Below are 144179 nucleotides of genomic sequence, written 5' to 3'. Positions count from 1 at the left end.
GTACACAACTCTCAGCCTTTATTGTCACAAACTCACTTCCTTCCTGTTTGATAACCGCAAACCCTGCATGGCTGCCAAGGTGATCTCTGTAACACGATCCATCCACAAAGTATGTCACTTCTGCATTTAACAAAGGCGTAGACTCCAAATCTGGTCTTAACTTTGTGTACTTCATTGCCTCTGGCACACACTCATGAGGCTCACCTTCAAAACTGAATGGCATTGTGTCTGCAGGATTTACCGTTGCACACCTGTTAATGGTGACATCTGGATACGTCAGCAGTGGCAAGTACTGCAAACATCGAGCCTGCGTTATCACAAACTTATTTTGGTGGATCAGCTCAGAGATTTTATGATGCGTGTATATTGTCACTGGATGTCCCATTGTGATTGTTGATGCCTTCTCATACGCATAATGAACGGCAGCCAACCCTTGACAACATGGTGGCCAACCCTGGACCACATTGTCCAGCTTCGTGCTGTAGTATGCAAGGGGTTGTTTCCTTCGACCACTACAGGTTTCTTGCATCAATACTGCAGATGCGTACATGTTATGTCTATTTGACACGTACAAAAAGAACGGTTTGCCATAGTCTGGTGTTGCCAACGCCGGAGCTGTTTGCATTTCCTGTTTGATTGTTTCAAACGCAATTCTGGACTCATTGGTCCATTTCAGCGGTGACCTCAATGTCTGAGTCTCACCCTCCTTCATTATTTCTCGCAATGGTACAGTTTTGACAGCATAGTCCACTATCCAGTTTGAGCTGAAACCAGTCATGCCTAGAAAAGTCATCATCTGTCCCACTGTAAGAGGGAGTGTCACTTTGCTCACTCCCTCCAGCTGAGAGGGTGCCACTGAGATTGTTCCGTGTGATATAACTCTTCCCAGATACTCGACCTGGGGCTGGCAATATTGTAACTTTGCCCGGGAGGTCTTATGCCCCCCCTCAGCCAACTTCTGAAGTAACTTAATTGAGTCTCTGTGGCAGTCCTCGAGTGTCGGTGCACATATTAACAGATCGTCAACGTACTGTAACAGGGTGCTATTGAGTTGCAACCCTTCAAGGTCCTCTCTTAACACCTGATTAAACACATGCGGACTATGTTTGAACCCCTGTGGCATTCGAGTATAGCAATATTGTTTTCCTCGATATGTGAACACAAACAAATGTTGAGAGTCTTCGTGTAACGGAACACTAAAATATGCTGAGCACAAGTCTATTACTGTGAAAAACTTAGCTTCAGGTGGAACATTTGTCAAGAGAGTATGCGGATTTGGTACTTCCACTGGACTATCCTGGACGATCTCATTCACTGCTCGCAAATCATGTACCAGCCGGTACTTGGATTTGTCTGCTTTCTTCACAGGTAGTATTGGCGTATTACAAAAACTGTGTGTCTCAATTAATACTCCCGCTTTCAGAAGCCCTTCAATAGTTTGGCTTATACCTTTCTCTGCCTCTAATTTCAGAGGGTACTGTGCGCGTCTTGGAAGTTTCATGTTTGGTTTAAGCTCCACTCTAACAGGGTTTGCTGACTTCACTAACCCTACATCTGTTTCATGTTTTGACCATAGATTTTCTGGGACGTGTTCGAGCATTTCTTGTTTTAAGTCATTCTCACCTTCACGGATTTGCGGCATCTGTGGTACGTCAAATGAAGCAATGATCACTTCTTTTGGTTTTGAAACCATATGGGTACCACACAAAATTTTTATCTTTGTCTCATCTGGCGACACAAAAATTAGTGGATTTTCAGTCGCTTTCCAAGTTATTTTGGACGCATTTTTCATCATTGGCCCCAAATCCTTTGACGCAAAATTTTCGTTAACCAACAAGGTTATGTGTGGTGCCGAATTGGGCACGTTCTACCATTGTGCAAGGAAAGGATTTGACTCAACGTTAAACGCTGCACCCTCTTGCCCAATTATGATATACTCTGTTGTCAATGACACCGTCAGGCCTTCAGTTTGTGTTTCCCACTTTTCTTCAAAGATTTTGCTACATGATGGATCAAAATAGACTGTGCAATGGTATTCAGACCGTGGTTTTGACGCTTTTGGAATTTGAGCACAGATGTACTTTTCCCACTTTTGGAAAGCCTGGAGCACTGGTTCTGATATATCTCCTAACCAGTATACTTTTGCACGTGCTGTCTGAACATTCATTTGGACTCTATCACTCTATCTATCTACACTCTATCTACTTTCACTCCCTCAGGCGTTGAGTAGGAAGGCGGGGACGTGATGTTTTCGCCTCAACAGATGTGTTGTAAAAGGTCAACTTGACATGCTGGGGTGAATTTGTCTGTGACACACGGGCGGATTTACTTGAGAGGGTGCAACACGATCTGGTTAATTGGAATAATTGGGAGGGGAACATGATGAATGATGCTATGTTATGGACGGTGGAAGATTTTATGAATTGAGGAAAATGATGTTCAGAACATCAGGAGTGGAATGTGAAAGGGTGATGGGTTTGTGTTGTTCTGAACATTCATTTCCCAGGATACAAATGTGAGAAAGGGTTTGTGTTGTTCTGAACATTCGTTTCCCAGGACACGAATGTGAGAAAGGGTGATGGGTTTGGGAAGTATCTTGTTATTGTTATCTGCTGACCTTGCCTACCAGGTGCTTGTTATGTACTGAGGAAGACAGGACACTCATATAACCAAACTAGGTTGCCTGGCGCCTGTTTTGTTAAAAACAGTAACTCTGTGTGCGAATGCCTGAGTTTCGGGGCCGGCCACCCCGTTCTCACGCTTGCAGGAACAGACTGGCATAAAGAGGGGAGAGCGAAAACACCTAGACGGAGTCTGCTGCGGGTTGTGATCGAACGCCCAGCCGATTGACGCAAACTCTTCCACGGGTGTTGGCTCTCCACTCTGTTGGCGTAGGTAAGAGGCTTTTTCGCTGCAATCATATATCTTGTGTGTTGATGCTTAAATAAATACGCCCTTTTTTAGGCTAAAATACCTTGATGTGTCTGTGTCATTCTGTGTGCCGACTGAACACGATCCTCTAAAAATATTCTAAAACAGGCGTACAAGAAATGTTTACATTCAGCTTGCATAGAGCATCTCTTCCTAGTAAATTTACTGGTGTCTGCTCAGATACCAGAACTGGCAATGTCGTTGTTTCGCCCTCCATTGTTAGCTGAACTGGAGCCGTCATAGGTATTGTTTGAAGCTTTCCCGAGAATCCTACTGTTTTGACAAATTTGTCAGACATGGGGAGGTGTGAGGCGTAACTTGGACCTACACAAGTGTAGGTTGCTCCAGTATCGACCAACATTGGTATTTGTTTTCCTTTGATTTGAACTTGAACTACTGGTTCTTTTTTAGTTATAGATGTTATTATTTGCAGCTGACCTTCCCCTGCAGAATTCTCTGGGCACCCCTAATAACCATAATTTGGACCTCCCCACGGGTTGACTGGACCCGAATATGGCTGTTCTGAATTTGGACCTTTGCTCAATGGTTGTTGAGGTTGTTGATCTCCATAGCCTCCTTTGACCCAATTAGGTGCCAGCCAGTTCTGTCGATTGTGTCCTTGCTGTCCACATCCCCAACAGACTTTGGGAAGTACTTGCGGAGGGGTAGCTTGTTGTTGCGACCTCCTTCTTCATCCATCTTTTCGGCCCATCTGATATTGCCTTCCCCTTTGCGACGCTTGATTTGTTCTTGGTTGAGCATATACATTGATGACAGGTGGCGCTTGAACTGGTAGTACTGTTGTTGGCACTGGAGCTGGAGGTGGAGCTGGAGATGGCATTACGGGTGCCTCCACACTTGGCTTTGCATCCCCGACTAAGGCTTGAGCTTTCTTTTTGTTCTTGCTTGACAGTTCCCCAAGTTGCAACTGGGCAACCTTTCTTTGAACTTCTTGGTCTTGCTCTTTCAGCCGTTGTTCATCTCGTCTGTATTTTTCAATAGCATGTATCACATGCTCAAAGAACTCCCTGTGTGACTCTGACGTCAGTCCCACAACATCCTCCAGTCTACTTTTTACTGGAGTTGGCATGGCTTCAACCACTGCTGTTCTGAATAGTGTGGTCATCAGTGGGCTATTTCCAACTTCTTCCTCAGTCTCTTGCTTCCACCGTTTGAGCTGACGGCTGATATACTCGGCAGGGTTCTCCGTTTCCGTAAGTGGCTGTCCCTTCAGGGCCTTGGGATCAATCTTGATCGGATACTCCCTTCGCAGTGTCCCCCACAAGTCTCTGCGATAAGGATTGAACTCAATAACATCCGCTTCAGGATTTTGCATCCATCGATGGCCACTTAGATATAGCACATTTTCCATTGTTGGTATCCCCAACACTCGTGCCCACACAGCCTTGATATCTCCAAGCGCCAGTATTTTACCCACTGTTTCTTCTTCAAACGCCCTTATCCATTTGCTGGCCCCCTCATGGATACCAGGCAGCCTGGCGATCAACCCCTCAAGATCAAGTGTTTGCCAAGGAATATACTGTCCCTGTGTTCCTTTTATTAATATTGGCAATTGATGAGCCGGATCGGTATACCTCCCTGGAGGGTGTATGCCAGGCCTGTATCTGAGATCATACTTTCTGTTTTCCTTGCCATTTGCAGCAAAGGTAAGACTTCCCCCTAAGACTTCTCTTTCTTCTGCCTCTTGGACTCCCTCTGGATAGCTTACTCTTCTTTTTACTGGTATAGCACTACTTACTCTTTCTACTGCTCCTTTTTTCCTCTCTTCCTGTTTTTCTTCTGTAGCCTTATTTTGTACATATTTTTCATTAACATCATCTATCTCATCAAGTTCTTGAATTATAGTCCTTTCCTTTTGTCTTTCTAAGTCCGAGTGCTCCAGGTTCAGCCAATATGAGTGTCCATCCTTTCTTGTCATCTCTTTAAGCGCTTGATCTTTTTCAGCATAACAATCCAGTACTTGTGACTTTTTTGGTTTTGCACCCTTCCTGCCTTTTTCAGCCTTCCAACTGGTGAAATAGGATCTTGTGTGTTGTCATCAAAATCAACATCTCCTGCAACTTCGACAGTTCCTGTAATAAAAGGATAAAGGCCAGACGGAGCCAATGCAGCGAACTGACTATTATCCTGCATGTTTTTGTCCATATTTCTGTTTTTTATTTTAAATCCATCGTTGCCTGTAGCTTTAAACAGTTCACGATTCTTTTTCATTGTTTTTCGGAACATTTCACCTTCCTTTCTGAACAACTGTATAATTTCCAATTCCTTTTCTCTTTTCTGTTGTCTTTTGTTACTTTTGTCTTTGGGTTTATAGTCCTTTATTCGGACTTCCATGTCATCACACAAACTCACATCAAATGTTCCACCTTCAGGCCAACTTGGATTTAAGCTTTTAGTGCGTTTTGTCCACTCTGCGTTGTATAGGGTACCTCGCTCTACCAATTGCAGTCGGCCTTATATTTAGCCCTTAATTTTTCCTCCATGAATGAACTCCCGGACTAAGAGTTGCTGCAGCATAAATTGTCGACCTCACACACACACACAAAGCCGGCACGAGCCTGTACTCTTTTCCTTTACTCAACACTTCTAAAGTACGCCAATCATGCCGTAACACAGCTGGACTCGAGTCATTTTAGTAAAACACACAAAATGTTTTTCCCACTCTAAAGTGAGGGCCACATTTTGTGTGAGTGTTCCCCACCCCCAATCTGCAGTTGTTATTAATGCACTAACAACAGGCTCTCTTATTTGGAGAAATTTTAACATTAATGCTCATTAGTTACCCCCATTACTGCACCACACTGTCAAACCAAATGGTAAGAAATCTTACCTGTTTTTACGGCCGTTGGTTTGCAATATGGTGCAGGTCAGAAGGCCACGAGCATCAACGTCTTTCCTTCCAATCCTGTTTGTGACGCCAAATGTTGTGGAATAATCAGAGGCACAACACAACTCGTATGCAGCTGAGGGAAAAGGGCTACCCCGTTTATTCCGTTCACCCTTAAATAGACCCAGTGAACAATAACAATGACGTGGATTACCAAACCTCATCCTTCCTTGGACCTGTTGGCAGGACATTTTGAAATCACATAACATCTGGAACACATCTTGTATAACTTCGGTCACGATGACCTCCCCCTCAGTCACGTAGGCCTGAGTTCAACTGACTTTCACAGAACAAAAGGTACTCTGGAGTTCACAGGACAAGAATCATTTTACAATATTTTTAAAGTCTGTCATTGGTCGGGACACACCTGCTCACAGACCTTCAGCATGCAATGCTTCAAAAAACGCTCCCTCTGAAAAACACTTGGAAGTGTGGGCAATTTCTTCAGCCACAATAAAGCTAGCTTCCACTGCTGCATTGTTTTTGGCTGTGATTTCGTGACCACACTCTGCTGCAACCGCAGTTTGCCTTTTAATTCTTGGGCAATTTGTTGCTTTTCTTGAAGGCTAGCTTTGGCGTACTTAGCTCCGTGTTTAGTGTCAAAATGCCGACACAGATTGTACTCTTTAACAACCGACACCGCTTTGTAACACAAAAGACATACCGGTCTTTCTCCTTGAAGCACAAACAAGTACCCGCATTACCATCTTTCTTGAAACGGTCTTCCATCCGCATCAACTTTTCTCTCCCTGGACATTTTGGGATCATTGCTCCTCATTCACGAACATCTTCTTAAAAGTCTTCTTAAGAAGTGTACTTAAGAAGGCGCGGGATGGAAACTGCGCCACATTCACGACACGTTCTTAAGTAGGGATAATCGTTCACACCGGTGTTCTTAGGTTGATGAATGCCAACTGCGATGCCCGTGCATGTGAGGCCTAATTTGCATAGGTCACCGCCTATTATTTCCTATACAAGGTCAAAAATGTGCCGTGCGCAACGGGCAGCTGGAGGCGGAGATGGCAACGCGCAAGGGCAAGACTGAGGAGCAGCTGGACAACAAACAGAAGAAAACGTTCAATTCTACTGAAATAGAGGTGCTTTTACAAGGAGTGAGCGAACACAAGACCACCTTATTTTCACGTGTATCCACCGGTCATCAGGCCATCCAAAAAGAGTCGGCATGGAGCACCATTGCAGGAAACATAAATGCCGTTTCCACGGAGAAACGCGCCACCGCAGAGGTTAAAAAGAAGTGTTTTGACTTAAAATAGACTAAAAAAAAAGATTGGACTGCACCGGAGGGATCTGGAGGAAACGGGAGGCGGGCCATCAATCAGAAACCAAACCATTTCAGAATCTCTAGAAAATATTTACACAATCATGATGGAAAAATAAAGTCAAAATACATAGTTTGTGTGTGACAATGTATTTTTTCTGTGGTTACATTTGATTAGACGCTGCCTAATTAATACAGCAGCCCCGTGCTCTGGCTCAAGACGTGGCTGGGGGCGCATGTCGTTATCTGGGGGTGCTACGTGCGCAATAGACACACCACGTTTCATTGCGATGTTATTCTGATGATCCTGCACACCTGCAAGAACAGAGAGGGAAGCCTGAAGCCTGAAGCAAATAAATCTAATGGTCCCTTTACATTCTCTCTCTGTGCAGCGCACGTCCAGCCAGCTACTTTTTTTTTGATGAATTGGGATTTGAATATATATTTATCCATGGAGTATATTTTACTTGTTTTGACGATAAATCATTGTTGGGATATTTTATTTGCACTACATTTTTTGGGATCAGGTTGCAAAATCCATCATGAGGGCGATTGCCATTGAAAGTGCAAGCTTTGCTTGTGCGTAAGAGTCCTCCTGAGCGTTCGTAGAATTTGTTCTTAGATCTAAGAACTGGGAGTTAAGAACATGTTTCGTGAATGCCAAAAATCTTCGTAAGAAGGCTTTAAGAACACATTTGTGCGTAAGAATGTTTCGTGAATGAGGCCCATTATTTGTCAATTCAACTCGTTGGCATTGATGTGGAGACACTGCCGTTTAGTGGCGGTGAGGAGTCTCAAGAGGAGTCTCTGCTCGGAGTCTCAAGTGAGGTTTTAAATTTACTATAAAAAGTAGATACAAACAATTGCAATGCCAGTCCTGGAGAGAACCATCAGCCCACCAGCCAAGGTCTAGCAAGGTGTGTGTGGGAGATGGATGAAAAAGAACAGGGTGCCTTTGTTTCAAGTGAGAGGTCTTGTGATTGTTATTTCTCTGTTGTCGGTCAGCATGTCACGAGGCGGCGTGTAGCCGTTTGGCAGAATCCCGAAATGCAGAGAGACGCAAGTTTCCGTGTTAACAAATTTATTAACAAAAAAGGTACAAAATAACAGAAAATGTCCACAGGGTAATCCTAACAAAAAACCTCCGGGCCTGGCCGCAGGAAAAAACAGAAATAGACAAAGTACAATGGAACGAAAAGCGCTGCACACACGGACGGCAGGAAAAATACAAAAACACAAACCAAAAATCACTGCAACAAAACTCGCAGGAGCAAAGTACAAACCAAGAGTCACTGCAAGGCAGGGTGGACCAGAGTGCAAGGGTACAAGGTAACATCAACAAACATGGAAAGACAAACTGGCATGAAACAGACGCTCAAACAGGCATTAAGTACTCATGGATAGATTGCATACAGGTGTGCATGAGCTCCTCCCGTAGGTCGGCAGTGTGCTGCAACAAGAAAACAGCAGAGGGCAGCAGAGCAGCACCAGACTCACGAGACAGCACATATGTATGTACTTTATTTAACTTGTTACAGCAGCAAGCAAGCAAGATACGCAAGTAAAGAGTACAGTGTAAAGAATGCATGTAAATACATGTAGCAGTGCCCATCCAGAACAGAGTGGAACATATTCCATTCCCAACACTGGTATTGAAACAGGAGTGACCTTGTCACCGTCAGTTCTACGTAACAGAGACATTTTGTTGGAGTGTCGTACACATAGCATTGTATCACAAAGGTGCACAGGGGATGCAAGTAAATATACCTTGGCTTAACGCTTTGTCTCAAATTGATTCGTCACAGGGTAGAACTTGCAACATATTTTCAATTTTCTTTTGAAAAAAGATGACACTTTCGTGTTATTGGCTGTCATGACACAGTGGCTAACTTCTCTTTACTCTTGCATGACAGTCCTAACGTGCAAACACTGCTTGCGTTTGTTGCCTGCACACACACAGGAGCTTCAGCTGTATTATCTGTGCTACTCCTTTGGATTGAGTTTAAACATTTCAGTCAGTTTGAAGACAAAAAAAGCTGTGAAATGACTTTTATCAAAGAAACCATTGCTGGGGTGGTGACATAATCAAAAGTAATTTTGGTAGACAACATAATTAGTTCACAATCATTATAATCAAGGCATCTTTCTGTAAATCCCTATTCAGCATTTTCCAGTACCTACATAAGCGACGACAGCCCCCAAGCTGAGACGACTTGGGTGAGTTCATGTTTGCAGACCCACAGCTATAATTTGCCACAGTTTGCGGTGATTCACAAACTTTGTCAAATGTTTGCATCGTTAAAGATGTGCAGCGCTGCAACATCTGTTCCTTACAGCTCAGCCGCTGTTAGACTTTTTCCTCGCCTGGGGGAACACACGGATATAAAATGTTAGCTATGGCCGTACGCTGAGTATTCCTTGTTGGTAATGCTGTAGTGGTGAGAGAATTTCCCTGCCAGCTCACAAAGAAGAAGTCATGTATGCTTATGATGTGCTTATCTTCTAGAATTCACCTCAGTGAGATAAACGAGCCATCTTTACCTCTCTGTTTCTTCACATGACTAAGTTTTTGATGTCCTCTGACAAACAATCGTTTCAATGAGTACAAAGCAAATGGTATGTATTTTTTGCCGAACTGAAGCATTTTCAAGCATAAAAATGGCTAAATGGAGTCAAATACAAACATGTCTAATGTAATAAACCAAACATAATCAACAGAAAACCCTGAAAGTCCTGCTTAATGTGAACAAAATATCTGGCAAAACCACTCGGCCAATTGCACCCCCGTCCCAGCAGCATTGGAGTCCCATCTGGTGAAGGTGCCACTCAAGGCTCCTGCTGTAAGACCGTTCCACGTCCACCGAGGCCCTGAAATGATACATCAGCAAGGCGGAGGCTGTTCCCGCCCAGAAAGCTTGAGGGAGCAGGAATGGAGACCAATTAACATGCCAGCCAGACGCTTTGGACTTTGCTGCCAATGAAGAGGGCACATCACTGAAGGGACTGAAGAGGGTCTGGATTTGGCTTGATGTTTGGCAAAGAGACCCTATTTGCTAATTGTAGTGATGCTTTAATGCCTTGACTTAGCAACCATAATAAGCTTGTAAACGCATTAGGAATACAAATGGCCCCAATCAGCATTACTAGTGGATTTGTTTCACGTTTGCTTTCCCCAAAGCTTCCAACTGCAGCAATAGATGCTAAACAGGACATTTTTAGCTTCAGGCAAAAGTCTGTGCGACCAACTTTCAAATTTCCCACACAGGTAAGGTATTTTTCACCTCCTCACATGTACGTCACTCATATCCTGTTCAAAAGACAAGCACGGCACACGTGGAACATCATTCATGCCATCGCTCCTCCTGCCTCCTGCTTTATTTATAGAATAATGTCGAAGTAAAGGAATGAAAATTGGTAGTTGGTGGTGCAAAACGCTGCTGCACATCTTTTAACTGGCGTCTGCAAATTCCAGCACATTGCCCCCATTTTGATGCCCATACATTTTAGGATTCATTTTCAAATTCTTTTGTTTTTAATTTCCTCAATGGCCAAAAGACCCGCTCTACCTCTCCTGCACACTAAAAATAAATAAATAATAATAAAAGTGTCCAATGTTAAAATAAGACATGGTTCAGTCGTTCAAATTTCCCACATGGGTAAGAAAGGGGCCGCACGGTGGTCTAGTGGTTAGCATGTTGGCCAACACAGTAACAGCCTGGAGATGGGAAGACCTGGGTTGGATTCTCCCTTGGGCATTTCTGTGTGGAGTTTGCATGTTCTCCCCGTGTGTGGGGGGGTTTTCTGGGTACTCCGGTTTCCTCCCACATTCCAAAAACATGCATGTTAGCTTCATTGGAGACTCTAAATGGTCCATAGGTATGAATGTGAGTGTTTTTCTATATGTGCCCTGCCATTGGCTGGACACCGGTCCAGGGTGCACCCCGCCTGCCCCCTGTCAGCTGGGATAGGCTCCAGCATGCCCCCGCGGCCCTAATGAGGGGAAGCGGTATAGAAAATGGATGGATGGATGGATGGATGGATGGGTAAGAAAGGTACTTCTCCTTACATGAACATCACTCATATTTGGTTCTGTTGTTCCTCCATGCTGGCAGAGCAGACACTCCAACTACTTCCTTCAAGTGGCTGAAGAGACAAAAAACAGACCTTTGAGGTCAAGAGAGCACAGTTGATATTTCTTTGCTGTCTAAGCTGTCTGTTGGGGGTGGGTGATGCAACATGGCCCGGTGCTTATCCTCACCATGCTGCCACCAGAGAGGAAGGAGGCTCGTGTCGTCTTTGTTATTCTCGGGGAGCAGCTGCTTTTGGTCACTGGCTTGAGTTTGATGTGCACGGGGGAGGCGCTGCATGGCGGGCTGTCACTCAACCCCCACCGGAACAAACCTCCCTTCCGCTGCCCAGAGTTCAGGTTTCAACAAAAGAGATGAAGCGTTGTTGTTTACTTTCGTTGTTGGGAACGTGCTCACGTGCTACAGCATAACCGGTTTTAAACACTGTCTCGGTTATTGTACCTCCCTCACGTTAAAAAGCCAAGCGTCTCGTCCGTAAACAAATACTGGAGCTAGTGGGGGTCATGACTAGCGATAGTGCTAAGGAGAAGCCAGAGCTTGAAAGGTCTTCTGTGGATAAAGTGTCCTGTTGGGAACACTTGGCCTTCCTGCTGAAGTACGTAAAAAGACGAGTGGACAAGATGACATCAATGTGCTGCCGTTGTTCAGCAGAGATGGTGGCGGGGTCTATACAAGCGAAATCCAGCCATGGCACATATTAAATAAGGAATCTTTAATGAAACCGGCGTAGGTATTCACAAAAAGACTGGAGCAAAACCAAGAGACAAAGGGGAAGACGCTCTGTTGACACATCAACAGGTAGGTAAATCTAGGTAACAGCTCCGCTGAGGAAACTAGTAATATCAATAACAAATGTACGGCGCTGGCGTTTAATCCGCCACAAATGTTAATTGACCGCAGCTGCGCGGCCACCAGGCGAGAAGCGGCTGCCTCTTCCTCCCCAGAGAAGGCACAGCCCGCCAAAATAAGAGCGCAGGACAGGGGACAGGGGACGCTCGCTCCTGTCCTGCAGAACGTCACACAAACAACCTTAAAAGGAAAAGTACACCTTTTGGGGAATTTTGCCCATCATCCACAATTCTTGTTAAGACATGAACATATAAAACCATAAAACCTTGTTGGAGGCAAAATGGGCGTGTCCCATTACACGCATTCATTAGCTGCCTCTTTTGGCCTGTTTTTATATCTTAAGAAGGCACACAAAAGAGAAAGACACGTGTGTTCATGTCTCACGTGAGGATTGTGGATGATGGGCAACATTCTAAAAATAGTGCATTTTTCCTTTAAAATTAGACCCCTAATAAACATGAATATTGTATGCAACCAGTTCTAGAGCAGTACGACTATATTTAGTTTATTAGTATGTTACTTTGTCTAGATCTTGTTTTGGACCTCATTAAATGGTACAGGTGTGCCGAATGAAGTGTCCCCTGTCTTGTCTCAGATGTTTAATATTCTCATTAAACTTGGCTTAGAAACCAGCTGTGCCTCTTAAATGTTTTATCATGAAAGCCCACAAAGCAAAAAGAGGGGCACATGAGACCTTCAAATCAGGCCTCACATAGAGAAGGTCTTATCTCCATTTGAACACCAACCCTAAATCCGATGGAGGTGGCCCTGGAACGATGCAGTTACCATGACAGCAGAGGCTTGGTGACTTAGCAGCAAGCCACCCAAGTCAATGTTGACTTGTTTTATTTGAAATAGATGGAGATCCAACGCCTCCATGCCGCTTTGGGATGGTTGATGTTGACACAATAGAACCAATGGCATCTGTCCTAAAGCGACATACAGCCACACCTTCAAACTGTAAAAGAGTTGTGTGGGGACATGACTTGCAAGTGAGGAACATCAGGACTTCATCAGCTACCCTACCCAAAGCTCATGACCATAGGTGAGGGTAGGAACGGTGGAGGGTAGAAGTGCAGACTAGTGGAGTAGAAATACTGCAGCATCCAGAACTAAGGCGGAGCAACAGGGTGAGCTCATGTTGCATGTGTGTTTGTAAGAGCAGGGGCATACAGAGAATGATGTAAGGCTAGGATTGCCTCGGCTAGGATAACCACCACACGAACCAACCAACCAACCAACGATACTGCAGGGCCTAATGGAAGATAGTCAGTTAGAAATCTTGTGAACGACAGCTCGGTCTGACCACAGAAGGATAAGATAAGATAAAGATAAGATCAGATAAGTGTGAAAAGCTGTGAAGCTTGCAATGAAACGGGGCCTATCTGATGATCCACTTTCACTCTTACTTTTCATGTCTACCAGTCCATAAAATGACTTCTTTCTGCAAACATCACATTGCCAACGTCACCATGAGATACTCCTGGGCAAATTTCCAAAGCTCCAAATAAAAATTCTGAATGGAAAGCTTCTGTCTGCCATGTATAGTCAAATGAGAGTTACCAAATGGAATCTAGTCCTTCTCTAATCTGGAGAAATAATCAAATACGGGGCCAGTGATATGTGTTGTGTGACCTATCTTGGTGTATAGCTTTCCAGTGCAGGTAACGCAGAGTTCAGGGATAATCTCAGGGATATCTGAGGTCTTATAAACTCTCAGCGTGCCATGCTTATGCTAACTTTCCCTAAAGCCTTGACAAAATATCATCCACGGCTCCAAAACCAGCTTAGAGCCATTGGAAGTCAATTGCTGTTTTTCTTTGGATGCTTCAAATGTTCTCAGGATACAAGACTCATCATGGAAACTAAAGATGGAAACTACCACGACCGGTAGCTGCTGTCGAGTGCGTGACCCCCAGTATGCAGAGATGAGGATATGGAGTGCCAAAATAAAGGTTCTTTAATGGTGCAGATATTCAAAAATACAGGAACAAAAGGCGACAGAGTGGTAGGCTCTGTGGGAATTAAACAAGTACGTCCAAGGCAGTGACACAGGTAAGGAGAAAGTCTAGGTGACAGCACCGGCAAGTACGGGGTATAGCAACGATGAACCAGCACTGCACATTCGACGGCCTCTTATCCGCCACTAATGTTAATTGACCGCAGCTGCACGGCCACCAGGCATGAAGCGGCTGCCTCTTCCTCCCCGGAGAAGGCACAGCCCGTCAAAATTAGAGCGCAGGACAGGAGATGCTCGCTCCTGTCCTGCAGAGTGTGACAGATGCGCCAAACTTGCCAGTTTCTTACTGAATGGAGACTCACGTGTGCTCACCCCTACTACGGCTAGTGAAATTGACTTGGTAACATTTTAAATGCTTTAAATGTGGGACAGGTCGAAGGAGGCAGTGGAACTAATCTCTAAAACTAAAATCCAATACAGTAGAACAGTGGTCACCAACCTTTTTGAGCCCAAGCTCTCCAGTCTCAGTTGTGAACATGCGCAAGATCTACACCCAAAATATATACTGTATATACGTACAATACAGTATGTTGAAATATATAGGTATATATTTACATTTATTTGATATACTTTGCATTTAAATACTAAGGTTTGTTTTTATTGGTTGTTGGCGTCAACATTTCATGTGTTTTTTAAAATTTATTTAATTTGTTTCAGCAGTGATGCAACAACAAATGATGCACACATGGTGTTGGAATGGCACTGCATCAGAGTAAAGGTATCAAAGAGAATCAGACTGTGTGTGACGGTGGGTAGATGCTCCACTGTGCCTCCGTCTGCCCTCATAACAGAAACACGTGGCTTGCCATGATGTTAGTTATGCAAAAAAATAGAATGTAAATAATGAAACAAATTAGTTAACACGCTATTTTTGACAGCCCGAGGTGTCACGCACCAGTCTAATGATCTGCTTGTGGGATGCCCTGGAAGCACATACAGTACATACAGTATATGCATATAGCAACGGCAGTACCCCGCCTTGACTGGGCTCTGTGTGAAAAGGGTTAAATGCTGAATCTTCTCTTGAATTTGGATTCATTTTTTCCTTAAAAGCCAGAGCGTTTCACTCACTCACACACAGCAAACAGTCCTTTTTCCATAAACACCACAATTACGGCCATTTGGCTTATGCTGTTGTGATTATTATAATGTGCAATTTCTGGCTTTGGTTTTCAACCATGTCAGTATTTGTGGCTGGTGTGTAAAATAAAAATAGCTTTTGTTTACATATTTTCTGCCTGTGGATGGACTTTTTATGGCGACTTAAGCCAAAATAGTTGTGACTCCGCTTGCAAAACAGGCAGTGATGATGCTCTGTGAGAGAAAGATGGACTCCAAAATGAGATATATTAATAGTAATGATAATAAACGTGCTGTTGTTGATGTTTCATGTTGGCATTTTATTAATGAGAGACAGCAGATTTAACACAAGAGGGCACTTTAACATCAGACCACTTTGCACCAGTTGAGGCTGACACTGAACACATGCAATCAGATAGCGTTTCTCCTCCTTTGACGACCCCGCTCCCCCCACCACCACCACCGCACAATCCCGACCGGTTGGAGACGGGCTAGAACTGTGGCCTGACCCTCACCGCTCTAGTAAAAGATAAATGTTATCAGCTGTCATCCTTTCCATGACCATGGCAGACTTGAGGGGTGAAAGGTCAGGCTGTTGATTTCATGCACCAATTTAGATTGTCACACGCAGATTGCGAGCGGAGGCGACCAAAGGGAGGAGTGAAAAAAAAAAAAGCTTAGACTATGTGTGACTTTTTGGCATGGGACGTCCTTCAGCCATCAAAGGCTGTCTTCATGACGTTATCACATCTATCTGTTCATCCGCGTGCGTACGTGTCGTACTCACATGCATGCTAGATGGTATCTTCATGCACTACACTCTCTCTGGAAATCCACGGATGTCTGGAAAAGCTCACAGGATTGCTGGTTCTGTGGTCATGTAAGTTAGTGTGGAGGTAGACCACACTCCTGACCCTGGGCTAATTGGTGTGCTCTCACAGCAGGGTGACCAAACACCCTGTTTTCCCAGGACGCGTCCTGTTTTCACCTCCTGTCTTGGCCGTCCTGGTTTATTCTTCACAGTGTGATCAAGTGTCCTGGTTTTCATTGGTTTCATCGCTGAGAGGCTTCCACGTGGGCCACTTTTTAAATAAGTGTTGCATGAGTGTGAAGACAAGGTGCAGCTGTGAAATAGTCTGTGGGCTTTTTTAGGGTGGAACAAGCTATTTTACCATGAGGTATGTTCTTGACGAGGCAAGTCAAGGGTGAGAAGTAAGCCAAGCACTTGGGATGCTCACTGTTTTGTTGGAGGATTTTCTCACAAATTCCCTCCCTGTAAACACACAATGTTCTCACTATGTCCTCCAAAGACGTTCTGATGTCATCCAAAGCATAAGAAGCAGATGATTTCCAGATGATTTAATCAATTTCATCGATAAGTGAAGGAAGTAAGACACTTCCTGTCACCACTATGTCACACTGTAACGACCCAAGCAAAATAACCAATCTCCAATATGTCCAAGGTGTGACCTTCACCTTACTCAAGCATTTTGGTCAAGATCTGACCTTGTGGTGCTAGAAAGAAAGCCAAGAAAGTGCACAAGTTAAGGAAGCAGAAGAAACTTCAAGGCACTTGGAGCACCAACATCAGGTTAAATGGAGGACCAGAAGGAGCCAAAGTGCTTTTGTTGTGAAAGACATGAAAGACGTCATGCCTTCCAACGTTACTGGCATGACAAGGAGGTCCCACCTGGGATGTTTTCCACCATCATGATCCTTAAATGGAACAATCGAGCTTCAGGTCTCACGGGGGTGTGAGTGTTATGTGGCGATGTGGCAGGGGGCATCCCTGGTCTGTGTGGTGATGACTGGCTTTTTCAACAACAACGCCGCAATAAGCTGCCTCTTTTGGACCATCCTCATCCAAACCCAATGGAGAACATTTGGGGATGGATTTACAAAAATAGACATGAGTTCCAGACGGTGAAGCCATCTTCAGCACCTGGAGCAACATCCCCACTAGCCTCCTGGAAACACTGGCATCAAGCGTGCCCAGAGCCACCTTTCAGCTCATCAACAAGAATGGCACAGCGACTCATGACTCACTCCTTTTTACACATTTGACTTGAGTGAAAATGTGTACAGTGCAAAATGTACATTCTTCACTTTTTTCAGTTTCTCTTAACATTTGGATCAGGAGTGTATGTCCCAACTGGGCAGGACGTTGGCAGGGATTAGCAGCAGCACCAACAAAGCAATTGAACATTTATATGCTCGCCCAGCAGGGGTAAAGGGTAGCAGTAGCGGCGTGAGCTGATGTGGTTTGTTATGGTTTGGTTCATTTGGGATAGAATGGTGGGCAAATACAAGAGCTTTGGAATGTGGTGGTCACCTGCCAAATGAAGCCAACTTGATGTTTGCAAACAGAGCAGAGCAGACAAGCCAAAGGTGTAAGTGTTAACGTCACCTGGCTAATCCGTATGCCTTCGACCAGGGAGCACCAACGTTTTTCCTTGTGAGAGCTACTTTTACAAAATGCAAATGGCCAAGAGCTACTCATTTTTGTAACATTTCTTTTCAGAGCTTATTTTAAACCCAAACAAAGCGAATATGCTTGTTTTACCAGAACATGAACAAAATGCTGGTGTCCACAACTCACATGTTGTATTTCAGAATGCATTTCTTTCTACTGTTCTTTCATTATTAACTGGAAACCTGAATGAAAAGCAGGCTTGCGGGCACCTCATGTGGTCGTGGGGCGCTACCTGGTGCCCACGGGCACCACGTTGGTGACCCCTGCCTTAGAGAATAGAGACGGATTAAGACTTTAACCACTTCAGATGGAAGTCCCATCTTTGGAGCAAAATGGGTCCTTGGAGCTGGACTGAAGGCCAGCTGTCAGCGTCCTTGGGATGGCCCGACGAATCATACCCTGTGAGGCATGGTCTGAGTCTTCTGTTTGCTGAGGTATCTACCCTGCTGTAAATTGATGCTCCACTTTGTTATCTGTGTCCTCTTCTTCTTCTTCTTTTCCTTTGGGCTTTTCCCTTCATGAGTCGCCACAGCGAATCATTTGCATCTAACCCTGTCTTCTGCATCCTCTTCTCTCACACCAACTACCTTCATGTCCTCTTTCACTACATCCATAAACCTCCTCTTTGGTCTTCCTCTAGGCCTCCTGGCATCCTTCTACCTATATATTCCCTATCTCTCCTCTGGACATGTCCAAACCATCTCAGTCTGGCCTCTCTGACTTTATCTCCAAAACCTCTAACATGTGCTGTCCCTCTGATGTACTCATTCCTGATCCTATCCTTCCTGGTCACTCCCAGAGAGAACCTCAGCATCTTCATCTCTGCTACCTCCAGCTCTGTCTCCTGTCTTTTCCTCATGGACACTGTCTCTAGACCAAACACCACCACAGTTTTGTACACCTTTCCTTTCTTTTTAGCTGAAACTCTTCTATCACACATCACACCTGACACTTTTCTCCACCCGTACACAAACAAACAAACATTTCATGGCTTTTATCTCTTTTTGGGAGCGATTTCCTGAGGAGACATAAATACAGACACAAATGAATCTTTCAAAATTAGCAGCAACTGCTTTTATGACACAATTTAAGGAATATGGGTAACAGGAGTGTAAAGGTGACTATAGGGGTGTTATTTCATGTCCAGGGAGCTCTAATAACGTTAAAAATCATATTTAGAAGGTGGTAAACAGGTTTTCTATGTCTTATATGTCCTATTTTCTCTTATTATGTGTAGTATACTGGGTGATAGGAGTGTAAAGGTGACTATAGGGGTGTTATTTCATGTCCAGGGAGCTCTAATAACGTTAAAAATCATATTTAGAAGGTGGTAAACAGGTTTTCTATGTTTTATATGTCCTATTTTCTCTTATTATGTCTAGTATACTGGGTGATAGGAGTGTAAAGGTGACTATAGGGGTGTTATTTCATGTCTAGAGGGCTCTAATCTTTTTAAAAATCATATTTAAAGGGTGGTAAACAGCTTTTCTGTGTTTTAAATGTCTTATTTTTTCTTATGATGTCTACTATATTGGGTGATAGGAGTGTAAAGGTGACTATAGGAGTGTTATTTCATGTTAGAGGGCTCTAATGATGTGAAAAACTTTATTTAGAAAGTCATAATCAGGTTTTGCATGTCTTATATTCTATTATGTGTACTATATTGTATAATAGGAGTGTATGTGTGACTATCGGGATGTTATTTCATGTCTTGAAGACTCTCATCATGTTAAAAACTGTATTTAGAAGGTCATAAACATGTTTTGCATGTCTTATATTGTATTATGTGTACTATATTGTGTAACAGGAGTGTATAAGTGACTATAGGGATGTTATTTCATGTCTTGAGGACTCTAATCATGTTAAAAACGTATTTAAAACTGTATTTAGAAGGTCCTAAACAGGTTTTGCATGTCTTATATGTCTTATTTTCTATTATGTCTTCTATATTGGGAGTGAAAGGTGACTATAGGGGTGTTATTTCATGTCTTTTTTTTTTTTTTATATCCCTGTGCTGTCCAGTCTTTAAAGCAGATAGAATTGTAGATCTAAATGCTGTCAAGTGCTCAACAGATTTACTCTGCCAGGGAGAAGTGTGATATACACTTCCCCTGTTATACAAAATTTAATTGACTTTGATGCTTGTTATAAAGCAAATTTGGAGCGACCGGACCGGAGCAGGAGGGGACAGAGAAGAAGAGAAAAGGAAACAGGGGGAGGTGCGGGGATGAGAGGGGGACAAAAAAAAAAGAGAGACAAGAGACAAGGACAACAGCAGCAACAACAATTGTGACAACAAGAACAGAACAACAGAAACATACAGAACGACATCAGCAAATAAATGTCTGTGACAACTATAAAGACGAACAAGGACATAAGGACAAAACAATATCAACAACCACAATGATAACGCTGTGACTGACAATCACACATAATAGTAGTCATGAAATGATGAATTATGACAGTGATCACAATGACAATACTGCATTGAAACAGTCACACATAATAGTAGTCATGAAAATGATTATCCATGATAGTGAACAGAATGATAATTACTGTAATGCACATCATTGTAAAAAACAAACCAAAAATAAACTATAGTAATACTGCTGATATCACCGTTGCTGTAATAAAACCAACAACATAATAACACCCTGGTTAACTCAGTGAGTAATGTGGGGAAGTACGTATGTACTGTGAGTGTGCATATGTACAGGTATCTCTGTAAGTGGGGAAGACTTCATATATATGTAAAGGTGCAAGAATGTGTGGGCGTGTAATTGTCACTGAGAATGCATGAAAGGAAAGGGGCCGCCTTCCACCTCCCAGAGAGCCCCGCCCCAAATAGCCAGGCCGAGCCCCCGCCGTCAGAAGGCCACCAGGCCCACAGGGGCAGGCAGCACAAAGATCAGTGCCCCAAGAGCCAGCCCAAAGAGCCCTCCCCCCCGGGAAGACCAGCAAGGGGCCGAAGAGAGGTAATCCCAGCCAAGGACAGGGCGCCGGCAGGCCAGAAGACTGCCAACCCCCGAGACCAGCAAAAGATCACACCCCACAAAGGCAGACGAGTACCGGGCGCCACAAACCGGCAGGCCCAGAGACGCCCCCACAACTGGAAAGAAGCCCGCCCGCGCCGGAAGCGCCAATCCCCGCCCCCCGCCTCCTCCACCCCCAGGGAGCGGAGCCCGGCCCGCCCCGGGCCAACCCCCGCCCGACCCACGACACAGCGCCGCCCCGCCCAGGGATGCAGGAGGCACAGCCTCCACCCACCCAGCGAAGGCACGAGATGTATCACCCAGCACTCGACCCCACGGAGCAAACCCCTGTATGCCCCCCCCCCCCCCCAATAAATAAATAAAATAAATAAATAAATAAATAAAAGTACACACACGCACGCACATACACACTCCTACGCACCCACACGCACGCATATAGCACGCACATACACACTCCGACGCCCTCAAGCGCGCACACCCACGTACGCACACGCACGCACACACACACGCGCGCGTGCACACACACAGTGGTCGACTGCCCGACACCCGGAAGCCTCACCCTATCCCCGTTGGTAACCCAAGGAGCAGCGGAGCCGGGGACCCCGGGGTCCCAGAAATACAATCCAGAACCCAGGTGCGGAGAGCGCGGACCGCCGGGGAGCAGGAAGACACCAGGCCACACCCTCCCGGTAGGACGCCGCCAGCAAGGCAGACAGGGGAGCCAGCGAGGAGGAAAGCGGGAAACCGAGCAGGCGGGCGGGAAAACGGGCGAGCAGCCAGGCGAACCACCACACAGCGCCAACCGACACCCGCGGGCCAGCAAACCCCGAAGAGGGAGCGGGAGCACCGCACCCCAAGCCGCAGGGAGGCCAAGCACCAGAGCCGAAAGGCGAGACCAGCAGCAGACCAGCCGATGGACCCCACAAACCACCAGAAACCAGACCAGCCACATGCCACCAGAGCCGACAGCGCACCACCAGTGCACCGGAGCCCCACCCCCGACAAGCCCGCAGACAGACCGGGGGAGGTGAGGACACAGACAGCGGCCCAGCAGAGCACAAAACGCAACGGCGACAAACGCCCAAGTGCCCGGCAGAGCACAACCCCCCCCCAGCGGGCCCGGCACAAGGGCACCCGCCCCCCCAACCCCACCCCGCCACCCAGGCCCACAGTACCCGCAAGCATGACCAAGCCCCAACCCACCAGCCGGCCCGGCGCCCCAGCAGCCGCCACAGCGCAGCAACCACCAGCCCCCGCGGCGGCACACGGGCCACCCGCAGCACCAGCACCGCCCCCCGGAGACCGCCGAACCCGCCCCAAGAGCGCAGAGGCGCCCGCAGCACGTGTCAGTCCAGGGGAAGCACCGCAAGCCGCCCCCCCCGGCGCAAGCCCCGGCATCAACAGGCCCCAGAGGGCCACCCCAGGGGAGGGCAGGCGAACCACGGATAGGCATCCCACAGGCCAGGCCGCCCCGGGCGAGCCACCGCGACGGCCAGGCCCCCGGCCACCAGGCACCCCAATCCAGCCCGTCCCACCCGTGTATGTAATAAGGTGTGATTGTGTCTATAATGCAATTTAAAAACATAATAAATAAATAAAAGTACACACACGCACGCACATACACAACATTCTATGTCCTGTGTAGTGTACTCTATGAAGGATTTTAAACTGAATCAGATGTAGGTTGGGATTATTGATTAACCGGGAAGCATTAAGACATATTTGCTTCCAGAATTCAGGGTCACAGCTTGAAGATAAATCTGAGCTCCATTTGGAGATTGGTACTCCGATTGTGTTGTCATTTTTTGAAAGTAGAATATATAATTTAGATAATGTTTTAGGGGCAGATATTTTTAAAAATTGGTCAATAGTGGTATTGCTTTCCCATGATATGGTCCTGAAACTTGCTTTAATTATGGATTTAATTTGTATGTATTCAAGAAATTTGTTATGATTTATTCCATACTGTGTAACAAGGTCATTAAATGAGATAAAGTTGTTTCCTATAATTATATTTTTCATACAACTTATTCCTTTTTCGTGCCATGTTGGGAAATTTAATGGTTTCTTTTTAAGCAAGATGTCAGGATTATTCCAGACGGGAGTGTATTGGCAAGGAGTGAGCGAGAATTTTGTTATTTTTAAAAATTCCCACCAAGCTGTCAGAGTGGTGCTTATATTTATACTTTTAAAACAATTATTTTTCCGGAGGATTTGGCTAATGAAGGGCAGGTTACAAATTGGGATTTCGTGGCTAAGTGATTGTTCTATGTCTAGCCATAAATAATCCAATGGGTTAGGTTTGATCCATTTTAAGATATACTGTAACCTGTTTGCAAGGAAGTAGTTGGAGAAGTTTGGGAGTTCCAAGCCCCCATATTCTTTAGATTTTTGTAATGTTTTGAGACTTATTCGTGCTGGCTTATTTTTCCAAAGAAATGTATTTATATATGAATCTAATGACTTGAACCAAATTATAGATGGTTTGGTGGGGATCATGGAAAATAGATAATTAACCTTTGGTAAAATCATCCTTTTCACGGTGGATACTCTGCCTGTAAGTGAGATGGGCAAGGTTCTCCAACGTGCAAGATCATCCTCTATTGACTTCAATAGTGGAGTATAATTCAAGCGGATCAGGTCTGACAGGTTGGAGGAAATGTTAATACCCAAATACTTAATGTTCCCTGAACACAGTGGTATAGAGGGGGTGCTCTGGAAACCAAAGTTAATGGGCAGTACTGTGGATTTAGACCAGTTAATGGAGTAATCTGAGAAGGTGCTATAATTGTTAATGAGTGAGATAGATTCGCAAAGTGAAGAATGTGAATTATCTAGGAAGAGTAATACATCATCAGCATAAAGGCTTATCTTATGATGAACATTTGTGGTGTGGATCCCTTTAATATTTATATGTTGTTGAATTGCAGCTGCAAGAGGTTCGATAAAGATAGCAAATAGTGAGGGAGAGAGTGGACACCCTTGCCTAGTACCTCTTTGTAAAGTAAATTCTGGAGAGATGTGATTGTTGGTCCGAACAGACGCCTTCGGGGTGTTGTATAGTATTTTAATCCATGTTCTAAATGAATCTCCAAAGCCAAATTTTTGTAGTGTTGCAAAGAGAAATTTCCAGTTTACTCTGTCAAATGCTTTTTCAGCATCCAATGAGACAATTGTGGTTTCTAAATTATGGATGATAGAGTAATCAATCAGATTGATTAGACGGCGTACGTTGCTAGTTGAGTTTCTCCCCTTAATAAATCCTGATTGATCAGGGTGTATTATATGAGGGGTGACTTTGTCCAGCCTTATAGCTAACGCTTTGCATATTATTTTAAGATCTGCATTAATCAGTGAAATTGGACGATAACTAGAAGGTAGTGTTGGGTCCTTATTCGGTTTCAGCAGGTGACTGATTGTAGCAGAGTTCATGTTTGGAGGCAAGCGTGAACTGTCTTTGATTTCCAAAACCATTCTAAGAAATATTGGAGATAGTGATGACCAGAATGTTTTATAAAACTCGGCAGGGAAACCGTCAGGTCCTGGTGCTTTGTTATTCGCCAACCGGTGTAGAGCGTTATGGAGTTCTATTAATCAAATGGGTACATCTAAGTTGGTCACCTGTTCGTCATTTAATTTTGGTAATTCTATGGTGTTGAGAAATGTTTCGATATCTGGGAGAGATGGTTTGATTTGAGGTGTATATAGATTTTTATAAAAGCTCGTAAAGACGGAATTAATTTCCTCCGGGAGGTGAGTGATGTGACCTCCTGAGTTTCTAATGGAGGAGATAGAGCTTTTTTCTTTATTGACTTTTAGTTGGTTAGCTAAGTATTTTCCGTGTTTATTGCCATGCTCAAACTTTTCCAAACGTAGTCTCTGCAGTTGGAACTGAATTTTCTTGTCAGTAATTTCTTTTAAGTCTAATTTCAGTTTCCTTAGGTTACTTAGGATATGCTCATCTTGTGAGTCAGCATGAGCTGCTTCGAGGATTTGGATTTTTTTCTCCAACTCTGATTCTAGTAATCTCTCTTTCTTTTTCTTATATGATGAATATGAAATGTTTTTCCGCACACTACTGCTTTTGCTGCCTCCCACAGAATACTAGCCGAGACACCGGGTTGGTCATTGAAGTCTAAAAACATTGTCCACTCTCTTTCAAAGTATTTTAGGAAGTCTGAGTCTTTTAGTAATGATGTATTTAATCTCCAGCATCTAGTAGGAGTGCTCATTGTTTGGTTAGTGAGAAAAAGAGAGACTGGGGCGTGGTCACTAATGGTGATAGGGTGTATGTGAATGTTTGAAATGTCTGATATGACTGAGTTGCTTGTCAAAAAGTAGTCAATACGAGAGTAGGTGTGGTGCACTGGTGAGAAATAAGTATATTCCCTGTGAGTAGGGTGATAAGAGCGCCAAGCATCACAAAGACCAAAATCATTCATGTATTTCTTCAGTATCGATGTTGATTGAGACTCACGATGTCTCCCAGCTGGGCTAGACCTGTCCACTTCTGGGTTAAATACTAAGTTGAGGTCCCCTCCCAAGATCATACTTGTATCCAAATGTGCAGAGAGAGAAGAAAAGAAGGCACGAAAGCCTTCTTTTCATGTTATTTCATGTCTTGAGGGCACTAGTAATGTGAAAGAGTGTATTTAGAAGGTGGGAAAAAGGTGTTCTATGCTCTAACTACCTAAATATTCCATTTAGAAATACTGAATCCTACGTTCTAATCCTAAATCTAATTCACTGATCACAGTGGGGTCTGGAACCAATTAACCACCTTAAACGGGGGTTTACTGTGATGTTTTACTAGTGTTTGTTGTAGCATCACCTCAGATTGCAGAGACATGGAGACTGGCTTGGATAAACAGTCTTTCATGGTAATAAATCCACATAATATTTGGCGGACACAGCAGTGGCATAACGAGGAAGATGAGCGAGTCCGCTGTCAACAGCATCAGTGGAACCGCGGTAGACCTTCAAAAAAATTGGTGGGATATCAAAGCACACATTTCCATTTTTTGTGAGCATGTTTGTACATTTTTCCTCATTGATGGCACATTTTAGATGAACATCAGCTTAGCAAAATCAGTTTCATTGAAAGGCAGACGCAATGACTGAAAATGTGATGAAGTTATGTGGAAAATGACTTGCTTTAATTCCAGACAGGTGGTTTAAAAGTATTGAACTTAATGATGACATTAACACCATCGAAATATGAGCTACAAGTATATTATCATTACTTTATGAGCACTAATAAAAAAGGAAAAGGAAAGAGTAAGTTTACACACACGGCCCTGACACTATCCACACAAATGAAGGCCGTGCATGATAAATAAATGCTGCTATTGGTGACATATGCAAAGAAAGCTCTCTTGTTTTCTTTTATATTGTCAAAGGAAAAGGGAGAAACTGAGCGCCGAGGACATATTAGCTCTGTGTCTTGCAGACTTCAACCCTAACATGATTTCATTGACACCCTGATGTTTGTTATGATTTCTATCAACGGAACACATATATAACACATACACAATATGATCATGATTCTAAAACAAAATGATGAAGTATTCTTTTTGTCTGGATACTAATGATAATGGTGTTTATGATAAATGATATCCATCAGTGTCATGTCAAATGATAGCACTTTCCACAAATGTTGAAAGTCAATAACGGCGTGATGTCTTCATCCAATGATGGGTACATCTTTACTGGCTTCCGTTGAGTGTTTATTTCGAACAAATGATTTCACTTTGGCCTTTTTGCCACGCCTCCAAAAGGTGGCGTAGCGGTGCGCACATTCTCACGCCGGGTTGTGTTTTTATACGTATCATACTTTGCGTGGAAAACGGCCCCTGGCCCCTGGATGGTTAACTATGATAGCACAACCCTCCCATTCCCCCACTCGGCCAGACCGCCTGCTTGCCTACCCGCTGTTTCCAATGTAAGGGCTCTCCATTCGTCTCTGTGGATCATATATCCCGCTCTGTTGATCAAGCAAGCCTCCTTATAAGGTCTGAACAGCGACACCAAGCCTTGAGAGAAGCTCCCCATGCAGCCTAAAGTGGAACTACTGCACCTGGACCACCTTTCTGATCGTTATTTGGCATAAACAGTATCAGCAATCTCGTACAAGTGTGTATTTGTGCAGACTTGGTGTGCTGCAAGTCAACTTCAAGCATTAGAGTCATGTCCAAACGTTTGCCTCCTATTTGGTCTCACTAGACAATAAGGCACACAAAAATACAGTAGTTACTGAGGAACTAATGAAGAACTCATGAGGAACTAATGAGTCGTGGTTAGGTTTGTTCTTCATGAACTACTGTCATTTTGTGGACGTTATTGGAAAGTCTTACCAAATATTTCAGCTTTCTTCTTAAATAATCCTCATTCATTTTCTTTTCAAAATATGAATTTATTCCCATAATACTTTGACTTTATTCTCATAACCTTTTAACTTTTTTCAAAACTGAATTTTTCAAAAATGACAACTTTATTCATGGTTTTGTTTGTTTGCATTTAGGTTCATGTGGGAATTTTGATGTTCACTTTTGAAAATTGTGACTAAGATGTTTTTCCTTCGGGGTTATCCAAACGGAAACATTTTCAGGTCAAAAGGGCAAAGTATTTCATGGTCTCAGACTTTCATCCACATGGAAATGGTGTGCTGGGCGCCCTGGGATTTTTTGAAAACGGCTTCCAAAGTGGGAAAATCTGAAAACACTGGCTTGCTGTTTACGTGTAGACAGCCAAACAGCTGTTCTACACAAATGACGACACCACCGACCCACCACCATCCCATCGCCATCACGTGGCCAGAAGTGAGCTTTGAGGACATTTGGAGGACGTAACTCACCCCAGTCCACATTCTCCTGATATTTTGTTGTCTTATTGTCCAAAATGACTCGTAGAAGTAGTTTGTTTCCACGAGCCTTGGAAAATGGTTTTTCTTCTTCTATATTTTGGTGTGTCACGTGGTTCCGCCTGCGTGTGTGTTTACAGCGCCACACGTTGGTGTGCCTTGTGTATTACATCCTTTTCACCCAGGGGGCTCCATGGCTCAGGTGGTCGAGTGGTCGTCTCCCAACCTGAAGGTTGCGTCCTCCCGTGATCGTGTCAAAGTGTGCTCGGGCAAGATGCTGAACCCCCAGTTGCTCCTGATGATGCTACATCAGTAGGTAAATGTGCTAGCTGTGCTTTGAGTGCCTTGGAGGTGGAAAAGCGCTATACAAGTGAAAGACCATTTACCAGGGATGCGTTCCCGTCTGGGTGCAACTATTTACTAATCCCACATTTCTTTCAAACCGCTGACAAAAACTTCCAATTTTCCTGGAATGTCACTTTTGTCCTTTTTAGAGAAAAAGCATAGACAAGCACTTTTAAAAATGACACCTTGGTTAATTTTTTATTATTTTTCATTCACCATTATGTAACGACTTCCTTCTAAAGAAAATTACTATTTTTTTCTCATAATGTAGCAATTTTGCTCTCATAGTATATAATTCTTCTTATTTTTCTTCTGTCAAATTGTTAAATTCTGGCTTGTGTGGGAATTTAGATTTTCACTTGTTAAAAAAAATCATTGTTTTCTTGTACCTTGACTTTATTCCTTATCAGGATGGCCCTAATTCGCCCGTGTATACAACTCGGCTTATATTAGCATTTTACAACACAGTGACATGACTTCAGTAGTCAATGTAGGGTTGCCTTGTTCTTCTGGAAGTATTTCACAGACGTTCTTTTTGCATTTTTGTCTTTAGAGGGTAGAAATGGCTGACTTGATTAGTGCACCACAAACGGACAGTAACGGCACAGTAACATAGGCAACACAAGGCAGAGGAGGAACAAGAAGTTGTGGCTGTGGGGCGCCATTACGGAAGGAGGAAGGCAGGAGGAGCAAAATATGACGACAGGAGCAATATGTTTTAACGAGGATACAAAAACACTACGGTACAGCAGAACGCTGCCAGGATGAAGAGGCACGGTCGGAGGAGTGAAATACGTGTGAGTCCCTCAATAATTTCTTGTGTCCAACCTTGCCGGTCGATCATTGAAGTTCAAATGATATTTGAACTTTGTGTTGAAAATGTTCATGCCTGTCTGAGAAAAGTGTATAAAGTGTATGGTGAGGGCTTTTACAGCCTGAAAACTAGCTATTTTGGGAACAAATTCCGCACAATAAACGAGGGAACACTGTATGGGTTTCTTCTGCCAATAATGATATCGGGTGGTGAACATCGTGCTCCACAAGCAGAGCAACAAGCTAGCTAGCTAGCTACCAGGACACCTTTTCTGGACGTTTTCCCCTTTCTGGGGGGGAAACACAGATTCCCTGACATGCATCCCTATTTCAGTCCTATAGATGGAAGTCACAAGTGCCGGACCAATCAAAGAAGACATTTCAGACATCTGTGGACTCCAAATGTTCTCACAAACTACAAAGCGACCGGCTGTGGTTATTGCTAATGCCTTTTGATTGACAGCCATCACAACGTAAGCAACATGTGTGTATTATTTGCATCCCGAAGTGTTGGTCTTCATTGTGGAGACGTGGCTGGGCCATGGAGGTAAAAGGTCCCAGACATGCAGTTCTCCAGATAATGAGCAAGTGGAGCCAGACAGGGGACAATTGGTCCTGTGTGTGAACGTGGAAATGTCATCGAGCAGAAATACTTGGACAGCTAAATTTTGTGTGTTCCATTCAAAGGAAACTACGTGCTTTGGCTTTCTGTCTTTATAAGCCAGCGTTGGCATCACGAAGGTGTGGTAAATCTTTGTTTTTTTAGCTTTGTGTCTTAGCTTGTAAAGTCAGCCAGCGAGCCGGTTGGCCGGCCAGGCAGTGACTGAGTCAGGCCCTGGGGCGGTCTGGGTAATTACCGGCGAGTCATGAAGGCCAAATGGAATGTTTACTCTAGCCTGGGGGTCAGCAGGCCCTACGAGAGCACTCTTTTTAAAAAAAAGCCCCAAAAAGATTGTCAACGTGCCACTTTGCTGTTGCTGTGGCATTTTTACAGCTAATTAGTTTGTCCACATGGATCTGCCTAAAAGTCTTCTCCCCTTCGGTGCCGATGCTGTCATTAAAGGGAGGTTCTTGCTTTCCAGTCAAATGACACTCAAGCTGTTGTGGTTAGTCTTTTTAGCACAGTATGTCCCCCCAGGCAGGACATCGTAGGTAAATAGGTAGACAAGCTACAGAAGCCTCACAAATCAAGCTGCCGAATATGGTATGATCTCCCACCAGAGCACTCAGCTGCTGATGCTGTGGACTTGTGTCTAGGTGCTTGAGTCTAGGGTTGCCAACCGTCCCTCGAAGAATGCACTTGTCTTGTATTTACAAATAAAAGTATGTGTCTGGTATTGAGTTGACAAGGGATGCACTTTGTCCCTTATTACCATGAGAATCACAACATGTGGAGTCAGTAAAAGTCAGTCACATGTGGAGTCTCTTGACAGCAGCTTGTCACAGGCTAAGCCGATCCATGCCAACGCACAGTATCTGATCACTCGCCCATCAGTCTCATTGCCGTTTGCCTTTTCTGGCAACATCACACTTTGGCCGGCTGTCACTCTTGACCCACACTGACAGCAGCTATCTAGCTAGCTAGCTAATGAGAGCTATCTGCCTAGCTTCAGGTCTGGTCATGCATGTCTTTATACCACAGTGACAAAGCAAGCAAGGCAAAAGGGAGTGGCCATGAGTTCCAGAGTCGGATAATCGGCATGGAAGACGGATGGACTGATGGATGGTTAGCGTTAACAAATTCTAAATCCTACCTTTCTTACATCCAGCATTCCTGTACTTCTGTACTTTGTAACGGATGCCAGCCTGTGAGGCTGTGCCAGTGTACGTTGGTAAACCTCGCTCACCTCACTCTGCCTTTAGAGCTGCGCTGAACACGCGGTCGACAGTCCAGGCTTTTGGCTGTGTGGTCAGCGCTGTCGCCTCCCATTGTGAAGGTCCTGTGTTTGAGCCCCGGAAAGGGCAGTGTGAAGCAGGGCAGGTTACACTTCTACCAGCCTCTAGGGGTCATACTTGCATGCTATATGGGCTTCGCTATAATCGGGGTGGACTTACCATTAGGCAAACACAAGCAATTGCTGAGGGATTTCATGGGGCCCCCAAGCATCCCCCCAAGCAAAAACTGAGCGCTCCCCCTCCCTTCACATGCAATGGACTATTCCACGTCACTGCTAATGTGCACATCCATGAGTTCAAAACCAACTTGCTGGCAAAAAAAGAAGCAGAGAAGAGGAGGAGGAAAACAGGTTTGATCAAAACGACCTCAGCTGTCTACCTTTTTCACAGTCACAGCAGACGTAGACGTGCGACGGCAGCACGCTTGGGGCGTCAGCCGCGGAGAATGCAGTAGCTGTAGAGATCAATGTATATTTGTACTATTTTTCCTCTTTGCTATGTCTCTATTGTCATACGTATGTAAATATATATTACAGATAAGGCATATTATTTACATGAGCGGATATGACGTATATGCCTGGGGTGCATCTGTGCATGTGCTGCATGAGGTCACGTTTGGTGAATAAAGACCATCGAGTCTTTTAATAAGAATATATTACACATATTATGTGTGCTTATTGACCATTTATGTTCATATATATACAGTATATCTCAGCACGTCACATCGCAGAAGCTCTGTGGTAAAAAGTGTTGTGTGGAGGAAGTGACGTGGGTCTTGTACACATTTCACATTTCCTGTACAGATCTTACATGGTCGGTACGCACGACGTACAGCTCGGGCGTAGTTCTTGCAACCTTCATACGAAGCCTGCATGGAACGCAAGGTCACTACGGACGTTGGTCTTCCATCTTCCATGTGTCAGCTGTACCAATGAAGCAACAGTCGTACATTTGATGCACGTTCCTCTTCCAGGTTGTACGTCGGGTGCGCGGTGATCTTACGCCTTCTTGGTCACCACATCTACCTTCTCCCCCAGCAAAAAAAAACACATGACTATTTTGCAGGGACAAACTACTTGTCCATAAGTCGTTGAGCATTTGTCTCATGATGATAAAACGTTGAGGTGTTACATGTATGCTAGCATGGGCTGCACGGTGGATGAGTGGTTAGCATGTTGGCCACACAATCAGGAGATGGGGAAGACCTGGGTCGGAATCTCTGTTGGGCATCTCGGTGGGTGCAGGTTAGCTTCATTGGCTACTCTAAATGGTCCATAGGTATGAATGTGAGTGGTTGTCTATATGTGCCCTGCCATTGGCTGGACACCAGCCCAGGATCTACCCCGCCTCTCGCCCCAAGTCAGCTGGGATAGGCTCCAGCATAGCCGCAACCCTAATGAGGAAAAGCGGTATAGAAAATGGATGGATGGATGACGGCATATTACGATTGAACGTTATTACAAGAATGTTTGTGTACAAGAAAAGCCTTCCTAATAGCTTTGTGTTGACATGTCAGTGAACCACATGGATGTCAGAAGAATGCTGACAAGCGTCATGGCAGGCAGGTGTGCTGTGGGGCCACGTGTGCTTCCAGTAAGAGAGCCGTGGCTTCCATCTGCACTCCAGGGATGTGCTCCAGCATGCCAGCTGTCGGCTGCCCGCTGCAATGATGTCAGGAGGACGTGATTGGACGCCATCAAAGATAGACTTCATGCTGGCTATGAGCAGAGGATGACTTCATTGCTTTATGAGACAAGCAGGTGTGTTGCCTCATAAATGAGTGTCGTCCATCCACTCAGCTTCACTTCTTCTCTGACTTGCAGGCTCTGATACTTCCTGCTAACAAAATGGAGTGAAATGTTCACCGAAGCTACAGTTTGTTTGCCTGTCCACAACGTGCACACATGAGTGCACGTGGCCAGGTGTGTTTAATGCTTGCACGACTTTCTGCTGGAATGTGGCAACAAAAACTTGACAAAACATTTTTTTTGTTGAGCTAGCGAAAGACGGGGGGGATGAAAACAAGGTGGAATGAATGCCACACCGGGTCCGGCATGTGCTGATGACAGCCAGAGACCAGACCTAATCCACACAACAACTGACACACGTCCGCCAGCTAGGCTGCGTGTTTATATGCACCCTGTGACCGGTTCAAAGTGGACACCGCCTCGCAACCAAAGCCACCCTCAACAAATCTCACACGTGGTCGTCTGCTTGCGGCATTTGGTGGTTACGTATGTGCACACTCCCATTCATGAACTAAAATTGAAGTTTGGTGCTTAAACACGAGACTCGCTTGAGAACTGTACTTCCAGCACCGTGGAAGAATCCACCATGGTGGGGGTGTCCAAAGGCTTTTCTACCAGTGGGGGCCACATAGTGAAAAATGAAAGGATGCAACTTTGCCACGTTCATATTTAGTATGTAGATATGCTGTATATAACTTATATATATTTCAAAAAAGATTTGTCAAATGGGTGCAAACTAAATGATTCATATCAACTTCACTTTTTTAAAGCATTTTTTTGCTTTTTTGAAAATTTTCCACTCATAAAATTACAGCAGTTTTTTCCATTTCTGCTGTTAAATGTTCCAACTATTTCAATGTATTTTCTTCTCTTAATTCTGACTTTATTCTTGTAATATTATCACTTTTTTCACCAACGTCATTTACCGAAAATGACAACTTTGTTGTTTGTTTGTCATATTACAATGTTAAAAAAGAACTTTTTTTTTGCTGTAATATTTGAACTTCTTTAAAATGTATTTGACTTATTTTTCTTCACAATTCTGCGACTCCATTCAAATAAAATTCCGTCTTTTTTCCCATTAGATGACAAATTTGTTCTGTGATGTTTGCATTTTATTCTCATAAGATTACTGGTGGTTTCTTCCATTTCTGCTGTTGTTTCTTTTCATTTTCCAAATTTGTCAACTTGAAATTGTCTTCTTGTAATTATGACTTTATTCCCATAATAGTTGCATTTTATTCTCATAGTATACCTTTTTTCCAACCTGATTTTCCAATATTTTTCCTAATATTTTTTCTTTAATATTTCAACGTCTTCTACTAAAAGAATGTAATTTGTCCTCACAGTACTACAATGTGATTCTTGTAATAACATTTTTTGATAGATAAAAAAAATCTTACTTTATTCTTGTTAAAATTACAGTTTTGCTGTTTTTTTTTTTTTTGCTGTTCTATTTAGTAATGAGCTCCTGCGATTTCCAATGTGTTGACAAGCTTGTCGTGAGTTCCCTTACAGTTCGTGATTGGCTCCTGCCAAAGGAGGCGCTACCGTTTCCTCACTGAGTAGTGACCAGCACAGTATTTAAACGATTAGTAGTATTTCTGAAGTATAGGAGATGTCAACAAATTAGAACATAGTCATCAATTAGCCGCACCGCTGTATAAGCAGCAGGGTTGAAAGTTTAAGAAAAAAAGTAGCAGCTTATACACCGGAAATTAAATGTATATAAGATAATACGGCCTATTATTACAAAAAATATGCCTATTTAAGCAAATGTTATGTATTTTTTGCCTTTTGTCTTTTGTCTACTACATTGGGTCATAGGAATGTAAAGGTGACTATAAGGGTGCTATTTCATGTCTAGAGGGCTCTAATCATGTTAAAAAGTGCATTTAGAAGGTGGTAAACAGGTTTCCTATGTCTTATATTCTCTTACTATGTCTACTACATTGGGTCATAGGAGTGTACAGGTGACTATAGGGGTGCTATTTCATGTCTAGAGGGCTCTAATCTAATCAAGTGCATTTAGAAGGTGGTAAAGAGGCTGCTAACCACCACAATTTTCCATTTCTAAATAAGGAATCCTACTTGGAGGAATTCGCTTGTCATGATGGGGTGTGGAACCAATGAACTGTCAGAAAGGAGGGATTACTGTATCATCCCTGGATCAGATAGGGTGAATGAATGAATAGTGCTCACTGAGTGCTCTGTTGCGAGAGTTTGTATTGGATCCAGCTTCCCCTTGACCTCCACACAAACATGATTGTGCACGCATGAGCACGATAAAGAGCTGAGGGTTTCAGTTCCGCCTCCGCCTTCATGTAAAGCTTCCATCACGCAGCAGTTCTTTCAAAAAAAGCCCAGATACTTTGGGAAATCTGGTCCTGTGAGTTGGTCGTTGTGACCCAAATAGAAGACCACACCCACAACGGATGGAAAACTGAGCTCCTGCAGCGTGGATGTAGGAAAGTATATTCCTCAAAGTGAAACCATATGAGGCCAAAAGGAGCTGCAGCCTCACATGTGATGGCCAACATATACAGTAAATACTGTATATATACAGTACATATGTATACGCTATATATACTGTAAAGTGTATGTATATACAGTATATATATGTATGTATACTGTATATACAGTAGACAGTATATTTGAAGGGTTGAGACTAGACGTTTCCTCCATACTTGCCGCAGAAGTTGAACTTTGCTGTCAAGGAGTGTGAAGGTGCAAAGCCAGCGTGTTACTCGCACTTGCACGCACAACATGCGGCTTTAGCTCCTTGTGGTCGCCACGTTACTGCGGCTGTCAAATACATTTGGTCTATTTTAGTTGAATTGTGGTCACGCCAGGTGTGAAGCACGTTGTCGTTTTCACAAATAGTGAAAATAAATGTGATTTTTTTTTCATTCACCAGGGGATCATTTACAACCTCGCGTCTAGTATTTGTTTCATGGGGTCGGCAACCCTCTTCAGCCTCCTTTAACACCGAAGTGGAGGAAACGTGCATTCTCCAAAAGACTTTGAAATATCCAACTCATTGCAGGTCTGTGAATGCATGGAGACTGTGCTCTGACTGCTGATTGGTTGAGCGAAATAAAGATGTTACTGAGTACAATTCAGGCTGGTACATTTGAAAAAGTAATGTGTTTCATATCGTAGCATGTAGAACACAAGGCGATCAAGTTGTTCATGAATTAAATGATGAATTTAAATCAAGTAATAATATAATACTGACTTGAAGTAGCTTATTGATTGATTGATTTGAAAGTGTAGCTGGGTGATTTACAATATAGCCAAGCTAACATACAACAAGAGACAACAGAGGAGAGAACCATGCAAAACACGTAAAGATGCTATTTTTAACAATGAAAAAGAAAAAAATCCAACAATAAAAGCATTTAAATAAAAGATTCATTTTTAAAAACTACTTTAAGAATGAAAACTTTATTGACAATTCACACGCGACTCCGTTGACATGAAACATGAATTCAAATGACTAATGTATCGATTAAGTATTGAAATTTCAATTTTAGAGCATGAAGAGCTGGTATGGGAAGTATCGATATCTCAATATCGATGCGCACGTTGCCATCAAGCATGAATTTGTCCCAAAAAGCGAAGCGGACGTAATGAGTGCACGTATTCCTTTGCCTTTGCTGCCATTGACGCTGGCATAGCCTGACCCTAATGCGTGTGCTTGGAAAATGCAACCTTGACAGGCATTTCAAAACAAGCACTCAGCTTTTGTGGAAAGTTGGGTGAAGGAGAACCATTTGAGAACGACTACGGAAGGTTGGGTGGAGCAAACATCAGCGGCGTTTACACTTGCACGCATTTTGCCTTCACTGTGTTCTGCTTATGCATAAATTACGCACGTGGCATGCAATTCCTAACCACAAATTGGCACGAGATGACCACGCTCCTGCACGACTTGTAGACAAGTACCGTTTACATCTATAGAAGAAATACCTGGTCTCACAACACCCAACAAATTCTGAAGAAGTCCCAAAGGAGACTGTACTTCCTGAGAAAACTGAGGAAATTTGGCATGTCCACCACAATCCTGAGTTGCTTCTACAGATGCACTATGGAAAGTGTCCTTACCGCCTCCATCACTGTTTGGTACGGTAACTGTACAACACGTGATAGGAAGGCACTCCAGCGGGTGATCAAGACCTCACAGAACATTGTTGGGGCAGCCCTCCCCTCACTGCAAGACATTTATAAAACCAGAGTCCTACGAAGAACACACAACCTCATCAAGGACAGCACACATCCACAACACTCATTATTCACACTCCTACCGTCAGGCAGACGCTACAGGAGTTTGAAGTCCAGGACCACAAGGCTGGCAAACAGCTTTTACCCACAGGCCATCAGGCTTCTCAACGAAGCACTCGCACACGCCGCACGCAACACACGCACACACTCATAGCACTTTATTTATTTATTATTTATTTATTCATTCATTATTCATTCATTCATGTCTCTTCTGTTGTATTTGTATTAATGTTTCTTTGTTCTTATTCATTTTCTTGTTTTCTTTCTTTTCTTGGGAGAATGAACAGAACAAGAATTTCATTGCATAGCAGAACTACCTGTTTTACTATGCATATGACAATAAAACTCTTGAACACTAATTGAAACCACCCCCAATTGCTCAGCGTCATTCATTTGTGGTTGAAAGTATTTGTATTGTATGTACTTTATTTATCCCACAGCAGGGAAATTCACTTGTTACAGCAGCAAGCAAGATACACAAGTAAAGAATACATAGTGACTACAACATGGTTCAGCTGGTGCAGGTGTTGTAGAGCCTGACAGCGGTCGGTATGAAGGACCTGCGGAACCTCTCCTTCTTACACCGTGGGTGTAACAGTCTGCTGCTGAAGGAGCTGCTAAGGGAACCCACAGTGTCATGTAGTGGGTGAGAGGTGTTGTCCATGATGGATGTCAGCTTAGCCAACATCCTTCTCTCCCCCACTTCCTCCACGGAGTCCAGAGGACCGTCCAGTACCACTCTAACCGAGGTCAATCCATTTTTCCCATCACAAATCAGGTCAGTCCAATTCAGAAAGCCAAAAATGTGAAGACAAAACACGTTTTTATACTTCTACAATGATAGTTAGCCATGCATAAAACAGTTGAAAGTAAATATAAATAAACAATGAATGAAAGGGATAAATTAACCTTTAAGCTCACCGTAAATCACGGTGTATAAACCGCCCCGTGTATTAACCGCACCCCCATTTTCAGGCTCACGGCAGGGAAAAAAAAAAAAGTTTACTTAATAAATGCTTGCCAACTCTTTCATCTCAAATCAACATGCGTAAAGGTACTAAGCAATTTCAAAAAGAAGAAGAAAGGAGAAATCTGCCGTCCATCAATTCATCTGCAATGGAACTCATGTAAGAAAAGTTTGCCATCAACTTGCCGATGATGCCCGCTCTCCAACGCCGGATGACTGACTCGTCCACACCGTGCTGCCGTCCTGTTCCCAAACTCTTCTGCATACCGGCAGACGCTAAACGCTGAACGCTGCGGTGAAAGATCGTTGTGGCATTTTGAGAGGGTACAGGCCCGGTCACACCGCCCGAACTTTGCTGTAGCGTCCCTTGAACGGTAGGAAGAGGGGGCCGAATTTCCACAATGCCCGTCACAAAATGGGAAAAAAAACAGAAATAGAAAACACGGGCGTTGTCCAGGCGGTGCACTGCTGAAGCCGGCGTTGCTTTAGCCTTGATTTAACGGTAGCAGATGTTGGTTTAGTGGTGACGCGAGCGGTGATAGAGTGGTGATAGAGTGGTGATAGAGCGGTGATAGTGCGGTGATAGAGCGGTGATAGAGGGGTGATAGAGTGGTGATAGAGTGGTGATACAGTGGTGATAGAGTGGTGATAGAGCGCTGATAGAGCGGTGATAGAGCGGTGATAGAGTGGTGATAGAGTGGTGATAGAGTGGTGATAGAGCGGTGATAGAGTGGTGATAGAGTGGTGATACAGTGGTGATAGAGTGGTGATAGAGCGCTGATAGAGCGGTGATAGAGCGGTGATAGAGTGGTGATAGAGTGGTGATAGAGTGGTGATAGAGCAGCGTTCTGCGCATGGGATCAGTTATCCATGTATTGTACATAACACAACGCTGCATTGCTTCAGTGTGAATTTGAATAAACTCCAACGTTGTATTGTATTTTACATCATCTGCAATGTTTTAATGGAAGCTTAGGTTAGCTTCAGTGTATATAGAGATCCTTTCACTGTGTGAAAATACAGACAGCCGTCAGATAAGTTAGAAAGAAATTGCATACACTAGCATTTTCAGCAACTGTACAGCAGAGGCGCTAAAGTCAAAGTAACTGTCTGACCCACAGACGGCTCTTCTAAATGGGCTTCTGGTCAATTTCTCCCCTTACAGAGTCTGGTCACAGACCTGTCATCGTGTATAAACCGCACCCCGATTTTTTGCTTCTTACCGATGGAAAAAAAGTGCGGTTTATACACCGTGATTTACAGTACTTACTTATTCCAACCCCAACCCTTACCTTCATAGAAGACGTGCTTGTTGCCAAAGACACTGTGTGGCAGCAGGATCAACACGGACACCACCTTCCTGTTTTGTCATGAGTTACCTTTTGAATTCAGTGGTGTTTCTCTTCTCAAGTCTCTGCTTTTCTTTGGCTATCGGCTGCAAAACGACCCAAAATGGAGCCAAAGAAAGTTGGGAGTTGCAGCAGTTTGATAAAGAAGGAGAGAAAAAAAAGTGAAATGAAAAAGTAACTCGTGGCAAAACAGGAAGGGGGTGTTGATCTCGCTGCCACACGGTGTCTTTGGCAACAACCACGTCTTTAGCGAGGCACCTGAATCCCCTGCCAATGAGGTTATTATGTCATATAAATTCCTTTTTTAGCGCTACCAACAAGAGGATGAACGTTCCAAGCATCAAACTGAAAGCATTTCCTGTCAGCTTTGTCCTCTAAACGCATCTTTCCCAATGCATGCTAGCCTGGTGGTGATGGTTTGCATCCACGACAGCCGTCACCTTGCTGGCCTTGTGAGCATCATCCAGCGCTTAGTGGCTTCAACACATTCGGTGTGGTTGAATAGGGTATGTGAGGGCGGAGGGGTGGGTGTTGGTTGCTGGCGGCTGTTGGCTGGATCACTCCACACTGCGCTGATTGTGCAGGAGACAGTGAAGCAGTGTTGGCTTCAGCTGATGGACAAGCACTCGACTGTCAGCTCCTTAAGACTTATCTAAGCGTGCTCCCCACTAGCCCCCACCTGCATTGTGGCATTGAAACCTCCAGCTTGTCATTCCAACATGTCATATGGTCTTTACGCTGACACGAAACAGCGAGAGATGCCACGATATCAAGCGATACCAACTGATGAAGGCATGATGCTTCTTTTACTGTGATACCGCCATGTCACCACCAGGGATGCGCCATGATTATCATACAAATATGAAGGAAGTATGACATACCGATAAATCCAATAACAATAGCTCAGATAACCAATCACTTCAAAAAATGTTTCAATGAGGTGTGATTACCTCTACTGTGCCAGTGAGCAAATGAAGCGCTCCTTTTTTCTCTAGTCCATTCGTAACTTCCCCTGGCTCACTTGTAAATGGAAATTCACTTTCAGAGGAAGACATCTCACATGCTAGTTGTACCAAATGCTCTGCAATGAGGGGAAAACCCACGGAGCACACAAAACCTCATCAGCCACCTGAAACGTTTGAAAAGTGCAAAATGTCTGCCAGAGACCTCCATGGTGTCACACCGGCCGCTCTGAGCGTGTGCCCGAGTACAGTGCACCTTGCTGAGCCACAGCAGGGGGGTCCTCCCCCTCTATCCTCTGGTTCTCCTGGTAGTAGTGATGTGGTAGTACCGGTAGTATGTCATCATATTTCATTCAGACACATCAACAAATCCTCATTTGTTGCAGTCCTTCTTACCCCCAGGTGAGCGCGGACTACACTTACATCTACATAAAAAAGCAGACATAAAGAAGTTATCGGTTATCAGTATCGGTATGGAGAAGCAAAAATTGGTAAAAAAAAAAATATCATGCTTCTTTAATTAGAAGCCTAACTCCTAAGTGCTAACCCAAAATAAGACAAATACTGCAATATTCCTTAGAGGTGACAGAAAACGTGGCTAATTCTTCCTGAGGTGTGATATTAGATTATTCGTACTCGGCCCAGCCCCTTTTCTACTGTATATCTATAGTTTGAGTGTTTGGAAAGCTGCATGGTCATTGATTGCATGGTAACTGATAGGAAGGCAGTGTTTCGTGTGATTGTTGCAAAAAATGAAATGTATTTGCCAAAAATGCCTTCAAAATGATGCAAGTCCCAAATGACCTTTGATGATTCAAGTCACCATCCATATGAATAAGGAAAAGGTAATAACGCAATATCTTTGGCTTGACACTTTATTTTCATGCAAATGGTTCTATGGTTCTATGACTAAACAGCCAGATGACACTCCCACATGAGGAAGGTGGTGATTGACAGGCCACAGTATGCCACAGCATGCCAGCCTTGTCAGCCCACTGTGTAAAAATCACACTTGTGGTCACCAAAAGTAGGACGCCACAATCATTCAATCAGTGAAAATAAAGTGTGTGTCAAATGAGCAGCAGTGAATGATAGCGAGTGGGCAGAAAAACACTCCCGCACACGTCTGGTGCCAGCATGAGATGTTGGACGTCTACGTGCACTCTTCACTGACACTGAAACATTCAAAGGAAAATAGGAATGAAATCCCATTCGCTGGCATTAAGGCTACGTTCACACCTTTTATTTGTTACAATCCCATCTTCGCTCATGTGACTTGATGTGAGGAACGTGCTGCGACTCGTGTTCCGAGGAGTGTGTGGGTGCAGAGTGGTGGGATATGGATGTGAGTAAGCAGATCCGAGACCTCTTCTTTTCACCGCTGACTGGTTTGGAACGTTTGCCGCCTTTCGATGACGTATAGGTCAGACGTACCGGCCTTCAGCCTGCAGCAGCATATTGGATTTATGACTACATACAGAAGAGGCCTGCCTTGCATTTGAAAACAGAGGAATTGTACCGTTCACAGCGACATGAAACAATGACATACAGGTCACAAATGAACCAAAACACGTGCATGCAGCCTTACATGTGGACATGCAGGATCACACTCAGGTTGGAATGCCGAATATTTTCAGGAAAAATATGCCTCTAAGGTCATGCAAACATGAGATTACAGTCATGACTGTGCATTTGTACATGTTAACATTGGTTAACAGTGGTTAACTTCTTTGTCCACTTGTATGACACATAAGAATGTTAGGGTGCACTCACACTAGGCCAGTGGTACTGTGCCTGCCCCCTTGAAGGAAAAGTGCACTTTTTTGGGACTGTTGTCCGCTATCCACAATCCTGATGTGAGATATAAACATACATGTCTTTCTCTTTTCTGTGCCTTCTTAAGATATAAAAACAGGTAAAAAGGGGCAGCTAAGAATGCAGGTAATGGGACACACCTATTCCACCTAGAAAGCCCTCTGAAAACACCTCCAAAAAGCGCCAACAAGTCTCAGTTTCCATCATGTGAGCTGCATATGAAGCACATTGTTATTATTATTCTTATTAACATTGTTACGCCCAAGAACTACTACATACTGGCGTAGTGACACCTCACCACACCACAGTGGCTAGCTACTAGCCGGCTAGCCAAAGGTAACGCTACACATTGGAGCTGTGTTTTTGTTTTTGACGCGAGGTGTTGCGTTCCTTTCTATGTCGCTATGTGAAATCAATGCACCCAGGAAGGAAGTTCCCAAAATACTCAAAAGTATGACATGTTATCAATGTACCTGCTACTGCAGGTGTGTCCCATTACCTGCATGAATTACTTGCCTCCTTTTACCTGTTTTATATCTTTAGAAGGCACAGGAAAGAGAAAGACGTGTGTTCATGTTTCACATCAGGACTGTGGATGATGGGCAACATTCCAAAAAAAGGGCACTTTTCCTTGAAAGTCCAGTGCCTGCTGGAAGGGCACAGCATGCTTACATGCACGTCCGAGTCATTAAAATGACTCTAAATGGCCTCAGCCATCTTCTATGCTGTGGGCTGCTGGAGAGGGGGCAGCATGGACAGGGACAGGAGCAGGATCAATAGGCTGATCAGGAGAGCGAGCTCTGTCCTGGACGGTCCTCTGGACTCCGTGGAGGAAGTGGGGGAGAGAAGGATGTTGGCTAAGCTGACATCCATCATGGACAACACCTCTCACCCGCTACATGACACTGTGGGTTCCCTTAGCAGCTCCTTCAGCAGCAGACTGTTACACCCACGGTGTAAGAAGGAGAGGTTCCGCAGGTCCTTCATACCGACCGCTGTCAGGCTCTACAACACCTGCACCACCTGAACCATGTTGTAGTCACTTTCCCTGCTGTGGGATAAATAAAGTACAAATACAAATAAAGTTGCTTCTTCATTGAACGCATGCCATCACTCCACCTTGCACAAAATAAACAATCCTGGAAATAACCCATAAATTCAGGGAACTTGAATACAGCAGCATAGAAGAGGGGAGGGTCAAGTCATGGTACCCGAGTCCAGCATGGTACAAATGGCCTCATACACACTTAAAATACTTCAAACATTGCCTGCACGCCTGTTGAAGGTTTTGATGGTCTGACCCTGGAACAGATTCCACCATGGGTGCAATGCCTTCTGGGTAATGTCGTGTATTGTCGTAGGGTGAAACAAGGCTCTTTTTGAACCATCCAGCATCCACACCACCTCCAGTATTCAACATATCTTCCATTCATCGTCTGCATTGGCACCGTGAGGGCCTCATAGTGTAATATGTACACTTCCTGTATGTGTTCAATGCCCGTTTCCATGTTGTCAATCATGAAGACACCAGGCAGGCACAACCTTAACAGACTCCTGTTTGCATCATCCTCAGCATTCAAACTAGTTTGGCCTGAGGCCTGCTTAGCGCACACGTATCTCATCCTTAGTCCGGGTTTAGCCCGTCCGTGCTTGTTCTATGACATAAAACAAAAGCAGACAGCGAGGGAGGGGCCCAGTTGATAAGATCTGGCAGTCGCAGCATTTCCACAGGACACACGGTTGGGAGAGGGAGTTCGAAATGTTTCCAACAAGTGGGTCGTTCAGTTTATCTTGCCATGGCAGGGTTTGGAACCGTAATCACTGAACTAGATCACGTCGTCAATGGTGGGTGTGTTTTTGAACACTAAACTAAACAAGAGACTTGAATCACTCCTTTCCCCATCAATGACAGTGTGTTAAAAATGCTAAGGCAGACCACCTCAAAAACACAAAAGAATTTGACAGGTTTTTACAAAATAAGGCACCCAGAATGTACAGAAATAAGGTATTTGCCTTTATTGACAATTGAAAGTATGAATGGCCCTCGTTACAACCCCCATTTTGCAATAAAGCAAAACACAGCAAAACCTGAGGGCAAAGAGTAAAAAAAACACTCAACTGTTTGATAAAATATCATTTTTCTTCAGAACTTTGTTGTAGAAAGCTTCCTTCTGTGTTTCTCTCAGTCGCATACACAAACGCTGATTGCTCCGCACACAGACCCCCACCAGCACCCACCCTGCTTAGTACTGTTCGAGTCGCTGTGATGTAGTCCCTGTGATTGCCGTAACGACAAGTATATCTGCTCAGTAGGAGTCACTGTGACGTAGTCCTTGTGATTGCCGTAACGACCACCATCTCACAAGAAAGGGCAGACAAACACTCTTGCTTGAGAAACCTTTGGAATAATTTCAATAGTTTAAGTAGTAATTAGTAAGGCAGTAATTTGAAAATGGCAAACTGCCAGTGCTCATCTGGAGGCGGATATGGTCTGCTTTAGATGTTTTACTTTTGTATGAGGCTGCCAATCACCTCCATGCCCCCAGTCCCCTTCACTCACACCAGTGGAGGCTGGCATGTGAGGCTGGCGATCGTACAAACTGATGCTGAGGTGTCAATCCGGGGCCTCCAGTTTTCTGTGGACTTTCCAAGAGCAGATTACTTGAAAAAGGAATTGAGGGAATGACATTTGTGACTGCCTTTCCAAAAACTTTCCCCTCAAAAGAGCGTTACATTTCTCCATCACAGGTGTGGAAAGAAGTGCGCTGGCACGAACCCCAGTTGATGGTCCTGGAGAACATGCCCTGCATGGAAAGACATTCCATGAGTGCAAGTCACCAAAGCTGATGCCACAGAAAAAAGGATTGAAAATGTGGTTTGAAGCATTTAGTGGGTCTTGTAAGAGTGGCCCGGGAGTGCGGTTGACCTCATTTTGGGAGAGACGGTCCTTTCATTCCAGGAGTGTGACTTGTGACATTACAGCCGAGTACTGAAGCTGTGCAGCCCCGGTGGGTTGACCCGTTGAAATGCTTCCCATGCCACATAAAAAGGAGGATCATCCAGAAAAGGGATTATCTGTATTGAAGGGAAGGAATTTATAGAAAAGGGCTCAGAGGCAACATCTCGGAGGCGCTGCAAGGCTTCAGGCTGCGTTCTTCATTTGTTGTTTTGCCAGAAGAATGGATGTAACTTCAGTAGAAAAAGCATCCTGAAGACAGATTGATGTTAGAAAATCAGAAAAGAACAAGTAAAGATTTGCTTATCAGAGCAACATAAGTAATATTAATTGTTAGTGTTCAACAGAAGAAGATTTTTCAGGTCTAGATTTTCCTTGGCAATATTGCTAACCATGACTCCCGCTAGCCAAAGGTTGGGCTGCACTGTTTTTGTTTATTTATTTATTTACAGGGACATTAATAGACATTTCTGTCAATATGCCAGGATTCTCATCTGTAGTCCCTCGTCCTCAGCCCATTTACTAAACGTATAGGCAGTATAAGCTAATACTGGGAACACAATGAGCCCACATGAAAAGATGATACCAACACACAAACACAAACATGACAGCAGCACCAGTCAGTCTGCACTTAGTGTTGGCAGTTCTTCAACTGGATCTTGAACGTATCATATGACATGTGTTTGGATTTCTAATAGCTCCACTCAGTGGCATCTCACACGGAGAAAACTGTTTGTCCAAAGAGACTTTTTCTAAATGGAATAATCCAATCTGCCCTCTCAGCGCCTCTCGGTCTGCTATGAACAAACTGTTTGGTTGTTGACAAGCTGTTGAGGAGAAGATTCTATCCATTCAACATAGATTTAATCATTTGACTCAGCTGAGTAGTTTATCAATGGTGAGAAATGTATGCTTTCTTTTCCTTAATATTTCTTGTGTGTTTGTGAAGTGACTGCAGGGGTTAGACAGATGCAGTACCACCCTGTGACCACATGACTAGACGGTGTGTGATATGTGAGAAGATCGTAGTGTGCCAGTACATGTTTGCGGCCTGTGTGGACATTTGATCATGAATGTGACTGAAGTTACTGAGATGAACTTTCATTTAATTCTTACTTGTGATTGAAAGCAGTTTTGTGGCCAGATATTTGATGTCATCTGCAGTCTTTCCCTTGAAACAAAAACATCTGGCCTAGCCCCGGAGGTAGTGTTGGACTTAGTGAAGAAGATTGCTACTGTCTTAGACGTGTTTCACTGCAGGCAGGATTGCTTCAACCAAGCTGGGATATGAACCATGGCGGTGGTGAGCTTCTCAACCACCTGATATCACTACCATGAGGGTAGATGAAAGTGTCATCAGCATACATTTGGACAGAGACATCAACGCAAATGAAACGCAAATGTAAAGTCCTAAATTTGAGCCCTGAGGAAGACTAGCGGACAGCCGGTGAGCTACTGATTTCATGGACTGGACTCTTGACACGTCGGGAGCTCTCACTGAGATAAGACTCAGTCCACTTAAGCCCGTCTGGTGGAAAATTTAAATCATAAAGCATCCTAAAATGATGCGGTAGATGTTGGACCATATGGCGAGGCGGTTACGCTTCCTGTCCCGAACTCGGTGTGTTCCATCAGCATGTCTCTGTAGAGTACCAAAAAAAAAAACCCAGTGATGTTCTGTGACACTCCTAGTCTCCAGCAGGCTCGGTGGCACAGTGTCCTCAGGAAGAAAAGGCTCTTCATGTTTGTCTTTCCCCCAGCTCCCCTGCTTCCCCAACCAGGAAGCCAACAAGCTTCTCACAGCTTCCTGACTGTGCTTGCACATTTCCTAATGAAATTACCCACGACTTGCTGCCCTACAAATTGGTGCGACTTAAACAGACGCACAAATGCAGTACCGCCTTTGTCCACTTTTAATGGCACTGCCGTGACAGCCAGCCGAACCGCCCAGACGTCTGAACCCGAAGAAGACATCAAGATGATGTGGCTTTTGTCCAGTGAAACAGCGAAACTTCCAAGGATCAAGGCTTTAGATCGGAACTTGAGGGTGTTTTTGTTTTGTGTGGATTTTATTTTAGTACGATAGGCGACATTGTAGCGCTCCGGCCTCTGGCTCTACCAAGCACCATCACAAAGCATTTCATGCAGGAGGGGTGGTCACTCAGTGTAGATGTTTACTTTTAATACGGCTAAAATACGGCTGAGCACAGAGGAGGAAACACGATCAAAGGAGCCATCAGCACCAGGTGCCCACCGGGACCCCCCCGCAGCCATGGCCCACATAATCCTGATGCAGGGGCTCCCCCCGGGGAACACTGGAAGATCACACTAATAAAACACATAGAGACATCAATCACTCATCAATCAGAATAAGAATGGCATTAACATTTAAAACAGACGCAATAAAATTGGATAAATATAAAAAATAAACATGGCACCAATGTGAATTTCTCTTGGAGATGAATAAAGTATCGTTAGAATATAAATAGAATATTAGAAGAAGAATAACAGAAATAACAGTCAAAATAAATAGCTGTCATCAAGTAGATACAAAATAAATGTTAAGTAAAAGCCAGATGAATGAGGTGGATCTTAAAAAGCTGAAAAGTCTTTGCAGCCCTGAGGTCCTCCGGCAGATTGTTCCACAAATGGGGGCCATAATACTGAAAAAATGCCTCCCGTGTGTGTGAGTCCTGATTTTTGGGATGATGAGGAGAATCTCGGGGTCCACGAGAGAAAAGCAAATCTGAAAGATAAGAAGGCCCAAGACCATTAAGACTTCTATAAAGCATCACAAGAACCTTCAAATCCATCCTGAAACACATGGGAAGTCAATGCAGTGATTTTAAAAGCAGTGAAATGTGGGCCCGCCTCCCTGTCTTTGTCAGGACACTTGCAGCTGAGTTTTGGACTAATTGTAAAGATGTAGTAGTAGTACTTTATTAATCCCACAGCAGGGAAATTTATCTGTTGAATTCATGAAGTATTCCTTTCAGCAAGAGCAGACAGCAGAGCATCGATACGAAAGCATGCATGAACAATATTAACATCCAGCACATCTACGTAACATACAGTATACAGGGTGTACAACATAGTCCATACATAGAGCACATCTACGTAACATACAGTATGTACAAACTCACAAATAAGCTCCTCACACTTGGCCTGTCACCCTCCCTCTGTAACTGGGTGTTTAACTTTCTCACAGGCAGACCCCAGTCAGTCAGAGTCCACAACCGCACATCCAGCTCAAGAATTGTGAGCACTGGGACCCCACAGGGGTGTGTGCTGAGTCCACTCCTCTACACGCTCTTCACCTACTGTACGATTGCGTGGCCTCCCAGAACAACACCAGCATCATTAAATTTGCGGATGACACTACAGTCATCGGACTGATCACTGGTGGTGTTGAAACATCATACAGAAGAGAGGTGGCGGACCTCATAGCTTGGTGTCGTGATAACAATCTCCTTCTCAATACAGATAAGACTAAAGAGATGATCATCGACCCAAGAACAAGGGAAAAGGAGCCGCATAGACCCCTGTTTATTGATGAGACTGAGGTGGAGAGGGTGAAAACCTTCAAGTTCCTTGGCACACACATCAGCGAGGACCTCACCTGGTCTCACAACACCCAACAAATTCTGAAGAAGTCCCAAAGGAGACTGTACTTCCTGAGAAGACTGAGGAAATTTGGCATGTCCACCACAATCCTGAGTTGCTTCTACAGATGCACTATGGAAAGTGTCCTTACCGCCTCCATCACTGTTTGGTACGGTAACTGTACAACACGTGATAGGAAGGCACTCCAGCGGGTGATCAAGACCTCACAGAACATTGTTGGGGCAGCCCTCCCCTCACTGCAAGACATTTATAAATCTAGAGTCCTACGAAGAACACACAACCTCATCAAGGACAGCACACATCCACAACACTCATTATTCACACTCCTACCGTCAGGCAGACGCTACAGGAGTTTGAAGTCCAGGACCACAAGGCTGGCAAACAGCTTTTACCCGCAGGCCATCAGGCTTCTCAACGAAGCACTCGCACACGCCGCACGCAACACACACACACACTCATAGCACTTTATGTATTTATTTATTTGTATTATTTATTTATTTATTTATTTATTTGTATTAATGTCTCTTCTGTTGTTGTTGCTTAATTTATTGGTATTAATGTTTCTTATGTTCTTATTCTTTCTTGTGCTTTCTTTCTTTTCTTGGGAGAATGAACAGAATAAGAATTCCATTGCATAGTAGAACCACCTGTTTTACTGTGCACAGGACAATAAAACTCTCTCTCTCTCTATAAAGGGTGTACAACATAGTCCATACACAGAGCACAACCCACAGGTTGTGGGTTTAGCCTGCGTTACCATGGTGATACAGCTGCTTTAAAAGACAGCTACATTTGTGGAACAGGCAAGTCCGGCTTTCCGCTCAACACCTCTCGCTAACGTGCTAAACTGGCTTTGCAGAGTACCCCCGCATCTCTTAGGCTCAGCCGCTGCTCTTTGCAGTTGCTAGTTTGTTCCTCACCTTCGCAGCTTCCCATGCTTGCATTCAACACTCACATTTGGGAACTTCTTTTGCTAAGCTCAGCTTGTGCTTTTCTATTCGCCTCCAACAAAGCGGAACTGACCGCCACTCGTAACAAACAGAAACATGCAACAACTTTTGGGATTTATAAATGTATATATTTTAGAAAATGAAATACTGGCCCATATTTCCAAAATGGATATCCTAGTATGGATAATGTTTTTTTAAGTGTATAGTCATCCCTTGATATATCACGGTTGGAATATCACTCCCTCACTCCATCACTGTTTTTCAAATAATAACAATAAATGATGGCTGTTTCGTGGTTGACTCTGGCCTGGAACATTTGGGAACAATTCCACAATTAGCACTGCTAGAAGTGAACAAAAGGCTTTGTAGTTATTTTGGGAGCACTACTGCATGAGCCAGGCAGCGGCTGCTAGTAGTGCTAATAATAGCAAGCAGCGGCATATGCGACACAATGCCTGGCACGCTTTGTGCTTTATTGCTGTTTCAGCAGTGAATGGCAGTCTTTCTTAGAAGAAGCGGGCCAGGCTATTTTGCTGTTAAGGCTCCTAAAAGTGGGTCTCCTTATCACCCGATACATCAGCATGGTATAGTTTCACCTTTTTTTGAAATGTCCAACGTTCCATGTGAGGATGAGGACATTTGGAAACAACGTGAAATGACCTGAAGCACGGAGAAGAAGTCCAGTTGTCTGAAATGTAACCTTTGACTTAAGAATCGGCTGTTTTTGGTAACGTAAAGCAACTTGTCTCATTTGGTCTTTTGGGGGGATGACCCGCGAGTCCCTACCTGGCGAGCGACAGGTCCAGATGTCCAGATGCTTGGGCCGACTTTGGGCCGTTAACCCCGCGTCCTGTCCTGCTCACTTGTTTGTTTTCCTGCCTTTGTTTGCGCGGCACACTTCACCAGTAAACTCAAAGAAACACCAGCCCTTTGGAAAATAAGGGTGGGGGGTTCATGAACAATAAACTGATATTATTTGTCACTTGTACACAAGGAACGCACATCTTGACAAACTCCACTGGACATTTTTCTTGTGCTAAAATGTTCATACATGCAAAGATTATGCTCAACCATTTCCTGGAGTTACATCGCAAGACTCCAGGATTCTCCAATAGTTCATCTGCTAAATGTGCAGCACAAAGAGAATCTTTCTCAACTGCTTGCAAAGCCATGCAAAATACAATCAAATGTACTCTTTGGAAGAATTCATACAATTATACAAAACCAAGAAATGATAATGACACTAATCACATAATGTATGATTTATTTCAATTTGAGGAAATATTTGGTTTTATTGTACAGTGATGCCCACTCAAGTCTTTAGCTGTACCTAGCAAAGTGACCAAAGGGCATTCATCCCTCATGCTTGCACAAACATTTCATGCAAAGCAGCTGACTTGACGAAGAGCATGCTAACACTCCGGGTGCTCCATGTGTGTTCTAGGGGCAAAACGTAAACAACGGTGCCGCTTTTGATGCTAAATCACAAGCTGTGGAGAAAAAGGAGATGAAATGAGGTGGAGAAATGTTGTCAACAAACAGCAAGCAGGAAGTGAAAAGCTTCTTTTCTACCAGACAGTTTTGGATGGGCTTGTGGTTCGGTATTCTGGTCCCAACCAAAATGAAAACAATGAGCTTTACTTATTGTATTTCTGTCACATGACCAACATGGTAACATGCTAATATTATTCTTGTGGAATGAGGACTTTTCTTCCTGCAGTTTTAAGATTGGGATATTACAAAGTTACTTTTTAAAATGAGTTGAAAAGTGGAAATGAATTTAAAAGGCGAGAGGGCAGCAGGAGAGGCGGACTAAAAGAGTGAAAACGGGAGGGTTGGCAGGGATGCAGTAACGTCATAAATACGACACGTTTGGAACGTTCAAGTCCAGCTTGAAAGGGCAAGCCATCAATCATCCAGCTTCTCCGGGCTGCACGACGAAAGGATGACAGCCAGACGCCCTTTCAGCTCCTTCTGGGGGGGGGGGGGGGGGGGGGGGGGGGGGTCTAACATCCAAATATTACAAAACTGCAACATTTTTACTCTCATAAAAGTGGCAGACGGACATCCTGCATCATCTTTCAAAATCACCAGGGTTCTTGCAATGAACTCTTGTGACTGGATGGGTCGGGAAAAAGAAGCTCATGTTCTGTTTGTCCTCCTGAGCTACCCTGGTCTTCTTGGCTATGCAAGATCAACGGGATTCTTGCTGGAATGGAGACACCTCAGCCAGGACACTCAAGCTCCATGGGGTCCTTCAGCTGACATTGCGCCAAAATGATCAATGATATGTGGCTGCCTGTGCATTCTTCTGCTGTTCCAAAATCACCAGGGTTCTTGCATAACACGGTTCACCCCTCAAACCCGCATCCTCAGATCCCGTTGACTGAGTGCCGAGCAGCACTAGCCGACAAGCTAAAAGCCCGAGCAGTCAGCTTGTTGTCCAGAGCCAGCTGGCCCATTAGGCAACTTGCTGACAGGGAGGTCACTACGCGGTGTGTACCAGAACCGCGGTTGGTTCTGCACATTTGCGAGACCTCGGTCACAGAGCTTCTGTGACATCACGTGCTGTGGTAGTTATTATTTTTTACATGCATGAACAGAAATGGCAAACAACCATACTTCATATATGTCATGTATTGGGGGGGTCATTTGACCAGTGACTCTTATTAAAGAGACTTGGTTAGCATACGGACGCCCCTCTCATCTTTATTCACTCATTCACTCAGCTGATCTACGTAGAAACTTACACAATGCACGTAACACGTGCACAGATACACCACCGACGTATTATATACGTGCACATAACAAATGCAAATACAATCAACTACAGTATATAAAACGACACATCACATGCAGTGATATTTGAACGTAAGCAACCATAAGTGCTGTGATGCAAAAATAGCAGATACTTTTGTGTGTACTTCTTCAGTGGCAAAAAAACTTCTTCCATCTTCCATGGATGTGATATAAGCAAAAGCAGATTGCTTATATTGTAATTTCTCCAATCGTAAGAGGTTTTTTTCGAAGTGGGGGTGTGTGAGGTATACTGCACGTGCATAGTGGAAATCATGCTGCCTGACGTTTACGAACTGTAGCTGCCATGAAATAGAATAAATAGACGTCCTCGGTCAATCTAAAAATAGATTTGACATGCGTAGTACAACCCGGCGTGCCTGGCATGTGACTGACCTAAAATAGGCTAACTGGTTGTAGTTCTGCACATGCATACAACCGATGGCATTTCCAGTACGGATCACGTAGCGACAATAACACAACAAGACGCGCGCCATATTGTACGCTGCCACTGACGTAGAACTACAGACATGATGCTAGCATGCTAACACCCTGAAACAAACATGCTGGAATTTAAACTCTGACCTGGCAAGCTACAACCACCATTCCATTCCTCCAAAATCACTCAGGTTCTTGTAACATCAAATATGAATCATATTTAGGGATTACTAGAAAACTGAGGATGGTTGCGCCCTTAAGTCCTGGTCACAGCCGATCATACGTATTTGCCAGGTGTACGTGCAAAAAAACGTAAGAAACGCATGGACATGCTGGTTTTGGAGCCGTAGACCGACGGCAGAGGTTCTTTGTCACGTCAAACAAACTCTACGGCCGCTTACGTTTTTTGCAGGTTGCCAGACAAACGTACGGCCGACGTGTGTCTTTCCTGCGTTTTCCTGGTGTCAGATTTGGAAAGAAATTCCTTTTTTTAATGAGTGCAGCCAACACACGTTCAGATGTTTCTTACGTGGTCCGTGCGTGGGGGGGGGGGTAAGTGGGTGGTGTGTCGCCCGTACGGTGAGAGTGCATCCATCACGTGAAGAGTGGGGCATATAAAGCTGCAGGGCTTTGTTTTCTATGCTTTATTGATCTGTATTTGTATTGATCAATGTATATTTCTACTATTTTTCCTCTTTGCTATGTCTCTATTGTAATACGTATGGAAATATATATTTCTATGTGATTCCTGTTGCATGTTGTTATTTACGTGATATGACGTACACGCCTGTGGTTGAGGGGACGCCACAAATTGCATGGACAAAAAATGCTATGCTTTGAAATCCTACCTGTAGGCTTTAAAAGTGGCACGAACAGGTGTGAAGTGTGATCCTAAAGGAACAGGTTTCTTTCCCTGATATGCAAGAATAAACATTGTAGCAAATGGTTGGAAGTAGAAAAGGAAAAATAATACAAACAAAAAGGTTTGAGCTCGGCTCACTTGTTGCTTTTCAAAACCAAGCACTTTCTTGCCCTGACAACAGCGCTGACGACACGCTCACTCCTGTTAGTGAGATGTCACGGCCACTGGGTCATACCCGGGTCACACGGAGGTTCTACGAGAGGTAAAGGTCAAAGGGTAAGTCATGTAATTGATCCTGGCGTATGCGCTTTCAAAGACTTTTTCTCACAGCCTTCTAAATCAAGATTTGTTTTGTGTGCATCGTCGGTCCTGATGTCACGCTCCATGCGGTCAGATCGGGTACACGACCCGCTGTCAGCACACGGACACGAGCATGCTTGCGTCAGCAAACCTTCTCGTCTTTGCTGGTGTGTGCTGATGAATGGGTGTGGTCCGGCGCCGTAGAAGCATCTAGACGTCCACTAAATAGGAGGCGTGTCCCATGCGCAGCACACAGGACATTGTGTCAATATCACAGTTGTGCACAAGAAGAACAAGAAAGAACATCACATGACTCCATATGGAGGCAAAAATGCCAGCATTAAGGTTACAAGTGTTACATTTTGGCGGAATCCATAAGATGGCTTTTGTAGTCTTTGAAAATAGAGCATGCACCCGTCACGTCCATAACAGAAGTCTTGGCGCGTTATTAATACAACGCGTGAGTCCATTTGTGTTCTTCATCACATGTTAGCATGCTAGCAGGCTCTCAAAATGGAAAGTGGAACCGGAGGTCATCAGCTGTGTCCCATGTCAGGGTCTGCATCCTTTAGGTGTGCGTTTGCAGGGTGAATGATGTCATCGTGCTGCACGGAGACTGTCCCAATCCCAAAACGCTCCACGGGTCCTTCAAATGTCCTCTGCCAATTCCTCCGCCGTTAGCTCCAAGTGTTCATCAGGACCGGCCTTCCTCACCCCAACATCCTTTGTGAGCCCAGCTCTGAAATATATTTCAACAGGGACGAGGAAAAACAACACTTGTAAAGTAAGTAGAGCTTTTTTTACTCATGAGAAGATGTAACACCGTACGTGGAAAGCTTAATGTGACGTTTGAAACTGAAGTTCCTCGACTAGCGTAATTCTGATCCACTACCCAGACAGAAAGTCTCATACCGGGGCTGTGCAAGCGTGCAGACAGCCTCAAGCATGGAACTCTTCTTCCTTGGAAGTGCGTGCCTAAGTCTTTCACTAGCAATGTTTCCAACGGTGGAATGGTTCATTTCTGAACGAAGCTGAGCTGGTCTTCTCCCCACTGCTTTTCCTGACAAACATGAGTATTTCCATTTTTGTTCCGTATAGAAACTACCGGCCAAACGTTTTAGACCCGTCCACTTTGTGTGGACGCCAAAGCTCCATGTTGAAGTGCTAAGATGCTCCGTCTCTTTCTTGCCATTCTCGGAGCAACACATGATTTCCTGCAGTACGATGCCGCTCAACTGATGTTGACAAAGATATTGTACCACCGGGTGTTCCCAACACTGTTTTTGTGCAGACAGAGGAGGTAGTAAGTACTCCAGAACTTGGAACACCTGTAGAAATTTTGTTTGTTTGTTGTTTGTTTATATATACAGTACATATAGAGTATACATACAGTACACACATATATTGTACACAGCAAATTCAGCAGGCCTAAATTGACACTGTAGGAGTTAATCTCAACACTTTCAAAGTGTCCCATGGGGTCCACTCTACAAAGTATTTTAACACTTTTGAAAGTGTAGCCATTTTTACACCATTGTAGAGTCAATATTAACTATTTATATAGTTAAAATTTAACACTCCTCGACACCAACCGGTGTTGCATTTTTTTAACACTAGTGTGAGGTGTCACAAATTAATTCTCTTAAGAGTCATTTATTGACTCTTATAGTGTCATTTTACTCTCAAAAGGAGTTGCCACATTAACACTATAAAAGTGTTAATATACTACTTCAAAATAAAATTTAAAATTTTTTAAAAATATGACTAGTTGATGGCTTCATACATTTTATTCAAAAACATTTCATTTCCAACAGACAGTAGCTTAAATAACAGCAGGGCACTACAGTATGTTTGCTCTCTGACACTTGTCATTAGAGCACTGCTTGTCAAATGGTCTGAAATGAGTCAGTTCATTTAAACACATGATAGAAAACTCAAGCATTTGGTCTTCTATGCAGTACGCGTTAAACGGGTCATCATAGTACATCGTTTCTACATTACAGGCGATTATGAAAGCACATTCTTTGTGTTTTATGATATCCCAGATCTTCTTGAACACAGGTAGATCAAAGCTACATCCAGTACATATGAACACACCAACATGGTGCTCTATACCGTAACTTCTCACCCAGTTGGTACTTGACACACTTGGAAGATGCTTGCAGACATCATGCCTGACCACGCTCCTCCCCACCTTTCAAGTTGCAGATTGTTTTTGATGTAGGGCCAAATGCAAATCTTCTAAAATAATCATTTTCATAGTGAAAGGCCATGACAAACGGCTGAGATTTTTAAAAATTTTAACCACGCCTTTTGAAAAAATTGTGTTTGGCTTCAAAAACGCATTCACCACGTCTGGAAAAGAAGGCCAATGTTTTGTATGCTTGGGAATCAACTTCTTACCAGCAGCAATGCTTTGTACCGAGTGTGGGGGTCACTTATCAGATGTTTCAAGTAAAAGATCATTCCATCAGTTATGGTGTAGGAGAACACTGCAGGTATGTTGACAATCTGCATCAAAAGGAGGAGGAAGTTCCAGTGATCATTCTTCCTTTCAATGCCATCACCAAATAGAAGTGGAGTGTTACATAGAAGACACCATGACTGGGCAGCAGTCAGACCCAAATCTTTGCTCTTATCCATTTTTAACCATAAGAGAGACTGAAGACGTAGTGAGCTTTGAACAGTTCATCAAAAGCTGCAATAAATGTATGTGCCTTGCATGGAACCGGCTTTTGGTCAATAATAATGTAGAACCTCTGGATGTCACCTTCGCTCACTGATGCAGAGGAGAAATGCTTGTCTTGTGTCAACAGTCTTGGAAGGGGGTCACACTGGCTCCTTCCTGTGGATGAAAAGGGCAACAACAACAATTAAAACCCCTTTGCATGGTTTCCATTTCTCAGTATTTAGCACACCTTATTACGATACGACATTGAATCAACACAATTAGCCGATTCAAGAACATCTGCAACCTAAAATGAATGCTTTTAGACAGAAATCATATTTTGATATGTAAAAATGGACCTTTGCATACCTTAAGATGTCTGAGAAGATGGTTGGCTGCTTGACAAACTGATCTTTGCTGTTTTTTTTCCTGGCCTCTAGAGGTCAGAGGGAGCAGATGCAGGAGTAGAAGGATGGAGGATGTATCACTGCCCCAGCCTAAAAGAAAAATCATTTTTAAACAGCTAGGAAATAAATATTTGAAGTTATTTGCGTAATACAGAACTGTTTCTACTGACCACAGCTGTCATCAGGTTGAGGTTCAGTTCCTGACAGCAACTCATCAATGTTCTGCTTTTGCGGGAGAGTCTTGCAGTCTGCAAGGACTTTTGCTTTGAAGACAGTTGACCACTTAGCCAGGAACTTCTGAGATACTTCATCAGCAAACATCATTGAGAAATCCTGGTCAATCTAGAAACAAGACATGAATATTTCAAATACTGTAGGCCTGCAGCTTTACAAATGGTTGACGTAATGGGTAATCTAATACTGAACTCGTCCAAATACTAAAGATTTCCTTACCAATCCAGGAACATCAAGGAAGCGAGTGAACACATCGAGGACAGACGATGATACATCTTGTGCTTGGATCATATTCTGTCGATACTGGAAAGTTGCTCTCATCTTCTTTGACCACGGATTCATCGGTTGAATGTCTTATTGTAGATAGTGCCTCCCTGCACTCCTCACCAAACAGCTGTTGACCAGTTAACAGATATTCTCCTCTGGTTTTTGGACCATCATGAAGAAACAGTCTTGGAACGGCTTTGAGAGCCGTGTAGGACACATCAGTGACTGGGCGCAAGGATCGAACCAACCTTACGATTTCTGGACGACCTGCTCTACCTCTTGATCCACTGCCGCTAAGCTAAGCATCCTATGAACATATTTGAAACAAGAGTTTAATACAAACTACACACCTAAAGGAAAAACAAAAACAGTACTTTGGGTTTTACATTGAAAAGACACTTACATATCCAGGTTTGGAGAATGGATCTTTGAGGTATGGAAAACAAGTCACAATTCTCAGGGCGTAATTTCTCATCACACATGATGGCGGAACCCTCCTTTCAAAACAAATCATAGTTAATGATCACAGACAGAACCATTCCCACAGTACATGGTACATGGAATGACTGTTCTAATGGAAAGGGGGAAGTTCTTCTTACCCATGCAGCTCCGTCATATCTGCAACCAGGATGTTCACCATCTGTTTACACCTTGCATCGGTTAGTGTTTCAGTCTTGTTGCACTCCTTGAAGATTTCCTCACCTTTCGGATTGGCCCTCAAAACACCACGGACTTTGTTCCAAAAATATTAAAATGATATATAGTGTGTTCATGGGAATTCAAGAGGATTTTTCAATAAAACAATGTCATGCATAAAAACACTATGTATCATCGATAATATTAATTTTACATTTATTTACTCAAAGCTTACCTATCATGCTTCATCCTGATCCATTGGTTCTGTTGGGTTCCTCTTGTGGGCTGAAGGATAAATTGTCGAACTTAATGAATGGGATGTAGTTGGCAAGAGTGGAGGCTCACCACCAACTGGCAATAACTGGGGTGAAGGGATAGTGGAGTCTACACATCTCCATCCACCTCTGAGAATAAGAATAAATAAAATAATAATATAAAACATCCTACTAAAATAATAAAATAAATATGGAATTGCCACAGTTGCAGGGCTTATTATGCCTTGATTTAAAAAAAAAAAAAAGATATTACTTACCACATTCATGTAAGACTCCAGCAAAGGTTTTCTGTGAATCAAGAAGAAAAATAAAGATGCATCATTCTAAAAACAAAATGTGTAGTTCACTTCCTACACACGCCTGACAATTATTTTTAAGTTAAAGTAACAATTAGAGTTGCCAACCTTGATATCTTGTATCTTGTACAGCATATCAAGTCCTTTGCTGGGGGCCAGCAGGCCTACGTGTGGGGGCTCCTCGTGCCAATTAGCTAGTTAGCCATTAGCTCATTCAAAATGAAGATATAACGTAGCGTTCACTTACTTTGCCAAATGTTGCACAGGCAGTGCCGATTCAGCTCACAGCAACACTAAATAGAAAATATAACTTAGCAAAAACACCAGCTAACATTAGCAAAGGCTTTGGGTGGAAACAGCTGCCTCAGTTTATTAGTCTTAAATATCACACCAAAAACTAACGTTTTTTATGTGTAAACAAGGTACAACACAATTCATTAGTTCATCTATTTAAACGTTTACTTACCTACTGATGCAAAATGATTCCTAATTATCAACTTCTTCCATCTGCTTTTCATTTCAGCAACGTGAAGTGAGGGGTGGAGTCTAAATGAACTGTCCGTGGGCGGAGCTTAAGACACGTGAACACTGTTAGGTGTTAAATGGAGTGTGGAAGTGTTGAATGTCTTTATTGTGACACTAACACGATTTGAACATTTTCAACACTCCATTTTAATACAACACTTTCATGATCCAGTGTTAAATTTAACATTTTTAAGAAAATGCAGTGTTAGATCAACTCCAAATAGTGTAAGATTGACACTCCAACTTCAAGATTCTCATCAACACCAAAAAATTAACACTCCTCAATTTGCTGTGTATATATATATATATATATCATTTGTATACATTGTATATATAATTTGTAAGCAGAGTTGCTGTTTTTTAACCGTATTTATGTTCATAAATAATGTGCTGAAACTACCGTTGGTGTTATGACTTTGCTCTGCCCAAATTTCAAAGATTTAGGAATATATTCTGCGATTCCAAATGATGTATTACACTTCATATTGGCTGTACGAGTACATTTAAAGTACTACCATTGCATATGCATTACGTCTTTCTCATTATCTTTGGTTAGCTTCTTCTTACACTTGTGTAACCGCCTGCACACTTTATAAAGATGAAGATTTTTGATGGTGACAGCTCGACCCTGGAACAGATTGACAGTTCAAGCTAAGAGGTTTAACTGACTGGTGTACCTAAAGAAGTGGGCACTTCTAATGATGATGATGATGATGGAGGTAAAGCCACCATTGCAAGAGTAAAGTTGCAGCACCTTCAGCACTTTCTCTCTGGGACGCGTGCGTGAGAGGGGGTGGGTATGGGGGCTGGCATGCGTGTTTAAGCCAATGGGAGGGGAGCAGGCAGTGGTCAAGTAGAGCTCCACAGCACAGCCGCAGCTTTTGCAGCTCAAGTACGGGAGGTGTTGTGACAGTGAAGCCGAGGGGGGGGTCTCCTATTCATCGGTACTAGTGGGTGTGAGGTGGGCACGCCAAATGAAACCCGGCGTGGATCGCTTTTCGGGGACTATCGGCTTTGGATGCTGTATGTGTGAGCACGTTGGAGGTGAGTGGACATTTTCACACATTCTACGCTCGTTTGTGGGGTTGGGGGGTGGGTGAGGCGATGAATTTGAATCAAATGCAACATGAGACCCACAAATAAGGCGCTCGCGTTTAACCATATCATCCAGCAGCGCGCGCTTTTACGCACAGGAGCCTCGTTTCACTTTCCCTGCCCTCCAAGGTTGAGAGGCAGGAACAACTCTTTCGGGGTGGTGTGGAAGTGTGGATGGACCCCCACCACTAACCCCTCCCCATGGGGCTCCAGATGTATGGACTCAGCTGTCGCCTGTCACTTTGGTGACAACTGCTGGCTGCTGCCTGCGCGCCGCTGCGTGGACGTCAAAGTGCGCTGTGGAATTGTGTGAGGAGGAATGCACGTGCACGTACACTCGCACACGCACACATACCCAGGAGGGGTGACACTAGATAAGAAGTCTTGAAATGGAAAGGAAATGTATTCATACTGCATACTCCAAAAAATCACTGGCAAGCAGCAGAAAAAACTAATTAATAAATAAGGGAGCTGCAGAAAAACAAGATGCAGAACAGGTACTTACAATACTGCTAGGCACGATACGACGAACTATGAAACAACAAGGAAGCAAGGACCAGTTGGGAGCCAAGGGATGAGGAACAGGAAGCAGGGTTGGCAAGGGAATAACTGGCAACTAGGTAGGGGCTAGGCAGAGGTATATATGGGGAGCAGAAGATTGATCACAGGTGTCCCTGATTACTCAGTGCAGCCATGACACTGCAAGGACAAAACAGAGGCGGCAGCAGAGTGCAAAACAAACACAGAACATGACACTTTCTAACAATAGTAGTATATCAAATATATAGTATACTACAACATATATAGTACACTACAGCTTACAAAGTATATAGTATACTACAGCTAACAAACTATATAGCATAGTACAGCTAACAAAGTATACAGTATAGTATAGTAAATATAATCGAATAAATATATTATAATGTCATATAATACAGTATATAGTATAATAATAGATAGCTAACAGGCTCGATCATAAGCTAATAAAGATCTCCTTAGCTATATTGGTTTAGGGTTAGGGTTATGTTTCATTGGGGTGGCCAAGGTGAGACCATTACACACATGGGGGGGCAATAAGTTGATACTTGAAATGGTCCAGATACTGTAATCGTCTATTAGAGCGATTGATCACTGAGCAGAGTGCCGAGGACATGTTTTCAATGCTTCGTTTCTGGATCCTGCTCCCCGTCATGGCGGCCAAACCTGCGCAGGGCACAATATTCAAGATTCAAGAGAGTTTTATTGTCCTGTGCATAGTAAAACAGCAGTTATACTATGCAATGAAAATCTTATTCTGTTCATTCTCCCAAGAAAAGAAAGAAAACACAAGAAAAAGAATAAGAACATAAGAAACATAACATATATACCAATAAATTAAACAACAACAACAGAAGAGACATTAATACAAGTAAATAATACAAATAAATCAATAATAAATAAATAAAGTGCTATGAGTGTGTGCGTGTGTTGCGTGCGGCGTGTGCGAGTGCTTCGTTGAGAAGCCTGATGGCCTGTGGGTAAAAGCTGTTTGCCAGCCTTGTGGTCCTGGACTTCAAACTCCTGTAGCGTCTGCCTGACGGTAGGAGTGTGAATAATGAGTGTTGTGGATGTGTGCTGTCCTTGATGAGGTTGTGTGTTCTTCGTAGGACTCTAGTTTTATAAATGTCTTGCAGTGAGGGGAGGGCTGCCCCAACAATGTTCTGTGAGGTCTTGATCACCCGCTGGAGTGCCTTCCTATCACGTGTTGTACAGTTACCGTACCAAACAGTGATGGAGGCGGTAAGGACACTTTCCATAGTGCATCTGTAGAAGCAACTCAGGATTGTGGTGGACATGCCAAATTTCCTCAGTCTTCTCAGGAAGTACAGTCTCCTTTGGGACTTCTTCATAATTTGTTGGGTGTTGTGAGACCAGGTGAGGTCCTCGCTGATGTGTGTGCCAAGGAACTTGAAGGTTTTCACCCTCTCCACCTCAGTCTCATCAATAAACAGGGGTCTATGCGGCTCCTTTTCCCTTGTTCTTGGGTCGATGATCATCTCTTTAGTCTTATCTGTATTGAGAAGGAGATTGTTAGCACGACACCAAGCTATGAGGTCCGCCACCTCTCTTCTGTATGATGTTTCAACACCACCAGTGATCAGTCCAATGACTGTATGGAAGCGGATGGCGATGTTCTAACTCCAGACTCCTTGGTTTCCATGCCCACTCATGCTGCTGCAGAGAGCTTCCATGGTGAACAGCACGCTTCACAATTCAAGTCAAAGTCAACAAAGTGAGAAAACCTCTTGGAAAACATAGTTCATGCTAGACGTGCTTTTATTGATAGCTCCTCCACACGGAAGGTTGTGTCCAAGCAGAAACAGCGGTTCTGTGCCACAGAGCCGCGTTTGTCAAAATTGGTGGGGGTGGTGGGGGTGGTCAGCCCGTAGCTCTGCCACTGATCTTGTGGTTTTTCAAATAAAGATGAATGAATAAATGATGGCTGCTTCATGGTTGACGATGGCCTATTATTAGTTCTATGTAGTATTGTGCTCACTGGGCATCAGTATCGGCTTCATTGTCCTCTTTCCCCACTTTGAACCACTTTCTGAGGTGAGTATTAGTATTAGCAGTAGTAGTGGTAGTAGTAGTGGCAGCAGCAGTAGTAGTAGTAGTAGTAGTAGTGGTAGTAGTAGTGGCAGCAGCAGTAGTAGTAGTAGTAGTAGTAGTGGTAGTAGTAGTAGTAGTAGTAGTAGTGGTAGTAGTAGTAGTGGTAGTAGTAGCAGCGGTAGTAGTAGCAGCAGTAGTAGTAGTAGTAGTGGTAGTAGTAGTAGTAGTAGTAGTAGTAGTAGTAGTGGTAGTAGTGGTAGTAGTAGTGGTAGTAGTAGTAGTAGTAGTAGTAGTAGTAGCAGTAGTAGTAGTAGTAGTAGTAGCAGTAGTAGTAGCAGCAGTAGTAGTAGTAGTAAGGGTAGTAGTAGTAGTAGTAGTAGCAGCAGTAGTAGTAGTAGCAGTAGTAGTAGTAGTAGTAGTAGTAGTAGTAGTAGTAGTAGCAGTAGTAGTAGTAGTAGTAGCAGTAGTAGTAGTAGTAAGGGTAGTAGTAGTAGTAGTAGTAGCAGCAGTAGTAGTAGTAGCAGTAGTAGTAGTAGTAGCAGTAGTAGTAGTAGTAGTAGCAGTAGTAGTAGTAGTAGTAGTAGCAGTAGTAGTAGCAGCAGTAGTAGTAGTAGTATGTGTAGTAGTAGTAGTAGTAGTAGTAGTAGTAGTAGTAGTAGTAGTAGTAAGGGTAGTAGTAGTAGTAGTAGTAGTAGCAGCAGTAGTAGTAGTAGCAGTAGTAGTAGTAGTAGTGGTAGTAGTAGTAGTAGTAGTAGTATGTGTAGTAGTAGTAGTAGTAGTAGTAGTAGTAGTAGTAGTAGCAGTAGTAGTAGCAGCAGTAGTAGTAGTAGTAAGGGTAGTAGTAGTAGTAGTAGTAGCAGCAGTAGTAGTAGTAGCAGTAGCAGTAGTAGTAGTGGTAGTAGCAGTAGTAGTAGTAGTAGTGGTAGTAGTAGTAGTAGTAGTAGTAGTGGTAGTAAGTAGAAGCCACCCTCCACGTGGGTAAAAATGTCGACTGACAACAGAGACAACGAGAGCATGACGGCGTTGCTCCAAGCTAACGAATTAGCTAACAGGACGTGACAAAGTATTTCCACATATTGGCGCCACGTGATGCCTTGATGACAGCAGGTACGGGAGCCCATAGGCCGAAATATGCAGCACGTTTTTATTACTGCTTCTCATTGTAGGTAAAAACCTGATACTGATATCGATCGATATTCCATTTTGATGCCAGATATCCCTAACAGCATAAACATTTGCTAAGGCTCAACTAGAGACAGGACTGGCACCCTGCTGCATACAACATACATTTCAGAATAAAAGAGCAAGATTAAGTTGAGAATAACTGGTTTACATGACTTTGTAGGCTGAACAATGAACTAAATGAACCGCAGCTCCCTCAGCTAAAGTTCATATACTGTAGATCGACATGGTGGCTTCTGAGCGCTTGTAGAATAAATGTTGAGCATGTCGCTGGTACTTTGTTTTGGGTTTACAGCCTGACTTGCAGACGACCTGATTCTGGGTCAGGGTTTCGTACGTAGCAGAGCAATTCCTTCGTTGCGATCTACTGAAACTGCTTTGTGGATGGATGGATGTACTTTATTTATCCCACAGCGGGGAAATTTACATGTTACAGCAGCAAGCAAGATACGCAAGTAAAGAATGCATAGTGACTACAACATGGTTCAGGTGGATCAGGTGTTGTAGAGCCTGACAGCGGTCGGTATGAAGGACCTGCGGAACCTTCTTGCACCGTGGGTGTAACAGTCTGCTGCTGAAGGAGCTGCCCAGGGAAACAACTTGTGTCGCAGCACGTGACAAGGCGGCGTCCGTGCCAGAGGGAGCGGGCTTTACAACAGGGTGAGGAGCTAAAGACAAATGGCAGACATAAAGAGCACGTGTGTGTCATGGCGGCCAGGAACGTGAGCGTCCACTGACTGCCAGGGTGTCTTTGGCACACGACATGTTGATTTCAAACAGAGAATGAATCACTGGAACGTCCTCTGCAAGACAAACACTTTGGCCGACCGGGTCCAGCTAGATGGCCTCAGCAGGGCCCCAGGAAGCAGCTCAGGGCCGGGCTGCGTGTTGTCAGAGGTGGCCCTCTGGATGGGATGTGGCGAACGCAGAGCTGGAAGCTGTTAGTGCTATCTTGGCAGGAGCGCCTTTAAAAGATGCCTTGTTTAAACACGAGCCAATCGGCTTGTGTGCCCGGCTGAATGAGACCGTGGGCAGTGCGCCACCGCGGCTGCAAGACCAGGAGAGAGTACCAACCACAGAGGACGCACACGCAGCCAGCATCTGCCGGCGTACGCTGCGTGCACATGTGACACACCATTGCAAAGTGTTTCAAAGTATGATGATTTAGTGCTTCCAGGCACACGTCTGCAGGATGATGTTAGCACTCACACTCACACACACACGCACACGTCGTATTAGGCCTGGCATGTTCCAAAACTCGGGGTGGTCATTGGAAGTATTGGAGTTGTGTTCCAAGTGAATGGAGTGAGGTTCCCAGAGCCGTCCTTGGCCAAATAGTAGAGTTTCATTTGGCGGAGCCCCTCCCCCATTACAAAGCGACTGTATCACAAACACGGGTGCCACCAGGAATGCTGTGTCACATGAGAAAGATCACATTGGTCTTTCCTGGGCAGCTGTGATCACCACCTTTCTAGAACCTAACCTACCCATCAAAAGCTGTTTTACACTGTTTCTTTTCATTGCATTAAAAAAAAAATGCATCATTTTTTATCCCATGTGACTTGAGCCTGACTTGAATTCTGTGCATGTTTTGGAGTAATATGGGAAACAAATAGTTCAATACATTAGGTCTGGGATTGATTCCTCCCCCACTGGCTTAAAAGGCAGCAGCTGTACCATTACACCAGCAGGGAGGGACAGCTGGTATATACAGTACAGTAGATGTAGTATAGATGTACTATCAACACACAGCCATGATTGTGTGGCAACACAAGTGAGTGGTAAGATGATATTGTCTTGCTACAGTCATCATGGTAGTGATCGTGTCATGGTCTGCGGCTGCACGAGTGCTGCCAGCACTGGGGAGCTGTGGTTCATTGAGGCGAAAGTGTGTGTAAGATGTGAGGCAGAAACTAGGGCACTTTTAAAGCGGTGCTAGATCGCGGAAATTTACACAATAATGGCGGCGTGTCCACTTTCATATTGTCGCAGTTTGTGTCGGAATTCTTGTTTCCCCTCAAACCACCGCAGCCAGCAGCACTCATGCAGCCCCAGACAGTGACGCTACCACCATCATGCTTGTCTGTGGACAAGACACAAGGACAGTCGTCCCTCACTATGTCAGCTATGTAAAATACAAATCCAAGGCAGAGGAAATATCCTACTTGTGAGTGTAGTATTCTACATTGGCCACTAGGTGTGGCCAGAACATGAGACGCCAGAACAGGCAGCTATTGTAGGTTTAAATGATCTCACACAATAATAATAACATGACAAGCTAAAACACAACTCAACCCTCACGTCACTTCCTGCCCAACTGGCACTAACGTCCCTCGGGGAACACGAGCAGGAGTTTTACTTACGTCTTGAATGGCTTATTTACTCTTATTTCATTTCTAAGTTCAGTGCTGTGTATTTAACTGCTGTTTACATCCCACCACGCGCTAACACCGCTAACGCACTAGGCCTCCTGCATGACATCATTGATAAACACGAGACCAAACACCCAGACGCTGTATTCATTATGTCTGGCGATTTCAACCACTGTAACCTCAGGACTGTCCTCCCCAAATATTACCAGCATGTGAGCTTTCCCACAAGGGAAAATAACATCCTGGACCAAGTCTACTGCAACATGAAAGGTGCTTTGAAGGCTGTTCCAAGACCCCACTTTGGAAAGGCTGACCACATCTCCATATTCCTTTATCCAACATACAGACAACTTCTTAAACAAGCTCCCCCTGTAAGTACAGCAGTTAAAGTGTGGAATGAAGAAACTGATCAAGTACTTCAGGACTGCTTTGGCTGCACAAACTGGGATGTGTTTAAAACTGCAGCGGGGAGGGAAGATTGTACTGTTGATTTGGATGAATATGCTTCTGCTGTTACTGGCTACATTAGCACATGCATAGAGACTGTTACCACCACCAAGTATTACAGAAAATACCCTAACCAAAAACAGTGGATGAACTGTGATGTAAGGGCTAAGCTACGTGCTCGTTCGACTGCATTTGTCATGGGCACCGCTGATGACTACAAAAAGGCCAGATATGACCTGAGGAGGTCCATACGAGAGGCCAAAAGACAGTACAGACAGAAGCTGGAGGGCTACTATTCCACCTCAGACCCTCGGCGCATGTGGGCGGGGCTCCAGCACATCACAGACTATCAACAGCGGAGTAGCGTAGCCACGTCCAGCCAAACCACACTTCCAGATGAGCTGAATGAGTTCTATGCCCGCTTTGACACCCAAACTCCTGATGAGCAGAGAGGGTGGCTGGACTTGGGGAGCACACAGGACTCACCTCTCATGGTGACATCAGCTGATGTGCGCAGGGTTCTGAACAAAACAAACCCACGAAAAGCAGCAGGCCCAGACAACATCTCAGGACGTGCACTTCGGGTTTGCTCATCAGAGCTAGCTGATGTGCTTGCTGACATATTTAACCTGTCGCTTGCACAAGCATCTGTACCGACCTGCTTTAAGTCCACCACCATAGTGCCCGTACCCAAGAAGAGCAACGTGACCTGCTTGAATGACTATCGCCCTATAGCACTCACTCCTATTGTTATGAAGTGCTTTGAAAGGATTTTTAGAAGAGTTTAGAAGAGTTTAGAAGATCATACAAATGTTTTCTGTGCCATAACTACAAAAATATTTTGTTTACTAGTATTGGATCCCACTTTGCAGAAATGTACTTTTTGTGGTTTGGAAGCAATGAAAGTGCAAAAAACGAGGGATTACTGTGTTGCTGTTGTGCTGCCAGACAATCATGGATGTGCGTTGACTCACTTTCAGTGGATAGTACATCTATACTGCGATACAAGCTGTACACTGACTACTTGAGAGTGTATCCAAGTGTACTTTGGGTGCTTGAGAAGCTTGTGCGTATGGCTGGATACAGGCATGTGCTTCATTAGAAGGCTGCAAGAAGGTGAGGTCTTTCTCCAGGAATGTAAATCATTAGTGGGATCCTGACTATGCAGCCTGACTGATTCTGCACTTTGCCTCCTAATGTGTGCTTCCGTGGGGGTCAAAACACTTCCACGTGTGTCTGATGGTTGCCTGCTGTACTATGGATATGGGCGCCATATGAGGACAGTTCCTCAAAGCATGAGGTGAAAAGCTAATGAAGGATGGCGAGGGGGCGCCTTTTCCACAGCCATGTTGAAACCTGGCAGAATGGCACACTTTGGTACTCCCGGTTGGTCCAGGGAGACCACACATGGCAGAACCAGCGTAGTCGTGTTGCATCGCAGCCCATTCATCCTGCGTCCTCTCCTTGTGACAGACAGCCGCAGGCTTTTCTTGACTTATCGTGTCCTCAAATAAAGGGCTTCCTCCCTTTAACTGCTCCACTTGCCATTGTTCCCAATGAGCTCCCACTTTTACAACTAGGTGAGAGGGTGTCAAGTTGGGGGTGAAATATGGCCAGCTCACGACCCTGCGTCTCCGCCGTGTTTGGTGAGGAGTGCCAATGAGCTGCGATGCCAGCTGAGGCGTATGTTTCCTTCACGATGCTTCACATCACCTCGTTAGCCAGTCTATGTGCAAATTCATTACCGATACCGATATTGGCAGCAGCTCTTCCCTCAAACTGATGTCACGTGATCAACACATGATGCTTCTCTTACTGTGAGGCCCCTGCATGCTTTTCACAAATACACACACAACAAGAGAACACAAGTAACAGAAAAAGTGCCATATTTATTTTGTCTCAACAAAATGGTCAAGTAAAACAACATGTCCTCCCAGTGTCAACATGTAAGACAGCTCAGTCAACTGAGTAATTCAATAATGCTGGCAATGATGCCATCTGGAAAGCTGCACATTCCAATGTGGCACAAACATCCGTGGAAGAACAAAGTGCAAAGTATGAAACCCTGTGAAACGGTGAAGTGGGATCAGGAATCATTTCATTGCAAATTGCGTATTTACAATCCCAACAAACTGGGAAATAACTTTATACTGAGCTAGCAAGTTGTCATCACTCACATGCTGATATGAATCAATATCATTTTTAGGCCAATATCCATAAAGCTAAATGAAAGATCAGAGTCCTCGGTGTAGACCAGCTCTATCCAATGACCTGCCTGCAGGCCACATGCGGCCCAGGAGCCACCCAAAGCGGCCCACACCGCGGGACATCTACAAACAAAAAAACAAAACAAAAAAATTCCTTCTGTAGTACGAACCGTCAATGCAACACTTTGCGTAGCCTAGCAACAGTCAACCCACAATGCTCGGCTTTGTTGTGAAAGTCAGTAGTTGTCAGAAGAAGAGGGCAGCATAAGCGCCGACCTTGACTGCATCTTCCAACCAGCTGCACCACGACGGTGCGCTCGTGCACAGCTAGAGGGAGAAACGGCAACTTCCTGTCGTGTTTATTGGGTTTCATCAAAAAATAAAAACAAAACTGTGACAGAGTGTACAACGGCCGTCGTAGATGAGCTGATAAATGGTCACGGAATCAAAACCACTGTGACAATGGCGCCTAATACACTCCAAGTAGTCCTCCTCGGGATGCATAGAACATGCTTACTGTATATTACTAAATACTATCTACAACCAAAGACAGAAGGAAAAATGATTCCAAAAGCAGGACACTGGAATCTGAGGTCCAATGCTTGTTCACTTTTGGAATTGAAGCAATATTGTCAGGAAAAAGTCACAAGAACAACATCTTGGGAATTTCAACCACAGTTGTGCATGATGTCCCCAATTTTATGGGACATGAATTCATTCAATAAGCTTCAGAAGATGAAGGATGCATGTTTTGCTTTTTCTTTGGCTTTTTGGCAAATTTGACTAATTCACAGGGATTACAAGTGCCTCCATTTCATGAAAACAATGAAAACCAGGACATTTTCAGCAATTTGCAAAAAAAAAAAAAAAGTAAAAAAGTCAGGACACGGCCGGGACAGGATGTGAACACAGGACATGTCCTGGTAAAACAGAACCTTTGGTCACCCTACTTATTGCAACCTGTTAGCAGTCAGAAGTGCTAACATTCCAAGGCCCTTTTTCTTGAACATCTTTGCAGAGTTGAGCTGAAAGTGAGGAAATAAGGAACCTTCAGCCTGCAGCTTGTCAGCAGTGAAACAGGAAGAAAAAAGAGGGGGGTTAGGTGAGGGTTATGGGGCTAACAAGCCTCCCAGTCTGACCTGAGGTTGTCAGCTAAGTCAATATCAAGACGCTGGCTGCCCCAGCAGTTGACCTTTTCCTCCCGCTTTCAAGGCGTAAAAGTGGATTGTTGTTACAGTAGCGTGATAGACTTTTATTGGCCTTTATAGCCCTGCTTTTGTCCCGCCTGTGTCCTGCTAATACCCGTTGGCAAGTCATTGGAAAGCTGGAGAATGCCTACTTTTTATAAGGTAGCCGACACACAAGTGAGAAGCATTCAAGTTAAAGACTGACCTTCCCTTTGCTCCTCCACCGCCCAGAGTTATGACCCGTCTTGGGACTTTCATTGAAGGAGATGACATCAGGCTGCGGCCTATCCTTGACCGGATGCTTCCTTTCACGGCTTCGTCTCATGGCGGACGTGTTTGGACCAGCGAGGAATGCGGCTTTATCGTGGGGTGCCGATGTCGATGACCACGTCCTGTCATTGCCAGGACATGCTGGTGGTGGCTACCTCGCTGCTACTGGCTTTTATTTTTTACACCGGTAAGAAGGTGCAGACCAGGTGTTCGGTGCTGTTCAGGTCATTGTGGCTCTGAAACGGGGGAATGGGTCGTAAAGCCCCGGGGGCCGTGGATTTATTGCTCATCTGCTGCTCTCACAAGGGCCAAGCATCAGGATGCGTGACTTTTGCAACTTTAGAGTAGTCAACTATCTGAGAGGTCAACCGAGAACCGGATCTTAGGGTCTCCCACACTTGTGCTTCGGTACTCTGGTCTGGGCCAAAAATATAAAAAAAGACACTTTGGCGCTGTTTGCTTAGCGTTCACACTGGTAGCTTTGCCATGGGTCCAAAGGCTAGGCCGGGAGGAACATACCAGGTGTGTCAGCTCCAAGCTACAAGTAATCCCGCTGAAGTCTGATTTGCTTCTCTGCAACGCCTTCATGCACTCCTGGAAGACTTCTTCCTGGACCCTTTGCAGCTTCAAGCCATCTTGATGTCATCCACGTCTTGAAAACGTGTCTTCTTGATGACCATCTTGAGCTGAGTCAGGTTGGGTGTAGGGAGGTTGCTCCAACACGGTGATGTTCTTCTCAGCCAGGGAGTGTGAATACTCAGGGCGTTGTGAGCAGACACACGTTGTCCTGCTGCAACTCTTGCCTCTTCTTATGGACTGAAAGACACAAACGCTGCAGGATCTCTTTGTAGATGTACTGGCTGATCATCTGATCTCTCAGTGGACGATGCCCCTCACGTGGAAGAATGTGGTCATCATGAACAGTCCTGGAACTTTTCTCACACACCTCGTATTCCTAAAAAAGGACAGCATTCACAAAATGTTACGTAACTCAGATATTCCAGATGTAAATGTAAAATAGACTTTTAAAGAGCGCAGAGTAGCGGGACAGCACTTCCAATGTATTTTCTCTTACATATGACCGCTTGTACAGTATTTCCATCAGCTTAAGTGAACCCAACTGCACCAGAATGTAGTTATTCCACTTTGTTTGACGGTCCTTGAACGCACCATGTAACTTTGTCCCACGCTGCACCGATACTGTGGTACTTTTTACCCTTTTTCCTTCACTACCTCATATTTGCTCCCAAGACACGGCAGTTACTTAGTGTATTACTTTCACATGAAAAGTGGCTGCAAAGACCACCCACCAATCTTATATCCACTTAAGTGGACATTTAAAGTCAGGCTATTTGGCAACAGTGGCTTTGCAGACTAAGAAAGTGACTGAAACAAGGACGAGTGTTCTACTAAAGCGGGGGTGTCATTTTCACAGTGGGCGACTTGGCAGTTAGGGTTGCCCTGAGAGTGCCGCCTGTAAATGTGAAACCATATACTAGAAATTAGACATGCACCATATCTGTTTTTCAAACTGATACTGATAACCTTCTGCTTCTCAAGATCGATATGATACTGACAACCAACAACTGGTGAGGTGGTGCACTGTATTCGGGCGCACGCTCCGACCAGCCGCTGTGCTGTCACAGAGATCTCTGGCAAACCTTTTCAAATGTTTCAGGTGGCTGATGAGGTTTCTTGTGTGCTCTGTGGGTTTTTTCCCCTCATCATAGAACATTTGGTACAACTAGCACACAAAATGTCTTCCTCAGAAAGTGAACGTTTGTTTACAAGCGAGCTCAGAGGAAGTTAGGACAGACTGTTAGCATCATGGGCAGGAGAAAAAATGACGCTTGATTTGCTAACCTGCCGTACGGGTATCATTGGAGCGTTCTTTTTCTAAATTACGGGTCATCAGAGCTATTTTTTACGTTATGGGATTTATTGGTAAGATGTCATAATGCCCTCATTGTGCAGCCCAACTATAAGTGTATCACTGTCTCATGACATTCCATTGTTATTTCACAATAGGGGACAATGGAAATGGACATACTGTAAATTCCATGGTCAAGTGGAAAAAGAAGCAAAGCACTATTACTACTATTGGTGCAACATACATAGAAGCAAGTATTCGGTCTCAGCGTGAACAATGAATAACAAAGGCGCAACGTGTGGCGTCTTTGTTATTCTCATTTTTTAATGTTTTGGACTGTCACACAAGTGTAAAAAGAAGTCAACCACTTCGTCCCTCCAGAGGCACGCAGTTTTGCATGCCAGTGGGTAAATTGGTGGTAAAGGTGGTAAAGGGTGGTGGTAAAAGTGAAAAGTCATGTGGATTTCAGAATGATTCTGTTTCAGGGACCACAGAAGGGCTCAACAATTAAAGCTGTTGTGCAGAAATGGAGGTTGATGAAGCCTTGGCAGTTGGTGCAAGTCATTCCTACAGGAGTACTTACTACCTCCTCTGTCTGCATACAAACACACTGTGGTACTACACCCTGGCCAACAACAGCATTGTACTGCAGAAGGTCATCTGTTGCTACAACAATGGCAAGAAAAAGGGAAAGATCAACGGAAGAGAGACCCCATCTTAACACTTTTTCCTCCACACAAATCGGAGGGTTCTAAAACGTTTGCCCGGTAATGTGTATAATAAGTTGTGCGGGTGTGTCAGCATTTAGTGCCAAAGCGCACCATATTTGGCCACGAATTGCATGTCGAGTGTGGAATTTCTGTGTAAAGAGAACACAGGCAGTGTACAAAGTAGCCTTTATGCTTTTCAGGCATGCCATCAACAAATACATCAATAAATGACACGTATTGCCACAGCTAATTGCGGGATAATGCAGAGGTAAAATGTGTGCACATGTAAACGCCGATCGTAAGGCTGGCTTTTTCCTTTCTTTCTGTCATCTTTGACAAAAATAAAATGCTTTCTTTGTTCACTTCCCGGCATCATCGGCACAAACGTAACAGCTTCTAAAAGCTTCATACTTGTTGTTGCTTCTATACTCGATACGTGGATTCAACCCATCATCCTTGTAAAGTCCTACGCTGCTTTACAAGATGCTAACCTTGTTTGCTGTCTTAAAAGACGACTATCCCAACTGCCAGCCGACACAACGTAGACTCACATACGTCAGATTTGGGAGAGTCACATCGAGTTCTTCCTGTGGTGTCTGGTGACTCATCAATGTCACTTTACTGACACCTGGTGGCCACATATCATCACAGCGTCTTTAATGGAGTCTTCTGAATGCCTTATACTGTATTTGTGTTTTATTTCATTTAACCATGTTTATGCTTCAATTAGGCAAAAAATATGTTAAATGTGCTTGAATATGCTTTTTTTTAAATTAATAATAATAATTGTCCATAGTCAATAAGGAAACAGCAGTGATTTAAATAATATATTATGAAAAAGTTTGATAGTGAAGCTTAGGCTAAAAAATATGAAACGATGTAACTAAATTAATTTAATAGCCCAACGAAAACCAGGGCATTTTCACATATTTCTAAAAATATAAACAAAAGACAACCAGGAGAGGACATGAAAACGGGGCATGTCCTTTGCTCAGCCAGTCATAGCACAGTTATGACCGCACCCCATTCTGCCTAGCAACAAGTGGCTGCACAGGGAAAAGAACTGCTCATGATGTCCACTCATGATGCTTTCATAGCCAGCCATGGATTCATTTCATCAGCTCGTTGGAAGATAAGTGAAGAGTTTTTGTTTTCCTGGCATGTTGAGCCCAATGTGAAGTCTGCCTAGCAGCAGGTGGCTGCACAGGAAACACAATGTGAGCGATGATGTTCTTCTACACGTCTGCTAGACGCTTAAAATGTCATTTCTTGTTTCTTGCGAGGAAATGGTATTACCCTGCTGTGACTGGCTGCTGGGAGGTTAAGAGGGCCGGACCAAGGGCAAGGGGGTGGTGGCTTTGGGTAAGTGGGAAAGACAAGGGTTGGGGAAGGCCATCTGGTTGTGCTCCTGCGCATGCAAACACCTCCCAAAACCTCCCAAACACTCCCAGTCTTGTGCCATGGCTCTGGTACAGTGGAGGCAGCTGACTGCTACGACTTCCAGCCTGGACTAAGAGCGCTGAGGGTCATGTGTAGTACGCATGCAGCAGAGGAGTTGCAGAAGGAACTCAGACAGACGGCTGATAAGATCCCCTTTCCTTCTTGCCTCGGGAGAGGTGGCCCCAACTGAGGTAAGAACAACAGAGGAGCCTCTCAGTGACAGGGAAAAGTCAAGCAGATGATGTTGAGGGTATCAGAATGTTCACGAACTTGCGGGTGGTCTCGTGTAGATCTAGGTGGGGACGTCGGCCTTGGAAAAACTCCTTGGACCGCAAAAAGGTCAACTCCTGTCAGGTTGAGAGGCTGGGTTGCTGTCATTTGTCCACCACATTCGAGTGCACACATAAGAGCTTTCGGGTTCTACCCAGGTGTTTTTCCCTGCTAGGTGGCCATGCGAGCCTTGAAATGCTTGCATGGTGTTTGAAAGCTATCTTGTCAGACATAAAAGCAGCAAAGAGAAAATGCTGCTTTCAGGGTCCAGCAAAGGCGAGCCAGCAGCAGCCAAGTTCAACACGTGGACTGAGACTGAGAGTCCTGTGTCAGGTTTGTGTGCACGTCCATCACCGGCATCCTAGCCGAGCACAGACGGTGATTCAGAGCAGAAGCTGCTTCTCTTTCCTCAGCAGCCTCACTGAAGCTTGCTAAGCCAACGCTCTGCTGTGTGGACTTGAGAGGACGCCATGCTGTGAGGCGCGACCCACACAGGAAGGTTGTCAGTGTTTTATGCTTTCAGCCTTCACCCGCACGGAAACAACGTCTGGGTGACCTGAAAGGCTGTTTTGAGGAGTTGGAAAGTCTGGAAACACCGTCTTGTCGTTTCCGCGGAGACGAGCATTCTTTCTCCACGTGACCGGAAGTGAGCTTTGACAGCAAGCCAACATAATGTGTGAACATTTGGCCGAACATGACGCACCCCAGTCCACATTCTCCTCTTAATTATTGTCTTTTTCTCCAAAATGACTCCACTTTGTCCTAAGTCTGGATGAGCCTTGGCAAGCGGAAGATGACGCTTTCTTCTTCTACGGTTTGGTGTGTCACGTGGTTCCGCCTGCGTGTGTGTTTACAGCGCCACACGCAGGTGTGCCTTGTGTATTACATCCTTCTCACCCAGTGATGCCTTCTCTTCTGAATGTGACTATTTACTAATGCCAACTCTTTTCCTAATTCAAATGCCAGGCACGTTTCTGTGTGGACGAGGCCTTAACCTTGCAATTGGATCTACTTCCTTGTTTGGTTTTGATGTGTATTTCCTGTCAGTCACCCTACTTTAGCTACAATCAAAGGGTGCCCCCCCCAAACTGTCCTTTGCCCTCAGTGGGCAGGTGAGTTAGCTATGCAGGCCTGGAGTTTCCAAAGCCATGTTAACAAGCACCTTCACAAAGGAGCGCAGGGGTTGTTAACATTCAGGACTGCAGGGGTCTGGCTAGTGTGGGTGGAGGGATGTGGGGGGGTGGCGGTCAGTGATGGTCTGAGGTGAGAAGGAGGGACATTAGAAGTAGTTTCACAAAACATAGCCTCCTTGTTCACAGGGCGGGGGGGAGTTGAAGTGATGAGCTAAGCCAAGCTAAGCATGGCCAAGGGGGCGGGGTCACTGCTTCCGCCATTCAGGGAAGCATGGGATGCACAAGTGGTAGGAAATGAGCTGCAAGGAAAGGAGTAGAAAATGTGAGCAGACACCAGGAACATCCTGGATTCCACATGAAACATCTCATCAAGACTAAACATCTGCTCAGTCTCGGTGGTCAGAACCCGCCTCTTGTGAGCTACAGTACCTCCTGGGCCGCATTGTTGCAGGTTATTTTGGTGGAACTTGCAAGGGATTGACGACAGGTCATCTGCCTTTGTGGGCTTTAAACACCTATGAGATAAGACACCCAAAAAACAGAGAAAAGGTGAGATAAACAAGCTCTTGATGGGACAAGCTAGCAGTGGGTTCCATTGTGTGGGACATCACAGGTGATTCATGGGAGCCAAGGCGCTTGACTTGACATTTTGTGCAACAAAGCAGACAAGCATTCACAACGAGGACGTCCCTCTGCAGCGAGCACTTCAAAAAATCATCATACATCATTTTTCACAGATAACACAAAGCTGAGATGCAGGCTGTTTTTCCACATCTAAAAGCACATCAGCATATCTACAGTACAGTACAGTATAGCACAGTACAGTATAGCACAGTATAGTGCAGTACAGTACAGTACAGTATAGCACAGTACAGTATAGCACAGTATAGTGCAGTACAGTACAGTACAGTATAGCACAGTACAGTATAGCACAGTATAGTGCAGTACAGTACAGTACAGTATAGCACAGTACAGTACAGTACAGTATAGTGCAGTACAGTACAGTACAGTATAGTGCAGTACAGTACAGTACAGTATAGCACAGTACAGTACAGTACAGTATAGCACAGTACAGTATAGCACAGTATAGTGCAGTACAGTACAGTACAGTATAGTGCAGTACAGTACAGTACAGTATAGCACAGTATATTACAGCACAGTACAGTATAGCACAGTACAGTACAGTACAGTACAGTACAGTATAGCACAGTACAGTACAGTACAGTATAGTGCAGTACAGTACAGTACAGTATAGCACAGTACAGTACAGTACAGTATAGTGCAGTACAGTACAGTACAGTATAGCACAGTACAGTATAGCACAGTATAGTGCAGTACAGTACAGTACAGTATAGCACAGTACAGTACAGTACAGTATAGTGCAGTACAGTACAGTATAGCACAGTACAGTATAGCACAGTATAGTGCAGTACAGTACAGTACAGTATAGCACAGTACAGTACAGTACAGTATAGTGCAGTACAGTACAGTACAGTATAGTGCAGTACAGTACAGTACAGTATAGCACAGTACAGTATAGCACAGTATAGTGCAGTACAGTATAGCACAGTACAGTACAGTACAGTATAGCACAGTACAGTATAGCACAGTATAGTGCAGTACAGTATAGCACAGTATAGTGCAGTACAGTATAGCACAGTACAGTATAGCACAGTATAGTGCAGTACAGTACAGTACAGTATAGCACAGTACAGTACAGTACAGTATAGCACAGTACAGTATAGCACAGTATAGTGCAGTACAGTACAGTACAGTATAGCACAGTACAGTATAGCACAGTATAGTGCAGTACAGTACAGTATAGCACAGTACAGTACAGTACAGTATAGTGCAGTACAGTACAGTACAGTATAGTGCAGTACAGTACAGTACAGTATAGCACAGTACAGTATAGCACAGTATAGTGCAGTACAGTATAGCACAGTACAGTACAGTACAGTATAGCACAGTACAGTATAGCACAGTATAGTGCAGTACAGTATAGCACAGTACAGTATAGCACAGTATAGTGCAGTACAGTACAGTACAGTATAGCACAGTACAGTATAGCACAGTACAGTATAGCACAGTATAGTGCAGTACAGTACAGTACAGTATAGCACAGTACAGTATAGCACAGTATAGTGCAGTACAGTACAGTACAGTATAGTGCAGTACAGTACAGTACAGTATAGCACAGTATATTACAGCACAGTACAGTATAGCACAGTACAGTACAGTACAGTACAGTACAGTATAGCACAGTACAGTACAGTACAGTATAGTGCAGTACAGTACAGTACAGTATAGCACAGTACAGTACAGTACAGTATAGTGCAGTACAGTACAGTACAGTATAGCACAGTACAGTATAGCACAGTATAGTGCAGTACAGTACAGTACAGTATAGCACAGTACAGTACAGTACAGTATAGTGCAGTACAGTACAGTACAGTATAGCACAGTACAGTATAGCACAGTATAGTGCAGTACAGTACAGTACAGTATAGCACAGTACAGTACAGTACAGTATAGTGCAGTACAGTACAGTACAGTATAGTGCAGTACAGTACAGTACAGTATAGCACAGTACAGTATAGCACAGTATAGTGCAGTACAGTATAGCACAGTACAGTACAGTACAGTATAGCACAGTACAGTATAGCACAGTATAGTGCAGTACAGTATAGCACAGTATAGTGCAGTACAGTATAGCACAGTACAGTATAGCACAGTATAGTGCAGTACAGTATAGCACAGTACAGTACAGTACAGTATAGCACAGTACAGTATAGCACAGTATAGTGCAGTACAGTACAGTACAGTATAGCACAGTACAGTATAGCACAGTATAGTGCAGTACAGTACAGTATAGCACAGTACAGTACAGTACAGTATAGTGCAGTACAGTACAGTACAGTATAGTGCAGTACAGTACAGTACAGTATAGCACAGTACAGTATAGCACAGTATAGTGCAGTACAGTATAGCACAGTACAGTATAGCACAGTATAGTGCAGTACAGTACAGTACAGTATAGCACAGTACAGTACAGTACAGTATAGCACAGTACAGTATAGCACAGTATAGTGCAGTACAGTACAGTACAGTATAGTGCAGTACAGTACAGTACAGTATAGCACAGTATATTACAGCACAGTACAGTATAGCACAGTACAGTACAGTACAGTACAGTATAGCACAGTACAGTACAGTACAGTATAGTGCAGTACAGTACAGTACAGTATAGCACAGTACAGTACAGTACAGTATAGTGCAGTACAGTACAGTACAGTATAGCACAGTATATTACAGCACATGGCTTGGCATCCTTTGACTTTTCAGCCTTGGGTGGAAAAAGTTAGGACACCCGAGCCAGCGTGTGATTTTTCGATGGTGTTGATGTGCACCACAAACACATGCTTGCTTTATTATTTTATTATGTTTCCTGTTTAAAGCAACCCTGCTGCTTTTCCAACATGTGCCAATGCTAACGTGTTTTGGTGCCAAATCAAGCAAGGCAGTGCTACTAGTTGGATTTACAACACATAAATGTTCCATCAATAATGCATTTTGCATAATCTCGCCAACCATGGGGGGTTCTAAAGCCCCCTAATCACGCTAGAAGGGTGTGGCGTGCAGCAGTAAAGTGAAGCAGTGCGTGCACATCTCCAGGCTCTTTAACCATTACGTCTGTGTTCAAAGGCTGGTTTTCTCAGCTGTCTCTCCGTGGCCCCGGTTGGCCTCGTTGGCCATATGAGGGGGGGGGGGGGGGGGGTCGTGGGGGATGCTGCTGGACGCTGGCCTATTTGATCTCAGCTAGGGCCCATTGGTCTTTGAGAAATGAGCACAACTGGACGTCTTGGGGGGCTACATGGAGATTGATACCACATCATACTGGGGGGGTCTGACATTTGGATGACCTTATCCAGTACCAGGTGTGGGTATGATGTTTAATGCTTGCTGTGTTGGCCAAAGCAAAGCTACGCTATTCATTTCATTGGTGATTTAGTCATCATAACAGATTCTTCCGTCTGTGTGGCTTATTTCAATACCACACCGAGAAAACAACTTCAATGCTTTTTCAGTCTATTTTTGGCAGCCCTCCAGCTCACCCGTGCTTGCAAAAATAGTGTTTCCCTCACCCCATGCAGCAAACACGGTCAGCGTTTGATCTCCCTTCGTGACATTGTAGGCATCCGTCGAGCCCCCCCTGCTGCCTCACCTGTCTCCCATCGCCGTGTCCGTGCGCCAGATGAAAGGCCGCGCCAGGCAGCGGCGGCGGCAGGTTGGAAAACAAACAATCCCGATCAAAAGGAGAGAAGAAGGGAGAGAAAGCGGCCTTGTGGACATTCCCCATATGGCGGCCTGGTCCTGTTGTGTCAGGCCACTGTTTATACAGACCTCGGGTTCAGCAGATCGAGCCAGTGCCGGGTCACTTGTGGCGGCCTCCTGAGACACAGAAGGACTCACAGCCGGTGGTTGCTGGTCACTTTGATGTCACGCTACGTTTAGGAACCCGCAACACGGGCTACACTCTCTCAGACAACCTGAACAGCCCACTAGTGCTAGGCGTAGTGTTCCTTCCTATGTTGCTGTGTGAAATCAGCGCACCCAGGAGAAAACCAATTCAATAGTGTTTCTCATCTTCTTTAGCAAATTGATGCCACTCACAACCTTCTTCGGCCCCATGGTGGGTCATTTAGCAGTCGCAATAAAAAGTGAGCCAGCAAGGCGTAGGGTGTTTTACTTGGGAGCTCAATTTTATCTACAGATTCTGTGCCTGGTGGTGCCATCAAACAGATGAAAAGCAGTAACACCAGATTTGTATTCCATTCAGTTCTTATATTATTCCACAAATGGGCATTAACTGCTGAGTTGAAACCGATGATGTAGGAGAGACTTGAAGATGAAGGTATGCGTGCGTTTGGTGTTTCATTAGGCAGGATTGGAGATGTTTCAGTGGATGGTTTTATCTAGAAGTGTTGGTAAAAAGGGGTGCAACTTTCCTCCCTTCATGTGGGAGTATTCCTGCTCTGCGTGGTACCTCCATTTTCAATAATTCAATGGCTTCCCTCAGAAGCCTGGCAAATGGCGTGAGTGCTGTGGTGCCTCCAGATAGGAGAAGCGTCCATAAATGGTCGTATGTATGCCTTGAAGATGGTGGGTCATGCTCGGGGAGGGAGGAGGGGTTGTAAGTCCCAGGATGTATCATCTAGCAGCTTTCTTGGTAAGTGCTTTGATGCAAGGAGCCTTGGTCACAACCAGAAGTCCCATTTTTTTGTTCCCAAAATCACTGCATTTTTTGCTGGGGGAGAAGGTAGTTGTGGTGACCATGAGGGAGTACGATCACCGTGCACCCAACGTGCAACCTGTAACCAAACGTGAGCCTGCTCGCTTCATCGGCACAGCCGACACACGTTAGTTGGAAGACCAACGTCCATCAAACGTGCAATAAAAGTACTGACCTGTGTTCCATGCGGGCTTCGTATGAAGATTGCAAGAACTACATGTGAGATGTTCGTCGTGCGTACCAGCCACGTGTAACGGATGCCAGCCTGTGAGGCTGTGCGAGTGTACGTTGGTAAACCTCACTCCCTCTGCCTCAAGAGCTGCGCCGACAGTCCGGGCTTTTAGTCTAGTGGTCAGCGCCCTCGCCTCCCATTACGAAGGTCCTGTATTCGAACCCTGGTGCGGGCAGGTGCGAAACAGGGCGGGTTACACACGTAAGATCCGTACTGGAAACATGATTGGTTCTGCACATGCACGACACCTCCATACCTATATACCTCGCAGCAATGCAGCCCCCCTTTCATGCAGCGGAGAGGAGGATGAGTTCACGCTCTCGTTTCCCGTTGACGATCATCTCCTCAGGGTTGCTGGCATTAAATCAGAATCGGTCAGAAGCCCGTTTCTCAATAACATCCACGTCTCACTGCAGACTTTCTGCAGATATGTCTCGCAGCTTTGGGTTTTTAACGGTAATGTGAAGAGTTGACTCACCTGCAAACAGGTGGAGGTCATGCTCCAAGTGTGAAGCCAGGTCATCAGGAAGAGTATCGGAGCAGCAGATAGAGGTAATGCTGAAGAACAACACGCTGTTGTCTCACGCTGCTGTCATCTAAAAGATGAAAGCCAGCCATGTGGGTCTCCTTGAATACTAAATGAAGCCAGTTTTGACAGACGGCCGTGGTGCCGCGCACGATGGAAAGCTTCTTTATATCCACTTTCCTGTTGGGAGATCTGTGAGAGCATTATTCCATTCTACCATTTGTAGAAGAAGCTGGTGTTTGTCAAGGTGTCACAAATGAGGCCTTCCATGGCTTTGGAAACGAGACGGGCCTGATGTTTGAATGATCTTCTTTGTTTCTTTTATTTTCGGTACAGCGATCACATGGCACATTTCCAGTCTGAAGGAGCTGTCTTGGTGTCCCGGGTTGCTTTCATCAAGCATGACAAAATGATTTTGTTGACAACCTTTCTTTAATGAAGAAACGGAGATGGTGATGAGCTAACCGTGGCTCTTTGGTGACTAAACCTGACAAGTCATGTGTGACTTTTTTTATTGACGAGATGAGAATGGATGAAAATGTCAGTGGGTGGTCTGTCACAGTGGCCCCCAACATTTTGTCACCCACAGACAGGATCATGTTCCCACAAATCTCTGGTAGAAGATTTGTAGACGTGCTAGCATGAATTACCTTGAGGTTGTGTACCAACAAATATGCACGTTAGCACTCAATAAGATCATCAAATCTTCATCTACATCGTATCAGCATCCATCCATCCATTTTCCTCCGCTTATCCGGGTTCGGGTCACGGGAACTTTGCCTCAGCTCTCTCTTCACCACGACGGTCCGGTACATCGACCGCATTACTGCAGACGCTGCACCGATCCGCCTGTCGACCTCACGCTCCAACCTTCCCTCACTGGTGAACAAGACCCCGAGATACTTGACCTCCTCTGCCTGGGGCAGGACCTCATTCCCAACCCCCCCTTTTCCCACTGAGAACCATGGCCTCACATTTGGAGGTGCTGATCTCATCCCAGAAGCTTCACACTCAGATGCAAACCCCCCCAGTAAACGCTGAAGGTCATAGCCCCGTGAGGCCATCGGGACCACATGAAGTTGTTGATTGCTCTGCGTGCATCAGAGCAGCAAATAAGTAGTTAGATGAGGATTTTCATCTTGAAGATTTCTTTTATGTTGACCACAGTGAGCAGTCCTCACATGGTCACTGTGGACATGAGGCTTCACGGCTGCTTGGATGTGTTCTTCTACTTGGGATTGTTGAGCTTTACCCTTCTTTTTGGTGTCATAATAAAAGATACGTGGGATGATTACTTACAAATACAAAAAAAACCCTGTAATAAAATAAAACAAATGAACCAATGAGTGGTGTGGAATATTTCAAGTGAATGGAGCTAAAAAGGTTTATGTTTGAAGTGTGCAGGAGTCGGGGGTACGTGGCTTCAGGTCAAATGTCTGAGGTTTGGAACCACTGTCTGTAACCGCAACAGCGTTCCAAAAGTGAGGCAATATTTTGACCAAAATGTTCATCAAAACCCAAATCATACGGTAACTGGGCCGTTTGACTGCACTCTGAAGACGGAAAAGGTCAACTTCGTACCCCCCAGTCCGTGTGGGCACCACTCAAGCAGAAAAGCTGACTTTTATAGGACATATGAAAGGAGCAATACTTCAGCAAAAGTGCTTTCTGAAGCACAAACCTCTACCAGCGCTTACCTTCGTCATTCTGACCCCCACCTTTTGCATGTGCCCCAGTTGTTGTCATTGTTGCCTTATTGGCTGTGACATTGACCATAATACAGTAGATCCTTGCTATCTGTTCTAAGAACACCAACAAATGGTAAAAAACCATCATAAGTCTGGACGAGCCGTGGAATGCGTTCTTTCTTCTTCTATGGTTTAGTGTCTCATGTACTTCTGTCTGCGTGTGTGTTTACAGCGCCACACGGCGGTGCGCCTTGTGCATTACAACCTTCTCACCCAGTGAGCCGATGCAACTATTCACTATTTACTTATACGGCCTTTTTTTCAACACGCCCCAACAACAACAAAAAAATCCCAGGAACGTTTCCGTACGGCGTAAGAGAAGCTTCCTCAGATACGACGATGACTCATGAAATGTGTGATGAAAATGCGATGATGGTCTAATTGACCAACATTCCTCGTCTTCTCCCCTTTCTTCCCTCCGTCTAGTAAAAGGGAGATCCTGATGAGCCTGGCGGGTGCGACGGTGGCTGGCCACCAAGGCGGCGGGGCACACCAGCGAGATTCCATGATGGAGCAGAAAGTCAGCAAACTGATGTCCGGCTTCCAGCACAGTTCCACCTCAGACGACGACTCAGGCTGCGCACTGGAAGAGTACACCTGGGTACCGCCCGGTCTTCGCCCTGAGCAGGTGAGCGAAGATGAGGCATCCATCTATTCCAGTCAGGGTGGTAGGGGAGCCGGGGCCTGCTGATTTAGGGCTCAGTTGAGCAAAACCACTGCTTTTCAAATCCAGATTCGGTGTAAATATTTTCTGGTGCTGATCCAAATGAGCATTTTTCTTAGCCGACACTCCATTCTTGATAACTGCTCGGGCAAATGATGATTCCCCGTAGACCATCACTAAAAAGGGATCCTCCTGATCGAGAATAAAAACAGCACTGACCTCGTTGTCATTCCCGTGTAGGCTAGTGCACGGCCCAGATAAGACGTGCTCAGCGAGGTAAAGACTCATACAGGAATGAAGAAACTCTCTTGGGAGAACAAAACTATTGTTACTACGTCCACTTCAAGGCACACCTGCTGTCTCTGGAGGTTTTCTTTCCAAACTGCGTTATGGTGAAGTCTGCTTGTGATTATCAGAGATGCTCGAGCATCCTGCCGCTAGCAGGATTGGAAACTGGGGGGCCGACTTCTTAACAAGCCTTTTCCTCCCCAAACACAAGCAGGGCTGTTAGTTGCTGCCGGAGGGCCGCTGGTGTAATGTGGCATATTTCCTAAACCCGGCATCCTGCCTTTCCCGTTGAAGTGCACACATGCGCCCCAACCCTTACTGCCCAAACATGTGGGGGCTTTTGTACGGGTCAACTGTAATGTCTTTACTGCACCCATTGCCTTGAATGGAGCACACATACTCCCCAGCCCCCGTGGAGCTGGATGAGGGGGTAATAGCGACATCAAAATGTGCATAATTTATGATGGGGGGGTGATGGGGTTGATTGTCAGGCTAAATTGCTGTCGCTCCCCTTCTTTAGACGGCCTGAGCCGCAGGAAGTCCCCAAAGACACAGGACAAGCACGTCCCTCCTCTTTATCTGGCTGGCTGTAATGGCCCCTCCCTCATAAGGTTTACACTCCAAGAGGTCGACCCCATAAAGGTCAAAGTGCCACCCCGACCAGTCCCTATAAAGACAAGCTTATGATTGGAAAAACAAAAACAATCAAACCGATCTGGCCCGGTGACCTGTTTGGACGTTTTAAGTGGCGATTTATGGAGAAGCCGATCCTCCGGGATCATGAACTTCAACAATAAAGCTCACTCAACCTGTCAAGTGTTTTTGCCACGCATCCTTCCTCAGGTCCAGTTGTACTTCTCCTGCCTGCCTGAGCAGAACATCCCATACGTCAACAGTCCGGGTGAGAAGTTCCGAATCAAGCAGCTCCTCTATCAGCTGCCACCGCATGACAATGAGGTGAGACCAGGGTTGGGATCATCGGGTCATTTTGCCAAGCATTCCCTTACGGACTCTAGTGGGCGGGACTGACAGTGCTGCCAATCAGCCGTGCCGCCAGCACGACCGGAACAAATACTGGAAACTCGGTTTTGCTTCATGTGAAAGGATGACAACAGGGCGACGTAACACTGGAAACTTGGTTGGCATGTTTTTCGGTTAACGTCAAAATTGTACGTCTCGTCTCGGTTTGCGTGCATTCTCCGGTTAGCATACAGTATATTGTTATATTATATTAGTATATTGTTATATTATATTGTTATTAACACACTGCATGAGTCCAACTTTGTTCTTCACATATTTTTAGCACAAAACCTCCTTCCTTGTCAGCTAGCTAACAAAATACAACTGGAAGCGGAAATTGCTGCCTTATGTTGCTCGTCTGTGATGTCATCAGCGGTTGACTTTCACAAATGTTAACAAAACACATTTGTATACTTTTACAATGCTGGTTTGACGTGCACAAATGCATGCAAATGACGAATGAAAGGATAAATCGGCATTTAAGATGACTTTTACCTTCATGATTGCTGCCAAAGACACCATGTGGCAGCCAGATCGACATGGACACCACCCGCCCCTTTTGCTAGGAGTTACATCTTCAATTCAATGAGAGTTCATCACTTTTGTTAGCAAAATGCTGCCACTTGCAACTTTCCTTGGCTCGTTAGGGTGAAGGGTTAGTGTTGGGTTTAGGGTTAAAGGTTAGGGTTAGTGGTTAGGGTTCATGGTTAGGGTTGGGTTTAGGGTTACAGGTTAGGGTTCATGGTTAAGTTTGGGTTTAGGGTTAGGGGTTAAAGGTTAGGGTTGGGGTCTTGGTTAGGGTTGGGTTTAGGGGTTAAAGGTTAGGGTGCGTGGTTAGGGTTTGGTTTAGGGTTCATGGTTAGGATTGGGTTTAGGGTTTAGGGGTTAAAGGTTAGGGTTTGGTTTAGGGTTAGGGTTCATGGTTAGGGTTGGGTTTAGGGGTTAAAGGTTAGGGTCCGTGGTTAGGGTTTCGTTTAGGGTTAAGTGTTAAAGGTTAGGGCTCATGGTTAGGGTTGGGTTTAGGGTTAGGGGTTACAGGTTAGGGTTCATGGTTAAGTTTGGGTTTAGGGTTAGGGGTTAAAGGTTAGGGTTGGGGTCATGGTTAGGGTTTGGTTTAGGGTTAGGTGTTAAAGGTTAGGGCTCATGGTTAGGGTTGGGTTTAGGGTTAGGGGTTAAAGGTTAGGGCTCATGGTTAGGGTTGGGTTTAGGGTTGGGTTTAGGGTTAGGGGTTAAAGGTTAGGGCTCATGGTTAGGTTTGGGTTTAGGGTTAGGGGTTAAAGGTTAGGGTTCATGGTTAGAGTTGGGTTTAGGGTTAGGGGTTAAAGGTTAGGGCTCATGGTTAGGGTTGGGTTTAGGGTTAGGTGTTAAAGGTTAGGGCTCATGGTTAGGGTTGGGTTTAGAGTTAGGGGTTAAAGGTTAGGGCTCATGGTTAGCGTTGGGTTTAGGGTTAGGGGTTAAAGGTTAGGGCTCATGGTTAGGGTTGGGTTTAGGGTTAGGTGTTAAAGGTTAGGGCTCATGGTTAGGGTTGGGTTTAGGGTTAGGGGTTAAAGGTTAGGGCTCATGGTTAGGGTTGGGTTTAGGGTTAGGTGTTAAAGGTTAGGGCTCATGGTTAGGGTTGGGTTTAGGGTCAGGGGTTAAAGGTTAGGGCTCATGGTTAGGGTTGGGTTTAGGGTTAGGGGTTAAAGGTTAGGGCTCATGGTTAGGGTTGGGTTTAGGGTTAGGGGTTAAAGGTTAGGGCTCATGGTTAGGGTTGGGTTTAGGGTTAGGGGTTAAAGGTTAGGGCTCATGGTTAGGGTTGGGTTTAGGGTTAGGGGTTAAAGGTTAGGGCTCATGGTTAGGGTTGGGTTTAGGGTTAGGGGTTAAAGGTTAGGGCTCATGGTTAGGGTTGGGTTTAGGGTTAGGGGTTAGTGTATGTGATTAGGGTTGGGTTTAGAGTTCGGGTCGGCCCTCCTGGAATAAATAAATGACACTAACCAAGGCTCCAGTGTACTTGCAAAGTGGATCTTTCATCAAAGGTAGAAATCCTATAGGATTTGCAGAAACATGAGCACACAGCATGCCATAGCTTGGAATGAATGTGGCGTTTACCCCCGGTGTGTGCAGGCCTCCTCCTCCACCCCAGCTGACAGCGTGTTCTCCACTGTTGGCTTTGAATGTGACTTTGTCAAATAAAGAAAGTCGGTGATGATGGTCCACCTGTTTGTTGGCATTTTCTCAAACGAGCGTGGATAAGAAGGGAATGGTGAAGCAGATTCTAAAATCGTACCAATCACATCAAGATGAGAAAGTTGGGTCTACTTCAGATCATCAGATGCAACGTGACAGACCACAGTCGCCCCCTTGGCATCCTTGTGGCACCGTCCTGTGGACATGTAGCGTGGGCACAATGCCACTTTTGACGGGGTGATGTTGTGATGTTTGCCAGCTGGATTCCTGTCACAGTGGTGGGTGTTTACAAGGAGTGCTTAGCGGGGGTAGAGGGATGCAGATTGAAAGGGTCTTTATGTTGTGCCACCGTGGCACTACGGGCCCCGTCTTCTCCATTTCACTGGAACCTGCGTTTTTTTGCTTTGTGTCAACGTCTGCTTTGCTTCTTGTTAAGTCTTTGGGAAACACCAGGGGGGCTTGTTGTAAAAAATCAGGTTCTCAATCAGGGCCGGGGGGTTGGAGACTTACTGGGGATGAGGAAGGGCAAGCCGGGGTCAAGAGTTGCGTTTGTTCGCCTCTCTCAGCCCAAATTTACTACCTCGCTCTCCTTCAGTCAACTGATACAAAGTGGACGAATCACCGTCATGTCCTCCATTGGCAGGTTGGCTATTGCTGCTCCCTCAGTGAGGAGGAGAAGAAGGAGCTCCACATCTTCAGCATCCAGAGGAAGAAGGAGGCCCTGGGGAGGGGCACGCCCAAAATAGTGCCCTACAGTCGTATGAACAGCGTTTGTGAGCATGTACGTCCCACAGCACATCTCAGTCTGCTTTCACTTGGGATGACAACGTGTGATACCACTGATTAAACCCCAACCCTAATCCTTTTGTCCCTTTACTCAGTCTGACACTGAGTCAAATTTGGGCTGGTATCGGCGATACCAATCCGATATCAATACGTTGCAAATTCACCTAACGTGTCTAGTAAAGTTTAAAAAGTAGTGATACACTAACTAAGTCATTATTTAATTCATCAATTACAATATAATTGTTCTTCATTATCAATAGTATTATTATATCATAGAATACAAGACAATTCATTCATTCATATTTTTCATTATTATTATTAATACGTTTATTGTGTGTTGTATTGTATAGTATTATACATGTATTTTAAATGAATCGTTTATTTAATGAATGATTCATTCAAATAAACTGAATGACTGAAGTATCAAAAGTATCAATATTTTGAATTGATTTGAGAGCCTGAAGAGCTGGAAGTATTGATATTTCAGTATTGATCCGTACATCACTAATGGAAGCTGAGGCTGAGCTGGATGTGGTCTTTCATGACTTTTGTGCGTCCCATCAGGAACTATTTTAGCCAGGAGACACACGCTCGCAATATTTGCCAAATATTTCAGTATTAAAAAAGGTGACGCGCTTGCCATAATACTACTACTACTACAAATAATAATAATAATGCCAAACAGATGAAACAATTTCAAGCAGGTCCCTTGGTCACCTGTGGAACAAAGCTGAGATTCTTTTAGATGTTTTCAATATCTTAGCTTAGCATATCAATAGCTTAGTTTAGCATATCAATAGCTTAGCTTAGCATATCTTCACCCACATTGGACTGACAGCCTTTGAAAGAATGACCAATATTACCATGCAAATATCACCTATTGTATATACAGTATACATTATGATGTACTTATATAGTATTGTATATATACATATAGTATTGTATATATACATATACATTATGATGTACTTATACATATAGTGTTGTATATATACATATACATTATGATGTACTTATACATATAGTATTGTATATATACACATACATTATGATGTACTTATATAGTATTGTATATATACACATATACATGGGTCAGTGATGGTCTGGGGAGGCATATCCCTGGAAGGACGCACAGACCTCTACAGGTTAGATAACGGCACCATGACTGCTATTAGGTACCGGGATGAAATCCTTGATACCATTGACTGGCCCCTACGTTCACCTGACCTAAACCCAATAGAACACCTCTGGGACATGATGTTTAGGTCCATCCGGCGCCTCCAGGTTGCTCCTAAGACTGTCCAGGAGCTCATTGATGCCCTGGTCCAGATCTGGGAGGAGATCCCCCAGGACACCATCCGTAGTCTCATTAGGAGCATGCCCCCACGTTGTCAGGCATGCGTACAAGCACGTGGGGGCCACACAAACTACTGAGAATCATTTTGAGTTGCTACAATGACATTTTAGCTAAATGGACCAGTCTGCTGCATCATTTTTTCACTTTCATTTTTGGGGTGTCTTTGATTTCCCCCCTCTATAGGGTGATCATTTTCATTTCTATCAAATGATGTGGCATCATTTTCTTACTAATACATCACCCACTTATTATCAGGAAACATATTCAACATCATTTCCCAGTTTAGATCTGATGTGTTTTCCAAGTGTTCCTCTCATTTTTTTGAGCAGTATATTATTGTACATCTACATATATTATATACATCTACATATAATATGCACATATACTATTGTGCATATACATATATTATTATGTACATATGCATATATGTATATGTACATATAAAATGTACATATACATATATTATTATACAATATGACTGTGTGGTCATAGACATCCATGCAGTGTTGTTTTTACTAGCCATTTTTCTTAGTCTTAGTCTTTTGGACGGAAATGTGTGGTGTTTTAGCCACATTTCAGTCATTTCTATACTGAATGTGGAAGTTGTAGTCCAGATTTACTTGACCAAAATTTAAACAAAAATATTTAGTCGAGAAAAATTAAAAACATTTTAGTCAGTTTCATTAAAAAAAGAGAACATAACTTATATCAATGTCCATAAGTATTGAAAACTGGTTGAGGGAAAAAAACTAAGAGGGGACAGAACGACTTTCGTAAAAGTCTACAGGTGATGTACAGTAGGTACACACAATACCCACACAATAGGCACAAATGTCATGCGTTTTAAACATCCGACAGAGGGGGCCGCACCTGGTACCGGTTCTTGGGTAGGGCTGAACTGGGCTGCAGGAAACTTACAGGTGCAATGATAAAATTAAATGAAATACATTTTAATAAATGTGCAAATAACTACATCAATTTGATGTAAATGCATATCAACTTTGGAAATATGTTTTTTAAAAAATCATATACACTTAGAAATCCCATGTTTATGTTGTTTGTTGTGAGCGCTGACTTAGCCTTTTTCTTTCACCTCGTATTTGCTCCCAAAGGTTGTCAACAAGAGGGAATGATGAAAACAACACAGCATCCCTGCATTTGTAGTCTCAGTTGGGCTGATCAGTCACTTTGAAGTGTTTTCAGTGTTTGAGTGTCTTGGTGTGTCACCCAGAAGGGGCGTCCAACGTGTCCAAATAGCTTTGATGGAGCATTCCTGTGTCGGGCGTGTCAGCTGCGACCAATGACAGTCTAGTCTATCACTTTCACAACGGACTAACCCCCCATGTGCTCATGTGATCGTGTGTGCAGTGTGGCAAGAACGTCGGTGGCGGTGAAATGGCGGTGTTGGCGTCCAGGTCGGTCCCTGGGATGTGTTGGCACCCGGCTTGCTTTGCCTGCTCCACGTGTAGCGAGCTGCTGGTGGATTTGATCTACTTCTACCACGACGGAAAGATCCACTGTGGAAGGCACCATGCCGAGCTCCTCAAACCTCGGTGCTCAGCCTGCGATGAGGTAAAACCACAATTCTGGAAGTTTCCTTTGGGAGACGTAGTAGAGTTTGATGGAGTTCTAAAGGGAATCAAGACTATACAGCCTGAGGACAACCAGAAACGTCTAACGTCTAGCACATTCAGTCAAACGCGAGCTGCTGGTCGACCGTGAGGGTAGTGTGGGTCGAACTGTAGATGTCATATGACATCAGTCAGCTGACATCAGGCTCCCCTCCTGATTGGCTCTTGCTCCCCCGCGGCAAAGATTGATGTGCTTCACACATGGCAGGTGAGGACGGAAGCTGTGAGACAGGGTGATTATGATGAGTCTGTCCTGCCAAGTGATGAGCAAAATTTGTGCATGTTAAATGTTGTGCTCGTGCATGTCGTCGTGCACACGCTGTCTTGCGGCTCAATCCCAGAAAGTTGAAAAAATGTTGAACAGGACCAATCAGCAGGGCTGTCACTGACCAACCAATGAGTGGACAGGATGCTGTCCGTGCTCCCTCCCATGTAAACATGGAGGAAAAAATGATAGATGTCCTGGAGCTATTTGACATTTCTAAAAAAAAGTCTACAGAGATAGAAACAGCATGGGAACTTGTTGGCGCCAGAATGAACGTACTAGTTGACATGAAAATATGATATTCTGTGTTTATGCTAGGAGGTAGATCTTTGGGATTAGCACCTCCACTGCAACTCAACTACTGCGCATCTTTCACTTCAGATTATATTTGCTGATGAGTGCACGGAGGCCGAGGGGCGCCACTGGCACATGAAGCACTTCTCCTGTTTTGAATGCGACACGATCCTGGGGGGACAGCGCTACATCATGAAGGATGGCAGACCCTACTGTTGTGGCTGCTTCGAGTCCCTCTATGCAGAATACTGTGAGGCTTGTGGAGAACATATCGGTAAGACCTGAAATAGCATGTGGAAGCACACGTGTGAAGACGTTGCTGAGAATTGGGGACGTTATTCATACCTAGTCAGCCCCCGGACAGCATGCACATGTAAAGGGTCTGCATGCGTTTAAAATCAACTTTACTCGTAAGTCCAGTAAGATGTTTTCAGTAATGATCTTTTCCTTTCGCATCTGCCAAGACTGGTTAACTAGCTTCTACTGGTAACCTCTCAACAATTTTCTACTTTCCAGGTGTTGACAATGCCCAGATGACCTACGATGGTCTCCATTGGCATGCCACTGAGAGCTGCTTCAGCTGTGCCCAGTGTAAGAGCTCCCTCATGGGCTGCCCCTTCCTGCCGCACCAGGGTCACATCTACTGCTCCAAAGCCTGTAGTCTGGGGGAAGACGCACAAGCCACCGATTCCTCCGACTCGGCCTTCCAGTCGGCACGCCCCCGGGAGTCCCGTCGCAGCGTGCGTATGGGCAAGAGCAGCCGCTCGGCTGATCAGTGCCGACAGTCGCTCCTCTTTTCGCCGGCAGTCAACTACAAGTTTCCTGGATTGAGTGGAAACCCCGAGGACACCATGACCCGCAAGTTCACCCATTTCAACTTATCTGATGAGCATTTCTGGAGGGGGTGCGGTGAGGAGACACAGGCGCCTGAGGATCAGGCGGAGGAGTGGGCGGAGCATGAAGACTACATGACTCAGCTACTATTGAAGTTTGGGGGAAAAGCGGTCTTCAGACAAGACAATGACTCCAGACCCACAGGTTTTTGGGTTGCAGAAAAGGCAGCAGCAAAGAGGAAGCAGGAGTCCTTCAAAGCTGGTAGCGGTGATGGAGATGGAAGGGGAAGTCTGGCCAGCAAGAAGTACCAGGCTGACATGTACTGGGCCCAGTCGCAGGACGGGCTGGGGGACTCAGCCTACGGTAGTCATCCGGGCCCGGCTAGCAGCAGAAAGATCCAAGAGTTGGAGCTAGACCACGGGGCTGGAGCAGAGTTGGGAGATGAGTCGCAGTGGTACGGCAGCTCTTTGGAGTGCATCACAGACCAGTTCAAGAAGACAGATCAGAGTGTCCGAGACTCCGTGGACTCATTGGCTCTCTCCAACATTACTGGTGAGAAGCGACATGGTTTCATGAGCACGTGATAATCATTTCATTACAAGAGTGTGTGCAGAAGCAGCCTAAACGTATTCTCACTTCTCAGGGACCTCAGTGGATGGTGATACTAAAGACACACCTTTGGTTTACTCCATGCAAGGCTTCCACGAGGCTGAGGACTGTGAGAAAACAAGCAACATGGGAACCCTCAACTCCTCCATATTACACAGGAGTGCAAATTCCCTGAAGAGCCCTGCATCCGAGCAGGAAGAGGAAGCAGAGGAAAATGTTGCAGGGGAAGGAGCAGCGCATCTTCCAGAGGACAGACCCAAACCACACGTCCCTGCTCTGAGAAGGACACGTTCGCAGTCTCGGCAGCAGCAGGTGAAATTTTCGGAAGACGTCGTAGACCATTACGGTGACCTCCCGGTGCGACAGCCCCCCATGAGTGAGCGGACTCACCGGAGAGCGTTCCACTTTGAGGAGCAGGGCCAGGAAGTTCATTCCAAGGGGCGCAGCCATCATCATCACAGGAGGCGTCACAGCCGCAAGTCTCGCTCGGACAATGCTCTCAACTTTCTGCCTAAAGAGAGGGGCTACAAAGTGGACCGTAGAGGGAACCACACCCATGGCCATTGGAAAGACCTGGCTTTCCACGGACACCCGCCTGCTGCCACAGTGTCAGACTACAGGCTTCAGGGATCAGCCGTAGGGAGGTTCTTAGATCTGTGGGGGGAGGATGACGACTGGTGCTCTACATGTTCATCCTCTTCCTCTGATTCGGACGAGGAGGGCTTCTTCCTGGGTCAGCCTATCCCTCAACCTAGACTGCTTAGACATTACTATACTGAAGACCTGCCCAGCCCGGTGGCAGGCGTGTCCTCCCCTCCTTGTGGTCAGTGGACTAAATCCAAAAAAAAAGGGCATAAGAGTAAAAACTGCATCATATCTTAGGCTTTAGTCTCACAATTTGGTTCTTCTCTGCATTTTTCCACAAAAGCTAAATGCTTGCTATGTCATATTTCAATTAGCTTCTGTGGCGTTACGATCTGCTGGTAAATTACTACAATGTTGAGTTCAGAGTAATGCATATTTATAAAAAACACCCATGGAAGTATGTTGGTGTTACACGTACATTCTGTAGAGATAAAATGTGGCTATTTTTTTTTAACCTCGGCTTAAGCCTAGGTCACAACCGGACGTAAAATGTTTAAGCCGTGCAATTTGTGGCGTTCCCCAAATCGCTGCGTTTTTAATTGCTGGTGGAGAACCTACTTGTGGTGATCTTGGAGTAAGATCACCCTGCACGTAGGCAACGTACAACCTGGAAGTGGAACGTGCGTACCATGCACCAAACCTGAGGACGTTTGCTTCATCGGTACTGCCGACGCATGGAAGTTCTAAGACCAACGTCAGTCAAACTTGCAATAAAAGTACTGACCTCGCGTTCCATGCGGGCTTCCTATGAAGGATGAAAGAACCACGCGTGAGCTGTACGTCGTGCATATTAACCACGTAAGATCTGTGCCGGAAACGTGATTGGTTCTGCACATGCACGAGACGTACGTCTCTTCCTCCACTTGCAAATTTTATCACAGAGCTTCTGCACCATTACGTGCTGTGATGTTTTATTTTTTTTCAACTTCTGAACATAAATGGTCAATAAGCACATGTGATAGGTGTCATATGGTGGGGGTTGTTATTAAAAGACTTGATGGTCTTTATTCACCAAGCGTGACCTCATGCAGCACATGCACAGATGCACCACAGGCGTGTACGTCATGTGACGTAAATAACAATACTGTATGCATTGCAACAGGAATCACATAGAAATATATATTTCCATACGTATTACAATAGAGACATAGCGAAGAGGAAAAATAGTAGAAATATACATTGATCAATACAAATACAGATCAATAAAGCATAGAAAACAAAGCCCTGCAGCTTTATATGCCCCACTCTTCACGTGATGGATGCACTCTCACCGTACGGGCGACACACCACCCACTTACCCCCCCCCCACGCACGGACCACGTAAGAAATATCTGAACGTGCGTTGGCTGCACTCATTGCGTATGTGGTGTGCACGTGTGACACGCGAACATACGGAGTCTGCAAGTGGACAAAACTGACATTTTGCCCAAACCTGGCACCAGCAAAACGTAGGAAAGACGCACGTTGGCCGTACGGACGACGCACCAAGATGTACGAAGTGCGTAAGTTTGTCTGGCAACCTGAAAAAAAACGTAAGCGCCCGTAGAGATTGACATGACAAAGAACCTCAGCGGCCGGTCTTCGGATCCAAAATCAGCACGTTACACACGCACACCGTCCGTGCGTTTCTTCGGGGTTTTGCACGTAGACGGGCGGTAGTAACCCGTACGACCAGTTATGACCTAGGCTTACTGGCACGCTCTTGTACCGTTAACACCAGTTTCCCCCCCAATGAAGGTGGTCTTAAACGTCTTTTAACCGGCATTCAGAAACACGTTTGTAATGAACCAAATTGCATTGTATAAAAGTATCAACTGGAGTATCAGCTCCAGATAAATCATTGGAATAAAAAAAAATGTCAGGATGTGTACTGTATATACGTTACCCCACTCCCACAAACATGTACAAAAAACACTGAAATCATTTCATTCAAGGTCATTCTTTTATTTGCAAGCCAAACTATAAAATAGTCTTGCCTAGTTTGTCATTGAAATTGGACAAAGGAGCAAACAGTAAAATATCATGTTATGTTCATGTTGGTCCACCAATACTGTTAAAGGCATCGCTATCGATGCCACACACCTCCCCCCAGGGCACGGCTTCTCCACTGGTGGGGCTGCCAAACCCACCATCACCCCCCAACCACAAACTGCGACCCAAAGTCAAATATTCATTCATTCATTCATTCATTCATTCATTTCCTATGCCACTGTCCTCACTAGGGCTACAGGGGGGATTCTGGATGCTGCTGATCCCGCCTGACAGACAGGGTACAGCCTAGACTGGTTGCCAGCCAATCACAGGGCTCTTTACAAAAGTATGACAGTGTGTGTATACAAGTACATTTAAAAACATTTCATGATGATTAAAACCAAGGCTTTGAATTCATGTGACGTGTAATTGATAAAATCATGAGCATTTTGTCCATCTTAGCTGGGGGTCCCTGACAACTCCAGCGCCTCATCCAGTTCTTTCACGTAGTGCCTGAGGGTGGCCAGGCAGTGGTCTTTCATCTCGGTCAAGTTGGCACTGAGAGCCCCCTGAAGCAGCGTCTCCAAAGTGGGCTCCTTGGACACCAGCATCTTCACCACTGTGGAAAACGTCTGGCAATCCTGCCTATAATGCTGCACCACAGTAATCAATATCAATCAATCATTCAATATTAATCATTCATTCACACATGGGGAGGCTGTTGGGGGTTAGGTACTACGGTCTGGACCAAAAACAAACATACCTGGTGTGCACTTCACTGCTGTTGGCTTTAGGGGCATCCGATACAACTTTGATACTTTTGATACAAGACTGATGTTGCAGCCTTGGGTAATGGCCAATACGGATATTGATCCTAGGTCAGCAGGAATCATTCATACTTTTATGACTTATTTTCTATGGAATCACAGGAGTGCCAAAATTAAAAGGGAATACGTGTGGAAATACAAAGACAATCAATAATACAAAAAAATATACAAATGTAGTCATATTCTTTTTCCATTTTGTCTTTGTTTTTCCTGTTTTGTATTTGTCTTTTCCACTTGCGTTTTCTCATTGCTTTTAGTCATGACAAAGGCAAAAGAATGATTTCTGTATTGTCTTTGTTTTTCCATTTTGGCGTCGCTTTTCATGTTTTGTCTTTGTCTTTTCCATTTGCGTTTCGTCATTTAGTAATGACAAATGCAATAGCTTGCAAATGCAAAATGATGACGACTCCATACGTGATTACACGATTTCTGCTTGCAGTGGCTATGTCGTTATGGAAACTCGGGAGCCCGGAAAAAATGTACCGGACAGAAAGTAGACGCAAGTACACGTTTATCAAAAGTAAACAGGGAAATTTAAATAAGATAAAATAAGGCATTTACCTGCTTAAGATTGCACCACACTGCTTCATCCATATTTGCAATCATCAACGCAGATATAGCCTTTAAAGACTTTTTTATCAAAACTTTCCATGACATCTTCCACCAACCGTGCAATTGCTCATAATTCTCGTTGAACACGTCTTTTCAATTTGTCCACCATATTTAAATTTCCCCCGAATGACCCGCCCACAGCAAAGGCTGTGTAATGACAAATGCAATACCATGCAAATTCTTTTGCATTTGCAAGCTACTGCATTTGTCATTACTAAATGACGAAACGCAAATGGAAAAGACAAAGACAAAACAGGAAAAGCGATGCCAAAATGGAAAAACAAAGACAATAATTCAATCATTCTTTTGTCTTTGTCATGACTAAATGCAATGACAAAAGGCAAGTGGAAAAGACAAAGACAAAACAGGAAAAACAATGGCAACATGGAAAAATAATATTTTTGTATTATTGATTCTCTTTGTATTTCCGCATGCATTCCCTTTTAATTTTGGCACTCCTGTGATTCCATAATTTTCCAGTGTGGAATGTTAGCAGAGGCTTAATCAAGTCATATCAGACAAACAGAAAACAATAATCAGCAACAGTAGATATGAGAAAAACAGCCATGTAAGTCCTTATGCATGTGCTGTACAGTTTGATATCACGTAGTGAGGTATATTTATGCATGTGCTGTATAGTTGTAGTTACAGTATCATGTAGCAGCTAGGCTAGTAGCATCATGTAGTGAGGCTCAAGGTGCTCACTGAAGCGTTAAACCCGACATTACTCATCACCAACTGGAGCTGTTCTTGCTAACTGACTGACTGACTTATTGCTGTCCTGTGGGAGTTTCCCGTGTGATGCTGCTTCAACTGCACAATGACTTTAGTCACCAACACAGGAAACTTGTGCATGACAAGTTTTCCACTCGGCTGCATCGTCTTTTTCTGGACTTGAACAAAAAATACTACCACACAGCCACCATCACTCCTATTCCATGCTACTTTATTGTTAGCACGTTAGCACACACTGTTGTGATCACGTGCGATCTAGCTGGCCCCTGCTGGAGTGGAGTCCAGAATGGACACCTTGTATCGGACTGCCAGTATTGGAGATTTTAAATGCAGGCCAGAGTAATCATTTTTTTCTTTCCTGATATCGGACCCCTATCCAACATAAATATCAGCTCGGGACACCCCGTGTCTCCCTCTGTGTGTGTGTCTGTGTTTTTAAAAGTATATTTTCCTTAAATGTAAGCTAACAAATACAAGAGAATATAAAAAGTCAGCTACATATTCAACCCAGCTGCCCAATCAACTGTTTACCTGATGCACGTTCTTTCCTGCACAGCCTTTGGTCACAAGACAAAAATACAATAATGTGAACAATAACCAAAGTGTACCAAAGTGCAGACCAAGTATCTTTTGCTTTATATTTCTGGCCTTGACCAGAGTAGTGAAGCACCAGTGATCCACCTTGCATTGCTCACGTTTCATCGAAGGCATATTTGCTTACTTTACCACCAACTTCAATGGAAGCTAATTGTATTGGATCCTTTTCTGCCGCAGCACACGCAGAAACCAACACCAGCCTGGCAGCTGTTCCTAAGCGTGAACTCCATGAACCCATTCCTGGTAAACTGGTGTATTCCACCAAACAGGTGTGTGTGTGTTCATGTGAGCATACTTAAAAAGGCAAGGTGTCAAAAGTCTTTTAGTGCACTGCAGCATTCTTTGGCACGGTATCCTAACGAGCTCTTGCATCGCTCACGGACTTTACTGCTGACCTAAAGTGGCTGTTAAGTTCGTTCGTAGGCCCCCCAGGTGTGAACTCGCAACCCTTCATCACCTTCATGTGGGACCAGTTACTCAAATAGGGCCGGCCGGGATAGCCAGGTCCTCCAAAATACTTGTACCCTTCAATCAGGGTCAACATGCACTGAGGCTCATGGCTGGTGAGGCACTGACATCTTTGGAGTTTTTCACGTAAATACAGGATGCTCATTAACAAGACAAAAAAAACAATAATTGACTTTGCTTCAAAAATATCTTCCAATTGTTTTTAAATACAGTGGTCCCTTGGTTAACATCTGCCCCGGTTAGCACCTTTTTCACTTAACAAATGATGCCTTAGCTTACGTTCGCCCACTTGTTTAACATCTAAAATGGCATTCGGTTTGTGTACACCGCCATCTGGGATCACGTGGCCATGTGATTGAGCAATGCGCAGTGGGCTGCGGGCGCTATTTTTGGTTGTTTCTATGAGCGTTGTAGAGACATACACCACGTAACAAACACACAACAGAGAAAGGCCATGGACCGTACGAGACAACACCTCCCAGTTTTAGGGCTTAAAGAGAAGAGCGTGGTCATTTCAGAGGTATGTAGATGTGACGGGAGTGCTCCACGTGTACACATCTACTCCGCTTGGGTCTCGTCTGACATCCATAACACTCATTTCTGCTTCCAACAACAAAACATAAGCATTCAGAGTTAGCTAGGCGTGTTCACACAGTCCAACATAGCACACGTCACCACACACCTTATAAGGCATCCTCACCGACACTTCCACCACGTCACTGCCGCCAGCGCTTGGTTTTTGATCATTTCCTACATCAAAGTCAAGGTACGTGTTTATTGGCTCCACAGCGTTCACATTTACTTTGGTATATTCATGCAAACTGTGGTTCATTGTGTCTTATTTTCTTCTCTGATGGTTTTCTGGGTTGCTTTCTAACAAAACGAGGTAAAAGTGACATTAAATGTTCACTTGTCCATTCATTTGTCATTATTTTTGCATCATTTTCTGCATGTAACACTAGAATTATTGTATATAAAATGTGCTTTGTGTTAACATTTTTTGTTGTCTGGAAGGGATGAATTGGATTTACATGATTTTTGGTCCATTTTGGTTTGAGTCGGACCTTCTGGAACAGGTTGATGGTGTTAACCAAGGCACCAGTGTACTGTGTCTTGGGCCCATTTATGCATTTGTGTATCTGTACATGACGTACGCACACTCTCCTTCTCCAGGAAAAGTTCTCACGCTTTGGAGTAAACATCTGATCACCTTCTAGTGAGTTCAAACATCACTCCCTCACTCATACTTACCATGCTTTTTCAAAAATGAAAGAATGAATACAAATAGTGAAAGACAAGTCATACAGTATGTAGTATTGTGGTCCTTTGGTGTCAGTAATGTTACATTGATGAGACATGAGATTAGATTAGATTAACGCTGCATGGAGTCAGCCATGGCATGTCCAACATGAGTGAAAAAAGTTATCCTCCCATTCCTTGTGGAAGTGGTATGTTTTTGGCTTCTTACTTTGTCCTTCTTCCCTACTCTGTTTGAAATACTTTATTGGTTTAGAATAAATAAATTGGAAGCTAACCATTTAGCTCGCTAGCCTTCTGTAATTAAAATGGCAACATTCTCTTGTTCACATTTTGTGGATTCGCTCTCTTGTGGATTTTTTAAAGTGCAATTTTGCATGTTTTTTTTAACAGCGTATGAAGGCACATTGTGCCTGTTTTTGTATTTACTGCTGTTACCGGTAGAGGGTCATGTGAGAGGTGAAGGCGTGTCCAGATGTGCCCAGTTTGTCTCAGTAAATATAGCGCCACAACAATTCTGATTGGCTAAGGGAGAACCCGCCCATTGTGTTGTGATTCATGACAAGGGTCTACAGCCAATCTCCTTTGTGCAGTATTGCCTGTTTCCTGTTGTATGATCATACATGCTGAATGAAGGCAGAAGGTACGCGGCTGTAGGGTGCCTGGAATACTGTAAATGAATCTTGGGTTCATGAGGGACGAGGAGGAGGAATATGTTTTAACAAGGATACAAAAACACTACAGCCTCACGGCGCCATGACAAGCCACGATCAGAGGACTGAAAGTCGCTTCATGTGTCCAACCTCGTAAGACGATCATTAAAACGCAAAGGAAATTTGAACTTTGAGTGTTTAAACAAGAGAGAAATGTTCATGCCTGTGTGAGAAAGGTGTATAAAGTGTATGGTGAGGGTTTCTACAGCCTTAAAACCTATTGAATCATTGTACAAAAATATAGTTGGCTATTTTGCCGATTTTACTTATTGTGGGCTATTTTGGGAACCTACCCCCCATGATAAACAAGGGAAGACAGCATTGGATAGGTGTAAGAAAACCAATATTGGGCATGTCTCTTATAAATGCTTCACTATGAAGGTACGTGCTGTGGAAAGGCAACAAAGGAAAGGAAAACGTGCTTGTTGTCACCATGAATCAACGGACGTGGCGGATTCAAGATTCAAGAGTTTTGTTGGGAAACCTACGCTGACTAAACACCATTTAAGTGTCTGCAGAGGCTTTTTAGTTCCAACTATGGAGATGTTCATTTGTATGTTGGATTCTCAGGCAGAGAAAGAAGACAAAAAGGGTTGATCATGACTGACAAATGAGAATGGGTATGCATGAACACCAAGAAGAAGAGCCAAACAAAGGTCAACTTTATTCTCCTGGGGTTAATTCTTTGGCTCGACTCGCTCCAGCATGCTCGTAAAGTCCTAGACTTGGTTCAATCCGCCACCCTCAGCCCACTATTGGCTTTTACGGCTCCAGCAGAAGGGAAACTACAGAATGGGAAATAATGGCAGGATCCAGTTTGTTATTACAGCTATGAAGGAAACACTTGTAGTCCTCGCAGTACAACAACTAGCTACGGTATGTGCTCACAGAACAGTCAAAAGAAAATACCCCAGACTGTCAGATGCTTTAAAGTCTGGCAGATCTGCGTAATGACAGTCCTCAGCACAGAACAACATCAAGGCATGCAGGTACTCGGCGGGCGTGTTTGTCATGCTGACAGTGCTTAATATGACAGGCAGCATCTTCAGTAGCATTAAACAGTACCAACGGTCACACATGACAAAAACACAAGTCAATCATACCAAACACGAACATGAACATTAACCTAACACGGAATGACACTTTTTGTTTATTTGCTGTCTTGTACCCTTGTGTGGGGGCATCACCTACAACATAAGCAGCCAAAAAGCAAAATACACACTTGGATGATGATGGTTTGAATTCCAATTTGGTTTGGAGTTTGTTGTTTTTCCATAATTTTGGAGAGTAGAACTTTAAATAGTACCACCCGTGAAGCATTTGGTGATGTTTCTGACACCGCTGGATGGAGCTGCAACATGAGGTTCCTGGAGGAGGAGGAGGAACCTTACAATTTGGAGGTCCAGAACACACTCAGAAGTGTCAGGCAATATTCTCCTTTATGCAGGTGGGTCATTGTACTCTCAGGGAATGGAAGGCAACTCGACTGTTCCGTTGTCTTACAAGACATTCCACCTATCATCAATTCATGCTCAATGACTAGATAGGACAGCTCTAGTCTGATGAGAAGGTGCAGGATGCAAGTAGAGCTGCAACTGTGGACCCTCTACAGTTTGCATATCGCCAGAACCGTTCCACTGATGATACAGTCCACACTGCCATCCACACAGCCCTTTCTCACCTACAGGACCAGGACACAAATGTCAGAATGCTATTTATAGACTATAGCTCTGCTTTCAGTACAGTCAGCCCCCACAAACTCACAGATAAGCTCCTCGCACTCGACTTATCACCCTCCCTCTGTAACTGGGTGTTTAACTTTCTAACAGGCAGGCCCCAGTCAGTCAGAGTCCACAATCGCACATCCAGCTCAAGAATTGTGAGCACTGGGACCCCACAGGGGTGTGTGCTGAGTCCGCTCCTCTACAAGCTCTTCACCTACGATTGCGTGGCCTCCCAGAACAACACCAGCATCATTAAATTTGCGGATGACACTACAGTCATCGGCCTGATCACTGGTGGTGTTGAAACATCATACAGAAGAGAGGTGGCGGACCTCATAGCTTGGTTTCGTGCTAACAATCTCCTTCTCAATACAGATAAGACTAAAGAGATGATCATTGACCCAAGAACAAGGGAAAAGGAGCCGCCTAGACCCCTGGTTATTGATGAGACTGAGGTGGAGAGGGTGAAAACCTTCAAGTTCCTTGGCACACACATCAGCAAGGACCTCACCTGGTCTCACAACACCCAACAAATGATGAAGAAGTCCCAAAGGAGACTGTACTTCCTGAGAAGACTGAGGAAATTTGGCATGTCCACCACAATCCTGACTTGCTTCTACAGATGCACTATGGAAAGTGTCCTTACCGCCTCCATCACTGTTTGGTACGGTAACTGTACAACACGTGATAGGAAGGCACTCCAGCGGGTGATCAAGACCTCACAGAACATTGTTGGGGCAGCCCTCCCCTCACTGCAAGACATTTATAAAACTAGAGTCCTACGAAGAACACACAACCTCATCAAGGACAGCACACATCCACAACACTCATTATTCACACTCCTACCGTCAGGCAGACGCTACAGGAGTTTGAAGTCCAGGACCACAAGGCTGGCAAACAGCTTTTACCCACAGGCCATCAGGCTTCTCAACGAAGCACTCACACACGCACATGCTCAAAGCACTTTTATTTATTTATTTATTTATTTGTATTAATGTCTCTTCTGTTGTTGTTGTTTTATTAATTGGTATTTATGTTTCTGATGTTCTTATTCTTTCTTGTGTTTTCTTTCTTTTCTTGGGAGAATGAACAGAATAAGAATTTCATTGCATAGCAGAACTACCCGTTTTACTATGCATATGACAATAAAACTCTATTGATGCACTCCATCTACGGCCTAACCCGTTACTCCATTCGTTGAAACAACAAGCTTCAGAGTCAGCGACTAACTAAATCATGATTGTATTTTTGTGAAGCTACTGTACAAATATTTTGATTTTTTATGATTCAACATTATTTTAACAGAATATTCAAGCAGCAACCTGGTGTTTGTGCACTTATTTGCTTTGTCCCTTCAAATCTTCTATTTCTGAAAGAGGAGGCGGAAATTAAAAATGCTTTTTAAAAATACGATTCATTGATTAATCTAAAAAAAAAAAAAATCATCCGATTAATTGGTTATTAAAATAATCGTTAGTTAATCCAAAGTATTTATTATCCTCACCCAAACGAGACTGCTTTCACTCTTTGGAAAAAAAGGAAAAATACTCATGGGTGTGTGCTGGAATACCAACAGGTGGGGTCTGAAATGATGCAGGCGGGGGGGGAAGCATTTTAATTGCAGCCATGAGGGCTGCTGCACATTAGGCGATACTAACGTGGCTAAGTGGGCTTATAGTGGAAACACTTCATGCTGGCCCCCCCGTAGACCCACCACCTGCGAGGGCAAGCATAAGGGTCCGGTGCATTGCGTTTTGGGTGGCGGTCGGGGGCGGGCACCTAGGCGACCTGGTCTTTCGGCGGCCAAATCTGGTTCTTGGGACATGGAACGTCACTTCTCAGGCGGGGAAGGAGCCCGAACTTGTGAGAGAGGTTGAGACATTCCGACTAGATATAGTCGGACTCACCTCGACCCACAGTTTGGGTTCTGGACCCAAACTCCTCGAGAGGGGCTGGACCTTGTTCTACTCTGGAGTTGCTGCAGGGGAGAGGCGGCGAGCTGGTGTGGGCTTATTAATAGCCCCCCGGCTCGGTGCCTCTGTGTTGGAGTCAACGAGAGGGTCATTTCCCTACGCCTTCAGGTTGGGGAAAGGGTCCTGACTGTCGTTTGTGCATCTGCGCCAAACGGCAGTTCAGAGTACCCAGCCTTCCTGGAGTCCATCAGAGGGGTGCTGGAGAGCACCCCGACTGGTGACTCTATCGTTTTACTGGGAGACTTCAACGCCCATGTGGGCAATGACAGTGTGACCTGGAGGGGCGTGATTGGGAGGAACGGCCTCCTCGATCTGAACCCGTGCGGTGTGATGTTGTTGGACTTCTGTGCGAACCACAGTTTGTCCATCACAAACACCATGTTCCAGCATAAGGATGTCCATAAGTGCACATGGCACCAGGACACCCTAGGCCGCAGGTCTATGATCGACTTTGTAGTCGTATCATCAGACCTGCGTCCGCATGTTTTGGACACACGGGTAAAGAGAGGGGCTGAGCTGTCAACTGATCACCACCTGGTGATGAGTTGGATTAGATGGCGGGGGAGGATGCCGGACAGACCCGGGAGACCCAAACGTGTAGTGAGGGTGTGCTGGGAACGTTTGGCAGAGTCTCCTGTTCGTCGAGTCTTCAGCTCTCACCTCCGGCAGAGCTTCTCCTGCATCCCGGGGGGAGGACGAGGATATCGAGTCCGAATGGGCTCTATTCCGTGCCTCCATTGCTGAGGCAGCCGATCGGAGCTGCAGCCGCAAGGTGGTCGGTGCCAGTCGTGGCGGCAATCCCTGAACCCGATGGTGGACACCAGAGGTCAGGGCTGCCGTCAAGCTGATGGAGCATGGATGGCTTGTGGGACTCCTGAAGCAGCTGACGGGTACCGGCAGGCCATGCGGAACGCGGCTTCGGCGGTGGTCGAGGCAAAAACTCGGGTGTGGGAGGAGTTTGGTGAAGCCATGAAACATGACTTTCGGTCGGCCTCGAAGAGGTTCTGGCAAACCGTCCGGTGCCTCAGAAAGGGGAAGCAGTGCCCGGTCCACACTGTTTACAGTGGGGACGGGAGCCTGCTGACCTCGACTGAGGATATAGTTGGGCGGTGGAAGGAATACTTTGAGGCCCTTCTCAATCCCACTGACATACCTTCCATAGAGGAAGCAGAGACTGAGGATACGAACGCGAACAGTCCCATCACCGTGGCTGAGGTATCTGGGGTAGTCAAAATGCTCCCCAGTGGCAAAGCTCCGGGGGTGGACGAGTTTTGCCCTGAATTCCTCAAGGCTCTGGATGTTGCGGGACTGTCTTGGCTGACACGTCTGTTCAACATTGCGTGGAAGTCGGGAACAGTACCTCTGGATTGGCAGACTGGGGTGGTGGTCCCCCTTTTCAAGAAGGGTGACCGGAGGGTGTGTTCCAACTATAGGGGGATCACACTCCTCAGCCTCCCTGGGAAAGTCTATTCCAGGGTGCTGGAAAGAAGGGTACGACCGTTAATCGAACCTCGGCTACAGGAGGTGCAATGTGGTTTTCGTCCTGGTCGCGGAACACTGGACCAGCTCTACACCCTTGCAAGGATCCTGGAGGGTACTTGGGAGTTTGCCCAACCGGTCTACATGTGCTTTGTGGACCTGGAAAAGGCATTCGACTGTGTCCCTCGCGGTGTCCTGTGGGGGGTGCTCCGGGAGTATGGGATTGGTGGCGCGCTACTACGTGCCATTCAGTCCTTGTACAACCGGAGCAGGAGCCTGGTTTGCATTGCCAGTAGTAAGTCAAGCCTGTTTCCGGTGAACGTTGGCCTCCGCTAAGGCTGCCCTTTGTCACCAATTCTGTTTATAATTTTCATGGACAGAATTTCTAGGCGCAGCCAAGGTGTCAAGGGAGTCCAGTTCGGGGGCACTAGGATCTCATCTTTGCTATTTGCAGACGATGTGGTCCTGATGGCCTCATCGGGCTGTGACCTGCAGCGTTTACTGGGACGGTTTGCATCTGAGTGTGAAGCTTCTGGGATGAGACTCAGCACCTCCAAATCCGAGGCCATGGTTCTCAGTCGGAAAAGGGTGGATTGCTCCCTCCGGGTTGGGAATGAGGTCCTTCCCCAGGTGGTGGAGTTCAAGTATCTCGGGGTCTTGTTCACGAGTGAGGGAAGGTTGGAGCGTGAGGTCGATAGGCGGATCAGCGCCGCTTCTGCAGTAATGCGGTCGCTGTACCGGACCGTCGTGGTGAAGAGAGAGCTGAGCCGGAAGGCAAAGCTCTCAATTTACCGTTCGATCCATGTTCCCACCCTCACCTATGGTCATGAGCTTTGGGTCATGACCGAAAGAACGAGATCGCGGATACAAGCGGCTGAAATTACTTTTCTTCGTAGGGTAGCGGGACTCACCCTAAGAGACAGGGTGAGGAGCTCGGTTATCCGGGAGGAGCTCAGAGTAGAGCCGCTGCTCCTTCACATTGAGAGGAGCCAGCTGAGGTGGCTCGGGCATCTAGTCCGGATGCCTCCCGGACGCCTCCCTGGTGAGGTGTTTCGGGCATGCCCAGCCGGGAGAAGGCCCCGGGGAAGACCTAGGACACGCTGGAGGGATTATGTCTCACAACTGGCCTGGGAATGCCTTGGTGTCCTCCCGGTGGAGCTGGAGGAGGTGGTCGGGGACCGGGAAGTCTGGGCTTCCCTACTGAGACTGCTGCCCCCGCGACCCAGACCCGGATAAGCGGAGGAAAATGGAATGGAATGGAACTTCATGCTGGCACTGACTGAAATGATCAATGCAATCATTCCCAGACTTCACTAAGTTTTCAATGCATATTTTAGGCTGCTTTCAGAGTACTGCTTTGGTAATCTAAAAAAAACATAACAGGAAAAACCAAAAACTTGGTGTGGCGTTTTACGCAGTACAAGTCACACTTTTCATACTGTAGCTAGTCCTGCAACTTCGAGTCAGGTGTGACTTAACACACAGTCATGGAAAGAATGAATAGACCACGCTTGTTCCTTCAGTTTCTTCTTCCTTTTTGGACAAATATAACAATGACAACAGAAATGGCTCATATGAGTTCCACGTTTTGGCAGTACAATGCTAGAGCTATTCATGTAAGAACTGGCATGATTTTGGTTATTATCAAAAAAAGCATGGAAGTTGCTAGATATTAGCTCTTATTATGAGCTATATTTCTCATCATCATTCTATTTGTCCAAACAAATGTACCTTTAGTTGTAGCAGGCATTACAATGGATCAATCAAGGGTGGTCTCATCATTTCTTCCATGGCTGTATGTAACATACTCGAGACCTCCGCCAAGCGCCATAGTCCACCCCACATTGTCATTCACACCAAAACATGAATGCTACATTTTTTGGATCGGTCTTTGATATTTTGTCCAACCTGTGGGGTTCAATTTAAAGCCACCAGGCTGATGTTTTCCCTTTATTCTTTAATCAACAGGATGACATGAACACGTCATTTTAAACATACTATAGCTTGCAGGCTAAAAAAGTGTGAGCGCCCCTGTGCTATACAGATGCATGTATATATATTTACACACATACTGACCACAACTACTTTGAAATAACATTTGAAACATAAGAAAATGTTGCACTCTGCTTTATTTTGAAAAACGTGCATCGTGATAGCCTGTCTGCCTTGTTGGCACTTTACAGATAAGGAGAGGAGGAATAAAATGAGAAAGATATTTCAAGTTAATGAATGCATTTCTTGTTCAAGCCCGACCTGCAATGACCCCCCCCCCCCCCCCCCCCCACAGTAGATTTAAATATAAAAAAAAAAAAATGCTCCCATGCAGCCCACCACCACAGCTTCAAAACCCTCCACACACACATCATATTTGTCATTCGAACACCGGCCTGGGTCTTTGGTCCGTGTAGAAGTCTCAGTCTCGGTCTGATGGTTTGGTGCACAACATGGATGGGAAACCCAAAGAGAGTTCCTATTATACAACACCCAACCAAACATGACAAGGACACCATAAGAGGTACTTCTAGGAATGACATGTATTCTTGAAGGAAGAGCGCTGGGTAGCCCATATGCTTGAAATGACAGGAACATAAGAGGAATAGACTGCTTTCCTCAACGCAAACAAAGGATTCTTTTAAAAGTTACACGCCAGCTTTGCCTGCCATGTGATCCATACAGTTCAGGGCAGATGTTCCCAGAGCGCTTTCTCTGCCTCCCCAGCCCCAAAGTCTGGGGCAGCGCTGGGAAACGGGTGTGTAAGCATGTGTGCACTAATGCCAAGAGACGTAGCACACTGTGGGTGGGCCGCCTGACGTCCCGCGGGCCAATTCCCACCCAGCTTTAACAGGAACAGATAAGTGGCACGTATTGCAGCACGGAGGGACGGCAGAAAGAAAGTGTGCCTCGTCTACATAGCGGGGCTTTGCAAACCTGCTGACTTTTTTTCCACTGTGAACAAACCACAACCCCCCCTTTTCTCTTCAAATGCCATTGTTCTCTGGCCACACAACCCCGGTTTAATCCCTACATACTGTATGCCTCTCTTAAACACATTCACAGTATCAGATGTATACACACTCACCGCTACGTCATGATGGAACACATCACAAGTTACATCCTAGTTTCACTTTTGCAGCTCACAGCAAGTATGGTGCGTTTAAGGACCGTTGAACAAAGTGCAAAATCTCAACACTTCAGGAAAGAGCATCAGTGAAGACATAAACGTACAAATTGTGGGCTTTTTAACCTTTCACCTGTATTTCTAAAAGTATTATACAGGTATAGAAATAGAATAAATGATATCATTAGATGAGTGAATGAGTTGTGAAAATGTGTTTGAGGTGGGCAAGTTGGTTCCCATTTATTCATTGATGATTAATATACAATTCATTCATTTATTGCTGCGAGACAGCATTGTTCTGAATGAGAAATCTTGTCACGTTTCAACCTTGCGAGATCTTGTGACATCTCTGTCCGACAACATTAAAAATAGCTCAGATAAAAGAAGATTTAAAGATTTTAAAAAACGCTCCAATAAAATGAGATTACCCGTACTGTGTGGGTGAGCAAATCAAGTGCTCCTTTTTCCTCCTGCCTGTGACGTTAAGCGTCTGTCCTAACTTCCCCTGATCTCACTTGGAAACAAACATTCACTTTCCAAGGAAGGGAGACATTTTACATGCTAGTTGTACCAAATGCTCTGCTAGGAGGGGGGGAAAACCCCCGTAAGAAAAACCTTATCAGCCACCCGAAACACTAGTGCCACGGCGTTTTACTTGTAAAAGTGCAAAAGGTTTGTCAGAGACCTCTGTGGTGTCACACCGGCTGCTCGGAGCGTGTGCCTGAATACAGTGCACCTTGCTGGGCCCCAGCAGGTGGCTCTTCCCCCTCTATACTCTGGTTCTCCTGATAGTAGTGATGTCATCATATTTCATTAGGACTAATCAACAAACGCTCATTTGTCCCAGTCCTTCTTACCTCCAGGTGTTCTTGTTTTAAAACAGGACATTTGTGTGTTTATTGTCACTGGACTCATGATATGATTGGCTATGATCGTGTTAGATGAAGGCACGCCGTGGGTGGGTGTGTTTGCTTACAGGCATACATTTACTGCAATAACGCTGCCAGACAAAGAGCAGTGTTTACTAAAATCTTTATATACAATACGGCCCTTTCCCTTCATGGAACAACTCCATTTACCTTCTCAATATCCAGCGCCTTGGCTTTAATGGCTTCCGACCGTCGGGCCTTCACGTCTTCATCTTGAGTGGTCTTGGGCTCCAGGCTGGGAGGAGCCACCTCCAGCACCACCTCCTTCTCCTCTGCTCCCGTTTCAGAGTCAGAAGGTTTTTCCTGCTGGAGAGCAAAAAGGCCAAGGGTCAGCAGTGAGGTCAGCAGGTTTGGGAAAGCGCTTCTGGTTCCAAAGCCTTTTCAAATAAGACAACTTTGCCCTTTCAGTGGTGTTGACTTCTTGCTTTTGCACGAGCGCCTGTTTCCCACGCGCCACATATCAACACTGAACAGTGCATCCAAAACACTTTTCCAGGGAGCCTAAATACTAGCTTACTATACCAATACTATGACTTTTGATGTACTAAATAGGGCATCTATCATCTACAAAGTCTATTAACATCACCGTTACACATTCTTCATCTAACCACAGGAAGTCAACAAACCATCAGCAACATGAAGATCACGTAAGATCTGCTTCTTTCTACTCCTTTTCAGACATGCTGAACTGTGCAAATGATGTACTTCAATGTATAAGTTTTCCATAGTTTGCCTGCTTTTCATCAGGAGAGACTTACATTTACATTTCTAAATGTATATATCATGGAACGTGCTGCCTTTAAAGAGTAGTAGTAAGCCTAGTCATTTACTATAACACAATGAGCCATCCAGCCACGCGCTTTTCAAGCAAGGTGATTGATTATTGGCACAAGGATTGCTGGCCTTGTACTGAGATAGATAGAGAGACTGATACTTGATTCATCTCCAAGAGAGCACACTGAGCAGTGCAGTCGAGCTATGTGCTATACACGACCTAGTCTAGTCTGAAGGCATCACGAAGGCTCCTAACAGAGCGTGCTCCAGGAGGAAGCGCTTGGCCCAGGACGGGCTGATCAGTGCTGATGAAATACCTCTGGTAGCCCACACTACAATGAACTCAATCATTACCTTCAACAATGAAGACGTTTGAGGAGATTCTCCCACCGAGCCGCTGGGGGTGTGGACTGTAACAGCGAGGCTTTGATCTGCTGAAAGAAAAAATAGGATTAAGACCACCACACAAGCGGACCAAGACCACTTGAGAGCTGGGTCTCGGCCCGCTTGCAAGTGAAGTCTGGTGTGGTTCGGTTCACTTGAGCTCAAATGGACCAAAGACAGGAACCAGTGTTAAAATGAAGCACGTACAAATGAAAAATATGTCAAAGAAACATTGTTGGAAGCGCAGTCTCTCTCCTCTGCTCACTCTGTGTATGTGTGTGTGTGTGTGTAGGTGTGTGTGTGCGTGTGTGTGTGTGTGCGCGTGTGTGTGTGCGTGTATCGCAACAGCACTCTTTAAAAGTATATTTTAGAAGTTTTGTGTGAAACGTAGATGGATAGATCACTGATTGAATTCCTAATCTAAGATGGTAAATGTAGCAGAATATCAAACAACTGACCCGGGATCCAGTGAGGGCCACATAGTGAAAAATGGAAGGATGCAACTTTGCCACTTTGAAATGTACTGTAGTTAAGCCAAACATGTAGCTATGCTAACACCTTCTATATTCAACTCAGCTTTGTCATATGGCTGAAAAATGTATATCAACCTCACTCTTTGATCTTTTTCCCCCCATTTTTTACTTTGTTTTTAAATAATATTTATACATTTTCTTTGCACCATATGACTTTTTCCCATAACATTACATCTTTTTCCCCCCCAACCTATATTTTCCAAAAATTTTAATTTTATTTTGTTATTTAGTTATTATTTACTACTTTTAAAAAACTTAAATATTTCAACTCTATACTGATAAAACAACACTATTATTCCTTATATTACGGGTTTATTCTCATCAAATTGTGACCTTTTTCTTGTTAGGACCATTTTCGCTTTCCCTTCTTGTGAGATGACACCTGCTTTTTCCATTTCTGCTGTTTCCATCCATTCACCTTCTAGCGCTTATCAAGTCCTTACTTGACGCAAATGTTCTTCACTGCACAGCCTTTGTCACATGGCAAAAACACCAGCATGAACGCTACAGTCACTACCAATCTTGCTTGTCTTGAGCCAGTCCGGCAGCTTATCATGAACATCTAGATCAGTGGTTCTTAACCTTTTTGGAGGTACCGAACCCCACCAGTTTCAGATGACTATTCACCGAACCCTTCTTTAGTGAAAAATAAAATCAAATTCAAGACATAGGTAGACACAGGTAGACACATAGACATAGGATGCTGACTCCCATCACAGTCCGTGAATCCATGCTGTACATATTCGTCCGACCACTTTCTTTTTTTTGCTCGACATAGCTAGTATGGATTAAAATATTTAGAAGGAAATCACACGACGTGCTACCACATCAGTTACACGTTGACTACTTGATGGTGCGTTTCATTTGTACTCGGAACTGGGAAGTCGGAATGAGAGTGACGTGATCTCTGAGTTAAAAGCGTTCCAGTTGCCAAGTCAGAAAAACTTTACACTATATCAATATTTTTTATAAATTATTCATTGATTATTTACCGTTTACACACGAGGCAGCCATCATTGATTGTTAACTCAGAGGTGGTGTGGATGCTCTGACTTCCAAGTTGAACATTCCGACTTCGGGGGGCATTTCAGTCGGGCGTTCCCGCTAGGAACTCGGAAATTCTGACTTCCAAGTACAAATGGAACGCACCATGAGCGCGCTAAATTCTTCACAGCACTGATTGGCCAAGGCAAGCAATGTAATGTGATTATGTGCAGCCAGTGATGGCTAAGCGGGGGCGTGTCATCACGAATTGACATGATGGGTCCGGTGTGTCTTAACCTCCATGGCGGAGGCTCCGCCGAACCCCTGGGACAGACGCACCGAACCCCTAGGGTTTGATCGAACCCCGGTTAAGAACCACTGATCTAGATGTTTCCAGCCATTGTGATAATGCACAGCCCATTTCAGCAGGCTTGACTGCCTAATTAGTGTTCCAGATGGAGGTGGGCGGAACAACTGCTTTATGCAAAACACCTTCACAGCACACAAACACGCTTGTGCAGCTTTGGGAAAAATCAAAACAGAAGATATTAGGATTCACGCTCTCTCTAATGACCTCCACCGTGTCCAATGAACTTAACCCTTTAAATGCCACAGTTGCAAAATTGCAACAAGCAACATTGGTGAATTTGACAAACCATTTCTGCAAATATGTTGCCCCATGTGGTTGATCCTTTACGCCAGGAGATGGCGGACATCTGTAACTGCAATCTGAGCAACATTCGCGGGTGTTTCTATGCAAAGTTCATGAGCTTGTAGAGTTTGAAGCCCCTTGTGCGTGCGGCAGCGTGTGCGCTCGCCAGCGTGTGCGCTCGCCAGCGTGTGCGCTCGCCATGACGGTGCACATGCAGCATACTTGAGCCGCTGCTTTGCTAAAACGTGTTCAGGTTGGCAGGAGGGGATGTGGTGTGTTGTCGAAATACCGCTAATACTGAGAGGGGAGAGTGGGAATGTAAAAACAAAAAACACAGAAATATTCGTGGTACTATGCGCAAGAGACTCCGCAGCAGAAAATACACTGCTAATAGATAGATAGAACTGAGAAATATTCACAGGCATAACAGATACTTTCTATCTAATAGTAGCAGTGATAGTAGCCATTGAGGCAGCAGTGGTGTTGAAGATCCCGCTGTAAATGCCGATGATGATGACTGGGTTTGCTTTGAGAGATGAGGAAGAGTATCCATCCCAAGTGGACCAGACATTTTGATGAATTGATGTCATGGAGACAGGGATCTGACCATTTCGGAGCCTGGCGACATCATAATATGTAAATTAGATGACCCATCACAAACTTTGGGTCATACTGATCTTCTTTCAGGGGTCGCCACAGCGAATCAATTGCCTCCATCTAACCCTGTCTTCTGCACCGTCTTTTCTCACACCAACTACCTTCATGTCCTCTTTCACTACATCCATAAACCTCCTCTTTGGTCTTCCTCTAGGCCTCCTGGCATCCTTCTACCTATATATTCCCTATCTCTCCTCTGGACATGTCCAAACCATCTCAGTCTGGCCTCTCTGACTTTATCTCCAAAACCTCTAACATGTGCTGTCCCTCTGATGTACTCATTCCTGATCCTATCCTTCCTGGTCACTCCCAGAGAGAACCTCAGCATCTTCATCTCTGCTACCTCCAGCTCTGTCTCTTGTCTTTTCCTCATGGACACTGTCTCTAGACCAAACACCACCACCGTTTTGTACACCTTTCCTTTTATTTTAGCTGAAACTCTTCTATCACACATCACACCTGACACTTTTCTCCACCCGTACCATCCTGCCTGTACACGCTTCTTCACCTCTTTTCCACACTCTCCATTGCTCTGGACTGTTGACCCTAAGTACTTCAAATCCTCCACCTTCTTGATCTCTTCTCCCTGTAAGCTCAGTGTTCCACTTGGGTCCCTCTCATTCACACACATGTACTCTGTCTTACTGCAGCTAACCTTCATTCCTCTCCTTTCCAGGGCAAACCTCCACCTCTCTAGCTTCTCCTCCACCTGTTCCCTGCTCTCACTGCAGATCGCAATGTCATCTGCAAACATCATAGTCCATGGAGATTCCTGTCTAACCTCGTCTGTCAGTCTGTCCATCACCATAGCGAACAAGAAGGGGCTCAGAGCTGATCCCTGATGCAGTCCCACCTCCACCTTGAACTCCTCTGTCACACCTACAGCACACCTCACCACTGTCTTCCAGTCCTCATACATGTCCTGTACCGCTCTAACATACTTCTCTGCCACTCCAGACTTCCTCATACAATAGCAGAGTTCCTCTCTGGGCACTCTGTCATAAGCTTTCTCCACATCTACAAAAACACAATGCAGCTCCGTCTGGCCTTCTCTGTACTTCTCTATCAACATCCTCAAAGCAAATACTGCGTCTGTAGTACTCTTTTTTTGGCATGAAACCATACTTGTGCCCTTAGTCTAGCTTCAACTACTCTTTCCCATAACTTCATTGTATGGCTCATCAGCTTTATTCCTCTGTAGTTGCCACAGGTCTTCACATCTCCCTTGTTCTTCAAAATAGGCACCAGCAGACTTCTCCTCCATTCCTCAGGGATCTTTTCATGATCTAAGATCCTGTTGAACAACCTAGTCAGAAACTCTACTGCCACCTCTTCTAGACACTTCCAAACCTCTACAGGTATATCATCAGGACCGACGGCCTTTCCACTCTTCATCCTCTTCAATGCCCTCCTCACTTCATCCTGACTAATCTTTGCTACTTCCTGGTCCACAAAAGTCACCTCTTCTAGTCTTTGTTCTCTCTCATTCTCCACGTTCATCAGCTCTTCAAAGTACTCTTTCCATCTTCCCATCACACTACAGGCACTTGTCAATAGACTTCCATCCCTATCCTTAATCACCCTAACCTGCTGCACGTCCTTCCCATCTCTGTATCTCTGTCTTGCCAACCTGTATAGATCAGTCTCTCCCTCCTTACTATCCAACCTAGCATACAAGTCATCATAAGTGTCTTGTTTGGCCTTTGCTACCTCTACTTTCACCTTACGCTGCATCTCGCTGTACTCCTGTCTACTCTCCTTAGTCCTCTCAGTGTCCCACTTCTTCTTAGCTAACCTCTTTCTCTGTATACACTCCTGTACCTCCTCATTCCACCACCAAGTCTCCTTGTCTACTTTCCTTCCAGATGACACACCAAGTACTCTCCTGCCTGTCTCCCTGATCACATTAGCTGTTGTTGTCCAGTCATCTGGAAGCACCTCCTGACCACTCAGAGCCTGTCTTAACTCCTTCCTAAAAGTCATGCAATACTCTTCCTTTTTCAGCTTCCACCATTTGGTCCTCTGCTCTGTCTTTGTCCTCTTCATCTTCCTCACCACCAGAGTCATCCTCCACACCACCATCCTATGCTGTTTGGCAACACTATGGCCTACCAGTACTTTACAGTCACTGATCTCCTTCAGATGACAGCGTCTACACAAGATGTAGTCTAGCTGTGTGCTCCTACCTCCACTCTTATAGGTCACCCTATGTCCCTGCCTCTTCTGGAAGCAAGTATTCACTATAGCCATTTCTATCCTTTTTGCAAAGTCAACCACCATCTGTCCTTCTGCATTCCTCTCCTGGATACCAAACCTGCCCATCGCCTCCTCATTACCTCTGTTTCCTGCACCAACATGTCCATTGAGGTCTGCACCAATGACAACTCTCTCTCTTCTAGGTATGCTCTGCATCACTTCATCCAAGTCCAACCAGAATTTCTCCTTCTCCTCCAGCTCACATCCTACCTGTGGAGCACACCCACTAACAACACTGGGTCATACTGATGATTGTTCTAATTTACAGTATGCCTTTATCGCTAACCACCTTCAAGCTACAACCTTTTGAGATAGTAACGTCAGAACGGACAAAAATTCCTAAGGGTTAAAAGGAAAAGCACACATTTGGGGGGAATTTTGCCCATCATCCACACATCTTTCTCTTTTCTGTGCCTTCTAAAGATATAAAACCAGCTAGCCTGTGGGAGGTAAGAATGCACGTCATGGGATATACCTATTTCCACTATAAAACCCCTGCCGATGTGTTTACAAGAGTGAGCTGTATATAAAGGCAGCTACAGCGACGTTGTTATTGTAGCCGCTAACACCAAGAAATATTTTTCTGGAGTAGTGGCGGAGCGCCTCATGCCACTACCGAGAGGTAACGTCCAAAACGATGCGATAGGACACCGATGTGTGCTGACTGACAAAATAGCCAACCAAATGATGTGTCAAGTATGTTTTATTTCTACACGGATAGATGGACTATATTGTGATATCATGTGATATGTGCGCCATGTATCGCAATCAATATCATGGTGACTTACTTTGTCCAGTCCAGCTGGTCTGGGCCATCTTTTCCACTTTATTTTGGGTAGGTGGAAAAAAGCTTCCATCACTGCAGGCTTTGTTAGCGCTAACAGTCTCTTGGAGCAGTGTCCACCTCGCCATACAAACCAAGCCTCTCCACGAGCTGGTGACACTGTATGCCACTCAGTGCAGCACAAACACTTCATTTCTGTCGGCATGTCTTGGCAAGCTCCACATTTACACCACCAAGTCGTGCCTGCCCTGACTCCCCCCCCCCCCGTCTGCTGCGACTCTCTCTTCTTGTCCGCTCAGCTTCTATGCTGCTATGTGAAATCAAGCCACCCAGGAAAGAAGTTCTAGTAATGTTTAAAATGATGAAAATACTGCAAGTATGACATGTTATGATGAATGTAGCTGTTACTGTATGCTCACAGCATGGATAAGAAACCATAAAACCTTGTTGGAGCTTTTGGAGGGTTTTTTATATCTTTATAACGCATAGAAAAAACAAAAATGTGTGTATTCGTGTCTCATTGTGGGTGACGAGCAAAAGCAAATTCCCCCAAAAAGTGCAATTTTCCTGTAAAACATCTTTTGTAAACTTTGCAGGGTTTTTTTCAGGGTCCTGGTGTCCTGACATCCAGACATATTGTGTGAATGTTCAGATGGCAATTGAAGCGGCATTGAAACCAAAAAGAAAATGCTCAGTATCGGTCATGTTAAAATGTTACTTTGTTCCGTTGCTTGTACACACGAAGGCCACATTTTGAATTCACCGTGTATTCATTCCTGTGGGAAAAATAGCTTCAACAACTCGGAAGCAGATCGTGTTGGACTTTGGAGGTCCTAGTTAGCAAAGCGTACAGTAATGCAGCTTATTTTGAATCCATCAGCACATAAAAGCTTACTCTTTGGAGACTGGCCAGAGCCTTTGTCAGACTCCGAGGAGCCGTTCTTTTTGGCAGCTGGCGGGCCTTTCCGCTTTCCGGGAAAGCGCTCCCACTCCACGTTCTGGCCGTGCCTGAAGTGATTCCGCTCCTCTCGGCTGAAAGCAACCACAACACAAGAGTCAAGGCAAGATAAAGTGCCATCGTATACTTGAACACTAATCCCTCGTTTATGCTGGTTCATTGGTTCCACACCCAACCGTGATACGCCAACTTTGACAAAGTACAATTCCTTATTCATAAATGGAATATTTTGTTTGGTAAAACATAAAAAAACTCTTTAGCACCTTTTAAATACACTTTGAAATTGTTAGAGCCCTCTATTCATGAAATAACACCCCTATAGTCACCTTTACGCTCCTATTACCCAATACAATAGACATAAGCGAATATAAGACCTGTTCACTACCTTCTAAATACATTTAACATTATTAGAGCCCTGTTGGGGCTGTAACCCACACCTACGTACAACTCAACTCTGAAACTCCAACATCAGTTCCTGTCCACCCCACCAGTCAGCTCCCCTCGGGAACACATTTACAACAAAACATACAAGCACTTTTCTTGCCTTATTTTCTCTTATTATCCAATATAGTAAACATAATAAGTGTAAAGGTGCCTATAGGGGTGTTATTTCCTTTTAAAAAGTGTATTTAGATGGTGGTAAACAGGTTTTCTATGTCTTAAATGTCGTATTTTCTTTTATTATGTCTACTATATTGGGTAATACTCCTGCAGTAGTTGACAAGTACCGGCAGGCCAAGCGGCAGCGGCTTTGATGGTGGTGGAGGTAAAAACTCAGGTGTGGGAGGAGTTCTAGTGAAGCCATGGAGCATAATATTCGGTCAGCTTTGAAGAGGTTCTGGTAAACTGTCAGACACCTCAGAAGGAGGAAGCGCTGCCCGGTCCACATTGTTTACAGTGGGGGAGGAGTCCTTCTGACCTCAACTAAGGGTAAAATGAGGTGGTGGAGGAAGCAGAGTGAGGACAAGAATGCAGACAGGTCCATCGCCGTGGCGGAGGTATCTAAAAGACTCCTCAGTGGTAAATCTCCAGGGGTGTTCTGCCCTGAGTTCCTCAAGGACCAGCTCTACACCCTGCAAGGGTACTGGAGGGTGCAGGGGAGTTTGCCCCCAACCGGTCTACAAGTGCTTTGTGGACTTGGAAAGGGCATTCAACCGTGTCCCTGTAGGGCGCACCGGTATTTAGCTGCACCCACTAAATTTAAAGAGAAAAAGAGATTTGTCTGTAGGTAAGCCACACTGGTCGGCAAGCCTAATGTTACCACATCATGACATGGAATATTTTTATTATACAGAAATACGTTACACACAAAGACGTCTTGTTGAATGAGCTTTCCATGGAACCTGGAACGGCAAGGTGCGCTGTGGTCAGACACACTCTACGAGCGCCCCGGCGTGCCGCCCTGTTCTCCTAGAATACCAGAAGCAAGTGTCTCTTCTTCACATGTTAGATCAGGGGTCTCAAACTCGCGGCCCGCCAAGTCACATTTTGAGGCCCGCGACTTGACAGGAAAGACTACTGTAAATGCGGCCCGCAAGGTCTAATTCAGGGGTCTCAAACTTGAGGCCCGCAGGACATTTGCGGCCCGCCAAATCATATTTTTCGGCGGGTAGTGTAATTGTAGCCTGGCAAGTTCAGTGTCACTTGCAGGGGCAAGTAAACACCAGCACTGAGCTCACAGTGGTGTTATCACATAGAGACGGGGGGGAAAAGAACACTACCTACAATCACAGTGCTAACACAAAATGACAGCACAACATGTAACAGGTCAGTAAACGCACACAGGGCAACTCGGGTCACGGGTAAGCTGAAGCCTATCCCAGCTGAATGCAGCAAACTACAAACTAGTAAATTATGTATCACAAATCGTATCATGAGGTACCCTGAGATTCCCAGCCCTACTCCCAATACTTGATGACGCCCAGCCTCACCCAGACTCTACCTCCAGTGGCCCCCAGTGAAATTGAGTTTGATACCACTGCGTTAGATCAACATTACTGAGGATAGAACTCCATCTACTGGTCACATTTGGTATTGCAGTTTACTTCACGGACCTCTCTACACCTCTCCACGCGTTCTCCATGCGGAGGACGTGACCCAGAAGCACAGGAGATGTCATGAGACCAGAATGTGAGCGCATATTAGCCACATCACCGTATACGCTGCAGGGTTCAAAGCAGCAGCGTAATTCCAGACTGTGGACATACTGAGCCAGAAAACTTGTTGCTGTGTTTCACTTGCACGACAATATCAATATTGGCAGACGAACTGATACCAATATGATCTGATATCTGGTTTTGGGGCCGATATAAAAGGTTGGAATGACCCGGATATGAAGAAGGACATGACTTACTCGTGGGATTGGCCTCGACCTCTGGTTTTGAAGTAAGGACCGGGGCGGCCATTTTGCCTGTAAAAGAGAAGACAGTATTTCCCCCATTGGCATCATGACTGGTGTAGGGGGAAAAGTGAGTAATGGTGGGGTTTCCATCCAACCATTTTCTATACCTCTTTAGGGTCGCGGGGGTATGCTGGAGCCTATCCCAGCTGACTTGGGGCGACAGGCGGGGTACACCCTGGACTGGTGTCCAGCCAATGGCAGGGCACATATAGACAAACACTCACATTCATACCTATGGACCATTTAGAGTCTCCAATGAAGCTAGCATGCATGTTTTTGGGATGTGTGAGGAAACCCACACACACACGGGGAGAACATGCAAAATCCACACAGAAATGCCGAAGGGAGAATCCAACCCAGGTCTTCCCATCTCCAGACTGTTACTGTGTTGGCCAACATGTTAACCACTAGACCACCGTGCGGCCCATGGTGGGGTTTACATGGATTTAAATGACAGACATCAGGGTGGAATTTCAATTGAAGCACACAGATCAATTTGTGCAAATGCAGCCAATCTTCCACTTAGGCTGGAGGAACAGAACCAACTCAGCACTGGAAGGCAGGAATGAAAGCTAAGGTGGAGCTGAAGACGCCCCACATCCAAGTATTCAACGAACATCTGTCGTACACTCACCATACGCGGCAGGTCTGTGCCCGCTTTGGGAATGTTCCGACAGCACCTGGTCGTCTCTGTCTGAACTCAATGAACCGTAGCGTCCCAGTGCCAGCGCCACTTGTGCAGAATAGTGATTTAAAGGTACGGTATGTTTGAAGTGGTGATGTCTAGGCCTTCAAAATTTGCAAAAATTGTGTGAGTAGCTGCTAGTTACTAGCAGGCATAGCCCAGGACAATGTCAATGTGACAAAGGTGGAAGTGAGAGCACCCAAATGAGATTGCAGTAAACACTTGCCAGGGGATTTAGTAGCGTTGTCATCATTTATTATCCATTTATTTGTGCTTGTGTGTTGTGTTTGCCAAAGATGACAGAATACAAGCTGCATGTTGGGTCATACTTCCATGTGGTTGAAGTGCCCAGACTAAGAAAAGTGTGATGAAATGTGTGCGTGTGTGTATTAGGGGTGGGAATCTCTGCCCACCTCACGATTCCATGCGAATACGATTCAGAGGCCTGCGATGCGATGATAAAACGATGATCGATGCATCTTTTTTTGTGATCAATAGTTGTCAATTTTTTGTGCGGTATTTTTTCTATACATAATTTCTTTTTACTGACTGTGTACTACTAAAACAAATCATATTTGTAATGATCCACAGTTAAAATTAACCAGAAACAGATAACTAACAGATAACTAACATGAAACAGATAACTAACATGAAATAAATCTACCATTATCCATAAATAAAGTGAGAGTGAATGGTTGTTTGTCTATATGTGTCCTGCCATTGGCTGGCCACCAGGCCAGGGTGTACCCCGCCTCTCGCCCCAAGTCAGCTGAGATAGGCTCCAGCATGCCTGAGACCCTAATGAGGTAAGCGGCATAGAAGATGGATGGATGGACTTCTGAATTCAAACAAAAATCCTGAGCTTAGAATCTATGACAAAGTAATATTTCTGCTGCATAGCAAAGTCAAAATCAGCTTTCATGGAAAAAAAATAGATTAGTTAATGCTTGCAGACTATATTCTGAATACCCCCGCCCCCCAAAAAAAACCCCAAAACAAATGAATAGGCCACAAGAACTCAACATGCGTCTGTAACATTATTGAACAGCTCGGCCGTACTGGCACCGTGCTAGCACACGAGGGAGACGCTAGCTTCTAGTCACCAGTCACGATGTGTGCCGTTACGGTGCAAAATAAGTTATCGCCTGCTGGACGGTTCTCTGGTCAACAGCAACTTCTGATGGCTGCTTTTCCTCTTGTTTGGGTGGAAACGTGCTCTGCGGTTTCTCATATTTGTCGTGTTCCCAAAATATTTTAAGCTTGTCTGACAAAGCTTCATATTGTCTGACTCATGTTCTGCTCATGGCACTTCCGCTTTCCGTCTTTTTGTTCCGTCAGCATCGATTATTGACAGTTATTAGTCGATTAACAATAGTCAATGTCCGTATGGCGATGCATCTAAGAATCGATTATTTCCACCACCCCTAATGTGTGTGTGTGTGTGCGTGTGTGTGTGAAAGTGAATAAAAACTCTTTCAAAAAAGGTACACGTATTATAAATAAAATGTATTTCTATCTGCGATGAATTGTGATTAATTACGAGTTTCTCTGGATAACATGTGATCAAATATTTGAATTGATTGATTGACAGCCCTAGTAACAAAAAAAAGTGTTAAATAGAGCTGAAGGCACAATGTAAAAAGCCTGAACGTTAATGCTGTTAAGAAATAACACAAAGCTTTGTCTTTCATTATTCTGTATGTTTTGTTACAAATACTTTTCAATGTGCTGCCCTCGGTAGGAGTAGTTTGATTTAACATATAAACAAGTCCTTCCACTTGAAATAATGATGAAAGAATGAAAGGTGAAATTAGCAGACATGCTTCTGCTCTTGATGCTATGGAATCTCCTATGAATGTCATGCAAAAAATAGGCTATAATGAAATAATGAACCTGCTTTAAATGTCCATGGTGTGTGTTTTAACTCACACCTGCATGTTTTTCCTATGAGGGTGGGCTAGACACTGGTGGCCTTTGTTCCCCATTCTTGCCTGCTATGACTCCTAGGAAGGGGTGGGAGCCCATCAACTCTTAGGTGACAAGCGTGTGTTGATTTAGGGTTTACAACAGCTGGACTTAGCGACTCAGTCCAGGGTTGAGCCCTGAGGTTTACGAACCTTTGGTTTATACAATGAAATGTTTCTACATTTATTTGCGAAAAGTGTTTTTTTTTAATACACTGAAGCAATTTGCTTTATGGGTGAAATGTAGGACTAAAGGATACATGCAGCGTCATTTAAATGCTAAACAGTCCAGCAATATATAACATTCATAGTAAATAAAACATAACTTAATCAACTCAAGCAGCATGACGGCCATGAATTTTAGAGCTGGTGTTGTGTCTCTCTCTAGTGGTCAATTTGCTTCACTAGTAGTAGTAGTACTTTATTAATCCCACAGCAGGGAAATTCATCTGTTGCAGCAGCAAGCAAGATACACAAGTAAAGAATGCATAGTGACATAGTGAATACAAAATCGTTCAGGCGTTGTAGAGCCTGATAGCGGTCGGTATGAAGGACCTGCGGAACCTCTCCTTCTTACACCGTGGGTGTAACAGTCTGCTGCTGAAGGAGCTGTTAAGGGAACCCACAGTGTCATGTAGCTACAACCCCAACAAACAGAATAGACCACGAGCTGAACAGTGCATCTTCATAGAGGCTTGTCATTGTGGAATAAAGAGTGATGTATTATTCACAGAAAGAGTATGGGAATAAATTCATAAAGGCTTATAACTGAGTTATAGTATACAGTATAAACCATACATTATAATATATAGTGTAGTACAGTATATAGTATACAGTATAGTACATAGTGTAGTACAGTATATAGTATACAATACAGAGCCATGTCAAAAAATTAGAATATTGTGTAAAAGTTAATTGTCTTCCATAATATAATAAAAAAAATAAGCCTTCGTATATCCTAGATTTATTACACATCAACTGAATTGAAAAAAATCCTTGTGTCAAAAAATTAGAATATTTCATCACAACAATTAAAAAATGGGATTCATAATACAGAAATTTCAATCCACTGGAAAATTCCTTAATTCCTGTAGTCAATACTTGGTTGCCGCTCCTTTTGCACGAATCACTGCTTTAATTTGGTCTGGCATGGAGGCAATCGGCCTGTGGCGCTATTGAGGTGTTACGGAGGCCCAGGATGCTTCGATAGGGGCCTTCAGCTCATCTGTGTTGTTGGGTCTGATGTTACTCATCTTCCTCTTCACGATACACACACATTCTCTATGGGGTTCAGGTCAGGTGAATTTGCAGGCCAGTCCAGCCCAGTAATACTGTTGTCAGTAAAGCAGGTACTAGTGGTTTTGGCGCTGTGGGCAGGTGCCAGGTCATGTTGGAATATGAAGTCAGCATGAAGTGCTGCAAGATCTCCTGGTAGACAGCTGCATTGACTCTGCACTTGATGAAACAGAGTGGACCAACACCAGCAGATGACATGGCACCCAAATCATCACAGACTGAGGAAACTTCACGCTGGACTGTAGGCAGCTTCTGTCCTGTGCCTCTACAGTCTTCCTCCAGACCCTAGGACCTTGATTTCCAAATGAGAGACATTTACTTTCATCAGAGAACAGGACCTTGGACCATTGGCCAACAGTCCAATTCTTTTTATCGAAAGCTCAGGTCAGACGTTTCTTTTTTGTTTTGGGGTCAGGAGTGGCTCGACCCTGGGGATCCGGCTTCTGTAGCCCATTTCTAGGATACGTCTGTGGACTGTTTTCCTTGAGGTCCACACTCCAGCCTCATTCCACTGCTTTGTGAGCTCAGTCAAATTTTTGAAGCGGCTCTTATTCAGAATTTTCTTAAGTTTCTGGACATCTCTCCTGCTTCTCCTGCACATTTTGATCTTCCAAAAAGTTTCCTCTTATGTGCTTTGGTACAGCACTTTGTGAACAGCCAACTCTTCCTGAAATGTATTTTTGTTTCTTGGCCTCCAGATGGAGAATGTGAATAGGGGTCTTCTCCTTATCAGTCAGGTCAGAAACCTTCCCCATGGTTGTGGTTTTGTGATCTGAACCAGGCTGACATGTTTTTATAGGCTCAGGGAACCTTAACAGACATTTTGAGTTGATGAGCTGATTTTTAAATTAGCAAACAGAGTACTTTGAGACCGAGTAACTGAGTACTGTCAGAATATTCTTATATTATGACACATGGATTTGGGGGTTTTCTTGAGCTGTATGCCATAAAAATCTAAATTAAGACAAATAAAAATGTTGAATAGTTCACTGCATGCACTAATGAACCTGGACTATATGAAGGTTTCAATATTTGAATTATATTACAGAAGAAAATGAACTTTTACACAATATTCTAATTTTTTGACATGGCTTTGTATATAGCATACAGTATAGTATATAGTGTAGTACAGTATAAAGCATACAGTATAGTATATAGTGTAGTACAGTATATAGTGTACATTATAGCAATCTACTATATTATGGGGGGGGGGGGATTCGTACATTATAGTGATCTAATTTATCTTATTTATTATGTATTGTGTAAAACTAAGACATGAATAACTAAATAAATTAAAAGCACAAAATGAATACCGACCCACCATCCACCATTTCAAGTTTTTCCAGTGTAGTACAGTATATAGTATACAGTACAGTATATAGTATAGTGTATAGTACAGTATATATTATAGTATAGTACAGTATATAGTATAGAGTATCTGATTTTTCCTATAGCTAGTAGAGCTGCGCATGTGGAGTAGGTAGCATCCTTGGTAGGAGTAAGAAAGGTAAGAGTGGCTGAAAGGAAGAAAGCAAACAACAGGGCGCACCTGGAGCGTAACTGATGCCTCAGATCATCTCTGCCATAACGCGGACGCTGATAAGGTGGCTCCTGAAGAGAGAGGAAAAAGTCATTTAGTACAAAGGACTGCTAAAAAGGCCTGTCTAACACATCTGGTAACATTTCTAACGCCTTCTGCTGTTATCAAAAGATTCTTCACGTGTTTTTGACCTGATGGCGGCATGGCGACTCTCTGCGGACATTGCCATAGTTGGGGTTTTCGTTGTAGTAGCGGTTTGGCAGGTAGTCGTCTTCCATGTGGCACGTTTCCCCGTGATAGTTCGGACCTTCGTTGTACCACTGGTCGTCATCAAACCCTCTGTCGTAGCTCATCGCACCCCCAGAAGAAGGGTGGGCGCTTCTCCTGTCGACGATGTTGACCACGCGATGCACAGTCACCTGAATATACACAATGTGGTAAGCATGGTGATTAGTTTCACGTAACACGTTATAGCTGTACCATGCAATCATCATATCTCCAGCCACATTCTGTATACTCTATTTCTATGCTAAAGTTCACACCTGTCCTTTGGCACCCTGGTCCAGACAGTTGCTGCATACTTCCATTCTGCATTTCACTTAGTGTTCACGCTGGTATTTTCATCATGTGACCAAAGGCTGTGCACTCAAGAACATTTGCATAAAGCAGGGTGCCATTTTTTATTGGTCACTGGCACATTCTAAAAATAGAATTTGTTAATAATGTTACCAGAAAAAAATCTAAATAATATGGGAATAAATTCAATATAATTGTGTGAGGAAGATTTACAAGAAGAAAGTTGAAATAGTTGAAAATAAAAAAAATAAATGAAAAAAAGAGCAGAAATGGAAAAAAAACAGATGGAATTTTCCAAGAATAAAGTTAAAATATTACGAGAAAAAAGTCCTATTCTAACGAGACATAAGGTCACAATTTTACAAGAGGAAAATGGTAATATTATGAGGAGAAATACTGTACTGTCATTTCAGTGGCATAGAGCATAGAGCTGAAATGTTATTTTATTTTATATTTATTTTAACAGGTTAACGTGACAGCAAAAGGAATGCAGACATGACAAATATGTTACAAGAAACTGCGGTACAAGTGTTGTCTGCTCTGCTCTCTCCCTCTGCATGTGTGACAACTTTGTTCTATTAAATTATGTTTTAAAACAGGGGTCTCAAACTTGCGGCCCGCTGGCCATTTGTGGCCCACCAAATCGTATCTTGCGGCCCGCGACTGGACATCAAAGAGTAGTGTAACTGCAGCCCGCAACATCCGGCCAAGCTCAGTGTTACTTCCATACCTACAGGGGCAAGTAAACACCAACACTGAACTAACAGTGGTGTTATCACGTGAATGAATTGTGAATTGTATCGTATCGTGAGGTACCCTGAGATTCCCAGCCCTACTCCCAATACTTGATGTGGCCCAGCCTCACCCAGACTCTACCTCCACTGGCCCCTAGTGAAATTGAGTTTGAGACCCCTGTTTTAGAAGCTTTGTATAAAATCTAAGCTGGTGAAGCTGCCCAATCCAGTCTTTACTTTATGCAAATGTTCTTTACTGCATAGCCTTTGGTCACATGACATAAATACCAGAGTGAAGACTAAGCCAACTGTACTCAAGCGCGTAGTATCCACTTGTTCTGTCTGGGCCAGAACACCAAACCACAAGTGTCAATCTTTACCTCTCTCGTGTCCATCGGTGAGAAGTGCTGCTCGTACTGCTCTCGCACGGAATGCCACTGATGTCGGAATGCCACTGCAAAATATTCCATATATTAGCTGCAAGGCTTGTGTGCAACCATCTAAAACACCACCACTTCGGTGAAAAATGAGCAGGACAGAAAATAATACAGCTGTGTATTTCTTTTATTGTGCAGATGGAGACTGTAGACACACAACAGTGTCTCGCAGGACAAGATATGCACCAGTCAACGAGTCCCTCAAAACCCACATTTTTTACATAAACAGGATTCACACATACAGTACTTGTTTCCGTTAACTCGTTAACTTACTCACTCCTGCTACCGCTAGCTAAATGAAAAATGTAAATCAGGAAGCATGTCTTTAATTGCGGAACTGTTCTCTACCTGCACTTCAATGTATTAACCCCAACACGTGTCCCCTGCCTCAAAGCATCTTTCCTTTCCCCTTCCTGCCCGAGTTGTATCACGGGTGTTTAACGAACACTCCAATTTCACTGACTCACGGGTACTCCAAACAGACTCAATTTCACTGACTCACGGGTACTCCAAACAGACTCAATTTCACTGACTGACGGGTACTCCAAACACACTCCAATTTCACTGACTCATGAGTACTCCAAACAGGACTCCGATTTCACTGACTCATGGGTACTCCAAACACACTCCAATTTCACTGACTCATGGGTACTCCAAACACACTCCAATTTCACTGACTCTTGGGTACTCCAAAGAGACGCCAATTTCACTGACTCACGGGTACACCAAACAGACTCCAATTTCACTGACTCACGGGTACTCCAAACAGACTCCAATTTCACTAACTCACGAATAGTGATGTGCCCTACTGTGCCGAGGCGCCGATGCGTGTGCCGAGTAAACTGGAAAAAAAATCTGCAAAGCGCGCATCGAGGTATGTGTTGATTACGCTTATGCCACGCCCGAAGCCTCGGAACGCCCGTTGCTACGTCAGAAGCCTCGCGAGACGGGCTTCCTACATCATCCTACGTAGCGCTGTGTATTTAACTGCTGTTTACATCAAACCACGAGCAAACACTGCTAATGCACTAGGCCTCCTGCATGACATCACTGATAAACACGAGACCAAACACCCAGACGCTGTATTCATTATGTCTGGCGATTTCAACCACTGTAACCTCAGGACTGTCCTCCCCAAATAATACCAGCATGTGAGCTTTCCCACAAGGGAAAATAACATCCTGGACCAAGTCTACTGCAACATGAAAGGTGCTTTGAAGGCTGTTCCAAGACCCCACTTTGGAAAGGCCGACCACATCTCTATATTCCTTTATCCAACATACAGACAACTTCTCAAGCAAGCTCCCCCTGTACGTACAGCAGTTAAAGTGTGGAATGAAGAAACTGATCAAGTACTTCAGGACTGCTTTGGCTGCACAAACTGGGATGTGTTTAAAACTGCAGCGGGGAGGGAAGATTGTACTGTTGATTTGGATGAATATGCTTCTGCTGTTACTGGCTACATTAGCACATGTATAGAGACTGTTACCACCACCAAGTATTACAGAAAATACCCTAACCAAAAACAGTGGATGAACTGTGATGTAAGGGCTAAGCTACGTGCTCGTTCGACTGCATTTGTCATGGGCACTGCTGATGACTACAAAAAGGCCAGATATGACCTGAGGAGGTCCATACGAGAGGCCAAAAGACAGTACAGACAGAAGCTGGAGGGCTACTATTCCACCTCAGACCCTCGGCGCATGTGGGCGGGGCTCCAGCACATCACAGACTATCGACAGCAGAGTAGCGTAGCCACGTCCAGTCAAACCACACTTCCAGATGAGCTGAACGAGTTCTATGCCCGCTTTGACACCCAAACTCCTGATGAGCAGAGAGGGTGGCTGGACTTGGGGAGCACACAGGACTCACCTCTCATGGTGACATCAGCTGATGTGCGCAGGGTTCTGAACAAAACAAACCCACGAAAAGCAGCAGGGCCAGACAACATCTCAGGACGTGCACTTCGGGTTTGCTCATCAGAGCTAGCTGATGTGCTTGCTGACATATTTAACCTGTCGCTTGCACAAGCATCTGTACCGACCTGCTTTAAGTCCACCACCATAGTGCCCGTACCCAAGAAGAGCAACGTGACCTGCTTGAATGACTATCGCCCTATAGCACTCACTCCTATTGTTATGAAGTGCTTTGAAAGAATAGTCATGACCCACATCAAAAAGAGCATCCCGGCGGCAACTGTGGACCCTCTACAGTTTGCATATCGCCAAAACCGGTCCACGGATGATGCAGTCAACACTGCCATCCACACAGCCCTTTCTCACCTGCAGGGCCAGGACACATACGTCAGAATGCTATTTATAGACTATAGGCTGATCAGGAGAGCGAGCTCTGTCCTGGACGGTCCTCTGGACTCCGTGGAGGAAGTGGGGGAGAGAAGGATGTTGGCTAAGCTGACATCCATCATGGACAACACCTCTCACCCACTACATGACACTGTGGGTTCCCTTAGCAGCTCCTTCAGCAGCAGACTGTTACACCCACGGTGTAAGAAGTAGAGGTTCCGCAGGTCCTTCATACCGATCGCTGTCAGGCTCTACAACACCTGCACCACCTGAACCATGTTGTAGTCACGATGCTTTACTTTACTTTACTTTACTGTTCTCTTTACTTGTCTTGCTTGCTTGCTGCTGTAACAAGTAAATTTCCCCGCTGTGGGATAAATAAAGTACATACAATACAATACAATACAATAGCTCTGCTTTTAATACAGTCTGCCCCCACAAACTCACAAATAAGCTCCTCACACTTGGCCTGTCTCCCTCCCTCTGTAACTGGGTGTTTAACTTTCTCACAGGCAGACCCCAGTCAGAGTCCACAATCGCACATCCAGCTCAAGAATTGTGAGCACTGGGACCCCACAGGGGTGTGTGCTGAGTCCACTCCTCTACACGCTCTTCACCTACTGTACGATTGCGTGGCCTCCCAGAACAACACCAGCATCATTAAATTTGCGGATGACACTACAGTCATCGGACTGATCACTGGTGGTGTTGAAACATCATACAGAAGAGAGGTGGCGGACCTCATAGCTTGGTGTCGTGATAACAATCTCCTTCTCAATACAGATAAGACTAAAGAGATGATCATCGACCCAAGAACAAGGGAAAAGGAGCCGCATAGACCCCTGTTTATTGATGAGACTGAGGTGGAGAGGGTGAAAACCTTCAAGTTCCTTGGCACACACATCAGCGAGGACCTCACCTGGTCTCACAACACCCAACAAATTCTGAAGAAGTCCCAAAGGAGACTGTACTTCCTGAGAAAACTGAGGAAATTTGGCATGTCCACCACAATCCTGAGTTGCTTCTACAGATGCACTATGGAAAGTGTCCTTACCGCCTCCATCACTGTTTGGTACGGTAACTGTACAACACGTGATAGGAAGGCACTCCAGCGGGTGATCAAGACCTCACAGAACATTGTTGGGGCAGCCCTCCCCTCACTGCAAGACATTTATAAAACTAGAGTCCTACGCAGAACACACAACCTCATCAAGGACAACACACATCCACAACACTCATTATTCACACTCCTACCGTCAGGCAGACGCTACAGGAGTTTGAAGTCCAGGACCACAAGGCTGGCAAACAGCTTTTACCCACAGGCCATCAGGCTTCTCAACGAAGCACTTGCACACGCCACACACAACACGCGCACACACTCATAGCACTTTATTTATTTATTTGTATTATTTACTTGTATTAATGTCTCTTCTGTTGTTGTTGCTTAATTTATTGGTATATATGTTTATCGAGGAAAAGGCTTCTTGAGACGTCATCTGTACTTCTGTGAAGAAGGTGTCAGACGTTTTGCTCCTCATCCGAAGAGCTTCGTCAGCGAACTAATAAGTGCTGGTAGCTTTGGCCTTAAATACAGTAAGAGTGGGCGGAATTGGTGTGCCAACACACTCCTACTATTGGTTCCTTACACTAAGCCTGGGCGGAGTAGTGGTATAATCCTATCCTGCTATTAACACCTCCGATAAAAGGGAAGTTTCGTTGGGTATGAACGACTCTGATATTGGCTCGTTAGCATCTATTGTTCTGGCTCGGCCCTGGCTCTACCTCATTTGCAAGACTAAGAGCTGTGGGTTTTGGTCTCAGTAACCTGCTGAACACAGGGTCCAAATTAAACCTCAAACCACCATTCCGCTTCAATGATGGGTTCTGTTGTTTGACAAAAATAGCTTCCTTTACTCCTCTTTCAAACCATCTGTTTTCTTTGGCCAAAATCTTTACCTCGCTGTCCTGAAAAGAGTGATTGGTAGCTTTAAGGTGTAGATGTACTGCTGATTGAGGACCACTAGAATTGTCCCTGCGATGTTGATAAAGCCTTTTTTGGAGCATTTGCTTAGTTTCCCCAATGTAGTGCTCTTTGCATTCCTCATCTTTACAGTGGATGGAATAGACCACATTGCTTTGTTTCTGGTTTGGAGCCTTGTCTTTAGGATGCACTAGTTTTTGTCTCAGGGTATTTACTGGTTTAAAATAGGTAGGAATTTTGTGTTGCCATAAGATCCTCTGGAGTTTTTCGGAGACCCCCGCTACATAAGGGACTACCACTCCTCTCCTTTTTGCTTCTGTGGGCTTTTGGGTTTCTTTCCCTACTCTCTTCTTTTGACATTTGTTAAAAGCCCACCGCGGGTACCCACAGGTTGAGAGCGCTCTTGCCTTGTAACTTGCCTTGTGACAGATGGTGCAGCCAACATGACTGCATGTGCCAGAGACCTTCATCTGCGCCACACAATTTGTGTGGCGCACACATTAAATCTGATAGTGAAGAAGGCTCAGGCAGAAAACACTGAGCTGTCTGAGATCCGTCTTCAGCGTAGGAGGATATTGGCAACTTCAAAAGCAGTACCACTGCAAAGGTGAATTCCTTTATTACACAGCAGTATTCAAATTAATGCTGAATGACTTGAATAATGTTTTGTTTCCTATTTTATTGTTTATAGACAAGGCTGACACAGGTGCAGGAGCAAATGAAGCCTACAGAGCGTGTGCTGAAGCTCATTCAAGAGGTAAGTTGACATCCATAACTGCTTCCACTCCCCTTTCAAACAATAATGACCTTTTATCTTCAGGTGGAGACACGCTGGAACAGCACCTTCCACATGCTGCAACGCATGTACAACCTCAGGGAAGCCGTAGGAGCAGCCCTGGCAGGCCTACACACTGACATTACCCCACTCACATCCCACCAGTTGAGGCTCATTTCTGAGAGTCTGCAGGTGCTGTCCCCATTTAATGATGCCACCGTAAAGCTCTCAGAGGAGAGGAGAGTGTCTGGGTCCAAGGTCATACCACTTTTGGCCATGCTGCACCACACCTTGGAGGATGACATGGGAACCATACAAATGGAGGAGAGCAAAGCAATGGCTGAGGGTCTTAAAAAACAACTGAGGGACAAGCTCTACAACCTCCAAGCCATGAGCATCATGTCACTGGCAACACTGCTGGATCCCAGGTTTGTATCAGTTGTCTTTTTCTCATCTGTCTACTAGTACCAACAAATGAGCAACTGCCTCTTGTTGAACAGTTTATCGCACTTTATCGCTGCAATGTTGGTAAAGTTTGACAGAATGTTAATTGTGCATATGCGGGTATGTGCAACCTTTCACACTCACATGCATAGGTACGAATGTGAGTGTGAATGGTTGTTTGTCTATATGTGCCCTGCGATTGGCTGGCGACCAGTCCAGGGTGTACCCCGCCTGTCACCCGAAGTCAGCTGGGATAGGCTCCAGCATGCCCCCGCGACCCTAATGAGGAAGAAGCGGTATAGAAAATGGATGGATGGATGCAGTGCCACCCTGCCTGCTCCTGCTCGCCTTGACCGTTTCATCAAGCCTGACACGGCCTCTGCCTTTGCCTCTCTGTTCGCCACTGCATCTCGGGTTGCAATGGCCCCAGACGCTGCTCTTGATACTGAGCAGCTAATGAACTGCTTTACTTCTACCTGTGCTGATGTCCTGGACAGTCTAGCCCCGCGTAAAACCATGCTCCCTAAAACTAAACAGGATGTGTGGCTCAACAATGTCACACGAGAAGCACGCCGCGAATGCCGAAAGGCCGAGCGCAGGTGGAAGAAAGATGGTCTGCAAGGTTCCTTTGAAACCCTCAAAGCCAGTTGGAGGCGTTATCAAAACATAGTGAAGGCTGAGAAAAGAAAATACCTCTCAGATGTGATATCAAAAAATATAAACAACCCACGTGTTCTTTTTAAAACTATTGACTCTGTTTTAAACCCCAGTCCATCCACGACACTGGAAGTCTCATCTGACACTTGTGAACATTTCCTGCACTTTTTTAATAATAAGGTTGCGTCTATACGAGCCAATATATCACCCCCCTCTATTAATTTGTCTACAGTGACACAGTGTTCTAAAGTTTTTAATCAGTTTGAACCTGTGTTGCTGGCCTTCATTACCAAGGTAGTTGATGGTCTTAAGCCTTCTTCCTCTCCCATTGACCCACTCCCCCCTCGCTTTTTTAGGGAGGTGTGGGAAACTATTGGCCCTTATGTTTGTGATATCATCAACAGCAGCCTGTCCTCTGGTATTGTTCTTTCCTTTTGTAAAAAGGCTGCTGTTGAACCTTTGCTTAAAAAAAAAAAAAAAAAAACAGGTCTTGATCCTTCGATTTTATCAAATTATCAGCCCATTTCTAAACTACCTTTTATCTCAAAGATTTTAGAAAGAAGTGTTCTTGCACAGATGCAGCCTTTTTTAGATGAAAATGGGATTTTAGACACCTTCCAGTCAGGTTACAGGGCCTTTCATAGCACTGAGTCTGCACTTTTAAAGGTTTTTAATGACCTGTTTTTAATGACTGATAATGGTGGTTCAGCCATTTTAGTGCTTTTAGACCTGACTGCTGCCTTTGACACAGTGGACCACACTATTCTTTTATCTCGCTTGGAAAACTGTGTGGGTGTCAGGGGGACTGCCCTTGATTGGTTTAGGTCTTACTTGTCAGGGAGATGCCTTACTGTGGGACTTGGTGACTCCACCTCATACTGCCCCCCTTGAATGTGGAGTCCCCCAGAGATCAATCCTGGGGCCCATCCTATTTGTTCTGTACCTAAACTCACTTAGCACAATTTTTAGACAGCATGGCATCTCCTATCACTTTTATGCAGATGACTGCCAGATCTATTTACCAATTACAAGAAATTACCATGCCCCCCTGACTCCCCTTCTTGAGTGCTTAAGTGACGTCAAGGTCTGGTTGGCTCAAAATGTTTTAAAGCTCAATGAGGGGAAGACAGAAGTTATCATCCTTAATAATAATGACCCCCACTTGGACTTGGGTCCCATGAAAAACCATGTCAGTCCCACAGCCACCAGCCTTGGCGTCATCATTGATAGTGATTTTAAACTTAATAAACAAATCAATGCCGTTGTAAAATCTTGTTTTTATCATCTTCGGCTTTTATCCAAAGTCAAATCATTTTTATCATTGCAACATTTCGAACAAGCCACGCACGCTTTTATCTCGTCACGTCTGGACTACTGTAATGCGCTTTACTCTGGAATAAACCATAAATTACTCTCTCGCTTCCAGTTAGTCCAGAACTCTGCAGCACGGCTTTTAACAGCAACCAAAAAGAGGGAGCATATTACCCCAATTTTAGCTTCCCTGCACTAGTTGCCTGTGCGTTTTAGAATTGATTTTAAAATTTTATTGTTTGTTTTTTTAAAGCTTTGAATGGGCTGGCCCCTCAGTACATCTCAGACCTCACCCAAATGTACACTCCAGCACACACTTTGAGGTCCGAAGGCCAGCTCCAACTGGTGGTGCCTAAGACCAGACTTAAGACCAGAGGAGACCGGGTCTTTTCTGTTGTCGGCCCAAAGCTGTGGAACACTCTCCCCCCTTATGTAAAAACGGCCCCCACAATTGAAAGCTTTAAGTCTCGTCTTAAAACCCACTTTTATTCTCTGGCTTTTAACTCGGCATGAGTCCTGTGGTCCTCTGTGTCTTTTATTATTTTTTTAAAAGTTTTTATTGGTTCTATTTATTTTAGTTTTTTTTAATTAAATTTACTTATTTTTTACCTACTTCTTGGACTTTTGGTTTTTATTGTTTCGATTTCTTGTTTTAAATATTTTACTGTTGTACGTTTCTTTGTTTCTATTCGATCTTTTAGTTTTTATTGTCGTAATTTTTACTTATTATTTACATTTACATTCCTTTATTTACTTATTATTTATGATTTTGCTAGTCTGTGCAGCACTTTGGAAACAGTGTTTATAAAATGTGCTGTATAAATAAAGTGGATTGGATTGGATTGGAGTTCACAAATGCAATGAGTCTCATTGTCATTTGCAGGTTCAAGAAGATAGGCTTCTTTAGCCCCAATAAAGCACAAGAGGCTGAGAGGAGGCTCACAGCTGAATGTGCGACAGTGATCCGGCACAGGGCATCTTCCTCCTCCTCCAACCCATCATCTTCATCAACACAACCGGACACATCAGAAGCTTCCCAGCCTGTGGAGCAAGGTAATATTCGATACATTGTAATGGTTTTAATTAAGCAATAGGAAATGAGCAGCAGTGCATTATTGTGGGATAAGGCATTCTTTTGCTCCCATCTCTACAATGGGCAGCCAGAACTGCCTGTTGGCTGTTAGTCTGTTTGTTGTGTCTTAGGTGACAAACTGTGGCGGCGATTGGACCACACAGTCATGCAGAGGAGGACCCAGAGTGAGACCGCAGATGCGACTGTGGAGGTCCACGCTTACCTCGGGGAACCCAACATAAGCAGTATGTCAAACCCCCTGGACTACTGGGAGCTGCACAATGTCTACCCAAACCTCTACAAACTAGCAATAACCTTTCTCTGTACCCCAGCCTCATCAGTCCCTTGCGAAAGACTATTTTCAAAAGCAGGAGAAATCCTATCTAAAAAAAGAAACCGTTTAAAGCCAAAAACTTTGGAAATGCTAGTTTTCCTCAATAAAAATGAATGAAAGGTGTGTCTTGTTCCTTGTTTATATGTCAATGTCTAAAATAAAGCAATCATTCTTTCAAGTAACACACACACATTCATTCACATCACAACTCCCTGCCCTTTTGACCCCATCAAATCCATGATATCATTTTAGTCACTCACTTTATTTTCCACATGAAGGCGCAATACAACAAATGAAGCCTCATGATGCTTCGGCCCAGGAGCGAACCAGTTGGATGGAAAGCCTCATGTGAGTACTCGTGTACTCGTGAGTACTCGTGAGTCACGAGTACTCCAAACAGACTCCAATTTCACTGACTAACGGGTACTACAAACAGATTCCAATTTCACTGACTCACGGGCACTCCAAAAAGACTCCAATTTCACAGACTCACGGGTACTCCAAACAGACTCCAATATCATTGACTCACGGGTACTCCAAACAGACTCCAATATCATTGACTCACGGGTACTCCAAACAGACTCCAATATCATTGACTCACGGGTACTCCAAACAGACTCAATTTCACTGACTCACGGGTACTCCAAACAGAATTATGGGAATAAAGTCATATTACGAGAAGAAAAATTCCAAATCTCATTTAAGAAGAAAGTTGAAATATTTAGAAAATGAAAAAAAAACAGCAAAAATTGAGAAAAAGAGTGAAGTGGATGCTAAAAATAAATACAATCACAAGGCTGAGATGCAGTTTTTTCTTGAACCAGGCATGACTTATGTCACTTTACAAAATATCAAAGTTGCATCCTGTGACCGTCGCTGGAAAAAGTTTGGACACCCCCGCTTTACAGGCTGGCCTCATAAACATGACTTCTCAAGAACAACACTCAATGCAAATACAGATACCAGCACAATTGCAAATGACATAACCATAATTCCATAATCATAATTCAAATGTCAATGAAATAATGGTTATAGTTCATATTTCACACAGTATATTTGATGCAATGGTTGTAAAATACCAGTTGAGTTCAGGAATGCAATGCCTACTCCAACACAAGCATAATTCAAACATGAGGTCTTACTTTTGGAAGCGTGGATGCACTGGATGAAGTATCGGTATGTTGTGAAGAACCTGCAAGAAGTTTAAAGTGTCATTGACTCGGTGACGCCATCATCACGCCATGCGGCAACAAATTCAGATTCCCCTGTTTGCTACACGTACAAAAACAGTGCACCCACTTTACCCCAAATTGTGACTTGTGAATTTGAGCAATATATCAAAATGTTGCAGGGGGATTTTAAGCGCACAACGTTGGCTAAAACATAGCTGCGAGCGCGCCAAGCTAGTTAGCGTAGCATCACACAACAAAGTGCCAACATATTATAATAACATAATCATTACAATCGCTCCCACAAAGTGCCGCATAGTGGTTACCTAAAGAATGTTTAATCCCCGCATTAACACAAGATGTACGTGTGATGTATAGTTTCCGCGTTCGCTCTTCTTCGTTGGTGAATCTCAAGCTAACCGCTGCTGCCACCTGGTGGACAGTGGGTGGAGGACACCATATTTATACTTAAGCCACGTTATGCTGAACCTTATGGAAATATCTTCTAGATATGAAAGGAGCGCTCTTCTATTTTAAGAAGCTACAGCAACGACACGTGTCAAAGATCCTCTATTTAACATGAACGCAAGAGTTCGGCCGCCAGACACATCAAAAGAGTCGCGTAGTTGCCATAACACTGAACGTGATTGGTTGAACTCTGGTCACATGACACTCCACTACCGGAGTTTCCAAGACAGCTGAAACGCGATTTTTTGGATTGGTACAGGATCCTTTTTAATTCCGTTGACGCCAACTTGTGTGTTATGGGCGACAAGAAGAGTCCCACAAGGTAAAAATAAAAATCCACGACTGAAGAGGCCTCTGTAGGTCATTCCCAGAAAACGAGACGGCTTCGTAAATTGATGGATGTTTTCACTGTTTCATGGCGGCTAGCTTGTTAGCTTGTTGGTAGAAGCTCCCTCATTTAGTCGACTTCTTCGGAGTTGCTCATACAGTAAGCGAGTCGTTTCGGGTTGAACATTATTCACAGAGGCAGAGTTAATAGCGAGCTTGCCCGCTGTTGTTTTGTGTCGTTTGAAGGCCGAAGCGGCAACTGAAGCCGCCCGCCGACGATGGCTACTGGGACTGCAGCGTCTGCACCTTCAGGAACACCGCAGAGGCGTTCAAATGCATGATGTGCGATGTCAGGAAAGGCACGTCAACTCGGTAAGAATTTGTCAAGTATTTACAAATAAATAACTTGCGCAAGTTTACAGTATTGTTGGGATTGTCTGGATTTTGTTCGAGTTTGTGGAATCAATTTGTATCACTTATTTTGTGGTCTATCCGTCCGGATAGCCTGATCTCTGATTTTAATTTATTACAGTGAACACACCATGCACACAAAACGTCAAACTGTCATGGCTGCCATTTTTTATTACTGTACCTAACATTTACAAAGAAGTTCAGAAGTAAGTGTTGTTTAGAGGCTCAAGTATCTTCTAACCACACTCTCTTGCTTCGCCTAGCTTAAGAGTCTAGTTTGTTTCCAAGGCAACAATGTGTAGCTTGTTGTCACAGTTGCCTGCTAGCGTCTTCAGTGTTTAGCTGTGATCATGATTAAACAAGTGCAAGTTGGAATATGCAGTAGATGTATTCAACTAACACGTGTGTAAAATTTCGCATATATCACCCACTGTTTTATTCATATTTATTACAAACCAGTACAGCCGTCCCTTGCAGTATTGCGGTTCGATTATCGCCCCCTCACTATATTGTTTTTTTCTGAAATTAATTAATAAGTCATGGCTGTTTTGTGGTAGACTATGGTCTATTATTTGTCCAAACATATACAAGTGATATGTAGTATTGTGGTCACTAGGTGGAAATAGTGACACAAAACATTGAGACATTAGCTTACATGACATTACCTTAACACTGCATGAACTCAGACATGGCATGTCCCACATCATAGAGTGAAAAAAAGTTCTCCCTCCGATTACCTATGCATATGACAATAAAACTCTTGAATCTTGAAGTGGTAAGTTTTTGGCTTCTTAAGTTTAAAGAAGAAATCAATTTGAGGCTAACTGGTTAGCTTGCCAGCTAGCAGCCGTCTCAAGTCCCTACAGCATAAGGGTTGAGCAATGTGGCATAAACAATGAATAACAGGTGTGTAAAGGTGCCTATCGGGTGTGATTTTCTGTCTACAGGACTCTAACAATGTTTACAAAGTCCTAAACAAGTTTTCTATGCTCTAACTACAAAAATATTCAATTTATTAACATTGAATCCTATATTTAAATTCATTTGTCGAGGTCAGGTGTGGAACCGATTAACTGCTATAAACGATGGATGACTATCGGTTTCTTAGGCCTGTACTACCAATCATGCTTAACTTACCCCAGTTCTGTTCTTTGTTTTCTGGCTTAACCAAGCCAAACATTGAAGATGTGGGATAAGCAGTACTACAAAGCTGGATACCAACTTGATTAGTCATGTCAGGATTTCTTAGTCTTGACACCAGTGTGTTCACGTGAATGAGGGGGGGTTAGCAGCAGATGACCAGTCTACGGGCAGCACAGCGGCTTACTTCACTTAGGGACAACAATCTATGATAAGTATGAACAATCTAAAAAAAAGTATGAACAATATAAAGCTAATGTACTTGCAAAGCTGTAGATGCTAAATTATTATTATTTAATGCCTCAGTATTTTGCCATGTCCATGCGCATCTGTTTCCCTCATCTCTCACCTCCAAACAGGCAGGAAGAGGATTCATTCTGTGCATTGGTTTTCGCCACATCTGCTGATGTCCATCGAACAACAGCATGAACTTCTGTCAGTCATACAGTCTCTTTGTCCCAGTGGGTGGAGGCGGGGTTGCTAGCATACACACGAGTGCAGAAGAGTGTAACGTAGTAGAAACTGTATTAGTAGATTGCAGTATAGTTTAATATATATTGTTGTATTTTTTCATTGTGGTTTTCCTAAAAGTAAAGTTAAAATCCTGTCTCGTCTCGTAGTCCAAATCTCATGGTCTCGTCCCATGAATTGGGTGTCTTATGGCGACTTATCCTGTTAAAAAGTAAACCAGATTCATAGTATGGCATATCGGGACTTAATCCTCCAACTCATCCAGGGTAAGGAGAAATCCTGCTTCATAGTACAGGCCCCTGGTCTACACCCTGGCTGCTCACAGTATTACTCGTAATCAGATGCAGTAAGTGTAACTGACAGTAACTATCACTGTCATGGAAGTATTCATTTGAAATAATGGCCCATTGTACCCGCCCACACGTCTCTTTTAGGAAGCCACGGCCTGTTTCTCAGCTTGTGGTACAGCAAGTAAATCAGCAATTTGCACCGCCCACGCAGCTTAAAAAAGAGAAGAAAGAAAAATCAGAGCGAGACAAGAGCGATAAAGATCCTTCCCTGAGGAAGAAAAGCCTAAAAAAGATGAGGTATGTGAGTGTCGACTATTATGATGTTCACATCAGCGTCTTCTGTACTGATTCGGTTCCTGTCCTTCCCAGGCCAAGGTTAAAAAACGTGGACAGGAGCAGCGCACGGCATCTGGAGGTCACGGTGGGCGACCTAACCGTAATTATCACAGACTTTAAGGAGAAAGCCAGGCCCGCGTCTACTTCAACAAACGCAACCTCGGCGGACCTGCACGGTCAAAGCGGCTCGAGCTCCGACAACACCGAAAGAGGGGTATCCCGATGTTCGTCGCCGCAGGGGGAGGGCTCATCAGTCAGCGGAGACGCCCACTAAATCATCAAGATGTCCCCCGACATTGAAGTACGCCTTGTTCTGCACTCTTGACAACCAACCCAGAAAAAAACATGCATGTTTTATCATCAGATGCTGTAATACGTTAGAATTGGCTTCCATGTCACTGCCTTTTCTCCACCATGATGGATCGTCAGCTCAATGAGGCACAGCCAAATCTCACACCATCAACTGAGCAAATGAACAAGTAGCATTAAATGAGGCAATGTGACCTTAATAACACATTGTACTTTACTCTAGAAATGTATTATTTGCACTCGAGTGGCATCTGATATGTTGTGTTTTCTTTGTCATTGGTCAATCCTAACACTTTGTTTTTGTTTCAGGTCTTATCTGTTCTCATGTCTTTGGATGCAATATGTGTTTAGGGTACAAATATTCAACAGGATACTTTTTCACTCTATACCTGAGCATGATTGAGTCTATGGAATGCTTTATATTGTAAAATAAAATAACTTGTAGATACTCTTTTATTTGTGATTTCCGTCTAACCAGGCAAGGCAAGGCAATTACTTTGGTGGCTTGCAGTGCATCGTAAGGAGTGCCTCAAGTACATTCCTGAACAACACTGTAAAACCAGGGGGACGTGACAAGGATTCTCATTTTGTGCTGGTAGATCTGAACCAGTATGGGTGTCAAACTCGTGCCATGGACAACAACTTTTCTTTCCAGCCGGTAGCTAAAGCAGGTGATAACACCACCTTCAATTTGAGGGAAGGAGCTCATCAGAAACTGTTCAGAGAGAAAACCCGCAGAGTCTCGGGCTTCCTTTGACACCTGTGCTGGAGTAGACATCTATCCATTTTCTATGCCACTTCTCCTCATTGGGGTCATGGGGGTATGCTGGAGCCTATCCCAGCTGACTTCGGGCGACAGGGGGGGTACACCCTGGACTGGTGTCCAGCCAATGGCAGGGCACATATAGTCAAACGCTCACATTCATACCTATGGACAATTTAGAGTCTCCAATTAACCTGACATGCATGTTTTTGGAATGTGGGAGGAAACCGGAGCACCCGGAGAAAACCCACACACGCACGGGGCGAACATGCAAACTCCACACAGAAATGCCCAATGGAGCTTCGAACCCAGATCTCCAGACTGTGACTGTGTGGCCAACATGCTAACCACTAGACCACCGTGCAGCCTGAAGTAGACATCAACATGGAAAAAGAAGAACCAATCCAATGTCCAAACCTGCCAGTTCAAAGAGTCCTTGCTTGTGCAGATCAACAATCCTGTCATATTCACAGACAGAAAGCCTTTTGCCTTTGCTACCATGACAGCGTGAATGTCCAGAAAGGTTTTACACATAAGTGGATTTTTATCAGCCTGTTTGAGTTGAAATGTAGTTTTCAATCAATTACCTTTCCCCAGTTTCTTCTTTTTGCATTTTGATGCTCTACTACTCTACTACTAATGAGGAAAAGACAGGAGACAGAGCTGGGGGTAGCAGAGATGAAGATGCTGAGGTTCTCTCTGGGAGTGACCAGGAAGGATAGGATCAGGAATGAGTACATTAGAGGGACAGCACATGTTAGAGGTTTTGGAGATAAAGTCAGAGAGGCCAGACTGAGATGGTTTGGACATTAGAGAAGGAGAAATAGGGAATATATAGGTAGAAGGATGCTGAGTTTGGAACTGCCAGGCAGGAGGCCTAGAGGAAGACCAAAGAGGAGGTTTATGGATGTAGTGAAAGAGGACATGAACGTATTTGTATTTTGTATTTGTACTTTATTTATCCCACAGTGGGGAAATTCACTTGTTACAGCAGCAAGCAAGATACGCAAGTAAAGAATGCATAGTGTCTACAACATGGTTCAGGTGGTGCAGGTGTTGTAGAGCCTGACAGCGGTCGGTATGAAGGACCTGCGGAACCTCTCCTTCTTACACCGTGGGTGTAACAGTCTGCTGCTGAAGGAGCGGCCCAGGGAAACAACAGTGTCATGTAGCAGGTGAGAGGTGTTGTTCATGATGGATGTCAGCTTAGCCAACATCCTTCTCTCCCACACTTCCTCCACGGAGTCCAGAGGACCGTCCAGGACAGAGCTCGCTCTCCTGATCAGCCTATTGATCCTGCTCCTGTCCGTGCTGCCCCCTCTCCAGCAGCCCACAGCATAGAAGATGGCTAAAGCTACCACAGAGTCATAAAAGATCCGTAAGAGAGTCCTGCACACACCAAAGGACCTCAGTCTCCTCAGCAGGTGGAGGCGACTCTGGCCCTTCTTGTAGAGGGCGTGGGTGTTGACGGACCAGTCCAGTTTGTTGTTAAGGTGAACACCCAGGAATTTGTAGCTGTCTACCAACTCTATGTCCGCTCCCTGGATGTTCACCAGTGTGTGAAGTTAATGATCATC

The 144179-nt window shown here is 44.5% G+C and overlaps 4 protein-coding genes and 2 long non-coding RNA genes across 16 annotated transcripts in view; 3 read left to right on the top strand and 3 right to left on the bottom strand.

The window, feature by feature from the left end:
* The window catches only part of LOC129181939 (uncharacterized), an 8166-nt gene extending 2306 nt beyond the window's left edge, over positions 1–5860 (bottom strand). Inside the window, exon 1 of the long non-coding RNA XR_008570528.1 lies at positions 5783–5860. This is a non-coding gene — a long non-coding RNA (uncharacterized LOC129181939). The remainder of the gene's footprint in view (positions 1–5782) is intronic.
* Positions 5861–55366: 49506 nt separating this feature from the next.
* Positions 55367–58898, bottom strand: LOC129180906 (uncharacterized). Of its 2 annotated transcripts, XR_008570318.1 has the most exons (11): positions 58835–58898; positions 58477–58661; positions 58330–58360; positions 58033–58082; positions 57761–57893; positions 57565–57658; positions 57410–57468; positions 57114–57288; positions 56831–57002; positions 56623–56750; positions 55367–56430 (listed from the first exon to the last, which is right to left on the bottom strand). It is a non-coding gene; the product is annotated as an uncharacterized LOC129180906 (long non-coding RNA). The 2 variants fall into 2 exon arrangements; XR_008570317.1 differs by lacking the exons at positions 58330–58360; positions 58477–58661; positions 58835–58898 and having other exon boundaries at positions 58033–58196.
* Positions 58899–59786: 888 nt separating this feature from the next.
* On the top strand, positions 59787–100605 carry LOC129180902 (prickle-like protein 1). 3 transcript variants are annotated; one of them, XM_054775217.1, is made up of 8 exons: positions 59787–59937; positions 83891–84092; positions 85260–85373; positions 88246–88383; positions 91114–91317; positions 92023–92209; positions 92452–93321; positions 93413–100605. In XM_054775217.1, the coding sequence occupies exons 2-8, from the start codon at positions 83907–83909 to the stop codon at positions 94258–94260; spliced, it is 2547 nt and encodes an 848-aa protein (XP_054631192.1). In that variant the 5' UTR covers positions 59787–59937; positions 83891–83906; the 3' UTR covers positions 94261–100605. The 3 variants fall into 3 exon arrangements, with proteins under 3 accessions (XP_054631192.1, XP_054631193.1, XP_054631194.1); XM_054775218.1 differs by lacking the exon at positions 85260–85373; XM_054775219.1 differs by lacking the exon at positions 88246–88383.
* On the bottom strand, positions 68175–139194 carry LOC129180903 (periphilin-1-like). 8 transcript variants are annotated; one of them, XM_054775220.1, is made up of 10 exons: positions 138414–139194; positions 138061–138110; positions 127985–128058; positions 126486–126713; positions 126304–126365; positions 120762–120818; positions 118346–118482; positions 111555–111634; positions 110577–110732; positions 68175–71197 (listed from the first exon to the last, which is right to left on the bottom strand). In XM_054775220.1, coding segments are annotated over exons 2-10 (993 nt in total). In that variant the 5' UTR covers positions 138062–138110; positions 138414–139194; the 3' UTR covers positions 68175–70999. The 8 variants fall into 8 exon arrangements, with proteins under 8 accessions (XP_054631195.1, XP_054631198.1, XP_054631197.1 ...); XM_054775223.1 differs by having other exon boundaries at positions 111555–111631; XM_054775224.1 differs by lacking the exon at positions 68175–71197 and adding an exon at positions 95947–96647 and having other exon boundaries at positions 138414–139192.
* On the top strand, positions 132842–136644 carry LOC129180904 (zinc finger BED domain-containing protein 4-like). The gene is made up of 4 exons (XM_054775229.1): positions 132842–132932; positions 133017–133082; positions 133146–133528; positions 136396–136644. The coding sequence occupies exons 2-4, from the start codon at positions 133044–133046 to the stop codon at positions 136604–136606; spliced, it is 633 nt and encodes a 210-aa protein (XP_054631204.1). The 5' UTR covers positions 132842–132932; positions 133017–133043; the 3' UTR covers positions 136607–136644.
* LOC129180905 (YY1-associated factor 2-like) lies at positions 138735–142301 on the top strand. Its single transcript, XM_054775230.1, has 4 exons — positions 138735–138877; positions 139129–139254; positions 141339–141491; positions 141564–142301. Exons 1-4 carry the CDS (start codon positions 138852–138854, stop codon positions 141802–141804), a joined length of 546 nt encoding a protein of 181 aa, XP_054631205.1. The 5' UTR covers positions 138735–138851; the 3' UTR covers positions 141805–142301.
* The last annotated feature ends 1878 nt before the right edge of the window (positions 142302–144179 follow it).

Source organism: Dunckerocampus dactyliophorus, chromosome 5, assembly GCF_027744805.1.
Source record: "Dunckerocampus dactyliophorus isolate RoL2022-P2 chromosome 5, RoL_Ddac_1.1, whole genome shotgun sequence".
Classification (NCBI taxonomy): domain Eukaryota; kingdom Metazoa; phylum Chordata; class Actinopteri; order Syngnathiformes; family Syngnathidae; genus Dunckerocampus; species Dunckerocampus dactyliophorus.
This window is presented reverse-complemented; position numbering and strand designations above follow the sequence as displayed.

What these genes read in the sequence shown, in the direction of transcription:
- LOC129180902 (XM_054775217.1), top strand. Translation starts at nt 83,907, where the DNA reads ATGAGCCTGGCGGGTGCGACGGTGGCTGGCCACCAAGGCGGCGGGGCA. An exon ending in TGAACAGCGTTTGTGAGCAT is followed by an intron (nt 88,384 to 91,113) that starts GTACGTCCCACA and finishes TCGTGTGTGCAG; the next exon opens with TGTGGCAAGAACGTCGGTGG. An exon ending in GGCTTGTGGAGAACATATCG is followed by an intron (nt 92,210 to 92,451) that starts GTAAGACCTGAA and finishes TCTACTTTCCAG; the next exon opens with GTGTTGACAATGCCCAGATG.
- LOC129180904 (XM_054775229.1), top strand. Translation starts at nt 133,044, where the DNA reads ATGAAGCCTACAGAGCGTGTGCTGAAGCTCATTCAAGAG. An exon ending in TGCTGAAGCTCATTCAAGAG is followed by an intron (nt 133,083 to 133,145) that starts GTAAGTTGACAT and finishes TTTTATCTTCAG; the next exon opens with GTGGAGACACGCTGGAACAG. An exon ending in GCAACACTGCTGGATCCCAG is followed by an intron (nt 133,529 to 136,395) that starts GTTTGTATCAGT and finishes TGTCATTTGCAG; the next exon opens with GTTCAAGAAGATAGGCTTCT.
- LOC129180903 (XM_054775222.1), bottom strand. An exon ending in AGTCGCCATGCCGCCATCAG is followed by an intron (nt 126,366 to 126,485) that starts GTCAAAAACACG and finishes CTCTCTCTTCAG; the next exon opens with GAGCCACCTTATCAGCGTCC. An exon ending in GGTCGAGGCCAATCCCACGA is followed by an intron (nt 118,483 to 120,761) that starts GTAAGTCATGTC and finishes GGTTGCTTTCAG; the next exon opens with CCGAGAGGAGCGGAATCACT.
- LOC129180905 (XM_054775230.1), top strand. Translation starts at nt 138,852, where the DNA reads ATGGGCGACAAGAAGAGTCCCACAAG. An exon ending in AGGAAAGGCACGTCAACTCG is followed by an intron (nt 139,255 to 141,338) that starts GTAAGAATTTGT and finishes CGTCTCTTTTAG; the next exon opens with GAAGCCACGGCCTGTTTCTC. An exon ending in AAAAGCCTAAAAAAGATGAG is followed by an intron (nt 141,492 to 141,563) that starts GTATGTGAGTGT and finishes TGTCCTTCCCAG; the next exon opens with GCCAAGGTTAAAAAACGTGG.